The following is a 144,179-nucleotide window of genomic DNA, read 5'->3' on the forward strand; positions in this document are numbered from 1 at the left end:
ACATTGAAAAGTCACAAAAAAAATTTAATTTTGAATACCAACACTTTTGTATATTGTATCTGGAAGAAAAAGAACTTTCTTGTCTTCTTAAGGACCCAACCCCAGAAATATTTATATATGTGTCCATAGTAACACCCACATGCATTTTCCTCCATTGACTTCTATGTCCATACTTAAATTAGACACATAGTTCACAATCTGATCAGTCAGTGTTCTTTAATATTTATAATATTTTGCAGTAGATAGACCTCTACGATATATAATTTATTGATAAATTATCAAAATCAAATAGAAATTTGTTAAAAAAATGAAATCTCTGCCCAGATATGTTAATTCATTAAAATATAATAGAATTTAACATATTCTTAATCCAGGATAACAGAAAGGAAAGAAATCCACGCAGAGACTAACTCCTAAGTGTCCTTAAACTTCAGTCTGGTATTTCTGCATGTTAACCATTTACACGCTTCATCATGGATCAAACCTATCCATAGTCACACAGATTAAATATTGTATATGATAGATGTTTTTTAAATAACTAAACACATGTGGTCCAAGGCAATAATACTAATCTAGCCATTGAACTACTGTATGATTTTGTTCAGGGACTAATTAGAATGTGTTTGAATTTAATGATTTACAGAGCCAGATACAATGTTTGTGTTCTTTAATCTTATTCACACGTGCACTTCACACAGAAAGACATTTGAATATTGTGTTGGTATTGGCAGTAAATATATTTCAACTTATTTAAATATTTAGACCGGAAGGGTTTGATTTTTATTCGGAAGTGTCAATCTTGCCCTCCACAAAAAAGAATATTCCCACTGATGATAATCAGACTTTTCAGAAAGCCAAAGAAAACCACTGCTGGATAATTTGAAGCTTATGGACATTCATACTGTATGTATAAATTTAGTCTGTTTCAACAGTTTTAAAACTTTTACATTTTGAATCTAAATGGGTTGGTTTTGTGAAACAGCTATTGTCCTATGTCCACTTCTATAATTTCATTAAACAGACTAATGAAAAAAGGGTTAATAATAAACAGACATAAAATGTCACATTCTCCTAAATCCATACATATTTGATTAACTATGCCACAGTATTTTTACTGTCCCAAAGTCATACACATAGACATAAAACATCCTCATATGAAAGAGTGCTTACTTTATAGTTAATGGAACTTTTCATTTGCCAATATTTGTGTTAGGCATATTATTAATATAAGAGCTGGAAAATTAAGTTAACTGAATGTATTATCCTCCCCTCACAATTTTGTTCATCCACTTCAAGTCAAAAGAATGTGAAGAAATTGGAGGAGGTCCAGAGAAGAGCAACAAAAATTAAAGGTCCAGAAAACATGACCTATGAGAGGTGATTGAAAGAATTAGGTTTGTTTAGTTTGAAAAAAAAGAAGACTGAGAGGGGATATGATTACAGCTTTCAAGTATCTAAAAGGTTGTTACAAGGAGAAGAGAGAAAATTTGTTCTTCTTAACCTCTGAAGGTAGGACAAGAAGCAATGAGCTTAAATTATAGCAAAGAACATTTAGGTTGGACATTAGGAAAAAGATCAGGGTGGTTAAGTACTGGAATAAATTGCCTCACGAGGTTGTGGAATTTCTACCATTGGAGATATTTAAGAGCAGGCTAGATAAATATCAGTCAGATATGATCTAGATCAGTGTTTCCCAAACTTACATTTGCGTATCCCTTTTGGGACTTCGGACTTTTTGGCATACTCCCCTCTCTCAGTGCCAGCCCAGTGCTTATCTCTTGATTTTTAATATTTTGTTTTCTATCGCACACCTTTTGAAATTCTTTTGCATGCCACTAGTGGTACACATACCACACTTTGGGGAACACTGATCTAGGTGGTGTTTGGTCCTGCCACGAGTGCAAGGAACTGGATTCTATGGCTGTCTATATTAGAAGCATCTCTCTACAAAAGTTACTGCTAGAAGAGATGTTCCTACAAAACTCCTGTCAACACATCATGTCTACACATAAAAGCGGATCTGTCTTTTGATCCTCTGTCAGTCCCAGAGTTTTTACACAGTTTTTTTTTGTTGACAGTTTTTGTTGACAACACGTATTTTGTGTTTAGATGCTCCACGAGTTTGGTCTACAAAACCCATTTTGCCTACAAAACTTTCTAGTGCAGACATAGTCTTTGACCTGTCAAGGTCCCTTCCAGTTCTAATATTCTATGATTCTATCCCATAACAACCTGCATTAACTAAAGAAAGCTGGCTGTAGTAGATAGGAACACAGGAACAGGCCAGATGATTGACGCTCCTGCATTCACCTGTAAGAATAAATGTTACTATGGTAAAACAGTCTCTTTTCTTTCATATCTTCTTGCATTTTCCCATGAATTTGTACTAACATAATTAACTCAGAGGATTACAAGTTGTACCTAGAAGAGAAAGAAATATGCACATACATGAAGCTACTCCCTAACCTGTAAATCAGTTTGGTTCCTATTAGTCATGAAACCATTCCAACTGAGAGAATGCAGTATTCCTAAGCATGAGTAAAAAAACATCAAACGCTGCAGTATGGAGCAGTATTCTAGTCTCTAAAAATGAAAAATTGTAGAACTCTCATTTGAAATTGCATTTTTTTAGATTAAGTATAAGTTCATTATTAGGAACAAATACCAACAGCCATATTGTTATTTCATACAACGAGTTTCACTGAATTTAGTAAGGCTACACAAGGCACTGTTGTGTAAGGTATTATAATAATGTAAGAATATGACAGTCCAGCCATTGGGGGGGAAAAAAAAACAGGACCAGTTTGACTTGAAATTGATCTTTCAGGAGAGGAGGTAACAGCTGAATAATATTGTGATGGAAGCCTAGTGAATAGATACACTGTTTCTACATCTTATTCAAGATGTGCCAAGGGGATTTCTCATAATCTTATGTTAAGTTCACATTCTTCTCTTAGCAAAGAGAACAAACATCTTAGATCCATCTTGGAAATGCATCCAACTCAAAAATGTCCTTACTTGGTCAGATTAGTGGTTTAATACGATATCTTTCAACAGTGGCCAGTACTAGGTTATTCAGAGGTAATGAATGGAACAGGGCAATTGAGTGATCTGCCCTTCTTGTCTTGTCCCAGCTTCTGTCTGCTAGAGATTTAGAGACATTTAAAGCATGGATTGCACCTCTGACTATCTTGACTCAAAGCTATAGGTGGATGTATGCACCATGAAAGTATTTAAGTATTTTCAGAATCCAGTTACACTATTGTCCTTTACAACATCCCATGACAACAAGTTCTAGCTAGTTTAGTCCAGTATTTTAACAGTTCAGTCAGCTGTTACAGATAGGCTGATGAAATTTCCAGAAAACAGACAACCCTCCACATGTATTTGTGTCCTCGACTTTCAATAGCAAGATGTGTTTGCTCATGTAGGCAGCCAGAACTGAATACCTGCTAGTTTCTAGGTTTTTTTTTCTTTGCTAGGCATTGTCAGCATGATGACCAGTATCCTTAGATGTAAGTAACTTTTCAAACAGTCAGTAAAACAAATGTTTATACTCTGTTGCTATTTATTGCAATGAAAATGAGACCAGCACCCAGCATCTATTGCAATAGAAATTCTCTCTTTGTTTGGCTCAGTTGTGACTTTGCTGTCAAAGGAACTGGAAGAAAGCAAACGCAAAATCCCTAACATTTTCTCAGTATATTTTTCAGGAAAGAAAACCCCTGGATTTCATGATACCCCACTGTTTGACAGAAGTACACATAAGTCTATGTGGATATTGGTAGCATAACCTGGTAGGCAACACTTCCATGCTCCCTTCATGGTTAGTGGTGGCTCTGAATTGTGTTGCTATGATTTTCCCCTTTGTTAGAGCTCCTTAAACAAGACTCCATAAAATATTGATGCCCCACTCACAACCTTCTTTGGTATCTGGTTTCTTTATTAGTACTAAGTTCCAAAAAGCAAATGAAAACAAATGTTCCACCCAACCTTAAGCTAAGAGCACCCCTAGCCTGAGATAGTGCTCCTTCCCGGTATCTGAGCAGTTGATGATGATAAGTCCTTGCCTGTGTTCTGCCAAAGGAAAAATAAAAGCAGCAACTAGGTCTTTAGCGCAGGTGCAAACTCATTCCCTTCGATGGCTTAATTAACAGCACCTGCTCCCTGGCAGGGGAAGCTGGACCTAATTTAGTCCCACTCACTGGGGAAGATAAATGGGATTTTCTTTTCCTGTCAAAGTAGCAGTCCATTCTTGGGACCAGACTGATTTCTGACTTGAAGCAATAGTATTCAGACAAAGATTTACTCCACCCCTGTGCCCATTACACCACCAGGGAAAGAAGTTAAGTCCCAGAACAATTACCTAAAAGCATCAGTGTTCCTAAGAGTGCAGATAATCTGAGATTAAGGTGAATGTTTAGCCACCAGAATTGACAATATTGCCACCTCTCCTCAGGGATTGCTTGGGACCTGAAGGATCATGCTGTTGCATAACTGAGGATCCTTGGCTGTGGTAGGTTTGCAGGCCTGATAATCTGTCTCCTGCATAGCATCTAAGGGGACAATTGGAGGGAATGATGAAAGTGTAAACCAACAATAATTTTGTTTATATCTACCCATGTACGCTTCCAGGAGCACAAGCCACACCTTGAAAAATTATTGCACTTACAGTGCCTCAGTTGTCTGATGGCACTATTCTGAAACACAAAAAGCAAAGTGAAAATCTAGGCCTCCTCCATCTCTTCCCCCCTCTATCCAAAAAGAATTGAGAGCAGTTCTAGGTTTCCCACTTGCATCACCTATGCTTGATGAACCCCTTGCCAGCAAATTTACTGACCATTTTAAGAAAAGGTACAGAAGAGAAGCAAGTCTAGCAACGGCTTAGGGCTCAGTAGAAATGAAAGGGGTCATTCTGGATGAATCACTGAGCCTATTACGTATTTGATACATTTTCATTAGCGTCAGTGAGCTACGATCAATCTCATTTGCACCATCTCTCTCCCACAGCTCTGGCTAACAGCCTCTGCTCACAAATACCATTCTCATAAAGCATCAAATTAAAGAGCAGTGTCTGCCAGAACTGCATGTGCTATGCAAGGTCTGTTGCTGATGCACACTCATTCCATGCCCTGTTCCACTTCCGTTACTTGGAGTGGATTAGGAGGGACCCATTAGAGAAAGAGCCCAGCATCATTACTATGAGATAATTATATTAATATAATGTATATAGCAAAGGAGTATGGCTCAGCTGCACAAATTCACCCTGCTTTGGACATCACTTGAGCTTGCTCATCAATGATCGTTAGAAAAGTACAAAGCGATATAGTACCATACCTACTTGCTTTCAAGTGCTGGCATTACTCACTAGAGGATACCTGAAGCAACACAATTACTATCTAACCATCCTCCTACTCCTCTTTTCTGCTCAATTAAAGGCAGATCAAATGCTGATTCATGTCAACAAGATCCTTTCCATTGGTTCCCCAACAATAGATTTAAAAAAAAATCCAATCTTAATTCTGCTATAAGGAAGTTTTATCTGCTTAGCAAAGCTGTAATGACCAAACTTTGCAAGTCTTGATGCCTAAACTTAGGCTCCTAAATCTATATGTAAAACCCAATTATTAACTTTATATATACACACATGCATGCACACACACGGGGGAGGAGGGCTGTCATTTCAGTGGGGGAGACAGAGTAAAATACTTGGCATTAATATACAGTATGATTTGCGTATACACCCAAATAATTGCAATTAAATATATGTGTCTTACTCTAGAAAATATTGAAGTGGTCTCTAAAACACTTTTCCATTGTATAACTAAACCAAAGTGGACATTTACATTACTCTATGAAGACCGGCTTAAGTTTGTTTCTTGCCACTGTAAACCCTCGATTTTATGGACTCTGATTTAGCAGACTTCAGGAACAATGGACATCCCGCCCCCATTGTTCCTGAAGTTCTCTGGGTTCATAAAATCTTCCCTCCCTGCCCCCCAAAAGACTTACCATGGGTGCAGCCTGGAGGAGCCGTCCCTCCTCTGTCGGAGCCAGCATGTGCGCATGGTAGCAGCTCCACCAGGCCATGCGGTGGCACCTCCGGCTGCTAACAGCAAAGTGCCTCTGGCTGTGCAGCCGGCTGCAGCAGGGGACATCCAGCCGAATGCAGCTGTGTGCCTCTAGGTACTCATGATGAGGAGCTTCCAGATGCTTGGTGCCTCCAGCTGTGTGCAGTGAGGCAGCTCCAGATGCATGGCTGGAGGGGTACAGCAGTTCCTCCATTTGCAACAGCTCCAGTGAGTTGCAGGGTTTTGTTTTTTTTGTGAGGGGGGAGACTGGGGCTGAGGGAGCCTGGCAGGGATGGCTGGGCAGTAAACCCTCGCATATAATGGACTTTCAGGAATAGCAGACACCCTTCTGTGCCATTAATCCATTATACTGAGGGTTTAGTGTACTTGCAGAATTTATGCACGCCCATAATTATCTAAAGTACATATAGGTTAAAACTGGAAATGTTATGTCTGAAATGGAGCAAGTTTTGATTAATTTGTACTTGGATTCTCCATAGTGTCTGGCTTCACCGAAGCTTTGACTAGCAGCAAGTGATGAAGCCACACTGGGATCTCTCACTATTCTCATGCTTTGCATATAATCAAGAGGTCATGAGAAGTTGATATACCACATGCATACGCATAGCTCCACTGATTTTTGATGAAGGGCTTAGGTTTAGATTCTTTAGTGCAGTATATTAATACTTTAGCATAGTAAATCATTACTGTTTAACTAAAATCCAGCACTTTTGTCCACAGATTCAGCTTAAACAATGGAATTAATAAATTTACACAGAATAACTATATATAGCTTTAATTCTGCTAATCCCTTTGGTACTGGATGATTTAGAGACATTTACAAAAACTCATTTTGTATTTCTGCAGCACATTTGGAAGTGCATCAAAAGTTTTTAAACAGACCTCATTCTGGGTCCTAACTAACTGAAAGTAGCAGATTTACATGGTGTTGCTCAGGTCCTTAACTCAATTAAGCTTGTTTTATTTTAAAACAAGGAAAAATTACATGCTTTATTTAAATTATAGTATTATTCCAAATAGTGTTATTTTATTGTTATTTTTTATTTCCGATTTCATAAAAAATGGGATTAAGATTTGTCCTTTTAATAGTTTTTTAAAATAGGAAATCCATCATGTGTATTTTGTTCTTCAGCCCTATAAACTCTTATCATTTGCTATGTTTTAACAAAAAGAAGACTATAGTTAATTTAGTTTCTAATACAATTTTCTTCTAGTTTTCAAATCTTAAACTTTGATTTAGCTGTGCCAGGACGGAGTACTACCCCAATTTATCCATTTTATCAATTTTCTATAAGGTTTATTGGAAAAAAAATTTCTAGGCTCATCTTATTTTTTCTGGATCATCTTGGTTCAGTCTCTTTCAACATTCACTCAGTTATGTCAGCTTTGCAGACTGTACTTCATTTGGTGATTCTGTCTCTTTTTTGTTTGGTTTAGGAGTAACAATCCCACTCCAGGAACATCTAATTTCCCTCGCACAACCAAACTTTGATGCTGCTTTAAGTCACGGTATGAGCAAGCAGTATACTGAATTTATACCGTATACTAGGTCTTACTGTTTATGAGGAATTCTTGATCAAACAGATAAACTCTCTAAAATATGTAGTAGCTTACCTGGAAAATCCAGCTGCAGTTACAACTAAACAGAATGGAGAAAAATAAGGCATTGATTCTAATCTGCCACTTATTGTTTGGTTAAGGGGGGGACCGTAATTTAATGTATGCTTCCCTTTTGCTCCTGACAAATCCTCCTTTCTGAACCTCAGAGATCCTGGAATTATTATTGCTCTTCACCCAGAGAAAGTTGCTCAAGAGTGATGCTAGCCATTTTGTTGTCCCCAAGGCCTGTGTGTTGCTTCTGTCTCCTGCTGGTCTATGGGTAGCTTCTGACAGAAACATAACACGGACATTGATCTAGCTAGTAGCTTGTTTAAAGCCCCAACTGGAATATCTTAAATACCCTTCAGAAAGAGAAGTCAGTATGGTCCAATTATATTCCCCATATGATTCAGGAAATCCTCTGCATGAGAACAGAAAATGGTTTCTAGTAAGACCTATCCAGTTCAGGGGCAACAAGTGATAGAAGAGAAAAAAACAAACAAACCAAGAAGTCACAAGTGTTGGGGGTTATTTTCTTCTTTTCTGTGTGTTTGCATGAATATATGTTTTCTTTGACGTCTTTAAGAATTGTCTCCTTAAAGGGAAAGGGTCTGGATGAAACTGAAGAAGTAAAAAGAATTTTTTGAATAAAGAGATTCATTATGACTTCACTGTGAATTTTTGAGCCACTTATTGCAACTGGCCTTGTAATCGCTATGTAATACACATTTCACCTCTCATAATAGCTCAAGATTTATGATGTAACATGTAAATATCTCAAAGCTCTATTGCAAAGTATGAAATATTAACCACATAGACCATAACATTTTCAGATCCACTATGGTCAATTAAGTAAATCAATATTAAATTACAGTAAGGGAGCAAATTTTTCACCTAAGACACACTCATGCTAGCTGCCACTAGTAAGAAGCTGCTTTTTAAATATGAAGTAATGTCACAATATTTTTCCTTCAAAATGTCTATAGTCACACAACTGTGTTAAAGAGTTTTTGTAAGAATGTCCTGGACATGAGTTAAGTTATTCTTCACAACTGTATATTCAAAAATCTGCTTTTATTATGTATGGTACAAGGCACAAAAATTATGGATAAGTTTTTCTAAAGATTCAGCTTTGACTGACTTATGCTTCTGTTGAAATCCATAGGCCCTTATCTACAGAAGAAGAATTAGGCCAATGTGGAGATTTTTTGGAAATCTACCCCTAAATATTTAGCTTGTCATAAATATTGAACTGATTATAAGAAGCTGGGCTATTACCATGAGGCAAGATTAATATTATGGGATAAATGTTATCTTTCTAGTGTAAGAAAGAGTCCCTTAAATCATCTATCCTCCATATGTAAGCAATAAATCTCAAGGGACACAATGGCAGATACATTCAGAGCCATTATCAGCATGGACACACATATATCTGGCACAAACATCTTGTGATGCTAGCTGCAACTATGCCATGGAAATATCCGTTCTTAATTTCAGTTGATTCTGTGAACAAGAAGCGAGCAGTGTTGTCTCTTATAAATGTAGACAAATGTGTTTGAGCAATTGGTAGTACAAAAAGTAGGCTTGAATGGACTTTAGAGGCTCCAAAGTTTTACACAGTTTTATTTTAACGCAATTATGTCTTGTTCATGATTCTACATTTGCAAGTTTTAGTTTTGTGATCATACAATCATACAATATTAGGGTTGGAAGAGATATCAGGAGATTATCTAGCGCAGTTCCCTGATCAAAGCAGGACTTGCACAGACTAAATAATTCCTGCCCAGGGCTTTGTCAAGCCTTTCATTAAAAGCCTCAAAAGAAGGAGATTCCACCACCTCCCCAGACAACCCATTCCAGCATGTCTCCAACCGCCTAGTGAAATATTTTTTTCTACACAGGTTTTTTTTCCTATCCAACCTAGATTTTCCCCCAATGATAAAGAGATTGAAGTGCTGTACTTCATGAATTGAAAAATACCATTTCTTTTATTTTTTACAATGCAAATATTATCAGTAAAATAAAGTGAACACTGTGCACTTCCTGTTATGTCATAATTGTCATTTAAATATTTGATAATTTCAAAAACATCCAAAACATTTAAATCAATTGTTTTCTAATATTGTTTAACAGTACTATCAATCAACTGTTAATCACTTGACAGCCCTAATTTCAGACCATTATTTGTAATCTCACCACACTCAGTATAGCCGTGTCTACACGTGCATGCTACTTCGAAGTAGTGGCACTAACTTCGAAATAGCGCCTGTCACGGCTACACGTGTTGGGCGCTATTTCGATGTTACCATCGACGTTAGGCGGCGAGACGTCGAAGCCGCTAACCCCATGAGGGGATGGGAATAGCGCCCTACTGCGACGTTCAACGTCGAAGTAGGGACCATGTAGTCGTTGTGCATCCCGCAACATCGAAATTGTGGGGTCCTCCATGGCGGCCATCAGCTGGGGGGTTGAGAGACGCTCTCTCCAGCCCCTCAGCTCAATGGTGGAGCGTGGAGCGGCCCCTTAAAGGTCCCCTCCCCCTCCCTTTCTGTGCAGGAAGCTGAGAGAGCGTGCAAGCGGCAGCCCAGACAAGCAGCCGGCCTGCATGCTCTTGAGCAGCCCCAACAATCCCCAACCAACCTCATGGCCGCACGGCAGCCCCCCCAGCGCCCCCAGGGGACCCCCCCCAAGGGGAGCCAGGGCAGCAAGCAGCAGCGGGGCCCCTCCTGGACGGAGGCTGAGCTTCGGGACCTGCTGGGGCTCTGGAGCGAGGAGGTGGTGCTCCAGGTAATGGGGAGCAAGAGGCGGAACGCGGATGCGTTCGCTCGGCTGGCCGAGGGCCTGGCCGCCCGGGGTCACCCTGCCCACACTCTGGACCGTGTCCGGAGTAAAGTGAAAGAGCTGCGGCAGGGTTACGCCCGGGCCTGGGATGCGGCCGGCCGATCTGGGGCCGCCCCCATCACTTGCCCCTTTTACAGGGAGCTCAGGGACATCCTGGGCCCCCGGCACACCTCCTCCCCTCCGGCCACTCTTGACACCTCGGCTGAGGAGCCCCAGCAGGCCCCAGAGCCGGAGTCCACCCCGGAGGTGAGCCCCACACCCCGGGCCCCCCCCCGGAGCCCACCCCCGGGGCATCGCAGCAGCAGGAGGAGGAGGGGGACTCCTCCTCCGCTGAGACGGGGCTGCACATCATCCTCCCCTCCTGGAGACGCAGCCGGGCATCCACCCCCTGGGTGTCCCCGGACCGTGGGAGTGGACCTAGAGATATGTACCCCCCCGGTGTACACCCCCGGGGTTGTGGGGCGGGGGTAATAGATATGTGGCCAGGGCCCTCCACATGCCCAGATGGCCATGGCCCCAAGGACAGCAGTGCAATGTCCCTCACAGGAGGGCATCAGCCCCTTCTGCCCCCCCCAGCACGACAGTGCCATGCCCCATCCCCGGGGCAGGGGGGAGTGGAACCTCTAGGGTCCCCCGGGAGGAGGGGGTGGGACACCCCGAAGCAGCAGCTGCAGCAGCAGCATCATGTGATGGAGTGGGGGGAGTGCAAATGCGAGACTCAGGCTAGATATCAGCAGCAAGCTGAGTAGTTCCCAGGGGCAAAGGATGATCCTGGGGCTACAACTGGCAGGTGACACCCCTGCCCTGAACAAAGAGGGGGGAGGAGCTGAGCTGGCTTTGAATTGGGGGGGGGCGCGCAGGTAGAGGCTAGGGGAAGGGAGAGCTGGAAGGCAGCCAGCCTGAGGAGGGGGAAAGCTACACCCCAGAGGGGCACCCCTTGGGGTCTTCTCCCCAGGACGGGTTGGAAGGACTGTCTCTGACTCTGACTGCTGTACTGTCACTCCTGGGAGAAACTGGGCATCTGTGGCCTAAGAAACCTCTCCTGTCAGACCCTGCTGAGTGAAGTGAGAGTCACTCCCACCAGGGGACGGGGTGCAGTGCAGGGGGACCCGTGAACCCCATCACAGCAGCATCTCCCGGGGACGGGGATGGGGAACCTGCAGCACAGGGGTGGGGGGACAAGGGCCACGGCTCGGGGCCCACACTAACGCCTGTCTCCACTCTTCTTCCCCCCTCCTGTGTTCCGCAGCTGCACCATCGGAAGGACCGGAGAGCGCTGGTGAGGTTTCAGTGGTCCTGGAATCCTCTCCGGGGCCATCGCTCCAGGCCAGCCCCTCGGCAGAGGACCGACCGGCCCCATAGCAGGCAAGATGGCGGACCCCGCAACACCACACGGCTGCAACGGACCCCCAGCTGCTGGCCATCCATCTTCGGCAGCTGGAGGTCACGGAGCAGCGTCTGCGGGTGGAGCAACACCACCTCCACCTGCAGGAACGGGCGCTGGCCTGGTGCCAAGAGGCATGGGGGGCCTACATGGAGACATTCAACCGTCTCGTGGACTACCTGGCCCCCTGTGCCACGCTGGCCGCCACAGTGCCCACCCTGCCCGCTCCACCCACTGCGCCACCCACTGCTCCGCTCGTCGCCGCACCGTCCGCCATCGCACTGCCACCCGCCACCGAGGGCTGGACCGCCGAGGGACACCTGGGGCCAGCTGAGACTCGCCGGACATATCTTCCAGTCCGCCCGGCCCCCAGCCAGCCCCGGACAGGGCTGCGGCCAAGGCGGGGCTCCCGGCCGCCCACCCCCAGTGCCAGACTATAGGGGCGTGGGGCCCAGGACATGGCCCTCCCCCCCTTGTATATAGTTGGACTTATGTTTTTGTGCCCCCCATTTGCCCAGTCCCCCCCCCATGTAAATAGTTCTCCGTGTCCTTGCAATCCCTGGTTTACTGTTTTTTGTTACATGTAAATATATGGAAACTTTTTTATTATTCACTTATGTTATGCTTTAGTTAGTAGGTCTTGTACATAGTTTTGTTGTTATTAGTTCAAAAACCAGTTGAAAAAAGAAAACCAGTTTCATTTTACCAACGAGTGCTTTTATTTGTCCAGGAGAAGTCGGGGGGGTGTGCTGTTGGGTGCTCCGTGGTGTGGGCGTAGGGGCAGGGAGTGTTGTGGAGGAAGGGGGCGGGTGCAATGGGGGGCCTGGCAGAGTTCACCCTGCGGCCTCATCGAAGTGGGCCCGCAGGGCCTCCCAGACCCAGGTCCCTTCGGGGTCCACCTGGCGACTAGGGAAAGCGGGTGGCTGCATGTCGCCCCTGCCAGCTTCCACAGCCCAGCCCTGAAAAAAGGCCTCCCCCTTGCTCTCCACCAAATTGTGTAGGGCGCAGCAGGCACCCACAATCTGGGGGATGTTGTTGGGGCCCGCATCCAGGCTGGTCAGGAGACATCTCCAGTGCCCTTTGAGGCGGCCAAATGAGCGCTCCACCGCCTGGCGCGCGTGGTTCAGGCTCTGGTTGAAGCGCTCCTGGCTGTCAGAGAGATGGCCCGTGTACAGGTGCATGAGCCAGGGCCGGAGGGGGTATGCTGCATCTGCGACAACGCAGAGGGGCATGGTGGTGTCCCCCACAGGGCTCTCCCGCTGGGGTATGTAGGTCCCCACCTCCAGCCAGTGGCACAGGCCCGAGTTCCGGAAAACCCGGGTGTCATGGGTGCTGCCAGGCCAGCCCACATAAACGTCCTGGAAACGGCCCTGGCTGTCCACCAAGGCCTGGAGGACCACTGAGTGGTAGCCCTTGTGGTTGATGTACCGTCCTCCACTGTGTTGCGGGGTGCGGATGGGGATGTGAGTCCCATCCAGAGCCCCACAGCAACTGGGGAAGCCCAGCGTGGCAAAGCCCGCGATGGTGGCATCTGGGTCCCCTAGCCTCACGAGCCTGTGGAGGAGCATGGCGTTGATGGCACGCACGACCTGCAGGGAAAGCACATGGGAGAGCACCAATGAGGGGTGTGCAGGGTGTGCGTGGCCCTGCCTTGCCCTGCCCTGCCAGGGCCCCCATGCCCTGCCCTCCCCTCCCCTGCCCTGCAAGGGCCCCCCTGCCCTGCTATGGGCCCCCCCTCCCCGTGGGTCCTCTTACCTCCATAAGGACAGCCCCGCTGGTGGCCTTGCCAACGCCAAACTGCTGTCCCACAGATCGGTAGCTGTGTGGAGTGGCCAGCTTCCAGACAGCGATGCCGACCCATTTCTCCACTGGGAGGGCACGCCGCATGGCAGTGTCCTGGTGCCTGAGTGCGGGGGTGAGCCACTGGCACAGTTCCATAAATGTCTGCCGGCTCATCCTGAAGTTCCTGAGCCAGCGGTCGTCGTCCCACTCCTCAAGCACCAGCCGCTCCCACCAGTCGGTGCTGGTGGGGTAGCTCCACAGCCGCCGGCGTTTGAGGCGGGGCGGGGGTCGGGGTTCTGCTGGGTTGGGGGTTGAGGTGGGGGGGGCTCAGGGTGCTGCTGGGTTGGGGGTTGAGCCCTGCTGCCCTGGGGGCCGCTCCTCCTCCGGTGTGGCAAGGAGGTGCTCAGCTGCCTCCCGCATGGCATGGATCAGGGCGAGTACCGCTCCTGCAGGGAGGGCTGGGTGGACCTCTGTCTGCTGCTGCTGCTGCTGCTGCTGCTGCTGCTGCTGCTGCTGGGGGTCCATGACTGCGTTGCCCGAGGTCTGTGTGCCTATGGCTCCTCAGACTGAGTGCTGTGCAGGCTCTGTGTGTCTGGGAGGGGCCCTTTAAGGGAGCGGCTAGCTGTTGCCCCGGAAGCGCTAGTCCGCCCTGTGACCCTGTCTGCAGCTGTGCCTGGCATCCCTATTTCGATGTGTGCTACTTTGGCGTGTAGACATTCCCTCGCAGCGCCTATTTCGATGTGGTGCTGCGCAACGTCGATGTTGAACATTGACGTTGCCAGCCCTGGAGGATGTGTAGATGTTATTCATCGAAATAGCCTATTTCGATATCGCCTCATCGAAATAGGCTACTTCGAAGTAGGCTTCACATGTAGACGTAGCTTATAGGTCAGATAGCAGGACTTCAATGTTTACCATACGGCTCCAATGAAGACTTACTGTATGACAGTCTCACAAGAAGGCAGGGAGAATCTCCAAAGGTATTCTAAGTGAATGAAAAATGTTATTGATATCTAACAAGAACTTTTTGACATATAACTAGAATTTTCAAAGCATATTACCTTGCTGGCCTGTGACCCACAGTGCCCAAGCACACTTTTCTGAGGCCATGTCTCTGTAAAAGGCAGCATCTTCGCAAGACTTGAGATACAGCTAAATACTCAATTTATTTCAAATATTTTTATTATAATTACTTAGGAGCCAAGAATTTATAACCCAAGTTTTATCAGGCATCAAAGTGGCACTGCAGAGTTGTGAGCCCTTCAGATAGGATGCACTTAATTTCAGTATTACTTGGCCAGTCTTACTTTAATAATATCATGGAATGAGTTTGCATAGCAACAATTCAGCTTTGTAATATTTACACAATTGTCAAATTATTGACTTAATTGATATGACAAATTCCTGTCAGCCCTGCAGGGGTTCCTGCCCCTCCTGGCAGTTTCCTGGTGTGCCTCAGAGATTCATGATGGTCTTTTAATTGCCCAGGTCTTTCCAGAGGCAAGGGTCTCCACTTAGCAAGTCATTCTCATCACAGGCAAGTACTGAATGGGGGTAAAACAGCCCCCCTCGCAGGCTTTTGCTGTTCCAGCAAGGTGGCCCTCTTGGAAAGGGTGGGGGGAATCCAGGCCCAGCCACTACCCTGGAGTCTGACACAGGATCCCTAAGAGAGACAGAGGCAGCTAGTGGGGGCTCTTGTCCCTATCCCAAAATAGCAACCTTACTCTGGGCTACCTCACCCACAGTTTCCCCACTGTATCTTATTGTACTGTGCTGCTCTATACACCTTCCAACTTCTTCACCTGCTGCCTTGAGGGAAGCTTTTTACAGGAAGTCCAAAGGCCTTAGCTGGCCACAGATGCTGATTAACCCCTGTTGTGTCTGACTCCTAATGAGGCCCCAGCTGCCTGCCCTAACTGGAGTTAATTGGGGAACAGGAAAGCATTAACACACCTTCCAATATACCTGCCTTCTACCAGGTCCTTGCAGCCTACAGGCTGTGTTCTGCCACACTTGGATTTTTTTTAGACAAGAAAAAAAAATTGTTTCCTTCTTAAAATTAGCCAAAACAGAAAGTTAATTGACAGTTAAAGTGTTTTGAGAGTTTTTTAACAAATTAATATATAAAATCTACAGGTTAGATGGATAGTTTGTCTTCTTTTAAAAATAACTAGTAGGTTTTTCTATACTTTATCAGTATAAGTAGTTTTTCAACATGTACTTACTTAAGAATTAGACATCAGCTTTAAAAGTCATCCCTCATCCCATGAATATACAAATCCTTCCCATTCACAGACCATTCTTGCAATCCAGGAAAATTGACTGGGAAAGTATGATGCAATTAAGAAATGAGGCAAAAATTCATATTCCCAATCTTGGTCTTATTCCTGCAAAAACTTATGAACATGTTTAGTTTTACTATTTCTTGGGCCTCTTTTAGTAGGAAAGTTATACCAATCTAAGTGTTTGCAGAATCAGACTCTACTGGCCAGATAACATGTATGAAAAACAGTGAGGCTACCACTCATAAGTCATGATTCAGATTAGGGTCCTATAGTAGTAATGATCATAAAAAACATGAGAAAAAGAGGGCCTGAGAGAACTTACTCATCACCACTATATGCTTAAAGAACTCTAACTGTGGATTTGTTTATTTGTTTTGCTGCACAAAATGATTTCAACCTCAACAATTTCCTTGTGATAGATGCCCAACTATGCAGATTAAGTGATAATACTATAAAAAAACCAACCAACCAAAAACTAATATTTTTGAATTTACCTTAAAGAGTTATATGAAATAGATAAGGCCAAAACTGTTTTGGGTAAAGCAAGTGCCATTTAAATCTCATATACTCTGGGCTAATTTAGGCCCACAGTGCACAGCATAGAAAGGAAGCTCCTTTGTGGATTAACAATTTTGAAGTCCTATATGCACATCTTGGCCCTAAAGAGGTTGACAAAGTCGTTTTGTGATAAAGCAAAATTATGAATTCAATGTCAAGAATTTAACCTGGTACATTTCATTTTAATGAGCATCCTTTTTGTCACAAGTTGTAGATATTAAGAGGTGTGAACCATAAAAAAAGTTCCAGTGCAGTAACTCAATCAAAACTGAAAGGACAACATATCAAACTATATTTCACCTTCTTTCCAGATGTTCTTTACTTCAGGTTTCAAGTTGATTTTCTAACAGTTTCAGTTCTATCATTTAATTCTCTCCCCAGATATTGGTTGCCTTTTCAATTAATAAGCTGTTGGCTGTTCTCACAGCTTTATAACTTTGGATCATATCTAGGGTCCCTCTTGGATATTCTTGTTTTTAATCACAATTTTCATAATGAATGCTTCCTCAAAGATGACAACTTCATACATTATTTTTAAAGGAACTGATTGGCATGGGATTTAGATGGCTTGGTGGCCAGTAAGTAATTGAAATGCTCTTGCATCTGAGTTTCCAATTACACATAAATTTGGTGGTCACTGTTTGGTCCCAAGATCATTACGTACAATTCAGTACAATCTAGGTAAAAACGTTATTTTTTTTTTCCACAGAAGTGCCTGGTTCCTCCAGGAATTCTCACTAAAAAAGAGGATCTCTTTCTGAGGGTCTGTTTATTAGTGTAGTATATGCTCCCCTCTCTCTGTGTGTATTACTTGTAAATGAATGAATGAATCTTTTTCATACACACTTCCACAGTTTTATATTATACACAAAAGAATGAAACCATTGGAGTGGCTAAAGAAGCAGCATGGTCTAGTGAACAAGGCCCTGAATTGTGATTCAGTAGGCCTTGGTTTTAAATCCCAGATCTTCCACTGGTCTGTTGCATGATCTTTGACATTTCACCTCCCCAGACTTCAGTTTCTATGTTTGTAACATGATGGTACAGGTTGAAACTCTTGAATCCAGCACCCTCAAGATCTGACTGTTGCCAGAAGAAAGAATTAGCTGGACCACAGGAGGTCAATATTGGCTTCCAGATTACCAACATTTTCATCACTTACTGGGGTGTTAGAAGACATTTAAAAGTAAATTACAGATAAATAATACCCCATAATGATGAGAGCCAGGACTAATGGCTAGAGACAAATTTATGGGACCACAAGAAACTTGGCTACACCTATGATAAGTGGCCAGCCAGATAGCTAAAATCACACCAGACTACACAGTTTGCCAGATGAAAGAGTTCCAGGTTAGAGGGGTTCAACCTGTAACGATATCATGCATCTTTATGAAAGTCTTTTGAGATCAGAGAATTAAAAAGTGCTATAAGTTCAGCATTATTTCTGTTACTGGTATTACCTTTGTAACTCTTCATTTTACAAACATTTCACCAGAATCAATGCTTACTTGATCTTTAGTTGTGGTATGGAAACAAGCTTGCTCACAATTAAACAAGTAGATTAGATAGGAGAAAGAACTTAACCTACAGAAATAATCAAGACTTAAGGTTAGAGCACAGGCTAAAATATGGGCATAAATCTGTTTGATCTAAATCAGCTCTTTTCATAAGTATTTTCTATCATGTATGCTGCTCATTAAAACATTGTTGCCTGTACTTATGGTATAAAGCCATATCTTAATTATAAATTAATTGATTGAAGTCATTAATTTCAGTAGTGGACAAATTTAATCAGAATGAATCTCCATATAGAAACACGAGCACATCATGTAAACTGTTCTGGGATAATTCCGTTCATTTACCCTAGGTATTCAACATTTTCTGAGGAACTGGTACCCAAAAAAGTACAACAATAAATAATGTTTTAATAAAAATTACCTTCATTTTTATCACTAAATATTGAAACTCTCTCATGCAGGACTCTCTGGTCTGACAACATCCACAATTTCACAGGACCATGGATGCTGCTGGACAAGACAACCTCAGCCACAGAGGTTGCTGGTGGCTGAGGTCTCAACTGGCCTGGCAGACAGCCCCTATGGCTGGGAGCAGAGCCCCAGGGGAAGAAAAAGGGAGTCATGCTCACCACCAGCAATGGGCAGGGAACCCTGCAGACCAGAAGCATGGAGCCACCATCAGCCACCAGCCATGGGCAGGAGCCCCAATGCTGCTGCCAGCCCTGGTGACTCAGAGCAGAGCCACTGCTGGCCTGGGGTGTGGAGCAGCTGGGGCAAGGAGCCCAATTTGCTGGACTTGTGAATCTCAGAGTGGTCTGACCTGTCTTGGTCTGGCTATCTCCCTCCTTTGGGATGGCTCAGGACCCCAGGGTGCAAGACCAGGGAGATTCAATCTGTACTTTCTGGCGGGACTTTCTTCTCACATATACACAGAATTATTCTCTACACTAAAAAAATTTGGGGAATTAAATATCTCAAAAAGATTCAAACTTGCCAAGGAATGAAGATTTCAATGAAGACAAAGTGTTTTCAATTTTGATTTCAATGCAAACTTTAAATACAGCAACAATCTTTTCAAAATTGGAATGCAAGGGGAGCAGTGCAAGGGTCAGGAAATGGGACAGTCATTTCCCTTGAGCTCTGAACCACACTATAGCCGTCTCTACACGTGCACGCTACTTTGAAGTAGCGGCACTAACTTCGAAATAGCGCCCATCACGGCTACACGCGTCGGGCGCTATTTCGAAGTTAACTTCGACGTTAGGCGGTGAGACGTCGAAATCGCTAACCCCAAGAGGGTATAGGAATAGCGCCCTACTTCAACGTTCAACGTCGAAGTAGGGACCATGTAGTCGTTGCGCGTCCCGCAACGTCGAAATTGCCGGGTCCTCCATGGCGGCCATCAGCTGAGGGGTTGAGAGACGCTCTCTCCAGCCCCTCAGCTCAATGGTGGCCACATGGAGCGGCCCCTTAAAGGTCCCCTCCCCCTCCCTTCCTGTGCAGGAAACTGAGGGAACGTGCAGGCGGCAGCCTAGACACGCAGCCAGCCTGCACGTCCCTCAGCGAGCACAGCCACCCGCCCAGCTGCGATGGCTGCCCGGCAGCCCCCCCAGCGCCCCCAGGGGACCCCCCCCAAGGGGAGCCAGGGCAGCCAGCCCAGCCAGGCGGGCAGCCAGGCTGTCAAGCGGCAGCGGGGCCCCTCCTGGACGGTGGCCGAGCTGTGTGACCTGCTGGGGCTCTGGAGCGAGGAGGAGGTGCTCCAGGTAATGGGGAGCAAGAGGCGGAACGCGGATGCGTTCGCTCGGCTGGCCGATGGCCTGGCTGCCTGGGGTCACCCTGCCCGCACTCCTGATCACGTCAGGAGTAAGGTAAAGGAGCTGCGGCAGGGTTACTCCCGGGCCCGGGATGCGGCCAGCCAATCTGGGGCCACCCCCGTCACTTGCCCCTTTTATAGGGAGCTCAGGGACATCCTGGGCCCCCGGCACACCTCCTCCCCTCCGGCCACCCTTGATACTTTGGCCGACGAGCCCCAGCAGGCCCTGCAGCCGGAGTCCGCCCTGGAGGTAAGCCCCACACCCCGGGGGCCCCCCCCGGAGCCCACCCCCGGGACATCGTGGCAGGAGGAGGAGGAGGAGGAGGAGGGGGGCTCCTCCTCCACAGAATACGGGCTGCAGATCCTCCTTCTGCCATCCCGGAGCAGCAGCCGGGCCTCCGCCCCCCGGGGATCTCCGGACCATGGGAGTGGACCGACAGGTATGTACCCCCCTCTGGTGTACACCCCTGGGCTTGAGGGGCGGGGGGTAATAGATATGTGTCCAGGGCCCCCCACATGCTCACATGGCCATGGCCCCAAGGACAGCAGGGCCATGGCCCTCACAGCAGTGCATCAGCCCCTGCCCCACCCCCACCCCGCACGACAGTGCCATGCCCCATCCCCGGGGCAGGGGGGAGCGGAACCTCGAGGGGCCCCCGGGAGGAGGGGGTGGGACACCCCACAGCAGCAGCAGCAGCAGCAGCAGCATGTGATGGAGTGGGGGGAGTGCAAAAGGGAGACTCAGGCTACATATGAGCAACAAGAGCCGAATAGCTCCCAGGGGCAAAGGAGGATCCTGGGGCTACAGCTGGCAGGTGACACCTCTGCCCTGAACAAAGAGGAGGGAGGAGCCGAGCTGGCTTGGAATTGGTGGGGGAGGGCGGGGGCCACAGGTAGAGGCTAGGGGAAGGGAGAGCTGGAAGGCAGCCAGTCTGAGGAGGGGGAAAGCTGCATCCCAGAGGGGCACCCCTTGGGGTCTTCTCCCCAGGATGGGTTGGAAGGACTGTCTCTTCCGACAGCTGGTGTTGTCACTCCTGGGAGAAACTGGGCATCTGTGGCCTAAGAAACCTCTCCTGCTGTCAGACCCTGCGGAGTGAAGTGAGAGTCGCTCCCACCAGGGGACGGGGTGCAGGGCAGGGGGACCCCTGAACCCCATCCATCACAGCAGCATCTCCCGGGGACGGGGATGGGGAACCTGCAACACAGGGCTGGGGGGACAAAGGCCACGGCTCGGGGCCCACACTAACACCTGTCTCCATTCTTCTTCCCCCCCTCCTCTCCTGTGTCCCGCACCTGCACCATCAGAAGGACCGGAAGAGAGAGCCGGCGAGGCATCAGTGGTCCCAGAGAGCCCTCCGGGACCATCGCTCCAGGCCAGCCCCTCGGCCGAGGACCGACCGGCCCCACGGCAGGCTAGACGGAGGACCCCGCGCCACCACCAGCCGACGGCGATGGACCCCCACCTGCTGGCCATCCACCGACGGCAGCTGGAGGTCGCGGAGCAGCACCTGCAGCTGCAGGAGCGGGCGCTGGCCTGGCGCCAAGGGGCATGGGGGGCCTACATGGAGACTTTCAACCGCCGGGTGGATTACCTGGCCCCCCATGCCGCGCCGGCCGCCACAGCTCCTGCCATGCCTGCTCCAGCAGCCGCACCACCAGCTGCTCTGCCCATCGTCGTCCTGTCCGCCGTTGCCCCGCCACCCACCGCCGAGGGCCGGAGCGCCGAATGACCCCTGGAGCCAGCTGAGACTCGCCGGGCATATCTTCTGGTCTGGCCCGCCCCAAGCCAGCCCCGGACAGGGCTACGGCTGCTGCGGGGCTCCCGACCGCCCACGCCCAGTGCCGGACTGTAGGGGCGAGGGGCCCAGGACATGGCCCCCCCCCTTGTATATAGTTTGAACTTATTATTTTGTGCCCCCCGTTTGCCCCCATCCCTCCCCATGTAAATAGTTCTCCCCTTTATCCTCCCTGGTTTTCTTTTTATTAATGAGGACACTTTTTTCTTACTATTGTTTTATTTGTACGTATTACTTTGGTTCCACATGTTGTATATAGTTTGTTCTTGTTTTATATATTTATAGTTAAAAAAAAAGTTCTCAAAGAAAAAGCAGTTTAAGTTCAGCCACAAGTGCGTGCTGTCATTAGTCCAGGAAAAGTGGGAGGGGGGTGCGGTTGGGTGCTCCGTGGTGTGGGCGTTGGGGCAGGAGTGTGGTGGGGGGCCTGGCAGAGTTCACCCCGCGGCCTCATCATCGAAGTGGGCCCTCAGGGCCTCCCGGACCCGGGTCCCTTCGGGGTCCACCTGCTGACTGGGGGCAGCGGGTGGCTGCACGTCGGCCCTGCCGGCCTCCACAGCCCAGCCATGGAAAAAGGCCTCCCCCTTGCTCTCCACCAAATTGTGCAGGGCGCAGCAGGCACCCACAATCAGGGGGATGTTGTTGGGGCCCGCATCCATGCAGGTCAGGAGACATCTCCAGCGCCATTTGAGGCGGCCAAATGAGCGCTCCACCACCTGGTGCGCGTGGTTCAGGCGCTGGTTGAAGCGCTCCTGGCTAGCGGAGAGATGGCCCGTGTACGGGTGCATGAGCCAGGGCCGGAGGGGGTACGCCGCATCTGCGATGACGCAGAGGGGCATGGTGGTGTCCCCCAGAGGGATCTCCCGCTGGGGGATGTAGGTCTCCGCGTCCAGCTGGCGGCACAGGCCCAAGTTCCGGAAAACCCAGGCGTCGTGGGTGCTGCCAGGCCAGCCCACATAAATGTCCTGGAAACGGCCCCAGCTGTCCACCAAGGCCTGGAGGACCACAGAATGGTAGCCCTTGCGATTTAGGTATCGTCCTCCACTGTGATGCGGGGCGCGGATGGGGATGTGAGTCCCATCCAGAGCCCCGAAGCAGTTGGGGAAGCCCAGGGTGGCAAAGGACGCGATGGTGGCATCTGGGTCCCCCAGCCTCATGAGCCTGTGCAGGAGCATGGCGTTGATGGCACACACAACCTGCAGAGAAAGCACATGGGACAGCACCAATGAGGGGTGATCAGGGTGTGCGTGGCCCTGCCCTGCCCTGCCCTGCCCTGCCCTGCCCTGCCCTGGCCTCCCCCGCCCTCCTCTGCCCTCCCCTGCCCTGCCCTGGCCTCCCCCGCCCTCCTCTGCCCTGCCCTGCTCTGCCCTGGCCTCCCCCACCCTGCCCTCCTCTCCTCTCCCCTCCCCTGCCCTCCTCTGTTCTGCCCTCCCCCCCGTGGGTTCTCTTACCTCCATGAGGACAGCCCCGCCGGTGGCCTTGCCGACACCAAACTGCTGCCTCACAGATCGGTAGCTGTCGGGAGTGGCCAGCTTCCAGACAGCGATGCCGACCCGTTTCTTCACTGTGAGGGCACGCCACATGGTGGTGTCCTGGTGCCTGAGTGCGGGGGTGAGCCACTGGCACAGCTCCATAAATGTCTGCCAGCTCATTCTGAAGTTCCTGAGCCAGCGGTCGTCGTCCCACTCCTCAAGCACCAGCCGCTCCCACCACTCGGTGCTGGTGGGGTAGCTCCACAGCCGCCGGCATGTGAGGCGCGGGGGGGTGCTGCAGGGTTGGGGGTTGAGCCCTGCTGCCCTGGGGGCAGCTCCTCCTCCGGTGTAGCAAGGAGGTGCTCAGCTGCCTCCCGCATGGCATGGAGCAGGGCAAGCCCTGCTCCTGCCGGGAGGGCTGGGTGGACCTCTGGCTGCTGCTGCTGCTGCTGCTGCTGCTGCTGCTGCTGCTGCTGCTGCTGCTGCTGGGGGTCCATGACTGCGGCGCCCGAGGTCTGTGTGCCTATGGCTCCTCAGACCGCGTGCTGTGCAGGCTGAGTGTGTCTGGGAGGGGCCCTTTAAGGGAGCGGCTAGCTGTTGCCCCGGAAGCGCTAGTCCGCCCTGTGACCCTGTCTGCAGCTGTGCCTGGCATCCCTATTTCGATGTGTGCTACTTTGGCGTGTAGACGTTCCCTTGCTGTGCCTATTTCGATGTGCTGCGCAACGTTGAAGTTGAACGTCGACGTTGCCAGCCCTGGAGGACGTGTAGACGTTATTCATCGAAATAGCCTATTTCGATATCGCTACATCGAAATAAGCTATTTCAATGTAGGCTTCACGTGTAGACGTAGCCTATATGGCTCTGACGGGAAATCCTTGGTTAGCTTGCTGACTTGAGGATGGCCCATTTTAAGAGAGGGCACTAAATAAGACCTGGCCATTATCCACACTTTTTCAATCTGCTAGGGCATTAATCTGTTGACGGACTCATGTGATACAGCAAAGATCTTGACACTGAGAAATATTGGACCAAATGTCTGTCAGCATAACTTCATGGAAATCAGCAGAGTTACATTAGCAAAGAACTTAGCCCGATGTTTTTTGAAATATCACTGTTAAGTTGCTGCAATGGGTAGAAATTTCAAAACAGCTCTGTGATGATATGCTGTCTTTGATGACAGAAACTCATGCAATACCTAGGCTATGTCTACATTAGAAGCATCTGTCTATAGAGGTTGCTGTCAGAAGAGATGTTCTGACAAAACTTCTGTCAACAGATTGCATCTACACATAAAAGCAGATTGATCTTGTTGACAAAATCCCCCCAGCCCCCAAAGCATCTACATCACTTTTTATTGACAGTTTCTGTCAACCAAATGCATTTTGTGTGTAGATGCTCTGTGAGTTTTGTTGACAAAACCCCATTTTTTGTCTACAAAACTCTCTAATATAGATGTAGACTTAGGGTATAATGTATCTTGGTACCCATATGCTTCCCTCTGAATGGCAGGAAAATGTACTTATTTTTCTCACTCTGGAAATTCAGAAATGTTCAAAAGTTCAATTTTCAGCCTAAAGACAAGACGGAACACAGACAAAAGTAATTGAGATATTCATACCTCAGTGAGAAAGCAAATAGAGACAATGCCTAGTAAACTGTTGTCAAACTTCCTGCAGGAAAGAACCCCACATAACGACACAAGCAATTAAAAATAAAATATGACTTCCTGCAATATTCAGGGATGTTTACTATGAATGGGAATAAATTATTCTCTGGTTTACATTATTTCATGAGCAAAGTCATTAATTTTTTTCTTGTGTAACACTCTATAGTAGTGGACGTGACAGGATATCACTCTGTGGCTACGTCTACACTAGCCAAAAACTTCGAAATGGCCATGCAAATGGCCATTTTGAAGTTTACTAATGAAGCGCTGAAATACATATTCAGCACCTCATTAGCATGCGGGCGGCCGTGGCACTTCAAAATTGATGAGTCTTACCACCACGCGGCTCGTCCAGACAGGGCTCCTTTTTGAAAGGACACTGCCTACTTCGAAGTCCCCTTATTCCCATCTGCTCATAGGAATAGGGGGACTTTGAAGTAGCTGGGTTCCTTTCGAAAAGGAGCCCCATCTGGATGAGCTGCGCGGCAGTGAGACGTGTCAAGTTTGAAGTGCCGCGGCCGCCCGCATGCTAATGAGGCGCTGAATATGTATTTCAGCGCTTCATTAGTAAATTTCAAAATGGCCATTTGCATGGCCATTTCGAAGTTTTTGGCTAGTGTAGACATGGCCTGTGATAAGATATTTTCCCCATACTATGCTAGGAAGGGTTTATGAGAGTGAGAAGGAGCCAGGTAAGTCGATAGGCCACAGCTGATGGGTGTTAGGATGGATGGAGGTCAGTTGAGAAGGAACAGGTGGGGCTGATATAAAACCAGGAAGCTGACAGGAGAATAGAGGAAGTTTGCATAGTCTTGAGGCAAGGAAGGAAACCTAGGGGAGAGCACAAATCTCGAAGGAACCTGAAACTGAAGGAAAGGCTTATGCAGAAGAATGATAACTGAAAGGCCTGAGACACACTGGCCATGGCTACACTAGCCCAAAACTTTGAAATGGCCATGCAAATGAAGTTTACTAATGAAGCACTGAAATGCATATTCAGTACCTCATTAGAATGCTAGGAGCGACAGCACTTTGAAATTGACGTGGCCTGCTGCCGTGCGGCTCGTCCAGACGCGGGTCCTTTTCGAAAGGACCCCAGCAACTTTGAAATCCCTTTATTCCTAACAGCAGATAGGAATTACACGTCAGCGCTTCATTAGTAAACTTCATTAGTAAACTTTGAAAGGGCCATTTGCATGGCCATTTTGAAGTTTTGGGCTACTGTAGACGTAGCCACTGAGTAGAAGACTCAGAGAAATAGCAGGAAGGTAGAATGTTGTAGATCTTGGCTGCTGATTAGTGTTGTCCCTGAGCTACAATTTGGAGTAGAATGAGGGCTTGGATTCCCTTATGAGCCAATAGGGAAGTGGCATAGTTTAGGCAGCGAATGGGAAGACAGTCTGAGGCAGTTCCATCTAGACACTTTGATACCACAAAAGAGGAAAAACAGATTGTAACCTGGCTTGAAAGCCAAGTCATGCAAAGGGAGAAGGAAGCTCTGAAAAAAGAGCACCCCAAAATACAGAGGGAGAGGTGTCAGTTAGTCCCGGAGTAGCCAGAAGGAAGCATCCCAGACATGGGTGAACCCTTTAATAGGATACCTGAATTTTATGGATGGTCCTCAGCCATTTAATTAACAAAAAGGCAGGCAAAATCTGCACAAAGAACAGAGGTTTTTTTTGTTGTGTTTTTTTTTTTTTAGTTTCTGTTTTCTTAGATGATCAGAGAGCAGAAAAGAAAGTTACTTCCAATTAATTCAGAGGATGGTACCGATTGAAGAGATTAATTTGATAACATTTTGCCTTGGGGTGAGAATGCCTCTGTGTAAGTTAGATTATTTTAATATTTAAAAAAAAAAATAATAGGAACTGACCATTAGTAATGAACCTTTAAAATTATATTAAGGGAAATATAGCTTTAAAATGCTAAGAATTTTCCATGCATCTTTCCAATGGTGAAATCAAATTTGGAATCAGGAATAAAGAAGTGGATTAATACAATATTGCACATTTAATAGCATTTTTTTCCTACACTGTCTCTTTAGAGCATGTGAAATAGAAAAAAAAATCACCACTTTCACTGCAGGATCTTTCCATATCCATGGAGATTGGCTCCTCAGGCAGATGGATTGATTTACTAAAGATGAGTTTGGTAAATGAGGCATTATCCAAACCTTGCTCTTTCTTTTTTTCCTGCAAACTTTGGATACTTCCAGTTGATTTGTGAGAAATAATGTGGGAGCAAGAAGTAGGTGCTGAGTGAATTCATATGATGTCATGGTAGTGCAACTAAAGGGAGTCAGGATCCAACTCAGTTATAAGTAGATTGGTATAAAAGCTGTAAATGTCTTAAATAAATCATGTTAACCACATTAAGTGAGAAGAGCCCATAAGCTGAGAAAAATCAAGGCCATTCCATCAGCCAGGAAAAATCTTTTAAACAGAATTAACTGGAAATAACATGACTGAATACCTTCTTCATGCACCCACAGACTGTTTGGATATCTATGTGATTCTGCACACCTGATACATCCCATGAGTAAGGTAATACTACACTTCTACTAAGAGAAAGATGGTAACGTCTGGCAGTTCCTACTAGTGAGTTCTATAAGTAAAACTGAACTTGAATTTTTTTTATGTCCCTTTCCAAAATATCAATGCATGCCACCATCCCTCAGTTGTAATCTATATTTGTATAATAATTTGGTACTCCAATAATGATTACCTACTCTCCTCTCCTCACTAAAAAATACATGTGATAGCCAGTGCATACAGATAAAAGCTTCAAAAATGAAATAATTGGAAGTAGATAATTGTTCCCTAGTCTTGTTTTGTGGAATAGGGTTGAATGGGAAAGGCAGTTAGTAATAAAAATACAAGGTGGGATTTTTAAAAACTGTACATTGTGAGCCTAATATGGAATTTTAGTCAGGGTATCACAGAGCAGTTTTGAACAGTATCCATCATGTTCATCTTCAAATTCCAAAAGTGCTACCTTTTTGCTTTGTTCTGTTTTCATTTGCAAACTGTGTGTACATCATGGCACATGATTTACCTGTCCTTCCCATAGCTTGGGAAACAGTGGAACAGTTACTTGATCAAATTAATAACAGCTCATGTCATGGTAATTTACTACTGAGTTTCATAAATGTCAACACATCATCATCTCTGGTCTGATGCAGATAAAGTAAAAGCCTTTTATAATTAGACCATTTTGAATACCCACTCGTACCAATATGGAAACATTTTTTGAAAGCGCACATCCACACACAAAAAAGCAGATCAAAAATGGATTCACTCTTTTGACAGAGAGCATCCACACAGCCCCAGCTCTTTTGAAAGAATGGTCAAAGGATTGAAAAATCTGGAGACATGAAGATTGTTCTTTTGAAAAAAGGGCCCCGAGGGCATATACACACATTTTTTCTGAAATAATCCTTTGGAAAAAGGCACTTTTCCTCATCTGAGAGAGGAAGAGGACTGCCAGCTAAAGTGCCTCATTCTTTTGATTTCAGCTCAAAAGAGAATTGTGTGCGTAGAAACTTCGTGGGTTCTTTCAGAAGAGGCCTGTTTTGCTACACTTGCTGGTGTAGATGCACCCTGGGATTTTTCACCCAGAAAACAGGAGACTAAAGGGGGAATATGATAGAAGTCTATAAAATTGTGACTGGTCTTGAGACAGTAAATAAGGAAAAAAATATTTACTTGTTCCCATAAGACAAGAACTAGGGGTGACCAAATGAAATTAAGAGGTAGCAAGTTTAAAACAAAGAAAAGGAAATATTTCTTCATGCAACACACACCCAACCTGTGGAACTCCTTTCCAGAGGATACTGTGAAGACCTAGACTTTAACAGGATTTTTTTTTTAAAGAGCCAAATAAATTCATGGAGTATAGGTCCAAGATTGTGTATCTGTCAGGATGAGTAGGAATGGCGCCCTGTCAGAAGCTGGGAACGGGTGACAGGAGAGATCACTTGAAGAATATATGTTCTGTTATTTCCTCTGGGACACCTGGACCTTTGGTCTGACCCAGTATGGCCATTCTTATGTTTTTATGACAGTGAGATCTGCCCTAGTTACAGCTTCTACCAAAATTTAGAAATGAGACTCCCTCACCAGAAGCAAAGCATATTGTCCCAGCATATTTCTAGAGTTATTTACTATATCTAAACTTTATGTAACCCTTCTATAAGGTTCTCAAAGCACATTACAAATAATTTATTTAGCCTTGTATTATCCTTATAAGGTAAGAAATTGTTATATTCCAATTTTATCACTAAGAAGCTGAGACATGGGGAGGTTAAGATTGCAGTCCAGGTTATGCTGATACCACTGGGAGTACTCCCTTTGTCTCTGGAGGCAGGATTGGGCTAATGGACTCAGTGGATCGCAGGCAGCTCACAACACATTTGGCATAAGAAGCAGCAATCCTGTGCTTTTATCAAAAGACCACCTTTCCCTCTTTTTCTTGTCTTCTATCCTGTTACATATAGTTTTAGTTGTTCTTTCTTGCTTGCACTTGGCCATTCTGATTTCAAGTCACTTTTAAAAATCAATTTAAAAAAGAAAGAAAAACTGTACATGGTGAGATTTTCAAAAATGCTCCATACCAGCTGAAGTCTTCTTTTAAATCTCTGGTAAAAGTTCCCATTTGCTTCAATGAGACTAATATGCAGTTTGTCTTAGTTTACTCTCCATTTTAAACAGGCATTAAGTGAGTTGGAATCACAAAGGAAGAATGGAAGCATTAAAATGTACCGTGCGACTTTGTGATACTGTTGCCTTGTTAATTTCACTAGCACGTAAGTTTTCAAAGGAATACCAGAAAAAATATTGCATTTACATACTTGTATCAATGAGCTAGAGCAGGTTGTTCATGTGTTTCTTTGCCAATTACCAATATTTTTGTTTGGATAAAAATGATGTGCTTGTAAACAAAACTAAAAACCCTATTCCATTGACAGGTCTGGAAAATCATAAAAATCCAGAAGACTGGCTAATGCAGTTAGAACAGTCTTATCATGTAAGCTCAGGCATTCAGGTATATTTTCAAAGAATATCCATTCATTGGAAAATGAACTGCCCTTTATAATGAAAAAGTTTATTTTGGTTATGAGAGTAGGTTTCGCCCTCCAACTGCCCACAGCCAATCTTTTGTTTTCATTGGTTTGTAACTTAATCTGTTTTGTTTCATTATTAAAACTAAATAAATCTAGCAGCAGCTGTTTTATTTCCCCTACATTAAACTCCCAATGCCTACCTATCCCCAGTTCCTTCCTTATGGATTCTTTCCCCCAGCTATTTCAGTGATAACCTTAATAGCTATCTACAAGTGTAACTATATAGAAATATGGAGCCAAATGATTATATGCTGCCCTGTACATTGTTCTTTAAAGGACACAGCTTAAATCTGAAAAGTCTAGCATCCCCATTTTTAATTGGATTGCTTGAACTCATTAACATTCATGTAATATCCTGCGACATTTGAGATGTAATGGCCCCCAAGAAAGGCCACTGTGCTGCACTTGGATATTCTTTCTGGGCAGCACTACACATCACACGCAGTGCTTGTTGTGGAAGCAGCCCTGTTGAAACAACTGCATTCTCAGAGACAGATTATGCCTTTCTAATTCAGACAGGCTAGCACCTTATTATGAAATTAACCATATTCTAATTCTGAAAGTATGGGTTAAGGTACTTTTCAGTAGGAGTAATAGTGGCACAACCCATCCAGGGAATGTAAATCTCAGACTTTTTCCAAATAAAGTTTCAGGCTTTACTTACAGGAAAAAAAAGAGTTGTTTTGTCCAGCAAAGGGACTACTTATGCGCTTTTCTCCAGGTTCCAATCCTCCTTTAGTCCATTCACTTGGCTTATACCTTTCAACCTTTCCCCCATGTCTAGTCAACAGATGTTTGCCTGTCCCAATAACTGGCTTCAGATACCTCATTTTCTACATATTTAACTATTGCTCATTAGGATAGCTAGGAAGCACCTCCAAGCTGCTCGTGTTATGACATCAACTCATGTTATGACCAATGACAATAGGTTTTTGTTTGGTAATGTCTGATCTTGCTATAAAAATTCTTACATGGTTCTCTTCAGGCATGTTTCCCTATATAGGTTCTGATCTTGCAGCCACCTCCTTAAATCAATGACCCACAATGAATTCAAATTTCATGAGTAAAATTATGCATGTGTGTGTTTGCAACAAGACAAGAATTTGGAGCTCTGACACCTCAGTTCTTCAAGTACCATTGCAAGACCTATGATGCTACTCTCACCAGATCTTAGGCTGCATCTACACTATGAGCTAAAAATCAATTTTCTTAACATTGATTTATTAATGCTGGGTTCTATCAATTTGATTTTGAGCATCCTCACATTCCTACATGCTCCCCACAAAATTGACTTACTGCTGCCACACACAAGTAGCTTAAATTAACTGCTGCAGCAGTGTATTGTGGGAACCTGACCCTCATAGCATTCTGGCTCTTTTCACTGGTGCAGCATGGGGAAAAACATGCCCCACCTATAGATATGTGTATTTGATGACATCTTACCACATTTCATTCCCCTCTTTTCCCTGATGTGTTAAACAGATGTCCCTTTTTCCAGGAGAAGTCTGTCTTGCCTTTATAAGAGTTGTGTTTTTTATAATTGAGAAGAGGGGAGAGGTAGTAAAGCTCTTAGGAATGGTTAGAAAAAAGATTCTGGGTTTCCCAACTGACAGGTTTTTGAAAACGAGATGCAAAAGCACTGGATCTTTGCAGGCTTGTATCTGGATTTAGACCTCCTAGCAAAAAAGACCCTCAGAACAAGAATTTGTTTAAGTAGACATTGGTGCCACACTGAAACTGCAATGAATCATTGAAACAGTGCAAGCTTGGAGCAACTAAAAGACCCCAGACTATAGCCAGGATTGGATCTGCTGAACACCCTCAGAACAAGAATATTCCTCGCTGCAAGCCTTACTTCGAGAACTGTGGTAATTATATAGTTACTACATTGCCTTCAGTGAAACAGTTATGGCTAGGAGAGGCTAAAAGTCCGCCAGCTACATCCAGCACCTGAAAATCGTGACTGCTGAGGGAATCTTCCCCTAGGTGGCTGAAAGACCCCTGACTATAGCCAGCCCATGGGTCTTTGGATAAAGCCCATATACAAATTTCCTCTCAGAGGACAGCCATACTAGAGACAAAGTATTTTCTTCTGTTGACCAAAAATTGTGACTTCCCCAGCCAGCTACAGGGACCTCACTATGTGCAAGCTGCCTGGCACCTTGTGCAGCATCTCCTTTTATTAGTTCAGGGTCAAGCCACGTGATGTGGCTGGGTATGGGAAAGTTACATACTGCATGCTGCCTCTGGAGGGAGGGAAGGGAGGAGTCTGGGGGTTAGGACAAAATGTAAATGGCTAAAAAGAAGTTTCTCATCCAAATATGACCCCACCCACAGACTAGCTGCCACGTGATGTGTGTGAGGGAAAGTTCCAAAATGCATGGCACCTCTTGGGGACGTAAGGGATGTGGGGGGCAGGACAACATATAAATGACTGAAAAGAAGTTTATCGTTCTATCAGACAAGCATGAACCCCACTCATAGCCTAGCTGCCAGAGTGTGGGGAGGGGGCGGCGGCTGGTGCCAGGCAGTGCAGAAAAAAAGGTAGCTGGGGTATACACAGAACCAGAGACCCCACAGCCATGCTACTAGCAAACAAAAAAGGGCAAACAAAAGAAAGATTTTTCAGCCTCTCATGACCCTACAGCCACAGACTTCCAGGTGCCAAATCAAAATGTCTTCCTGTTGCTTAATTCCTCTGCACCTGAGAGTAGTAGAGCTGGAAGAGGCCAGAGCAGAGAACTGTGGGGCATTGTGGGGCACATACAGGACATGTCTGGAGGCTAATTAATTGGATTTAAAGAGATGGCACTTCCTCACTACCCTTCGTTCAGAAGTAAATTCAAATTGAACGCTACAGCCATCCAGTTAGTTCTATATTACGATATTGATATTATGTCGATTTTAGTGCATCATAAATTGATCTATTGGAATTTACAGCGAAGACAGGCACTAAACTAACTGCCTTAAAATTGACTTTATAATATAGTGTAGATGTAACCACAGTTGGGCACTTCTGAGACTGGAGGATGCATCATATGTCCTCTGGAGAGGACCTGATATAAATTTTCTCTGATTGTCCAGACTCGTCAACTTGTTGACATGGACAGAAACATGTCACACATTTCATAGATACTATCTCAGGCCTTTTATAGGCTCAAGAGGGCATTGATGCATCAAATTTATACTGCATGCATATCTGGAATTTTTAAATGAATACACAACTATGTGCCAAAGAATGAATTTTATGGCAAATTGTATGTCCACAGAATTGCAGCATGTATGAGATATTGTATATACTACAAATATAGACTTCAGTCATAAGAACACAAGAATGGTCACGCCAGGCCAGACTAAAGGTCCAGCTATCCCAATTTGGTACCTATTCCGAGTGCCCCAGAAACAAAGAACAGGACAGGTAATCATCAAATGATCCATCCTGTTGTCCATTCCCAGTTTCTGGCAAGCAGATGCTAGGGACACCAGTCCTGCCCATCCTGACAGTCATTGATGGACTTATTCTCCATGAATTTATTGAGGTGTTTTTTTTTTAAAACCCTATTATAGTCTGGGCCTTCATAACATCCTCTGAAAGGGAGTTTCACAAATTGTCTGTGTTCTGTGAAGAAATACTTCCTTTTGTTTTCAACCTGCTGCCTATGCTGTGTGATCTGCATAGAGGATGTATGAAGACACACAGAGCCTAGCCAAAATTAGTGGCATTCCCAAATGGGTGCAGAGATGTAACTATACACATCACAGTGTAGGAGCAGGGCCATCACCTGCATGAACATTGAGTGTTCATGGAAAGGAGTAAAGCTGTACATATGATTGCATTTAAAAATTGTAAATCTTTGTAACTACACATGTAGAAAAAAATAATGTGAGGTTCTTTTAGATGGATTTTTACCAGGGTTACACAAATTCAAATATTCATAACCTGAGTGGATTCATGTGCAAAGGGAGTCCAATCCTGTATTTCATCACCCCCCTGAAACCAAGCTAATGATACATTTTAATAGTTCTCTGCCCTAACAATCTTTTAATGTTGTGTTATCTGAGAAGGTGTCAGAAAGGTTCTTAAAAAGATACGTGAACGTATTGCACAATATCGTCTAGTATTTGGGTTTGCAAAGCCTTTGAGAATTCTCTCAATTTACCTTTTTTTCTTAGCATATTCAATCTACCAACTGCCAAACTTTGGATGAGATACCCAATGTTAATGTAAAAATTGGATGGAGAACACTTATCTTAAAGGACAGCTTCCCTCTTATGAGATTGGATATTTATTACAAGATTGGATATCCACTGTCAATTGAGATTGTGAGTATATGATGTGAATCTGATATTGCAAAGAGAATGCTGAGTATCTGTGGCATTTTTAAAGTGATTGCCTCAATATTGGATTGCATATGTAGGCAGACTCTGGATACAGCCTGGAATTGCCACACAGCAGAAACCTTAATCTCAGCCTAATCCATTATTCTGTCTTGATAACGACCAGTACAAGATACATCAGGTGAAGGCATCATGCAGATGCAGAACAATCCCCCTCACCCACCCTCCTCCCTAAATTGTATACTCTTCACTAGTTGTAAGAGATTGCTTTAAATCATGAAGCACAACATTTAACATCTCTTCCAAAATGTATCAGCATTTGATGTCACAAGCGGGTCTGCTATTTTTTGACCCTTGTAATGAACTACTGAAAAATCTAATGCATTTTTTTTCTGATTTTAGGCTTTAGATTCCCTCTGTGCACTAATTTCACAACAAACCTGAGAGTGGCTACACACACAAGATTTTTGTGTTAAGAAATAGTTGTGGCACCAACAGATTTGAATGATTGTCTGTCTCCCTGTATTTTAATTATTAATTTGGGTTACACAAATGTAGGTTCACTGACATCATAGAATCAATCATAGAATTCCAGGGCTGAAAGGGACGTTAGAATGTTACTTAGTCCAGCCCCCGGCCAAAACAGGATCAACCCTAACTAAACCATTCCAGCCAGGACTTTGTCAAACCAGGACATTAAAAACCTCTAGGGATGGAGGTTCTACCACTTCTGTAGGCAATGCATTCCAGTGCTTCACTACCCTCCTGGCAAAATCTTTTTTCCTAATATCTAGCCTACAACTCTCCCTCTGTAACTTCAGACCATTGCTCCTTGTTCTGCTATCAGACACCACTGAGAAGTGCCTCTCTCCATCATCTTTAGAGCCCCCTTCAGGAAGTTGAAGGCTGCTATCAAATCACCCTTCACTCTTCTCTTCTGTAAACAAAATAACCCCAAATCAGTCAGTCTCTCCTCATAGGTCATGTGTTCCAGCCCCCTAATCATCTTTGTTGCCCTCCACTGAACCCTCTCCAATACATCCACATCCTTTCAATAATGGAAGGCCAAGAACTGAACTTAATACTCCAAATCTTGCCTCACCAGTGCCAAATAGAGGGGGATAATAACTTCTCAAGATCTGCTGGAAATGTTTATCCTAATGCACCCCAATATGCCATTAGCCTTCTTGGCTACAAGGGCACACTGTTGACTCATATCCAGCCTCTCATTCCCTTTAATCCCCAGTTCCTTTTCTGCTGCACTGCTACATAGCCAGTCAGTCCCCAGCCTGCAACAATCCTTGGGATTCTTCTGCCCCAAATGCAGAATTCTGCACTTGTCCTTGTGGAACCTCATCAGATTTCTTTTGGCCCAAACTTCCACTTTACCCAGGTCACTCTGGAGCCTACCCCTACCCTCCAACATACCTACCTCTCTCCCCAACTTAGTGTCATCTGCAAATTTGCTAAGGGAGCAATCCATCCTCTCATCCAAGTAATTAATAAACATGTTGAACAATAGTGGCTGTAGAATCGACCCTTGGGGCACTCCATTTGAAACTGACTGCCAACCAGACATTAAGCAACTGATTGCTACCCATTGGGCCAGACCATCTAACCAGCTCTCTATCTATTTTACGGTCCATGTATCCATGCCATACCACCTTAACTTATGGCCAAGAATGTTGTGGGAGACTGTATCAAAAGATTTGCTGAAGTCAAGGTATATCACATCAATTGACTTCCCCATGTCCACAAAGCTAGTTACCTCATCATAGAAACTAATCAGATTGGTCAGGCTTGATTTGCTCTTAGTGAATCCATGTCAACAACTCTGAATCACTTTCCCCTCTTCAAAGTGCTTCAAAATGGATTCCTTGAGGACCCTCTCCATGATTTTTCCAGGGGCTGAGGTAAGGCTGACCGGCCTATAGTTCCCTGGATTGTCGTCCTTTCCTTTTTTAAAAAGATGGGCACTACATTTGCCTTTTTCCATTCATCTGGGACCGCTCCCACTATCCACCAGTTTTCAAAGATAATAGCCAAGGGCTCCACGATGACATCTGCCAGTTTCCTCAGTACCCTTGGATGCATTAAATCCAGACCCATGGATTTACGTGCATCTAGGTTTTCTAAGTAGCTCTTAACCTGTTCTTTCCCCACTGAGGGCTGCCCACCTCCTTCCCATAGTGCATTGGCTAGTGCTGTAGTCTGGGAGCTGACCTTGTCTGTGAGGACTGAAGCAAAAAAAGCATTGAATAATTTAGGCTTTCCCACACCATCTGTTACCAGGCTACCTCCCTCATCCAGTAATGGCCCCACACCCTCCCTGATCACCATCTTATTTTTAACATGCCTGTAGAAACCATTCTGGTTACCCTTCACAGGAGCCAGCACATGACCTAAGTACACAACATTGCCATCCCCAAACATTCAAAAATCATGACCTCCGTCCCCCAAAATATCCTGAGTATAGTGAGTGTCATTTAATTTACATTCATTTTTTAAGTCATCAGGGTTTCTATTTTCAAAATTTTGTCTATAACCTTCAGGACTGGAAACATATTATGATTCTTTATTATCATATTAAAGCACAGATTTTCATGTGATTATTTGACTCTAAAATATAGGACTTCAAATAAAGCAGACAATATCATGAGTTTTATTTAATCATAAAAGGTGAAAACTCTGAGCATGTGCTTTAAAGTGGGACTGGGATCAAAATGTCCTTACCAGATTCAGAAAGGAGAGAGAGAGAGAGAATATGTTATAAAACTTTTTCCAACCTTTGAAAAGAAGCTTGGATTGCTTCCAGATCTGGGTTAGTTCATATTTTATTAAAGGCAGTTATTTCCTTCCTAGGCAGAATTAAAGTGTTGTTTTCAGAGCAAACAAAAATAAATCAAAAGGTAAAGATAGCCAACACTGCACAGTAGTATTTTAAGCATATGGAAATTCAGCTGAAGATTTTACTGCCAAATTACGTTTTGCTTTCTCACAATCTATGTAAAACAAATGGTGATGTGAGCATTATTAATCATCTAATGGACTAAAATTGATCCAGTAGTTAAAACACAATTAAAAAAAGATAAGCAAGTCATACATTTTTTATAAAGACTATTTACATTTTTTTGGTAGAGAAAAACAATTTTATATTGGGCTTCTGAGTAATTAAGGAGCAAGTAAATTCTGGAGAGGTCTATTATTTCACTAGCACAGTCTGAAATTTAAAAGCTAACATTTCAAAGTGTTTGCTCCATTTGATTAGATTTGTGTGTTAGCAATAAGAGCAATAACAGTATTTGCATTCACTGAGCCTCTTCAAAGGGAAATGTTCAAGAGATACAAATGCCATGCAGCCACAGAAAGTTGTCTGGCAAATAGGCTGTGCTGGGGGCATGCCTGAATAAATACTGATTAAATTTTAAACAAGATCTCTGATGACTCATACAAACTCACCTTGTTTCAATTTGCACCCACAGCAGCATGTCCACAATGAGTAGGCCACACTAATTTGCACTTCACAGACCAGTTGGGGGACTGTCTCTTCAATCATAGCCAACTTCCTGCAATTAGCCAAAACCCATGCAAGCATGGGAGTCTTTCCGTTGACTTCAAAGAGCAGCACTCATGGCTACATATGCCATTAATTATATATGAGGTATGTTGTGAAAGTGGTAATTCAGAATGGTTATATTTCCAGTTTAATTTTTTTTAATTAGGAGACTATCAAAACCAGTACAAGACCAACAATGAACATCCAGATTTTGGCCTTTTCTTACCTACTTGTCTTTTAAAAATGTAGCAATTTTTGTAGAGTTCTTTTTAAGAGAGAGTTCTTTTTAAGCAACCGTTTTCATACTTCAGTGATATCATAGGACAGTATTCATCCCAGGAAGCTGTTGCTCACAGGGGAGAAGTTAGCAGAACTTTAGAACTTAATATTTTTTGAAAGATCATATGCATCATTAGATGATTCTACTGGAAAAACCTATGGATGCATCAAAAATGCACACAGAAACTAACCTCAGTGGGATTTCAGCCAGATAAGTTTTCATCAGGGCCAAGCCCGTGGAAGTCCTACAAAGATTCTTAAGATGCAGCCTTCACAGAGCTACACTGCTATATTCTGTCCAAAGACAAAGTCTACCAACAACTCCCATGCCCAAGGGTAAAATTACAAAGGCAATATGCACATGTAGTGATTCCTTGGATACGTATGCAGAGCGATAGGTTCCTCCCATTTCACAGCCAGATGTAGTTGAACTTAAAATGTGGGTTTACATACTTAAAAAAAGAAAAAAAAAACACTCCCAAACACACCTTGTCAGCATAGTGAGGTGCCATCAGACCTAAAGAAACAATATGGACAAAGGAGACTAAGTGCCCCCTATTCTGCAAGCCCCCACCACAAGATAAGATTTCTTAATTAAATAAACTCAGTGTACATGTCCCACAGAGGTATTGCAGCCCCATAATCGTTGTGTGAAGAAACAAGAGGTCTCCGATAGGCAGAAGCCTACTTCGCACAAAACACAGTGACTTAACTAGCAAATTATATTGCACTTCTGAGTCCTGACTACTCAGTGTCTGTTTCTTCTTTTTGCATCTAGCCTGATTGCGAAGGGAATCCTGAAAAATCTCTTGCTTCAGCAAACCTCAAGTACAATTCTGTTTGTTTTCTTTTACTTTATTATTTTCCAAAGAGAGGGAGGAGAGGCTGAACAGAGGGGACACATCCTGCCTATCCTGAGCAACTGCATTTACTCTCTTTATTTCATCTAGTCTTTTCTTGTATCTGTCACCCCACAATTTTATTTTAATTATCCACACTAATGACAGCTTACTTGTCCCTGAATTCATAGTAGAGAAGGGTCACCACTAGCAAATAGCAAATTAGATCTGTAGCAAGTATGAGACATATTTTACTGTCAATTTTAAGCAACTCTCCCTGCACTGAACCCTAAGTTTACCTCTGTGCTTTCAATGTTCCCTCGAGATTCTTAGTTGTAAGTATTTCAGTATTTGAAATATAGCTTCTATATACGATAGGGATTTCTGTGGAAGTCAGTTTTGTGAAATATTCCTCTGATTATACTAGAGTATTCAGGACTAAGAAAGACTAGGACAACACTATAAATAAAAATGCATAGATGATGTTGATGAAGATTATTATTGTTGTCAGAGTTGCCACCAGCGTGGTGCTCTGCTCTCCAATGTATCACTCAGCTGCGTGCGTGTGTTCCCTCTGTGTGCTGCCCCGGCTCTGCAGATAGCTGACACAGCAGACTCGAAGAGCACCCCCAATGACCACAGAGTCTAGTAAGGTGCAAAGGCACGTCGGCCAGGTTTATTGCCATATTGGATACAGTAGTAGTTCCCTGTAGATTTCTTAGTCTAAGTCAGGGCATACTACAAATATGCACCCACGGTCAATGGACTCGGCTCAGTCAGTGGCAGGACTTTCCACTGCCCCCTCGGCCGGACCCAGACCACATCCCAAGATTACATTCTTATGCACAGGTACAAACAACTTACTCATCACTCCTGACGTATTGAGGTACACCCTTCTACGTAATCAGGTGCCACCTCTCACCTTGTACATGGTGGTTTGAACAAACTCTATCCATCATATTACCCTTCTGCCCCTGTCATTGGGATGGGTCGGCCTGTTCTTTTATAATAATAAAAAACACATTATATGGTGGACAGCTTGTGGAACAAAACATATATGAAATTGGCATAGAAGCAGAGGAGTTCGATGAAACAGGTGAGTTCTTTTCATTTAGTTAATTTATTCTAAAAGAATTGTGATTCTAAATAAGGGAAAGGATGCATTAATCTATTCTTGGTGGTCACTCAATAATGAGTAGGATGTCTTCATGTCACCCTCCTATTTGTGAGTCTATTTGTGACAGCCGATCAGCCTGATTCTGAAGCCACAGGTCTTATCACAGAAGGGGCAGGTGTTGGTAGCTGTTGGAGGGGCACAGAGCAGTCTTTGACACTCTTCTTCTTCTTCTCCACCTCTCCATCATCTGTGCTGCAGTGTGACCTCTCGAATTGCTCCACCTCCATGGATTACCATTCTGCACAAGGGATGGTCTTGGGCAAGGTTCTTCCAAGTGTCATTACACCATACAAATCACCTCATTCATGCAATCTAATGTTGGCTTGTGTTAGCCGGTGGCCAGGTAATGTGCGGTGAGGTATTCCCCTGGGTCCTAAACAACCCAGTTTTTTTTACTGTGAGAGCAGGGAGCTGCTCGCACTCTCACCTATGGCCAGGCTGTAGTAACCAAACGGTTAAAGTTCTTTTGTTGTGCCGGCTGTGTTGTAGTGACAAAAGGATAACAGGGTCAGGCTCGGATCTTAATTAGTTACAAGTTTATTAAGCTACAGTTATAAGCGTGTGGTTACAAAAGGCTATTGTCTACTTCTTATATGCTAGCAAAGTACAGGTGTTAACAAGTTACGTTACAATCCAATACAAAGATATAGGTTACCATCTAACACAATGATATCTTGATACAACGACGTCTAGTTACAGAGCTCTAATTCTTTAGCTGTGCACAAAAAAAAAAAAACGGAGACCTAGCATGGGTATATCTTACCCTCTCTGCGTCTCTCGATACCAGCGTAGCCAAGCCCGATCGGTCACTCAATTCCGCGGAAAGACGAATACGAGGTCGGGCGTCCCCAGTTGTGGGCCTCGGGAGGCAATCACCTGACCCGACCAGCAGGTAGTTGGTGGAGATGCACTCAGAGTTAGAGTTCTGCTGGGCCCACCTTTTATACGCCTTTTTGGGTTACGTATTCTCTTTCTTATCTAAGGTGCCAGATCATACTGGTCTGTCTTTTTGACGCCAGTTTGTTACAAGGGCATTTCTTACTTAATTTGCACTTGTAAGACAGGAGATAAGCAATTTGAGAGTACAGGACATTCTTTCTGTGTGGGCGGGGATTTCCCCTTCTGGGGTGGTTGTGTGTGTGCATCATATCCATTAATGCCAGCTGGGGTGATTTCTTGAGGGCGCCCCCCCCTTGTTGACAGTTTGGCCTGTTAGCCTTTTATCTGTACTTTCTGCTTCTCAGGGTCACAATGAGCTCGCACATCTGGGCCTCGATGAGGGCATCAAAGACTGTGCTGTCAGCAGCCGTTTCCGTGCCCTGTGTGCTCCTCAGTGGCGGGGGGGGGGCAGCGAGCAAGCTGGCTTGTAAGGGGGAGACTTTGTCTGGCTACAGCTTGCCATATTTGAATTTTCAAAAGAGGACACACTTGAGAGGGTGTGCATCTGTATCAGTATCTTCCAACTCACATTGTATTTGTATGTTACAATATATATAGTACAGCTCCACCATGAAACCTCTAGGTTTATCCAGGCTTGGAGAAGGCATGGAACAAGAGGAGGGTTGGGCAGATGAGTGTCAATGTGCTGATCGTAAAACAACATTACATTGTGTTGGAGTCATGTGGTTAGGTGACTGATACAGTTGTTGAAGGACATCAATGATATCGTGGAGGCAGTGGTGAAAACATGCAGAGTTGGTTAGTTGGTTTAAAATGAAGCTGCTGAACTCTTTTATATTCAAATTCAACACTAACATGTGGTTTGAAACAGGATGGGAATGTTCTGGGACACTATAGGGGCTCGTTTGCATACTTGGCTTAATCTAATTCTTGACTTCTCCCCCCACCCTCTCTACTCTCTGATTTGCTCACCTTGATCATTTTTTTTCTGATTTGTCCACCTTGATTCCTGTTTTTGGTTCTCTTTACCTCAAATATTGATTCTGTTCTGGTCTGGCTATGGTCTGAAGAAGTGGGTCTGTCCCACGAAAGCTCACCTAATAAATTATTTTGTTAGTTTTTAAAATGCTACTTGACTGCTGTTTTGTTTTGATGGTTTAGAATGAGTAGAGGTATGAGACGAGGAGATCCGATACCACCAAGTATCTTCATCATGCCCCTCTAGAGAGTGATGGAGAAGATCAAGAATGAGGTAGAAGGGATATTGGTGCACAGGATGAAAATTAACAACTTGAGGTTTGAAAAGGATATAGTTATCATCGAGGAAGATGAAGAGAAGCTAGCGAAAATGGTGCAGGTGCTAAATGAGGAAGGGAAGTGGTACAGATTGTTTATGAACCTCGATAAAACAAAGAATGGTAGTTGGAGATAAGGAAATAGGAAGGAAGATCAGTGTAGATGTGATCAAACTACAGAACACAGAGAAGTCCACGTATCTGGGGAGCAACATGGCATATGATCTTGACTATAAGAAGGAATAGCAACTAGAATAGTGAAAGCAAGAGAAACTTTGAAGTTGAGCATCTTGAAAATGTGTGTTTCAGCAGCATGTTGTATGGATGTGATACATGGGTGATAACAAAAGATCGAAGAGAAGGATATTGGCATTCGAGAGGAGTTCTTATAGAAAGATCCTGAAAATAAAATGGATTCAGAAGGTCACCAGTGAGGAATTATATAGGAAGATACAGCTGAAAGAGAACCTGCTGCAGAAGGTTATACAATAGAATCTACAGCTATTTGGACATATTTGTAGAATGAAAGATGAATGACAAGTCAAGACCTTGGTATTCAACATAATGGAAAGTTCAAATAGGAGAGTCTGGCCGTACAGAGAATGAATTGATGATATAGGAGATTGGTGCGGTGCTAGTCTTAACAGAAACTAAGCCACTCCACACTGGACAAGGAAAGATGGAAGGAAATAGTGAGGGAGGCATTGTACTCCAATGGGTGCTGAGCCCAGGGTGGTGGTGGTGGTGGTTGTTGTGGTTGATGATGATGATAATGATGATACAGAGTAAATTAATACAACATGAGTTGGTAGATATTGATGCAGATACAATCCCTCACAGGGTGTCCTCTTTTCTGAAAGTTCATATATGGTAATGCTAATCTAATGCATTTCTAAGTCTCAGGATTATCAAGGATCTATCTATGCAACTGTCCTAGCATCTACACAATAGAACTGCTATTTAAAAATAAATTATGAGTAATATTTTGCTATACTTATGTATCCTGAAATAGAAACCCCACAGGCAAACACTGTACTCAAAATAGCAGAGCTATTTTGACCACAATATTTAGTTCCTGCTATCCCACATTGTACAAGGGAAAGCAGGAAGTTTGAATAGGCACTTATTTCAAACTATAGTCCAGTGCAGCCAGCACTGTGTTTGAAATAAGTTCCCTTGAAATAACTTACTCATTTTGCACAACACATTTGGGGAAAAGAGTAATATATGTTGCTCCTTTAGCTAGTGTGGTCTATTTTAGGTCAGAATTTTTGAAGAACAAATTATTTAGAGCTGCAAGTATTTAACTGTCTGATGGAAGAGATAAACAACTAAGAAATCAAGACATCTTGCTTCAGGAGCTCCGTTTGCCTTAGTTGGATGAGCCAATGAAAGTTGAATTTGGAGCTCTGGACCACTATCATCACAGAGTAATGTACAATTGAATTACATGAGTGCACAAGAATACTTTAAAAAATCTAAACATATGTTCTTATTAAATAGTTTAAAGAGATATTCCAAGGTCACTGATATCTCTGTGAAGGATCATTTGCTGTGTAGAGGTTTCATTTATTTTATACAATTTAATATTATAACAATAAACTGAATAATAAAGAAACAATCTGTGACTATATAACGCTAGTTAATTACTTTGTTAATGGATACAAATTAGGGACCAGGTTTCTTGTTTGTTTTTCAATTTGTTATTTATCCACTTCTTTTATATGTGGGAGGCAAACCATATTTTTGCCTAAGTAGCTGAAGTCTAAAAGAATTTGGTTTATTCCTGAGGTGTAGCTAATAAGTTATTTTTGCAATTCTCTTACACCTTTAGAGGAGGTAATTAAATCTTCTATCCCTTTGAGGAAAAAAAAAAACCAATTCTTTAAGATTTTGAAATATTCTCCCCACTGGAAGACCTATACCAGAAAGAGCCTTAAATATAAGCATTGGGATACTTACTGGTTAATCATGTTAACATCCCTATTAAGCTGTGCTAATACTAGAGGACTTAGAAGCAGAATATGAATGAATGATTCAGTGCATATTGTTGGCAACTTCCAATTGATAGAGCTTCAGAGCTGCCTTCATTTTACTGAACACCCACTTCTAGAAACATCACCCCTCTTCTAGGTTGAATTTTCCCTTTAGAACAGCAGGTTGTGCTAATGCAATTGTAGTTAAATTACATCCTTCTTGTACCAGTGGGAAAAAATCAAACTCATGCTTGGTTACATTTTCATTCTTAGCAATTACTAATTCAGTCACTCTATATTTTTTTCCATAAAAATTATAATATAGAATAGAACTGGGTTTTGTTTGGTTAAAATACTCATTTCCAGGTATGGCATAATTAAACAAATAACCCAACTTAACATCAAGAACAAAAAGTCTATCTTCTGGAGATTTCCCTGATCTAGGGGTGAATACAATTCCATTTGATTCACTTTTCACAGCTACATCTACGTGAGAGGCTTTACCCAGCAAAACTGGGTTTTTGTTGAGAAAAAACCATGGAGCATCTACACACACAAACGTGCTTTGTCAATAGTTTATTGACAAAACCCAGCACATCCACGGCAGCATTATACCTCTCCCCATTCAGGTATAATGCCTCTCTTGAGATTGTTCCGTTGACAAAGCAGCCATGTAGATGCTCTGGGGCCGTTTGTCGACAGATAGGGTGTCTGGTTTACCAGGCAGCCCTGTTTGCAGAGCTTCTGGTTAGTCATTCTGTCAAGAGAGAGCTGAGCAGTCTGGCTGCTCTTGGTCAACACAGTGGATGGCTCTTTCAATCTGTTTTTATGTGTAGACGAAATCTGTCAACAGATATTTTGCCAGGAAACCCCTTCTGATAGTGACTTTTGTCAACAGAGGCTTTACATGTAGACATAGCCCACAAGAAAATGTGATAAACAGTGGGCTGTTAATTATTATTAACATGCTTAAGTTTGACTTAATACTCAGTAGAACAAACAAGAGGGAAATTAAAGGGCTGATTCACTGTTGCATTACACTATATCTTTATGTTCATGTACTGATTTCAGTGGAGTTGCACTGGCATAAAATCTTACTAATGCTGCACTTATCCAAGCCCAGTCAGTATCATGACCAGTAACTCTTACAGCATGTTTTCCCAAACTGGGGGGGGGGGGTCATGTCCCCTTGGCGGGCATGAAAATGTTCCCGGGAGACACGAGGTGACCCAGCCCACCACATCATTTCCCCCACCTGAAGAAAGATACACCCATTGCTTCTAGTTCTCAGCCCCTGCCATTTTACGTGGGTGACCCGGCGCAGCCTGTATAAAGAGCAGGCAGCCAGCAAAGACCCATGTGCAGCTGGCTGCCTTCTGCAAAAAAGTGAGTGTGGGCTGGTGGGGGAAGAGGAGAAGGATGGGGTTAGATGGGGTCTGTGGGTGCCTGGCTTTGTAGGTGGGCAGGGGAGGACTTGTGGGAGGCTTGTGGGCTTGGGTGGCCGGCCAGCTTGTGGGACTTGTGGGGCTCAAAAGTCTGGTCCTGGCAGCATGGGGCTTGGGCCGCTCAGGCTGGTGGGTAGGTGCCTGGCCCTGGCAGCGTGGTTCATGGGCAGGCGGCTCAGGCAGCTGCAGTGGGTGATTGGTGGGTGGGTGGCAGGTCCTGGCAGCACGGGGCTCAGGTGGCCGGCGGGCAGGTGAATGGGTGGCTCCAGCAGCTGGTGGGCAAGCAGGTGGCTGGCCCTGGCAGTATGGGTTGGCAGTGCAGGTCTCAGGCAGGTGGCCGGCTGACGTTGGCAGGTCTTACAGCTGGCATGGGGCTCAAGCAGTTGGCCAGTTGGGGCTGAACCAGGCACCCACAAGGGGCCAAGAAAAATTATTTGTGCTTATTTTTAATTTTAAATAACATTTTAATATCAAGCTTTTGTGTTTATTTTAAATTACAAATTGAATTTTTTGTTAAAGGGGGGTTGGATGATGGTAAAGGAGAGGTGAGGGGCATGAGAGTTTCTCAAAAATCAAAGGGGGGCGTGATGCTGAAAAGTTTGGGAACCACTGTCATAGCAATTCACAATAATATTGGGGTAATGAACTGTCATTATTCAAGGCTGATGAAAGCTTTATCACTTCATCACTGCACAATTAACCAGGTGTATTGTGATGGCCAACTCACTTGTGACTGAAATTGGAATTCACAGATCTGAAAGTTTGAACAAGTTGAACTAAAGACCCACCATCTCTCTGGTTGGGACACACACATCCTAAATCAGGCACAGAAGGGGACAACACATTGATATATTTAGAGAAGCAGATTTCTGGGCTAAGGGCAGGAAGAAATTTTTTTCTAAGGCATCCAGGCACTTGATAGATATTGCAGGAAATAATTCCTCCTATTGAAATTGATAATTCAGCTTCAAACAAGACAAAAATTCTACCTGTCAACAACATTTTGATAGTTCACAGAAGTTCTTAGTTTTCCTCAAACTAGTCAACTGGATGGCTGGTAAACTCCAAAAAGATGGACTGCTCCCTTTTGACACAAATTAGGTTCAAGCAGAGGCTTTACCTGTAGATCATATGAACTCTTCAGTACTTTCATGTGTACTTTCTTTGCAAGTTCTCGTACAAATAATTGTTCTGTTTTCAGTACAAATGAAACACTAAGTGTCCCGTTCAACTGTCACCTAAACCAAATGACTGAGTGAGACAGGAGGGGGAAATAAGAGGAGAAAAAGCAAGAAACTAATGAATTATATGGATTAGCTTAAGAACAAATAATAGAGGATAAGAATGTGGGTGTCCATATTTCATCTCTTGACAAGACTGTTACCTAGGAAACAAAAGACCAAATGATTGCATGAATGACCCTATGCCTGTGGATTTAAATTGATGAAATTATATAGGCCTGTAATCTATGCAGAACAAGGAACTAGATTGCCAGGGCCAGTGTTTATTAGGTGAAACAGAAAAGTTTTAAAAGGCCATTTTCATTCTGATGAGTTTTTAAAGCATTTATTATCCAAGCTTTCTGTCTTTATTATCTTAGTGTCTGACCTAGCAAAGCTGAGGAATAAAAACCAACCAGCCAACCCATCCTGCTGATTAATCACCATTTTTAAGACTCCTGTATAGGATGCAAATTATCAGCTGAACTCCAGCTCTCATCAGCAGGACTCAAGTTGATTCCAACAGACATCCAGATGGTATCGGTAGGACATCATTTTGACTAGTAGCAAGAAGTTCATTAATCCTCCTATGTGTCCTGGACTTCCAGCAAAGGTAATCCTGTATAAGAAACCACAGTGTGCCATCACAGACTATGACAAACAGATATCGCTCATTAATTTTACAATGTAAGAACCTGCTGATGCATTGCCTATGATGTCTATAATAACCTTCTGTGAAAATATGAAGGAATCATTAAAATGGATGAAAGTGTTTGCATCCTCTTGACAAAATAACCTTGAGATGTTTAGAGAAATATTTGTAACAATGTAAAAGGCATATCCTTTCATACAATAAGATTAGTTTCCTCAGACTGGCTTACAGCAACCAACTTTCCAGAGCAATATAGAGATTTAAGATTTTTTCATGTTTCTCTAGCATGTTCTTTCTCCCCTTGTTGTGCAAACAGAACACTTTTTAAAATACCCTCAGTATATTTATCCATGAAATAAAAAGCAGAAATATATGGGACATAAATCTTATGAAGAGGTAGTATTTGAAAACACATCCACTTTTCACAGGGAACTTCAATATAGTTGGAATATAATAGGGATGATAATGCTTCAGAATGATAGTGTCTCTGAGACTATCCCCCGAAAATTGTCAGGTGTTCAATTATTCAAATCAGACTACTTAGTGGAAAAAGTTCTCAAAACATTTGGATGGATATCATGGCTCAAAATGATATCAAAGTGTGGTGTGATATTCCACACTTGGACATTTTCCTTTATATAGAATGGGCTAAGCTTTTTGTTAACGCAACTCTATCAGCTTCAATTTCAACTGAATTTGGTCCATTATATTTTGGAGAAATATCATACTTCATCTCTGCTCTGGATTTGTTTGTAGATAATGCTCATCAGAGTGAAGGACAGAAAAGAAATGGATGACACTGAAGTGCCAAAGCCGAGCTGAAGTTTTTGAAACCACAGAAGCCATCTACTGAGAATATATTTACATGCAGTGTGACATTATTCACTACTGATCTTCAAGAAAAAGTAAAGCTATGGCTCTAACTATTACCTTAAAATATTTGTGAATGACCAAAGCTATTTATAGATTATCTTACTTCAGAGTCTGAAAATTTTGTACAATCAATTTCAGACCTTCACATTAAGTTGTATTGCAAAATGCATTATGAATAGCCAGTGTGGCCAGTTTTGACCCGATGCACCTGGACATGTAGAGTTAAAGTCTGCATTTATTTATTTCTATGCAACGTTACTGAAATTGGTTTGGCAACCAACCATTTGAATACTGTTTTTGATGGGAATATATTTTCTTCAGTATGATTGGTTGAAGACCAGGTGGAAAACTTAGCTAGTCTACTTTGTTCTGTTCTGGGTGCCATGTTTTAGCAAAGAAGGACAGAAATTGGAGAGAGTTCAGAGAAGAGTAAATAAAAAGCAAGCAAACAAAAATGATAATAAGCCTAGAAAACCTGAGATGAACGGATTGGTTACAACACTGGTCATATTTAGTCCTGAGGAAAAAAATACTAAAGGAGATCTGATAACGGTTTTCAGATACATTAACAGCTGTTATAAAGTGGACAGTGACCACTGTTTTGTATTTCTCACTGAAGGCAGGACAAGAAGCCTCTCATTTACTCTGCAACCTGATAGAAAGTGTTTACTAATAGTTAACCTAAATCTAACTATAGGCATAGTTAAGCATGTGAATAGACTTCCAAGGGATGCTGTGGAAAGCCCAGCATCAGACTTTTTAAGGATAGGTTGGACAAGCACATTCCCTATGTTTACTCAGTCCTGTCTCATTGCAGGGGTCTGGATCAGATGACATCTCAAGGTCCCTTCCAACCCTACATTTCTATGGGGCATATATAGATATTTACATGCACTGCTTTTGGTTTCCATTTTTCATCTTTGTTGGCAATCAACAGTTTCAAACCACTTTGATTTCAGTTCACATCCTTTTGACTTACATGTGGTGCTAAATCCTCTTCTATGTTCCTTGTTAGTTTTGTTACTTATTTGATCTTTTTTTCCTCCTTGATTTAGGGTTTTGGTTTTCCTTCTCAGAAAGGACTGATGAAGGTAAAAAGGTTGCACTTGACTTCACTAATTGAGTTTCACCTTTCTCTCACACACCCTTCCTCACTGTTTCTTTGGTCTTAGAAAGTTCATTTTGTTCTCGAGTTTTACGCTTCCAACTATTAGTTCTGCTGTTTTAGATTAATTATAAATATGTTCATTTCTCTGTATATTTAGGAAGTTATTTGCAATATAATTGAAAATCACTTGTATTGATTAGTATATATCAGCTTCTTCAATACACATTTCTCATGATGCTTACTAGGTTTATATTGCATTATTTTCTGTTTGAGGGAAGTATTTTAGCTGGCAAAAAGTTGCCTTATTTATTCCATTAATGACTTTTCCTTAAGGAAGCTAATGGAAGTTCACTTTTCTTCCTTGTTTGCCTAATTAGGCCAGAAGACAAGAGAGAATCAGAACTGAAAGCATGGGGATGAATGATTAAGCAGGTATTTAACTGTAAAATTAAATAGTGGTTCAAGCTGAAGGGATACTGGAGCAGAACAAATAAAGAGTGAAGGTGACCTAGTACCCTCACTGGAGTATTAACCGCAACAGGAACTGTGCCATTGAAGAGAGAAGAAAGCTGGCTCTGAGGACATGAGCATCACACCTGCTCTGAGTCTCTCCTTAAAATACAGCAGATGCTTCTATTGATTCATACAAAATAACTGAGTTACAGTGAAATGTGTTTGTAGGGGAGAACAGGAAAGAGTCAAGGAAGTGGGTGGAGGGGAAACTGGCTGGTGGCTTATTCTATTAGCACTAGTGTTTCAGCATGAGGAAACAAGCAGGAGGAGAACTGCCAGTAAACAGAGCCTGGGGCAGCCATATCATTATTGTGCTGTTGGCCCATCCTTCATGTCTGAGCCTGCCGTCCCTGACCAACTGTCCTTGGCTGTTCCAGGTTGGTAGTCATTGAGTACTTCAGCTAGTCTTAGTAAGAGATGAAAATATGTTTAATAATTAACCACTAACACATTTTCAAAATGCCTTTTAAATCAATAGCCTCAGCAACATTCTTGTAGCTGTCCGAAGAGTCTGTCTCTGCACAAATATCAGACAGCAGGAGAAAACAAATTTTCAGGCATCTTTAGCCACTCATCTACTTCTCTTGAGACCACCTTCATCCCTAATGTGGAGGAGACCAGAGAGAATCAAATGAAATGTGACAAATTTTGGAGACAATTTTTTAAACTCAACTGCCTTTGCTCAGCTCTGCTCGACTTTGTCCATTCTGCATGATAGGCTATGCAGTAGCCAGAAAATAACTGGCTTGTTAACAAACACTTTCTGTAAGGCACGTGAAGTAGAAGATGGGATGATAAGAAAAGGAGATAAGATTGCAGACTAAGTCTCTGTTGTAAGCTGACAAAAAGGCAATCAGATATTACTGTCATGGATTTTGTATGAATGCCTAGACAGAGATAGAAGTATGGCACAGTGTGTGTGTAGGAGGGAGATCTATCAGGATAGCTTTTTTTTTTTTTTCTTTTTGTACTGTCCTGGGGAAGTCTGATTATTTTAAAAAGGCTGCAGGATATATTCTTATTGTCTCATTTTAAATATGTTAATGCTGTTCTTCCTATGGAAAAGTTGCTGATAGACATGTAAAAAACCATCCCAGACTGATCTATTGTATTATTTTCATATTCGTCACACTCAGATATTTTTCTTAGTTTCTTTCTCCCACCTGTGGGATAATCTTAATTTCATGCCATACATTTATTTAGGTAGAGAGCCTAAGTTTACTTGCAAAATCACTCCAAGCAATTTCTTCTACTGAAAATATAATTATAGGAAAATTGATTCTCTCATGTAAACATAGGTCAGTCATTTTCAGTAATTGTGGACACACCTGCTCGGTGTCTGGCCTCTTTTCCCAGTCTCTGGCTATCACTACTGAGAGAGTAGTACACTTGTGAAACTTGCTATAAAAAGAACAGCAGCAGAACTGTGACCTATGTTCAAATTGTTCTTACTCTGTGGATTCAGTCAGTGAACTGGAACAGTTTGAGAGCTGAAAGTCTTGATTCTTTTGACAAGCTTGTCAGCTTGATATTCCAAAGACACAGTATTTATCAAGTGTATCATATTATAGATAACTGCCCTGCTGGAAGAATATTCAACTCTTCTAATAAAAGTTTGAAACTTTTACAATTAAGGAAATGGCACAGCTGAGTGAAATTTACCATAGGACAGACAAGTAGGTCAGTCAGTCATGAACACTACTCATTTTGAAGTCAGATTAATAAAGTCCTCATATTCTTTGTTTAAAAGCCCAGGGCAATACAACCACTTTAAAGTTAAAAAAAAAAAAGAATTGTCAAGTGGCATTTAACTTGTATTCATGAGGGATATTTCCAATCCTAAATACAACCATTTCCTCTTCTTTAGGGTACGTATTCAGCTTCACCCGAAGGTTTTTGTATGTGCAAATATATGTACTGCTAGAAACAGTGCAGAAACCATATATGCTAGAAGCTTCATCAAGCAGTTTGCCTGTCCCGCAGCAGGCAGTGGGGATAAGTTATTTCTGAATTATTCCATTTAAGTGATGTCTAAATTGCAGGCTTCTGTTGGGAGAGAGGTCTGCTCTGGGAGCCTTCTGCCAACATCCCAGTCATCCTCATTCTATGAGGAAGAAGAGGTGTGTAGGCAGAGGGTATTTTCCTGATACATGGAGCTGTGTAGATGGGCCAAATGTCAGGAAAGCCTCTCCCTACAGAACTTTCAACAGGAAATATACAAATGTGTTGTACAATTTGCATATCTTTTGCTGACAGATCTCTTCAATCTAGACGTAGCCTTAGAGTGTGAATTTTTACTATAATTCAGGAAGTCTCAGCAAATTCTGTAATACATTAGGGCTTGTCATTGACTCTGTGGTGATTTGTTTCATCTATCAACTTATAACTCTCTTCTTTTTGCCTCTTTTGTGGACAATACCTTCTAGTGTAGACATAACTGGTTAGTTTAGAAAACAATTGGCAACATACAGCAGCAACAGAATTAATTATCATCTGAAACAGCATCACGTGACACTATGAATAAAACAGAACTATCAAAGCAAGGTTATGCTGATGTTGAAGATAATAGACAATATGGAAATAATTAATGACATCTAAAATCCATCCAAAAACTAATTAAATCCAGAATTTTATCATAGATGACAGCATATTCAAAGACTTCACCAAACTAAAACAGATCCAAAAAGTACATCGCTGTTCATTGGTTATTAAGAAGAGGGAACCAAAAGCAAGTTATAAGTGCAGTAAATGCAAGAAAGCAGATCAAAATGATAAATCATTTTAATGGTCGATTAAAATGTACTAGTCTTATGTTCATTTTATCTTATGGCTACATCTGTTGCTGAAAAAAAGAGAGGAAAGTCCTTTTTTGTTTGTTTTTTTTCCTTTTAAACACACATCCCACCAATGAGAGTTTGCTGAAGTAAGAATTTAGGCAGTAAGTAAAGATTTATCCTATTTCCAACAGGATTCCATTAGAATTATTTTTACCTGGAGGGAGATTTTCGAAGATATGAATGGTAGTTTGGCAATCAAAGCCCATTTAGAAATTCCAGAATCGAATTAAATTAGGAACCACGATAGTATTAAACTTGTTCTTCTATATTTCTTCAAACTTCTGTGCATTGACGTCTTTACTGGCCTGCTGTTGGGGACCCCAGCTTTAAACTGCCTCTGGCCAAAGATTTTAAGCTTAGTAGCAAATGTTAAGCTTCTGAATTCACACAAACCGAGCAGATTTTCAGATAATTCATATTTCCCATTGTCACCCAATTTCCTAATTCACAGGTGGAAACTGAGCTCATGTGAGTACTTCATGAAGAGTCCCAAGATTAAACACAACAGCAATGGCAGTAGGTGAGATTTTGAATAGCAGGATCACAGTTATGGCACTTACTCCTATTCCTGATCCAGTAAAACACAAGTCACGTTGGATCTTCAGAGTAGCATGTTAGACTCAGCTCCTTAAAAGACCTTTGTCTGGCAGTTTTTTGAACTGATATTGGTCGATACATTATGTGGACACACCTTTGCTGTGTCCATACATAGTAATAGGTCCCCATTTGCAAAGCTATTAAAAATAAATAATATAATCCATCAGTCTGAAAAGAGATGATTTATGAAGACAGCCCTAATAAATATAAATGATACATGGCTGCTCACAAATGTGTAGTTCATGTACGCACAGGCAAGTGTGATTTCCTTATTTTTATGTAGGCCAAGTACTGGTGCACTTCAGTTTCATCTGCATGGGCTACTAGTTATAGATTACAAACTGCTGCATGTTGGGAGGACTTTTTGGCACCTTCCACTAACCTCCGAGCCAGAGGTTTTAGCGTAGAAGCTGGGAGAGCAGGAGACAAGCAGAAAAGAGACTGCTGGTGTGTAAGCTTGCTCTGGGGTTCCTTACAGAATACATTTTTGTTCCTGGTGGGTTTGTCTGAGTGAATTTCCTCTAAGATGACCACACAGACACACTGCACAGCAGATAGAAGAAGCAAAGTCCCTGTCCCTCAAATTTGCTTTAAAAGCCACCGTCAAAATCACTCTATTTCTAAGATCCTCATATTGGGATGGATGAAGGAATGGCATGTGCGTCTGTATGTGATCACACTTAGAAACATCTTTTTCACCTGTTCCATAAATATACAATTGACTTTATCTACACTGTTGCAATGCACAGCAGCATTTCCATGCCATGTCTATATTGTCAATTATACTGTTGCCACTCGATATATTGGCTTTGGTATATTCCCATTCAAGTGCAATATCCAGTCAGCTGTTGGCGTTTACCTTACTTCAACCAGTCTCATATCATGAAAGTAGCATATCACACTACTGTCCGCGACACAAGATTTCAGAGGCAACCCTTAGATCCTTTGGACCGGGCTGTGTGGAACCAGGACATACTGTTGTTGCCTGATAAGGAAAATTATGCATAGCATTTGTGTGATACATATTTAATCAGAGACCAGTTTTGTTTCTAGTAGTGTTGAGAGCTATCCACTGAGTTCAATCACTCCTCTTCAATGTAATTGCTCAGACCACACTTTTCAGGCAACTAGGGTCATGAGTATTCACACTCCAAAGAAGCAGTTACATTGTTTTTCAGTCAAGAGGGTGGTGGTGGAGAAAGAAGACTTTACAATTGGGAAAGATGAATCACAGAATTTAGATTCACTTTACAAAATATGAATCTTCCTCAGATGATTAGAATTATTTGCTATCTTAATGGAGACAGGTGGCAAGGGAGAGGTTACAGATGTCTCACTAGAGAACTCAAACAAAATCAGCTGCAGAATTCCCTACAATTATCTTTATTTTATTACGTGTGTGTCTTCCTGATTGGTGCAAGAAGGACATGAGGTAAAACTGGAAGAGTGGGAAAGGGAATTATATTTTTTAAAATGAATAGTAGCAAAAAGAAGGGGGGAAAACCCTCCAAGGTTCCAAAGGTATCATTCTCCCCAAGTTCCCAACAAAGGAGAAACAACTTTGAATGTAGTAGATTCCCTCCTCTCAAATACAATGTATGCATTCATCTCTTAACATGGGTTTAACACCTTTAGGTTGTGTCTACACTACAATACATTTTTGAATTTGTAAGTTCGATTTTGACGATCCTCACTTCACACTCTGCTCCCCACAAAGTCGAGTCATTGCTGCCACACACATATTGACTAATAATCAACTGTTGCAGTAGTGCATGGTGGTAAACTATCCTACTCATCCCCATAGCATTCTGGGTATGCTCGCTGGTCTTGACGTCATCCTCTCCCATTGCATTTTCATCATCCCCCTCCTGATCCCTGAAAATATGTCAATCCATTGGAAATAATGAAAAAGACACTCCAAATTACAAGAAAGAGTTGTTGGTTTCCCCACACATTACATTGCCAACATGGGTGCAGCAAATGTATTCTCAACTGGCCATCCATCCCACCTCCCATTAGTGCAGAAAAAAGAATTGCTGGTTTTCTCCCAGCAGCAGCAAGACCAGGTATGGGCCAAGGGGAGGGGGCTGTCGCCAGATGATCAGCTGAAGTATTCACCTGTCAGCAGCAAGCCCATCAGCCGCCAGGGTGGAAACTTTTCCCCATTGGCAGCACGAGCCCTTTAGCTACCAGGAGGAATTTCCTCATCAGCAGCAGCAAGCCCAGGTATGGGCCAAGGGGTGGGGTGTCACTGGATGACCACTCCCTTCCCCAGAGCGGCAGCAAAGCCCCCAGTATCTTGACAGCCGGGGGAGACCGCCCCATGGCAGCAACAAAGCCCTCTCTTTCCCATGTGGCTGGCAGCACTGCCAGCACCGAAAGGCAGGCACATCCTTTTATTGGGTTGGGTTGGGTTGGAGGCTATTCATGATGTGCTTGAGTGCAGGAAAGACCCAGATTTTGTAGCACCTGTGGAGGAGGGAAGAGGGTTCACACACAAATGTAAACCACTGAGAATTTTCTCAGAGTGTTATACAAGTATGACCCCCCAGCAAAGCCTTGTTGACCCATGGTATGGTGGGGCAGGGACTGGCTCCAGGCATCACAGAAAAAAATAGCAAGTGTACAGACAGTTGTGAACTCCCTGCAGGGTCTATTTGAATGGGTAGATGCATGCACGCTGCTAACAGCATAGAAAGAAAGAAGCCATTTCTCAGGCTGTCATAAACTAACAAAAGCCCAAAGCTAAAGGCTTGATGCTCCCACTTGGAAAATTAAGCTCTTGTTATGGGAGAGCAGCAGCCAGAGCATAGCAGTGAGAGGGGCATTGTGGGTTACACATGGGACACCTCTGAAGGCTAATAAATTTGATTTTAAGACATGGCAATTCCACACTGGCCTGTAATCCAACTTCTGAATTTGAGCTTGATGCTATACCTGTCAGGTAACTGCGATTTTGTAATCTCAAGATTAGTGCACCCACAATCCAGCTAATGGTCCTTACAATGAAGACAATCACATGTTAAAATTGGGCTAACTAAATTAAATTAAAATTTATCTCACAGAGTACACACAGCATTACTTTCATTGAGGATCACCCCTTACCCATCAATCTGTGTACAAAACTCCAATTGAAGAGAATGTTAACTAGATTCAGAGTTCCAGGCCTAGGAATTGTACTTTAAATCATCAAAGAAGCAAACAAAGGAAAAAGAGAAAGAACAACTTAACAGTGCAGCCTTTCCCACTCCAAGTCCTCCCGTTGTGAGATCCTGAGGTTGCTTAACATGCAAGTATGATCAGCCTTCAGAATTCCCCCCCCCCTTTTAGTATAACATGATTTTTATTGTTATTTCTTCTGCAAAAAATCTAGTTCTATGGCTGTTACAGTATGGAAAAATCTACTGTGCATATATCTGTCTGTTTCATCAAGAACTCCTCCTAATCAGTAAGAGCTAGGACCACCAGATTAGTTATACAGCTTCCTCTTATAATGGCTTAAAGCCACATCAGCATTTGGTTGTACCAGGAAAATGAGTTGTTCTTGGAATGGGACTGCCTCTCATCAAACCAAACAGAAAATAGAATCACCAAATCAAGTACAGTCCTCGGAAACTGACATAACAGAGTGAATTTTGAAAGGCTGAAACAACATGAGCCAGAAAAGTAGGATGAACCTGGAACAGGATTGCTTCTCCATAAATCAAACAGAAAAGAGATAAAATGGAGAAATTTGGAGCAGTGCTCTGTTTTGGCAAAGCTAAATCAATGTTTAAGTTTTGAAAACTAAAAGAAAATGTTATTGGAAACCAAATTGACTACAGCCATTTTTTGTAAAAACATAGTGAAAGACAAGACTTTATAGGGTTGCTTCACATGACGGAATTCCTGTTTAAAACAATACTAAAAATTAAACAAATTTAAAAATACAATATGAAATAAAAACTAACTTTATAAAAATAACACTTTTTGAAAAATACAATCATATAAATAAAGAATGTTCATTATCCATTTATTTAAAAAAAAAAATGCATGAAGGAACCAAGCAACACCAGGTAAATCTGCTAGTACAGACATAAAGCAATGCTGCTATTTCAGGTTTTTCATGGAAACTTTTCACTAAACCTCTTGCGCTATAGGTCAAGCTCTTTTGTGACTGTTACAGTGTTCATGTGTGGATCTCTTTTATTTATTTGAGAAGTTGGGAAAACAGACACATGGAAGGCAATTAGTTGTGAAACTTTGGTGGAATGAAGGGCAAAAGCCTCTCTGTGCTTCAAGGAAGCTCGGACAACTTCTCTACTGCTAAACACAGGGGTGAGCAACCTTTCCCTGGCAGAGTGCCAAAATGTGACCTTTTGGCTTCTATGTACAGTCCAATGCCAGAGATACTTTGTAAAGTTGTTGATAGTTCTACTTTCAACAGGTTCATTAATAAATAAATAAATAAATATAGTTTTATTGTGTCAGTCTTTAATTCTCCCTATGGCTGCATGTTTTAAAATATCAAAAATATCTGGGATTTTAATACGGGTTGAATCTCTCATCTCCCAGATTCTCTGGACTGGCAACATCTGTGGTCTATCTACAAGTTTTAATAATTAAAATAGGATTCAGAAAACCTATGAACACCTTTCCATTTTCTACGGCATTCTGTGGAACCTTTCAGTAACAGTAGCCTTGGAGTAGTCTTTGGGTTTGTCTACACTACCACCTTCCTTCGAAGGAAGGATGGTAATTAGGGTGTTGGGAGTTTACTAATGAAGTGCTGTAGGGCATACTCAGCACTTCATTAAGCAAGCCACCCCCCCGCAGCAACTTTGAAATTTTAAACTTTGAAGTACCGGCTTGCATCTAGCAGCAGCTCCCCTGCCGGTACTTTGAAGTGCTGGGGCAACTTCCAAGTCCCTTTACTCCTCAAAATTTTGAGAACTTTGACTTTGAGGAGTAAAGGGACTTCGAAGGTGCCCTGGCAGTTCTAAGTACTGGCGGGTGAGCCGTGGCTAGACATGAACCCATACTTTGAAGTTGCCACGGGGGAGGGGGGGAATTTGCTTAATGAAGTGCTGCATGTGCACCTCAGCACTTCATTAGTAAACTCCCAACACCCTAATTACCATCCTTCCTTTGAAGGAGGTGGTAGTGCAGACAAGCCCTTGCTGTAACTGTTTTCTTAAAACAAACAAGAAAACACCCAATCGATTTGGAGATATAATTGGAGTTCTCTCCAGAAATGTGCCAAACACCTCAGGTATAACCCTGAGTCCACTCAGAGACAGGGCAAGTTTGAAATCTAGTCAAATTCACAAACATCAGGCCATGTTCATGATGTTTCAGAAGACCCTGGGTTTGTTCTTATCAAATTACTCACCTAATTACACCCATCTCTATTATGTGCAAAACTCTGTGTATCTCAAGTTTATCACGACTGCCTTCTGGAACAGCCTACGGGTTTACCTTTCCAGCTATCTGCCAGGTTCCAATTTCTATTTTATATTTACAGATGCTTAAACGTTATCTTTAATAAAACAAGATACTTTTAATATAAAGCTAACAAGTGGTAGAAACTCTTTCTTTCATGAGACCCCAGAGAGTGAACTGTGAAGGATTAATAATGAGAATTTCTACCAGTAGATATTTACTCAATTATGTTAGTTCCCTTATGTGGATACAAGGAAAGTTCTTTAGACACCTGAATTAAGTTAATTAAGTAGCATTTGACTTGCAAAGAGACCCAGAACTTGACAGTAACAGCAGAGAGTGTATATTCTTTTTAAGTAATTTAATGACATCTCCAACCTAACATTTACCTTCATCAGAATTTTATATGAAAGACTGAGAAATAAGTATTCTCAGCAGGTAATTCTTCACGTATGAACTTACAGCAGAGTACACTCTATTTTCCTGGAATCAAAATGGGGTAATTATTGCAAGCTAGTTTGCTTGCAAGTAACAAAAAAGAAAGATCAGCTCTTTCCATGTGGTTCCTGGGTTTGGAAACAGTTGGCTGAGTCTTTTCTGTATTACTTATGCTTTGTGAATTACTTTAAGACAATACTTAGCCTTTAAATGTTCGCTGGCATTTCCAAAGCACCGGACAATTGTTAATTAACTCTTGCATCCTCTCTGTGGGGTTCGTGATGTATTATCTCAATTTTACAAATGGAAAACAGACAGAGGTTTAAGTGATTTACTACACATCACCCAAATAGGCCATTTTCAGAATTAGCCACCAAATTTTGGTGCCCTTACTTAATATACCTAAGAGTTTATTTTCAGAAATATCAGATATATGAAACCGGAGTTCATAGAAGTTCTGAGCACAGCTGACTGGGAGCTGGTCATGGGGGGATATTATTCTCCAGCATACAATGGTGACTTTTCAGGTGAAATATCAATATGGCCAGGTCCCATGTGGCTGAGTAGGCTAGTGGTGGAGTCAGGAGGTGGGGAAAGGTAGGCATGGGCTCCCTGCCCACTGCCCTCCTGGCACAAGGACTACAAACCACCAAAATTAAGTCCTTAATTTTGGAACATGGCCCCCAGAGTCCAGATTCCCCCATTGTTGGGATTTCCTACTAGGGTCCCCACTTTTCCCAGAGGGGTAGGGTGCGGGCTTTCTTGCTCTACTGCCTGCTGAGCAGACTGGCTCTGGTTTGTGTCCATAGACTGATGAACCAGACACCAACATCCTTGTTAGTCAGCCCCAAACTGAGCCAGGCTTCTTCCTTGTCCCCTCTCTACAGGCCGGCATTTGGTTTCAGGTAAAGTGGGACAGAGCTATCTGAGCCCAGAGGCTTTATTTAACCCCTTGAACACCAGATCCTCCTTTCTCCACTCCCCACCCCCCCCCACAAAAGTACAACAAAGTCCAAAATATTAACATTCAAAATTGCTGTTTCTTACTAGACGTTCAGGTGCCTGAGCTAAACTTTCTGTCTGAGGCCACACTGGCCCCTCCTTTTGGAGGGGCTATGGTAATGTGGCACTTTGAGATATGCTAATGAGGCACTGCCATGAAATGCAATTTGACCAGCCCTAGTTACAAATGCTCAGAACCTTAGAAAGTCAGACAACTTTCACACTCCTGCATGACACTGGGACTGTCTTAAACCAGACAAGCTTGTGCCTCTAAATTAGTTTATGGTAACTTTCAGATGCCCTTTGTCAGCTGTCAATGACTCTAAGGAGTTCTTATGGCAGTGGGTGATTCCTGGGACACAGAAGTGCCTTGATCATGTTCCGTTTTCCTTACTCCCTATTCCAGCTGCTGTTATGGATGTTCCATATCACTTAAGGATACTGCTACACTGTAAACTTGTGGCTGGTTATGGTGGGTTCAGGGCCTCACAGCATTGACAAAGTAATGCTCGAATATAGGGGGATATACTGGTCATTAAGAAAGGTAGTAGATAGCAAAGTTTTCTAAATGCATGTTTGTTTCTGATTGTCAGGCAGTTTAAATTAATAATTTCTCCTTTCTTTGTGTGTATTTAATACAGTGTTTAAAAAAAGTTTCTCTGTGGTCCAATTGCTCATTGCTTACATAAACTAATATTGTTAAAAATTAAAAAATGCCCCCAAACACCTTTGAAATCCTACATTATTTTATATAACAATTTAGTTCTCACCAGTTGCTCACATCTACTTTCAAAAGGCAATTTATAACATGTATTTTGTTTAAAAAAAAATATGAGAGTAATGTTATGACAGGAACTGTGCTAGACAGGAACTTTCATTTAATTGTGTAAAAATGCCAGAACTACCCAACATAAACTCAGAAGATGAATCTCTACTTGAACTAATTTTTGCAATTCTGTTTCCAGTGGACTTTTTGGTAGAACTGGAAAGCATTCAAACCAAACACTACTCATCCTGAAACTATAAATCCACCCTTGAAATAGTAGATACCACTGACTGCACAGTTAATTATTGGTGCAATAGCATTACTAGTAACAAGGTCATTTGCTCAACATTACAAACCATTTGAGATTCCAGTTAGTTTCTATCTCCTAGCCAACTGATCATTTCATTACTGACCTTTCCTTTCATATTCAGCAGCCAAGGTGCATTAATCTGGGCTGAGGCCAAAGGAATTGGAGCTAAAACCACCAACAACTTTAATGAGAATGTTGTGGTTTGCCAATAACTTTAGTTTAAATCCTGTGTGCAATGTCATGTCTTCATATCAATAGACTTTTAGGATCAAAATATATATACTTCATACTTATGTATATCTATGCTTGCACGTCTTTGCCCATGAAAGCTTATGCTCCAAAATATCTGTTAGTCTATAAGGTGCCAGAGGATTTCTTGTTGTTCTCAAAGACAGACTAACACCGCTACCTCTCTGATACTTATGCTTGCTTAAACACTTTAGTTTCAACACCCATAACATTTAAATAAAGAAATAAAAATTATACTACCTAACTGAAATACCAAGTTTTTACTAGCCATCTTTTTATTCATGTATATTATTTTTAGCACAGATCTTAGTATTACATGTGATAGTATTCATTAAAGTAACAAGAAAGATGTATGCAGCAACAAGTGCAGTCTCTTTTTGGACCTTTATAAGACAATGAGTAAAGTGATCCTGAGAGTGGTTGTGTTTAGGTTTCATTCTAAGTAGCTTATTTCTAAATGGAACACGTTTAATTTCCCCTTCACATTTTCTGTAATAACCATTTTACCTTTCTCACTCTCTCCCTTTGAAATTATTTCAGATGGGAAATACACAATGGATTCCCAGCAGGCCCAGGTAACTTGTAGCGAATAAAGATTATTGTACAGATAAGAAGAAGAGTATGTTTCATGTCATACATGGTACCTCACAGAAAAGACAATTTATAGGATGCTTACTTCAGTGAAATCATTCAGAACAATGATGCAAACAACACTTTTTGCCATTCTTATTCCTAGCAATTATCTGTTGACCAGGAGTGTCCACAGGACATGCTGAAACTTGCTTCACCATAATAATCCCAGTATAACTCCTGTATGAGCTTCCTGGGACCCATGGGATGAGCTACTTCAAGCAAGGTGAATCATGGGTGAATTTTCCATTTTCTGGGGTCAGAATGATCACAAAACAGTATTTATATAAAAAGTCTCAGTCTTCTCAGTCCGGAATCACATTGCAACATTTTATCTCCATCCTTGCTTGCTTTGCACAGTTCTCAAAATATCTTCTTTTGTGGGCCCAGTTGAAAGTAACCTACATTTCTTATTGGGAGAGTTGCATTGTAACCTTCCCCTGAGCGTGGAGGGAGGTTGCAATATGACAGTTTGTATAAGAAATTTAAGGGTGGAGACCTCAGAGCAGAGATGAGTGAAGGAGTAGGGGCGTGATCTCAGGGCAGGGCGTGGGTTTATAGAGAGAGGCAGGAATCAGGGTGGGGACTGGCGGTATGAGGACTCAGTAGAGGGCTGGGAGTGTGTGTTAGGGGATGAAGGAGGCATCCTCCAACCCTGACAAGAGGGGCGCAGGAAGCAGAATGGGCAGCAGAATATGTGTGGAAGAGCCTTAGGGCAGGGGGCTGTGAGGGGGGGATAAAGGGGACAGTTGGGGTGCCCCTGCACCATGCCCAAGCTTTGATCCCACCCTTAACTTAGTGATGGGGGGACAGGGTAAGAGCTAGGGAAGCACGCACCAGTAGCCCAGCTGAGCGCACACACACACACACACACACACACACACACACACCACTCAGCCCACCTCTTTAACTTGCCTTGGCACCCTGCTGCTTAGCAGGGCATGTGGAGCCACTGCCAGCAACAGCCTTCAGGACAGTCCTGGCAGCCCACGGGAGCCCATGTAGGAGTACCTCCTTCTGCAGCAGAACGCCCCTGCACCTTCTAGCTCCTTCTCACCTGAGCAGTACACCAGGATGCACAACCTTACTTACACCTCCGGGCTGACCCCTCAGGAAAGTGTCATGGACAAACACTAAGAACTACCGAGCCAGCACAGTGGACTGTGAGAGTCAGTGCAGTGTAGCAGAGCAGGCATTGAATCCAGTAAGTCCTCATTTCTCATACAATCTCAAACTTACTTCAATGGCCTCTGGTAAATCTGAAATTTTCAGATTTAAATTACCCACATGTAAAAGGGCACTACTGCATATTTCACAGAAAATTTAAGCAACTTGATGACTGTTGAGTGGTTAAAAACATACATCCAGCAAACCACAAAATCTTTCACAGCTTTCAGTTTCTTGTTTTAGCAGAGGATGGAAGAGAAAATATCAAAATGAGAAGATTATTTTCACAATAGTTCTCATTTGGTCAATCTAGCAAGTATTTATTATTTAGTTAATAACCCTGTTATAGTGCTGATCATGATCATATTTGAGCATATAAAATGGAAACTCAGCATAATGAAATTAAAATTACCCCAATTGATTTCCACATTTACAAAAGCTTTTGGTATCGTCTGAACACATGGATGACTATCCAAACCGAATCCCTTGAAGTCTTGAGTTGCTCATTATGTATGTCTATTAAGCCATTTTAATAGGAGGATGGTGAAGTTTTTTAGCTGTGATTTTTTTGGGGTCAAAAAGAAAATGCAGAGTCAGGTTGGTCTAGACATTTGAGAGAATGTGTGTTCAATTTCCCAATTTATTTTGGTATTAAAAAATTGGAAAAAAATGAAAGCATTTCATATAAAAGATGCCAGTAAGAAGTCTTGACTTTTTTCCTTCTTGTTCTAAAGAACCTCTCTTTTAGAATTTTGCTTCTTTTGATTTTTAAAAAGTAGTTTAACTTTTAGACAAAACATTGCATTTCAGGTTAATTTAAGTATTTTGCTTGACACAAAAGGAAATATTTTTCACTTTCTCAGTTCACCAAAAAAACCAAAAGTGGACCTGAGACACTCATTGTTTGAGTCAGCCAGTGAACAATAAAATTAAAAAAGAAAAAGAATCAGTTCCATCCTACTCTTTCAGAACAATCTTTGTAGAAGTCACTGAATATGTTACAGTGAAAGACTGCTTATTTGCACCCAAACCTTCCTCCCTTCTTTTAATCATCCTCCCCAGTGCTGGTAGACAGCGCAAAAGTACAGTCTGCTCATATGTCTGTTCTTTTTCTTCAAGACTCCTGTAAATTAAGTCACACAGTTTCATGATGAACCAGAAAGAGAAGTACATCATTAAAATTAATAGTCCAGTTGTCATGTTTCTTTGTATCTCCAGGGTAGTTTCATTCACAAGTTTACAACTCTTCATACCAACTTGCACATGTCCATGTGACACACACACAGACACATCACTACTTATTCAATCCCAGGAAGAAAATTAATTAATCCCTTCATATCTAATGGGCAGAAGGCCACACAGGACTATTTGCCCTGCATCCTCTCCAGTAAAATGGCTATTAATTCCTGAAACCTTCCAATGCATATCTTCACAATAGAGACCCATGCATTCCTTCTTCCTTCAGAACTCATATGGTTGTGGTATTGTACATCTAACCCTGAGTTACACACTGCTGAAGGCCCTCTGTGTTTTATGTGCTTGTCAATATATTCAAGATAATTACATTTAAAGTTCTCATAAACTGTCTTTATATGTAATCATACAAAACAATTCTGGAAAATAAATTAAAAATGGGTGACTAATACTTGTAGAAAATAAAGTGCAAGAAGAGATGAAAAGCACACAGTGAAATTGATAGAACAATTAGTTTATTAACATAAATGGAAAAGGCTTTTAAAGTGACAAAACTGATTTCAAATGAAAAATAAGTGAAATGAATTAAACAAGAGTAAAAGTCAAAATAAAATTAAGGGAGAAGTAAACAAATGATTGTCTTAAAACCAAATAAAATAAAGCCAGAATAAAGTGAAAATAAAAACAATTAGTTACATTTTTTAAAGTTGTGCTTATGAGGACAGATCAGCAGACCCTGTCAACCTGCATGTGCTGAATGTCCTAAAATGTAAAGTACATCTATGCCAATCTGTGTTATTAACAAGCATAAATTCTGCACCTGAAAAAGAAGTGTAAAATTTTGCATAGATCCTTAAATGTACAAATTTTACAGGAACAATTCAAACCTGGAAAGCTTCCCTTCCTTTATACTGTGCAGTGCATTGCTTCAATTCCATACATCTCCATGTACCATATATTGATGTTATTTGTTCATTTAGGATATTTGTTGTTTTTCAGGTGACACATAATATAGCTGCAATGAGCATGACTTTCAGTTGTCCTACACCTGCGGTAGTTGTTTACTCCAGTGCAAATTGAGGATAATTAGGCTACACCTCCACTATCAAGTTTTGTTGAGAGAAAAAAAAAACAACATATATAAACACCCAAATAGCAACAACGCAAAAATAGCCAGACAACGTTCATGCTTGTTCCGTCTGTCGACAGCTCATGTCTACATGGGGGAGAGCACAAAAGACAATGTACAAAGACAACTGATCCTTGCACACCTTGGGATTCACTCCAAGATTACTTACAGCCTCCTCAGCTACTAGGAGCAGTGACATGAGTAGCTCTTTTAATCTCTCCTGGCTGGGGAATGTCAAAGCAACACAGCAATCTGCCTCCCTTCCCCTGCAGCAGCAATCTATTTACCCCAGTGTTCCTAGTAGAGAGCAGAGCGGGAGCATTCCAAGGATTTGCTCTTTGTTTGTTCCCCACAGGGAGCAGCATGCTGAGCTGTCAGATACTTCCCACAACTTTGAAAAGAGAGGGGCACATGCCTGCAGGACAGCAGTGATCAAAACACAGAGCAGGCATTGTGGGATACGGAAGGAAGCCAGTTTCAACACAAAACAAAAACAGCAGCATCTGGACACCATCTATTCAACAAAGAAGGAGGGAAGATGAGGCGCTGTTTCCAGGGGCTTCTGGGCAAAGTGTTGGGGAGACCTGCAGCTCCACACCATTGGAGGGTGCAGGACTTCAGGTAGAAGGCAGAGGGCTGGGACAGCTAACCCTCAGTATTGCTTGGACTGCAGTGTGTTGTCCCTTGCCAGCCCCCTGGGTCACCCAGAGCATGTAGCACAGTGGTCTGGCAGGGATTTGGAGCAGGTGGGGCTCCAGCTGCTGCTGTAGAAGTGGTGGCCTCCAGAAGCCCCAAGCTCCTTTGAATTACTGGGTCACACAGCAATTACCCACTTTATCCCACACACCTATTGGCACACCTGAGGAACACAAAAATAATTTCATAGGGGTAGAAGCTTTTTTTTTTTTTTTTTTTCCAAACCAAAACTGGGCATTTTTCCTGACAAAAGTCACATGGCAGATGTATTCTGCTGAAAAGCAGATTTTGGTGACAAAAGCTTAGTAGTGTAGAAGTAGCCAAAGAATGGCAATTTTTTACATTTACTTTCCACTGAGATAACTACACCAGAAAATGAGGAATCAGGTCTAACATTATAATGTCCTATGAGACTTTATTAATCTGCAGCTAGCTAACAACGCATAGAAATACTCACTAAAGCAGGACATCTTTGCAAGTTAAAGCACTTATAAATAAGTTAAAAAAAAAAGACACACACACAAACAAGGAATGAAAGACTCTTACGGATTTCATTAGAGCAAGGTTTTCACACAAGAAATGTAAAGCCTCATGCTCTGCCATAGAAGCCTGTCCCAGAATTCTCCTTTTACGTCAATGATTCACAAACTCAGGTTTTCATGAGACAAATTTTCATTTATGTAAGGATACTGAAGGCCTCTATGAGATGAGTAAACGGTAGGAAGAGTAAATTAGTGGTAAGAAAAGTAACTATTTACCATCCTAAGACATTGCTCTCGCCTCAGAATGGAAGTAAATTCTTCCTTGGGAAAAAGGACAGTGATCTGTGAAGAATCAAAGCTAATCAAGGCCCAGACAGCAGCATTTTGGGCCCACTCACCAATCCTTTTGGTTATGCTGTTTGACAAATTTAAAGCTCTAAACTTTTACATGTAGGGACAACTAAGTTTCATCTTCCCTTGACAGATGATTCCCTTGTAGCTCACACAACCATTATTTTGATAGCAAAGTTTTCAAGTTAGATGCTATAATACAAAGGCATCAAATTTGCAGCATGTTAATAATGAATACCAGCTTCTTTCATTCTTTTTTAAATGGTGAAGAAGCATAGACCAAGGGCACAAGAAATACAAACTGAATATTACTCAAGTTAGGTCTCCTCAGTGAAATTCAGGAAACAGTTTGGTTAGCCTAAAGTAGACATGGAAATTGGAACTTTGATTGCACTTAGGTGCACTGGGCCCTGAGCAAGGAGCAGAAAGAAAGCTAGGATTCTCAAGGCTGAATAGAGACTTTCATAACATTATAACTAGTATGTTTTTTCTACAACCATATTGAGAAGCCTAAAAACCTTCCTCAGCAGCCAGAGTAAAGAGCAGCAGCCACAATTAACTATAAACCCCCCCGCCACTCCAGCCAGGCAACCTCCTCCCACCCCACTGCAAACTGCTGATGACTCACCAGAGCCACTGCCAGAGCTATGCCTCCCCAAGACATGATGCCCTGAGCTGCTCTGAGCCACATGAGCCACCCAGCCCAGAGGCACCCAATGGGAGGTGTCCTGCAACCGAAGGGAGCTGCAGGAAGAGCCACCTCCACCGCTGCCGCCACACTTGTCCCATCAAGTGGTGAGGCATGTGCGCAGAGGGTGCTCCACTAGTGCTGCTGTAATGAACCGCTTCACCTCACCGCACTGTTCAGTTTGCCACGTGGCGAACGGAGAGTGTATTGCACAGTGTGGCTATAGACTTAGCAGTCATGTATTCACAGTCCACCTACATTTCATTACAATAGCATCACACCTGGCTTTTAAGAGGGAGACCACATCCTAATGCCACCCACTGTCACCAAATAAAAGAAAGCAGATCTCGGGCTGAGCAAAGAAAACTTAGTGAACAGCATTTCATTTGGCAAGAAACTAGTTATCAAATAACTGAGGTCGTGAACTCCCTGTTCTGTGATGGTTGCAGTCAGGGCTCTGTCCCCACTCTGGCACTCTGAATGCAGAAGTGGGGGCCTGCAAAAACTTAAAAACACCTTGGCTACAAAAGGCTTTAAAAACACCCCAAGGTCGCAGATTCCCCGGACAGTAGGGCTGCCACCACACAGGTAGAACAAAGAACCCCTTAACCCTAGAAGGCACACCTGGGAATGTCCTCCTGTGGGATGAACCCCAGCCCCTATCCCTCCCTTAAGTGAGAGCTTAGGAACACCCAGCTGTAATTTGATAGGTAACCTTCTAGCCTAAGGCATACATATACACAGACCCTTCTCAGGACACAGGTATCAGATAATTGCTTATCAGTAATTTATTTACAAAACAAGCAAAAATAAATCATACCAGATCAAATCATACTTCCCTGGTATTCAGCTTAAAAGTTACAAGGATGAGGGTAGGGCTGGGGGCAAGGAGAAAATTAAGTCATTAATCAAAGCAACAGAAAAACAGAGATAGCCAGTCCAACCAAATTCAAAATAACCATAACCTGATTGCACCTGACTTTATATTTCCCTTTTACTTACATCTTGATGGCTGATTTTGAGACTGTCAGGATATTTAATGGGATTCATTTCAATTGCCTGGAAGACACCCTTCTCCCTCCATCTGCTGTCTGTTTCCCCAGCAGACAAAAACCCCTCCCATTAGCTCACCTGGGCTCAAGTCACATCAGAGAGAGATTAACCCCTTCCCAGCTTTCATTCATGACAATTGTCTTCACTTTTCTACTGTTTTCTGTATGATCTCCATCAGGTTTGTAATTGTTTCTGTCTGCTGTATAATGAATTTTGCTAGGTGTAAGTAAAATTAAGGTGGTGGGGTGTGATTGGTTAGGTAGTTCTGTTACAGTAGATTATGACTGGTTAGTACAATTATGCTAAAGTAATTGCTCAAGGTATAGCTAAGCGGGATTCAAGTTTCTCTACTTAAACTGGGGTCCAGAAGGAAAACAGCAGGAGGAAAGAAGGAGTAAATAAGGACAAATAGTAGCAAGAAGTAGGGAAAAATCTGGGAAGATTCACCCCTTAAGTCCAGAGCTGCCAGACCTTCAAGTACAGCAACCAGCACTGACTGTCTCTCTGTCTGATGGGAAGTCTGCCTGCCTTTATCAGGATTGGTGAGTATGATACTGTGTGCTTAGAATGTATTTTGCTTTCTTGGTAATTGCAAATAAAGATACAATAAGAATATTACTGTGTAAGGCTTTTTCAGAGGCAAAGACCCTACATACCTGCAGGGAATTATGTCCTGATCCCTAAGAACTGGGTGAGGATGGGAGTTTAAATTAATATGGTCATGCCTTGAGCCCTATGTAGGGATAAAAGTGTTTTGTGTCCTTGAAGTATGGAAAATTTCACTGGGAAATGGGTGGTCAGATCCAATAGACCTATTTCAAAGATTCTACCTAATCTCCTCCTGAGGGCACCACTGCAGTCAAGCTCTTCCTTTTCTCTCAAAGAGGGCTCACTTTATGGTCCTTGATGGTTTTCTTCTTGCCTGTCTCTATTCCTCATCCTTGCTTCTGCCCCTGCTGAGGACTTGATTTCCATCATTTGCTCTCTCCATGTTTCATGAACACATTTCTTCTCTGATCCTTTATAGAAGTGGAGGTGTTACCTTATAAATTCATTAAAGAGCAGCCTCACCAGCTCTGACTGAAGCACTGCCCCCAGGAGAAAAACATGGGCCTGAGCTATTTACTGAAAGTAGAGACTTTACATATGTTTATAGCAATATAGTACAGACCTTGAGCCACAGATACCTAACTATGCTGTCTCCCAGCTGGCCCTGTCTCTGACCAGTGATAAATGCAAGGTTGTTCCCCGCGCCCCCCCGCCCCCGTGGAATCACGTAACCTTGTCAAAATGAAGCATCTGCTGCTGAATGAGATTCTGAATATACATTATCTTGAACATGATTTTAAGGGAGTGGATAGATAAGATAAAGGATATGGGCAGTGCTTCTATTCTCCTTTCTATTCTTTCAAAGAAGATTGTTGTTAGAAGTAAACTGATACTTTTAAATGCTCCCCCTCTGAAAAATATCCCTCTGATGCCACATATGACACTCCCAGTGAAATCCATGAAAGGTCTATATATAAGTCAGTTTGGCTGGAACACATGAGAAAAAATAAAGCGTATGTGGATTTGATTTAAGAAACCAAAAAAGCACCATTCCCCCTCTCTCTCTCTCTCCTCACCCCCTCCAGCCAAAGGAGGTGGCAGGTGCCAAGGAAAAATAAGAGAGCAAGAAAACAACAAAGCAGTTCTTTTCTTTGCATTAAAGGATCAATACAGAGATTGATCAGGATCTTATTGGATATGGGAGTAACCGTTCATTAGATGCACATTTGGATTTTAAAATGAATTCTCATTTTCCTTTTTTCATTTTTCATCAGTGTTTGGGAATATATTTGTGAACCAGATTAATAAGGAAGAGATTCAAATAATGAATTTTAAGTTTTAATGTCATCAAGGAATATTATTAATGTTGTTATTTATAAGTTTTCTGGGGGCAGAAAGCACCTTTATTTTTTTTTGAGTGCCTGGCAAAATGACCCCTTGGTCCACGACTGGTGCATCTAAAAACTGCCTGTACGCATGTGTTTATGAATTCAAAATCCAGCAGTTTCCACTTTAGAATCCCAACTCTGAAAATCACATTTACCCCCATGGATAAAAATGAAACAAATGACTTGTGCTTCCAGTTGAAACATTGCAAATTTTGAATGTACAGTAGGAACTTAATAAAAACGAGATGGAAAACATTTGCACCCTCTGTTAAAGCAGCTGGCTTTCACCACTGGCAGATACAAAACTAGATAAACTACTGCTCAATGCTTATATGCCAATTATATTTATAAATTACTGCTTTGTCCACTGGAAAATCCCACTTCACTAGGCTTATAGACAGGTTTAAATTTATAGTTCTTTCTGACAAATGTCACTTGAGAATTAAATTGATCACTCTAATGAGCACTTCTAACATTTTCCTCACTTCCATATTATTTTGCCACTGATCTGAATTGTTTCCTTTAGATGTAATACTACCATTCATTGACATTCCTATGAACATAGTAAGTACTAACTATTCCAAGAAGTTGCAAGATGGAGGTTAACATGAGTTCCATGGACGGCAAACTCCTTAAAGATATTCCATTTGTTGCAATAGCTTGGCCAAAACATTAACTTTCTGGTGCTGTCACTCCCTAGAGCTCAGAACAGGAACAAATAGAGCAAATGTGAAAAAAGAGTATTAGGGTTATGCTGAGATGAGTCTCAGTTAAGCCACTGTGACTCTTTAATCCACATGAAGGATTAGATTGCTGTAACTGTTAGAATACAAAGCAATGTATAATATGTCTTTTCATGGGATCCAAAGGGAAAGAATATTATAGCTCCACAGGTAGCAAAGAGATGAGACATATGGACTCCAGGAGCTTTGAAATAAATCTTTTCAGAGATTCAGTTATTGCTTTTGGAAGGACTAATTCAGACGTATTATCCATGCCATAATGGAAGACATACATGATAAAGTTTTGCGAAGTTGATGAGCTGAAAGACTGACTTATTTTTGAATTGTATAACTTATCTTGCATGGAATACAGATCCCATAGTCAGTAATTAACCTCATGGCACTGGCAGGCTTAGAGTAGAGAGTGAAATCTGTCCTGTGCTACCTTTAAGCCTTCAGATATAATTGTCAAATGCCAGAAGAGTTACCTGTTAAGAGTAACACAGCTTCAAATGTCTGGATTCTAAGTCAGGTACACTTATTCAGATAGGAGAATCTGTATGTGTATCTCACCCTGGGAAGAGTCCACTTTACATCTTGAGAAAGTTTTAGACTGGAGGAAAATATGAGGATTGAGAAGAACAATCTTGAAAGCTGTGGAAAATTCCCATAGGTTCTTGTATGGAGGCATAAATTGGCCTTAGCAGAAGTCATTTTCCATATTGCTTTCATTTGCTATATTTTATTAATTAAAACTCCTCTTTAGATTTTCAATGTGCAAGCTGGTGTTGCCAAATTGTATCAGATACTTGGGACTATACCTTCAACTCATGTCTATCATAATATCTCCACTGAAGTCAATGGAGTATGTTGATTTATAAACAGCTGCTGAGATTTTCCTTCAAATCAGTGTCTTCTTAGCATTTTAGCAACATAATTTATAAGTGACTGTACTAATCTATATTTTCATTGAAATAGCCATTTAGGTTCAATACAAAAGCTCTATTAAAATATGTATTGAATGCATTTTTAATCCTAATACAGACTCTGGATTTCTAACTACAGTAGGGAAAACTTTCAGAGATGACTCTGGAGAAGGAGGGAAATCTTTAAACCAGAGGTGCAGCTTTTGATGTTGTTGGGTGTTTTTTTTTTTAAAATTAAGGGCCACTGACCCACAAAAAATCAGTTGGGGGGCTGTGAGAAAAGGGGGGAAAAAGCCCTAAAAAATTAACTAATATGCAGCTCCCAACAACCTTGAGGCTTCCCCTGTCAAAGGGATGAGTAGGTACTTATGCTCCAATCCCAAGGGGTGGGGGAAGCAGGACCAGGGACTGGAGGCTTGCTGCAGGGCTGAAGTGTTAGCATTGACTTGCCCTGCTGCGGGGGCAGGGGTGCACAAACTCCAACATAAGCTGGACACAAGTATGCCAGAGGCAGATACAGACTGATGGCCATTGTTGCTTTACTTTACACTAGAGATATCACCCAGGGTTATATTAGTATGGATTTATTGACTGAGCCTGTCTGCACAAAAAGGATAGAATTTCCACTAAAGGGTTAAACTAACAAGGGAAACAGCTCTCTCTGTCCTCACCCTCATCCTACCTCCATTTACTCATTCACACACACATTCATTCCCTACCCTCAGGCACACCTGCACTTACACAGGCATATGGGTTGCAGAAGCAGCCAAGGCATGTTGCTCCTGGAGCATATGTTCACTGGTTATGGCTGGAGAGCTGGTTAGGAAAGAAGCTGGCTGCAGAAAGGCAAGAGGAGAAAGAGCCACTGCCACAAACTATCTCCTTTCATTACCCCTGTGCCACCGTGCATCTGACAAAACCAGTCTTTGCCGAAAGACTCCAAAGTATCTGTTAGTCTATAAGGTGCCACAGGACTTCTTGTTGTTTTTGAAGATACAGACTATCTGGGCTATCCCTCTGATACTTACACCGCCCCTCTGACTTATCCATATTTGTCATCAAGGAACACGCCCAGACTTCTCTAGAGCCAGAGAGGGCAGCCCTGTTCTACCTTGACTGGGTTGATGACTCATCTTCATGTGCTTAGCTTTGCAGGTTCTAACCCCAAACACTCAAGTCTCCGCTCACACACACACACACACACACACACACACACATTCATATCTGAGGGGAGAAAGGCAGCTTAAATCGAGCCACAAGCAGAGTGGATGAAAGTTACAACAGAGTGCAAGGTTGTAAGGCTCAATCAACAAATTTACATTGGGTTTCTGAACGTATAAAGCAAAGTTGTTTAGAGTTACAAAGTTGCAAGGCTCTACAAGGATTAGAAAGCTGCAAGGTCTAAGATCACGAAGAGTTGCAGAGTTTAAAAGGCAATGCAGTAAAAACAATTACAAACCTTCAGAGAGGTAGCCATGCTAGTCTGTATCTGTGAGAACAAGAAGTCCTGTGGCACATTATAGACAGATTTTGGAGCATAAGCTTTCGTGCACAAAGACCAGCTTCATCAGATGCATGACTCATGCATCTGACGAAGCGGGTCTTTGCCCATGAAAGCTTATGCTCCAAAATAGCTGTTAGTCTATAAGGTGCCACAGGACTTCTTGTTGTTCTTGAAACCTTCAGAGAATCATTTACAACTCATCTGCACTGAAGTGGCTTAGAAGAACCCCCTACTTTCTGCCCCCATCCCCCTCCAAGCAATTCAATAAACCAGTGGTTGTTTTTGGTCATTCTTTAAGTCACATGTGGCAGAACCTTACAGTTTAGTGTATTTCCAGAAAATCCATGTATGAAACAAAGTAATAGCTCAAGTAGAGGTTTTATGCAACAGCCATAGGTTCCTCATCTCTGCTCTAAATAGAGAAGAATTGCTTTTCTCAGCCGTCTGAGCACTGATTTTCATTAGGATATTTAGCAATTTTTTAAAACAACTGAGTTTCTAAATGCCGGGGTACAGTTCTGACCACCACAATCAGAGTAGATGAGGAACATACATTGAGCATGGGGTAAGTTCACCAGGTTTACATATAAGTAGCTACCATACCACCATAGTACATACAGGTCCTTATTTATACAGCCAATGACCTCTGTGTTAGACAAACTGGCCATTAAAGGAAGTTTAAACCATAATAAAATTTCCTACTGAAGGTGAGGTCAGTAAGTGAAATTTAAACACTAGTGACACTTGAAGAAGACAGGTAAATTTCTTTAAATTAAAATGTTCTAACGCAAGAGGTGTATGGAATTGTTAGCAGTGTAGTTTAAGTATAAATATTTAATTACCTATTGATAGATATTTAGTTTTGTCCTGGAGTGAGGGATGAATAGAGCGTGCCTAAAAAATTAGAGCCGTTTACTCTAGGTGTAACAGTATCATAGAATCATAGAAGAGTAGGACTGGAAGGGACCTCGAGAGGCCATTGAGTCCAACCCCCTGCCCTCATGGCAGGACCAAGCACTTTCTAGACCATCCCTGAAAGCCATCTATCTAACCTCTTCTTAAATATCTCCAGTGAAGGAGATTCTACCACCTCCCTTGGCAATTTGTTCCAGTGTTTGATCACCCTGACAGTTAGGAACTTTTTTCCTAATGTCCAACCTGAACCTCCCCTGCCGCAATTTTAGTCCGTGGCCTCTTGCTCTATTCTCAGAGGCAAGGAAGAACAAGTTCCCTCCATCTGCCTTATGACACCCTTTTAGATACCTGAAAACTGCTATCATGTCCCCCCCACTCAATCTTCTCTTTTCCAAACTAAACAAGCCTAATTCTTTCAGCCTTTCTTCATAAGTCATGTTCTCTAGACCTTTGATCATTCTCGTAGCTCTCCTCTGGACCCTCTCCAATTTCTCCACATCCTTCTTGAACTGCGGTGCCCAGAACTGGACACAATACTCCAGCTGAGGCCTAACCAGAGCAGAGTAGAGCGGGAGAATGACTTCTCGTGTCTTGTTCACAACACACCTGTTAATGCATCCTAGAATCATGTTTGCTTTTTTTGCAACAGCATCACACTGTTGACTCATTTAACTTGTGGTCCACTATAACCCCTAGATCCCTTGCTTACTGTTTTTTGGTTCTCTGTGCCTTAAATATTGAGTCTGGTCTGGCTATGGTCTGAGGAAGTGGGCCTGTCCCACGAAAGCTCATCTAATAAACTATTTTGCTAGTCTTTAAAGTGCTACTTGACTGCTTTTTGTTTTGATAGTGTATAGACTAGCACGACTTCCTCTCTGTTACTATTCTCCTTGTTGAAGCACATCAGATTTCTTTTGGCCCAGTCTTCCAATTTATCCAGGTCACTCTGGATTCTCTCTCTACCCTCAAACGTATCTACCTCTCCCCATAGTTTTGTGTCATCCACAAACTTGCTGAGGGTGCAATCCAGTCCCTCATCCAGGTCATTAATAAAGATGTTGAACACTGACCCCAGAACTGAGCCTTTCGACTCTCCGCTTGAAACCAACCACCATCCAGATATTGAGCCATTGACCACTACCCACTGGGCCCAAATGTCAAGCCAGCTTTCTATCCATTTTATAGTCCAAGGATCCAGTCCATATTTCCTTAACTTACGGACTAGAATGTTGTGGGAGACCATATCAAAAGCTTTGCTGAAGTCAAGGTATATCACCTCCATTGACTTCCCCAAGTCCACAGAGCCTGTTACTTCATTATAGAAGCTAATCAGATTGCTCAGGGAGGACTTGCTTTCTTGGTAATTGTAAATAGAGAATAAGAATATTACTTTGTAAGGCTTTTTCAGTGGCATAGCTCCTGTATATCCACAAAGAATTATGCCCTGAGCTATAGGAATTGAGTAAGGGTGGGAGCTTAAATTAACAGGGTCACACATTGAGCCCTATGGGTTGGGTGAAGGTATGTGTTTGTTTCCCTGAGTGTGGAAGAAATTTGTGCGGGTAACATAGGAGTTTCACTGTTTGATGCTGTTCCCATTTTTTTCTATCAAGAATGCATTAAATGTTTTGTACACAGCACACCCAATCAGGAAATGCTGTCAGCATGATAATTACAGTCTAATAAAAAGAAGAGTACAACATTAAACCTATACTGTTACACTGCTTCTGTTGATACCTCAACTAAATTTTGTAGAACATTTTAATATGAAGGAAATTTACCTTTGATAATTTGCAGGCATATTGTTTGAACCTGACACATCCTTCTCAGAGGGAAAAAAAATCTTGAAATATCTTGTGCTTTCGTCTTCCCAGTATTTATTTTAAGAAGCAATTTTTCCATTCCTTACAATATGAACACTTGCTCACTACAGTACAGGCACACCTAAGTACATTCACAAGTAAAAAGGCCACTCATGCTCACTAATGAGGCCTGAATTTGCAAAAATGGCCTTAGATGTTGGCTGTTTACCTTGAATCCCATTGGGGTGATCAACAGAAAAGAATTAGGGGACTGGAGCACATGACCTATGAGCAGAGGCTGAGAGATTTGAGTTTATTTAGTTTGCAGCATCGAAGACTGAGGGTCGATTTGATAGCAGTCTTCAACTCTAAAGAGGATGGAGAGAGATGGCAGAACAAGGAGCAATGGTCTGAAGTTACAGAGGGAGAGGTGTAGGTTGGATACTAGGAAAAACTATTTCACCCAGAGGGTGGTGAAGGACTGGAATGTGTTACCAAGAGAGGTGGTAGAATCTCCATCCCTCGAGGCTTTTTAAGTCCCAGTTTGACATAGTGCTGATGGGGATGATTTAGCTGGGGCTGATCCTGCTTTAGATAAAGGGCTGGATTAGATGATCTCCTGAGGTCCCTTCCACACCTAGAATTCTATGAACTGATTTTAATGGTAATCAGCAAGTTTTAAAATCAAGACCAAGTATAGGATATCATTTTGGGGATCCAAAATGCATATCACTTTTGCAAACTTTGGTCAAAAATTGTTGATCCATCTACCACTAATTCAACTACTATTACCATTTTTTAGCATTTCAATGAGTCTTTTCGGCAGACTATGAAAACCAGTTTAACAAAATTCCCAAAATGGAAAAAAAAAAAATCTCTATTTCAGGACTGTTCTTCCTACAGTTACATATTGTTCCTGCAAATACTTGATGAATTTTAATATTCTTACATGCTCAAATTGCAGACTTCTTTATACAAAAGTTTGCTTTTTATGCAGGGGGAGGGGGAGATAGGAAGGGAAAATGCGTAAAAAAGTAAGTAACCTTAAAGTTAAGCTTGGGGGGTTATAACATTTTCCTTTGAAGTTTCAGTCTTGTTCTGTGGTTACTGTGTGACTGAAAATAAACTCCATTTTGGAAAGAAAAGAAAAGAAATAAACTGAGCATTTAATCTTTCTATTCTGACAACTGCAAGCTGTGATAATTCTTCGCACTTTGTGCTTTTAGTGCTTTCCCATGACAGTGTTTAGGCAGCCCTAAGTATTTAGTCTCAATAAGTTCTGTTATATTTAGAGCTTGCTTTTTGACTCGCACTGCTTTTTGAATTGTACTTTCCAGAAAATTTTCACTCTTTTTTTTTAAATCATAGGCCTGGTCTTTAACTATGCCAGAATAGCTAGAATAGACCATCGGGACCAACTTTCTGCCCTTGTGTAGATCAGGGATCTTCAGGCTTGTACTGACATCCCTTATTCCATGTGATAGCATGGAGTACCAGAGTGAATGGCCAAGCCCAGAGAGATTGATTTTTGCCACATCTTCACAGATGCAACAAAATCAAACTCCAGAGGACCAATCATAGCATGTCAAACCCCCTATAAGTATAGAGATACCCATAGGTCCTTATGCAGGTATTTTTCTTAAGTAGAAACTTTTTAGATTAAACTTATTACTGATGTTTTATCAGTCACAATAAATTTTTATTCTCAATTTAACAATAAAATCTGTTGAATCTGAATACTATTTATCCAAACACTAATCTTGATCTGAAGACAAGAAGAGACTCTCTTTAATGGGTTTTGGATCAGGCCTGTAATGAGGTGATGGAAAAAGTGATGTTATCAATTTGTAAGTAACCAAAAGATTTTACTTTAAATGAAGTAGCTAAGGAATATAGAAAGGACTTAGTTTCTGATTAAACACAAAATTATGTCTGCAGAGATCCTCCTGTGTTCTAAAAATAGTTTGGAGTGCAGGCTGCAGGAGTTGTAGGCATAATACAGGCAATTCACTAAGATGTATTGCTATTTCAAAATAATTCTGCATCTTAAGCTGGTTCTGTCACTGAGATCTGCTCGCAGGAAGTCCCAATGCTTATGGACTTCCCCTTCCTGAATTAACATCTGGGAACAAGGCTAACAAAAGGTATGGGTGAACTACATGTGGTACAAACCATACCATCAAGGATCTGCAAACAGGGCTGCTAACAGGGGAGTTTGAGCGGGAGAGAAGGTGATTCCCTCCCCCACTTAACAAACCAGGTGGGATCTTTTGGGTGAGTTAGTCTGCTGGACCAGACTGTTTGTTTGAATTTCATTTTCAACTACTGTTTGGTTTCAGTTACTTTGGAAGTTAGTGTGGGGGGAGAATTTGAGCCTGTTATGAATGGGAGTTGCAAAGGAAAACCTAAAGTTAGCTGGAGAACTAGGAAAGGGTTAAACTAACCTGCCTCTGAGAGGGGGCTTAGGGGGAGGTGACAAAGAGCCAATGTACAGTCTCGTCAATCTTTTATTTAGCTATGGCATGTCCCAATCCTGAATACAATATAAAGTTTCTCTTTCACCAGTAGACACTGTTCCAAAAAAATATATTGATTCACTCACCTTGTAGAGCAAAAATCCTGGGACTCACATGAATACAGCAACACTGCAAAACACATTACATTCAAGCTAAGAAATAATATCAAGTTGATCATAAAGCCTCATAATACACACTGTACAGGGCATGAGGTCTCTGTGCATCACCCTCACCAAGCAGTATATGTGGAGGAAAAAAAAAGTATGGGATGAAGTGAATGGTCAGAATATCCAGTCTCAGCTGTAGAACAGTTGCTGTGGATCTTGTCTGTGTTGAATATAGTGCCTGCCTGCCTCCCAGTGTTATTGGACCTCTGATCCAAATATGACTATGAATGCGAGGCACACACCATTTCTATAACCACTGCTATGTAAATACAACTAATATTATACAGAGGTGGTCAAGTGCGGTATCTTTGGAAAGCCAATAATTTACCCAATATGATGATATTTGTATGCGTATATCATTTTTGTATCTTAAGCAATAGACATTACATATGTCCTTTTATCGTCAATGTGTTTCATTCTGAGCAGCACCAGTGAGGCATTTGGTCAGCATATAGCAAAGGGACTAGTCAAGCAGAACAGCCCATCAAGGAGTGCGAGACTCATAATGAACTTCTGGAGTTGCCAATCGACTTTAAATGAGCTTTTCTGGGACCAGTTGAACTAGCACATGTGTAATGACTTCTACCTGTAAAAAAACTGAGCCATGCATGGACAGGTGATTTGCCCATATGATCGACCTGCTCATATGACTGAACACCATCTTGTGGACTGATCTTCCACAGGGAGAATAAAGGAACTCTCTGCTCTGGACAAAAGCTAAAAAAGGCAAGATGGAGCTTTCTCCAGAGCCTCTTTCGGACTCAACCCCCTGGATTAATACTAATGAGCATTCTAACAAAGGGCCTAACATCCCTCCAAAGATTTGGGAGTTACCAGAGACTTGAGTTCAGCCAGATGTTTGTTTGCATCACTTTCTTTCACTATGTGAAGGCTGCTGTTTTGTCAACAAAGCCTGGACAGCATCCAGACTACAAAGTGCATTCTATCGACAGTAGGCCAACAGAATGCACCTATTTTGTCGACAGCCACACCCAGCTCTGCATGAGGAAGAATGCCTCTGTCAGGAGAGATCTGTTCACAAAAGTTCAGTACACGTATGTTGGCGTGGGGCCATCACAGTCCCCAGGGGCAGCTCCAGCAGCATGGCACCCAGGGACCAGCTTTGTTGCCTGCAAATGCAGGACAAGCACAGTGGGCACTGCGAGAGCTCTCCTGTACCTCACAAGGGTAGGTGAGCCCACAGCAGGGGCAGGGAATGGATGTCTGGAGGGGGCCTTTAAGCCTGCACTTGCAGGGCTCCTGCACCAGCTCTCAAAAGGAACTGGTTATCAGGAACCCTGGTTGATGTAGTTACAGGTGGCCATTTGTTGAGGGAGCAGCTGAGCTATATGTTCGCTCTCTAGCGGGATTATGGATTGCTCTTTTGACATGCTCTTTTGACATGCCTTGGTATCTCGACATGATCTGTCAACAGGAGTTTTGTCGCAAGATGCCTTCAGACACAAACTTTTGTCAACAAAAGCCTGAAGTCTAGACGTAGCCTTTCTTCCATACATCCAAATAAATCTTTTGGGTGTGTGTGTGTGTGTGTGTGTGTGTGTGTGTGTGTGTGTGTTTGTTTTGGACACTAGGGTTATGTCTAGACTGCAGGCTTCCATCAACAAAACTGCTGATGCAAGTTTTGTTGATAAACCACGTGTTGAGATGGCAGATCTCCCAGAAGAGATTTGCTGGTTGGGAGCATTCTGTCGACATCCCTATACACCCTGTTTCAGGAGGAAGAAGGGCTGTATTGACAGAGGGTGTTTTTTCTGACATTTGGCCCCATGTGGATGGACCAAATGTCAGGAAAGCCTCTCCCAAAAAATCTATAACAAAAGATATGAAAACGTGATGCGCCATTTGCATGTCTTTTGCTGATAGTTCTCAGCAATCTAGACACAGCCTAAAGGACTGGCAAGAATCTATGGGAATCATCTAACTTTCTATTTTCCCATGTTTGTGGCTGGTCCTTTAGGATAAGAAAAACCTTTTATTTGATTAGACAGGCTTTAATAACCACACATCCATATAGGCAGTGTTTCTAGTTGTGATACAAAGAATCTGGAATATCTGAAGAATTACTTTTGTGACTTCTCATTAGCCAGAGTGATGAAAAGAAATTTCTCCTTTTGGCTGGTTTGATGCACCCTAGAAGTGAAAGACCACCAGTCTTGGGCTGTGACCACCCTTTTTCTCAGGAATTCATCCTGAATTGTATGTTCCCAGTAGTACTCCACAAAAGCACACCTTTACACCCCCCATAGCCTGCAATATAAAGCCTGTATGCACAGTAGGTGCAATGGATCTGCCAACACATTCGCCTATTAGGCCTTCCTTTTCAAAAACAAGTCTCTCTTAGAACCTAATGAAGAGGCAGTCACAGAGCTATCCCCTTCAATACACAAGGGTTAAGTCAATCAGCAGACTGGCCTATTGGCATTCTATTCCTCCCTCTGAGAGCCACAGAATGTTAATGTAGTTTTCAGTTTATCTTACATCATTGTTTTGAGATTTTTATGAAGTTATATTTTTTGCCTCTGCTGAAGTTTTTAAGCAAACTTATTTGTGAATGGCAACCAGGATAGGCAGCTTGACATGCCAATAATTGAATGAATAGCACAGAGAAGGGGACTCTATTGATTATGTTTGGATAATTGCTTCCAGCAGATATTTGTTTACTACCTGTGGATATCTATGATAATATTCTGCTATCTTATATTAAAGTATTATTCAAGGTGCTTAGTTGGTATGTTTTAAGAAAATAGATGAAACAGTAAAAAAAAGTTGTTGAGCTATTTTCTGTTCAGATGCTGTTAAAAGATAAACATTAATAGAAATTACACTGAATGCCGTTTCTAGGCAGACATCAATTTCAGTTTCTTTCAAGTTTTTGTGATTGCTCATGAGGGCATCCTGCAAAATAAGGTTTACAACATGAAAGGTAATGGTTCAGGAACAAATGACATTTCACCATGTTTGTTGTTTGAGTGTCCGTGTGCATGGATGTTCTATTTATAAGGATGCTGTAGAGTGTGCATTTTTTCTCTCAGACATCAACCTCAAGAGTTGAGTATTCTGCACCTTTTAAGCGCACTTATTTCCAAATCAAATAACAATTGCCTTGGAATTGTCTGGCTTAAACAACTTGGAAATTAGTTTTATTTTTGGCACTTTGTGACTATACTCAGTAATTTGCCAGTTTGCTTGAAAGTACAGCGTAGACAAAAGGACATTTGAGGTGCACAAATCTTTCTGGGTGAAAAACTGAGATGGGGAAAATCAAGTCAGTTTTCAGAAAGTGTTTTGCATTTTACAGAAATGTGCATTATATTTTCTAGCGGTTTAGGAAGATAATATTTTTAGCATTTTAAAAAGAGAAGTGTTCCTGAGAACAGGAAAAAAGGAAACCTAAAACAGGAAAGGTCATGTTCAACACTATTTATGAAATAATTCAGCACCACCATGCTTTAAGGTGTTAGATCAGAGACAGTTGCGAGATACAAAATTGAAATATGAAACAACCTTATTTAATGCATATTAGAGGTGGGCATGAACTATTTATTACCTTGTCAGGATAAAGACGAGGTCCAGATGTGATTTTTTTTTTTTTTTTTTTTTTTTTTTTTTTTTTTTTGCAGGTGAGAATCCCCTCTATTTCTATCTGTAAAAAATGTATGCTAGTATTTACGTTTATATGCATATGGCATAGATAAATATAAATATATACACACACTAATAAACAAAGGGCTTGTTTACACTAGCCCCCTCCTTCGATGGGGTCATGGTAATCAGCCCAGTCAGAGGTGGCTAATGAGGTTCTGCGATGCATATGCAGCACCTCATTAGCATAACGGCCACCACAGGAACTTCGAAGTTCCCTTCTGCCCAAAATGTTTTGGAAGTAAGGGAACTTCAAAGTTCAGCATGTACGTCGAAGCACCCACAGCTACACTACCTGTCAGTGCTTTGAAGTTCAGCACGTAACTTTAAAGCACCCACAACTACACTGCCTGTCAGTGCTTTGAAGTTAGCAACCTCAAAGTTCCCATAGTGGCCGTTATGCTAATGAGATGCTGCATATGCATTTCAGTGCCTAATTAGCCTCCTCCAATCGGGCTGATTACCATACCCCCATTGAAGGAAGAGGCTAGTGTAGACAAGCCCAAAATGTGTCACATAAGCTACGTCTACACGTGTATGCTATATCGAAATAGCTTATTTCGATGTAGAGAAATCGAAATAAGCTATTTCGATGAATAGTGTCTACACGTCCTCCAGGGCTGGTGCCATCGACGTTCAACATCGAAGTTGGGCAGCATCACATTGAAGTAGGCGCTGCAGGGGAGCGTCTACACGCCAAAGCTGCCCACGTTGAAATAAGGGTGCCAGGAACAGCTGCAGACAGGGTCACAGGGCGGACTAGCACTTCCCAGGCAACAGCTAGCCGCTTCCTTAAAGGGCCCCTCCCAGACACACTTGCACTAAAGAGCACAAGATCCACAGAGCTGACAACTGGTTGCAGACCCTGTGCATGCAGCATAGATCCCCAGCTGCAGCAGCAGCAGCCAGAAGCCCTGGGCTAAGTGTTGCTGCACACGGTGACCATAGAGCCCCACAGGGCATGGACAGCGCATCTCTCAACCACTCAGCTGATGGCCACCATGAAGGACCCCGCTATTTCGAAGTAGCGGGACACAGATCGTCTACACACGCCCTACTTCGACGTTCAATGTCGAAGTAGGGCGCTATTCCCGTCTCGCCACCTTACATCGATTTCAACTTCGAAATAGCGCTCGCCACGTGTAGACGTGGCGTGCGCTATTTCGAAGTTGGTGCGGCTACTTCAAAGTAGCTGGCACGTGTAGATGCGGCTATACTGATGAAGTATGTTTTTTGTTTTGATACTGACCAAGTATGTCTTTGTTCCTCATTTAATAGTTGGAACGGGTATAGAGGTTTGAGGGTCGGCCATTGCTTTCGATACCTAAACCTGAAACAGAAAAGGCTTTTATGTGATTTTTAAATCCAGGCTTAGGATTCATCTGGACTACTTAGACACAATTATCAATACACATTTACATACTCTATAGTCATAAGGCCATTTTGCCATCTGCAGTGGGGATTGTCACACAGGGGAAGAAACCAAAGTGAGTGGGAATTCATACAGCCTCATGCTCATTGTTCAGGAGGCACATCAGTGTGTGTCCTGTTCACAGAATAGTTGGGATACATCTCCCACACGTAGTGTTTCAAATATCGTTCAGTTTATGCAGTACTTGGAATACCCTTGGAAATCTTGTGCCTCCATCAGAAGTGATCAGAAATGTTTCAGGGAAAAACAGGAGTTCATCACTCCCTGCCTCTCCCACCTCCCCCCCCCAAAAAAAAAGTGTTCCAATTTTCCAACCAGTTCTAGAATCTTTACAAAGAACCCTGCTGGTATCACTTGCCTGTTACAGCAAGTTGTTTGCACAAAGAAACGGCTGGTTCCCCCCTCTAGCTATGCAGTAGCACTTTCTGGAAAGTAATACTGTCTGCAGCAGCATAATTTCTGAGTCGATTTCCACTTACAACTCTTCGAGGTCTGCAGCAGTTCATGCCACAGAGTGTGGCCACTCCCCTATCCAACCCTAAAAAGCTCCAGCAAAGGGGCTTCTGTAAGCATTTTTAAGATGGTAGAACACACAGGGAACTCTTTGGCTGTGTCTACACTACAAACTAACTTCGAAGTTGCTTACTTCAAAGTACAACTTGGAAGTAGAGCGTCCACACACAAAATGCACCTTCCCTTACTTTGAAGTAAGCTTTCCCCTACTTCAAAGTTAAATGTCTATATACAATTTGTCCCCACTTCGAAGTAAGGGGACAGGAAATGCTGCAGGCATGGGGTTGCATGGCTGACAAGCCCTTCTGGGCTCACAGCCAGCTGACCTCTTAAAGGGCCCCTCCCAGCACCCACAGCCCGCATGTGCTCAAGGCTGAAGACAGAAGCAGCACGTACACAAGGGAACAGCCCGAGACCATACCAGCTCTATCCTTCGCTGAAGCCGATGCCCGCACAATCCTGATCAGCCTGCTGGCTGTGCTGCTTGCCATACAGCACCAGCAGGGTGGGTGGCTCACTTGCCTGGGACCCAGCCCTGAGGCCCTTGCCTCCCTCATGCTGCCCCCACCCGCCATTCCTCCCCATCACCCCCCTCCCGAGCCAGAGCCGGTGGGCCTACGCCACCAGCACTGAATGGTGGGACCGGCTGGTGCTGGAAGACTGGGACAATGGGCGGTAGCTAAGGAATTTCAGGAGGACCCAGCAGACATTCAAGAACCTTTGCCATTGGCTCGCCCCAGTCCTTCAGCACCGGGACACACACATGTGGCCAGCGCTCCCAGTGAGGAAGAGGGTGGCCATTGCACTATGGCAGCTGGCCAACCCTGACAGCCACAGATCCATCAGCCACCAATTAGTCATTGGCAAGGCCACTGTCAGAGTGGTGCTGAAGGAGGTATGGCCAGCCCCCAGCATGGACCCACCCCAGGGGGATTCTGGTGGGAGGTGGGGGGACCTCCCAGTCCGGTGGTCATGGACATCACCTCCTTCCCCCTGCAGGTCATCCAAGTCATCAACAGAGTGCTCCTGTGACGTGTCGTAACCCTGGGGGACCTGGACACCGCCCTTGCTGGGTTCGAGGACCTGGGCTTCCCCAACTGTTTTGGAACCCTGGACGGGACGCATGTTGAGATCCGGGCTCCAGATCACAGTGGGTAGCTTACATGAATGGGTATCACTCAGTGGTACTCCAGGCCCTGGTGGACATGAGGGGCCATTTCCTGGGTGTGTGTGTAGGGTAGCCAGGCAGGGCCCATGATGGTTGGGTGTTCTGGAATTTGTGGCTGAGACGCTGGATGCAGGAGGGCACGTATGCAGGAGGGCACATTGATGTCTCTGTTAATGTGTCCAATTTGAATATGAATTCCAACTCACAATTTTTTCAATGTAATCTGTTTTAAAAGTCTCGTAGTTGTAGGACATATATTCTCAGATCTTTGAAAGACTGGCCCATGCTAGTGAAATGCTCACTGACAGGCTTATGTGTATTGAGATTCTTAATGTCTGCTCTGTGTCCATTCGTTCTTTGGTGAAGTGTTTGCCCAGTTTGTCTGATGCTCATTGTAGAGGGGTATTGCTGGCATGTAATGGCATATATAGTATTGGTTGAGGTACGTAAGAACAAAACCTGATCTTGTAATTAATGTGGTTAGGTCCAGTGATGGTATCCCCAGAATAAATATGTGGACAAAGTTGGCAAACAATGAGCATTCTCTGCAGAAAACTTTTATTTAGAGTAAGATGGATTTATCTGTCCGGGGGTGGGGTAGGGGGTTGCCACTTCAGAGGGCTGTGTTCCTGCCTGCTGGCAAGTACCTGTAGCTGAGCACTCCCACAGCTGTTACTGACACTTATGTTACAAGGATCAGGGGTCTATTACCCCAACTCTGTTTCTTTGCTGGGGAGAGCAGAGCTTCTGGCATGGAAGGACAGGGTGGTAGGGTCCATAAAGGGCAGGTAGTCAAGCTCAGTGGTATGACCTCCACGGGATCTCTGTGATCCAACTTGCCGCAGAGTGACTTGAAGCAATTATAAATATTTATGTGGGAAAAGATATTTAATAATAACTTTGAGACTCTTTAGCTGACAATACAACAAGAACCAGCTGAACGCTGAAGCTGAAGAAATAGTCTAAAAAGAAGGAAGATATATTTTTTTTGAAACATACACCAGTGAGGATGACCAATCACTGGAGCCTCTCATGACTCATCCTCACTCCCTGCCATTGGCCCTGTACCCAGCAGGGCCACACACACCGGGCCTTGAGCTTCCTGTTCCCCACTCTGCCTGCTGGCAGGCTCCACTCCAGGTCGCTGGTCCCCTGGCCAGGCTGTGCCATGGGTTGCCAGCTTCTCAGCTCCCAGAGTCCTGGCATCACCATCCTTACTCCTGGCTGGAGCCTCTGAGCTTCTGGGTCCCAGCTTCCAGCCCCCAGGCTCCCAGCCATTCCCCCTCATGGCTTCTGGGCTCTGCTTTGGCATCATCTGTAGTCCTACTGCACTGTTTTTACCACCTGTGTTCTCCACCCCCAAAACACCCACAGGGTTCCCGAGGATGCCAGACTATGCATGTTGCCAGACCAGAGAGTCCTGGACTAGGGCGTTTCAACCAGTAAAGGGAAATCCAGTGGCCTGTGTTGGTCAGTAGTTTAGACAAGAAGATTACAAAGTTGTGTTGTGACTTTAAGTGTTTTTTAATTCTACATTACTACAATGAAAAGGTATTTAAAATAAAAAACTGTAAAGTATCAGTAAAGAACTAGAAATGAAAGTGGATAATCTAATTACAGAACAAAGGGTTATAGAAAAGAACAAACAAATTACCCAATTATTCTAAAAGAATTGAAAGAATGTATATTTTGTGTTGGAACTGAGGGACAATTATATGTCATAACTGGGGAAAAAAACAGACTATATCTTTCTCAGTCAGAAAAGACATGACTGTCTCTCTATAATTCTTCATTAAAATATTCCCACAAAGCTATTATCATTTCGGTATGCACTGGATTACACACATACTTCTACAAAGCTTTTAAATTAGTTATTTGAGAATTCACACAACTTATGCAGCTCTCATGCAATTACTGTAAATCTGATGTTTTATGTATTTATCTGTAACACCCTCTCTGCCTGCACTCTAACCTGACAGTTAAGATCAGATGAGACACTTGGAAGAAGCCCTCCTGAGATTTACACATCTTGGCACCACTGAAACAGCCTTTTCAGGGAAAAGTCTGTACGTGTGGAACTCCCTTCTCATGCTGGTACAGTATCACCACAGTTAGATGTCTTTCAAGGCATGCTACCCAATTTAATTATACAGAGATTTTTCCTGTGTAGTGGTTATCTTGCTTGCCTAACATTCAAAAGGTCCTTAGTTCAAACCGAGGCAGAAACAATACTGCTTTGATTGGTGAGGTTTTAAAGTCCTGGCTGGGATGATTTATTTAGGGTTGGTCCTTCTTTGGGCAGGAGGCTAAACTTGATGACCTCCTGAGGTCTCTTCCTGCTCTATGATTCGATGAAGTATTTTGTAGAGAGAGAGATGGTGACTGACTCTCTCTCTCTCTCTCGTTCTCTGTATAGCTGTCTCTCAAAGAAGAGTATGGGGATTCTATTTAGACCTAAATTTTCAAAAGGTGACTGTGTGTGCATCAATCTATTGATTGCTCAAACATGTGACACATTAATGATGAGCACCTGCCCATTGAAAACTGAACACCCTTAATGCAAAATTAAGTATGCAAAACCATGGTCTGGATCACTTTAAGGGTTCATTTGTTATTTAGCATGCTTAATTTTTGCACGTTTAAGAAAAATTTAATGCACAGATTCAGTACATCAAAAAAACCATGGTATTTAATTTGCAATATATTCCTCATTGATTTACAATTCATTTAAAATTAATTCCTTCCAAACTCAGCTCTAAGAATTTTGAAAGAACATGGTGCTCCTTTCAAAATAAAATGTGTAGATGCTCCACTGGCCCTTTTTTTGAAGGAGCAGTCTTCATGGCATCTGATGGTTTTTTCATCCCTGGCCTGTTGTTTCAAAAGACTGGGGACTGTGAGGAGGCTTTCTTAAAACAAGCAGATCATTCTTTCAATCCACTTTTCCTGTGTGGACACACACTTTCAAAAGTTCTTTCAGAAGAGATTTTCCGGAAGGACTTCTTTGGAAAGATCGTTGTAGTGTAGACGTAGCCCTACATATGTGGTTTTTTTTTTTGTTTTTTTTTTTTGTTTTTGTGTTTTTTTTTCTCCCCCCCCCCCCAAAGAACCTTTCAGAAAAAGTTACCCTTCCTCATCAGGGAGAGGAAGAGGGCCACCGGAAAATGTGCTGCATTTTTCCCTTTCAATATTGAAAGAATGCATTTTGTGTGTAGACGGTCTGAGAGGTTTTTCAAAAGAGCCCTGTCTTTTTCAAAAACCTCACTACTATAAACATAGCCATATGAGAGAGAGATACAGAATCTGACCCACACAGATAATGGCAAAATCTCCAGGGTCTTCAATAGGAGAAGGAATGGTTCCATATTCGTTGTGTAGCACTACTGACTTTGGTTAGCAGGATCAGGCCTATTTTTAGTGTAATAAACTGGACTTACATAAAGCCATTAACTTAGATTTTGGTTTTAAAACATATTTCCTCTCCAAAGTTACTATCTTTGGTAACAGATGTCTCAAAATACATTTTACATGTTCAATAATAGTATATCTTACATGCTGGCATAGGCACTCGGGCACATGAGCCACATAAGATGTGTACATTTGCAAACAGTATTTTAGTAACAGTTACTGGGTCTGCCATGGGCTGCATACAGCAGACATTGCTGGGGAGCCTGATATGCAGTCTTTGCATTAACTTCAGATCAGTTTCTTGTGGTCTGACTCTTGCCCTCAGTTTTCCTTACAAGATTTAAACTCGGGTCTCCCTTGGGGAGGAGAAAAAAGTTGCTCCCTGTGGAACAGGTCACAATGATGCCACACATTCCTCATCTATGATGCTGTGTAGGATAAAGCAAGCCCCCACAGCCCCAGGAAGCAAATTCAGGGGATGCACAGTAGGCACTGTCAGAGCTCTACTGTCCCTCGCAGGAATAGGCAAGGCTGAAGCAGTGGCAGAATATAGATGTCTGGAGGGATCCCTTTAAGTGTGTCTCTCCACAGGGCTCCGGTACCAGCTCTCAGAAGGAACTGATGACCTGCAAACCTGGCTGACATAGTTCTGGGCAGCTGTTTTGCTGATAGAGTGACCAGGCTGTCTAGCCATTCTGTCAACAGAGTGCATTGCTCTTTTGATGCTCCTTGATGTATGGACACAATCTGTCAACCACAGTCTTATCACAAGATCTCTTCTGACACAAACTTCTTCCAACAAAACCCTGCAGTCTAGACATAGCCTGAAAGAAAGATTTTCTTCACATCCAAACTAAACCTCCCTTGCTGCAATGTAAGACCATTGCTTCTTGCCTTATCGTCACAGGTTAAGGACAACATTTTTTTTACTCTGCTTGTAACAACATTTTAGATGCATGAAAACTGTTAACTTGGGCATATCTTCACCTAAATCAACAGAACCACGATCTTGCGTAACAGCAGAGTATTCGGCTCAATATTTTCTAGTTGTTAGTATTAAATATTTACGTTTCATACAGATTGCAAAATAGATTATCCTGAAGGTTTGCTGTCAATAATACAGTGAGAAGAGGTTTAGTTATATATCCAAGGTTATCAATTAGGCAATAATATTTGCCTTATTTTTCTTAGACGCTCAGTAACATTTAACCAGTGTACAAGAAATATAGCAGCTGGGGAGAACAGCAGCAATTTTGACAGAAATATTGTTTACAGACTTGATTATTTAATTTGACTGGAGAATCAGTTTGAGGCCGTCTACAGTTTGTTGTTATTGCTGATAAATCACCATGAATGGACTACTGTTTTAAGCAAAATAATGATAATAGACTTTTGGTATGTTGCTGATTCCTTATCCAATTCAACCATTTGCTGCTTCATCATTAATTCATTTAACTTAGTACTCAGAAAAAAACTGAAGAACTGTATCCTCTGGAAGCTGTTATCATTCAATTTTTCAGGAAAATGAAGTACTAAGTGGGGTTCTTAACAGAAGAAGAATAAAGTCTGTTTACAGCACTAAAAGTGTATTCATACTAAAACACTCAAGTACCAAAGATAGAAAAGGAGGCATTTTGATCATTTCAACTATAACTGACTCTTTATTAGTATTAAAAAGGATTTAACTGTTTTACACTGGAAGTTGTCTTCCACCATTAAAGTACAGTAGAATCAGCAGCTTGCAGAAGAAAATATCCCATCTTTGGGAAAAAAAAAAGCTATCTTCAAATGGGATGCTGTAGTTTTTGAGGAAATGGAAAAAATATTGGATTGTCAAAGTGCTGGGCTCTGCCTGGAAAAAATGTAAAATATTGATCCAAATACTGGAGGTGAAGATGATTATTTTCTTCAAGACTCTCATTCAAAGTTTCACAAAGTGGTGAAATAAACTATTTGAGAAATGAAAGCAGAATAAAGGAACTGTGGACTTTCTCTGGCACCATCTTCCTTACTAGCGCTGGAAAATCATAATGCACTGTAGCAGTACTGAACACTTAAAAATGTACAATACTGTGCACTTACATAATGCCTTTTACATAAAGGTCTTAAAGCATTCTAGAATCAGCTTTCACCTTACAGCTGAGGTGTGAATTTTCCATTTGAAGTGATTGTGTGATGGATGACACCTTGACTGACACAACTCAGGGACCTCCACAGCTAAAAACATAAGGTGCTACATATTGAGCTAAGGAGTCAAGGCTTCTTAGTGGGGGCTGTAATATCTCATTTCCTCCATTGGTGGGACCTGTATCACTCATGCACAAGTGGGTTACGGTTGCATAACATATGCAGTGATTGCTCCACTGCTACTTTCTTGCTAAGTACTGGGGATCAATGCTGAAGGAGCCACATCACACAATCAATGCCTTCATCATGCCACTGGGTACTCCAGCCAGGGCCATGTGAATAAAAAGTTCTTCTGCCTGTCACCTCCAAAACAATTGAGCTTGAATGAGGCCACCGGATGATGGGGGAGATACAAGAGCACTGACACAACTACCACAACCATCCTACTTTAACATTACTGCCCTAGTTTAGACACCAGACCTAGAATCAGAATTCACTTGGGACAGATCAGCTAAATAAACAGAATCATTAGGGCAGGAAACTTTTTCCATGAGCAAACCTGTGACTCCTCTCTTTTGAGAAAGTATGAAATCTTTTTATGCTCATACATTCCTCTCCCCACTACCCAAAACAGGTGCATCTCCTCACTCACTTGTGGATTAGTTTCATCAGCAAAGCTACCATGTCTTGCAACATATGGAGCTACTGAATTTTTTCGCTCTCATTGATTACATCCAGCATTTACCCTGACATAAAAGTTACAAAGGAAATCGATAGCAGAACCCAAAATAAAATCCTCTTTCCTACTCTTCTTTTCTATTCCTTAGAACAGAGTCCCTCTAAAACATCTTTTAAGTCAAAAAACTTACTAAGCAGATATCATCCATTGTCAAATGTACCCACATGGATTGTCAGTGGGGACTGAATCTGGAAATGAAAACACAGCACACTGCCATGGAGGTAAAAAGTAGAATTCCTTTAGCTGGGACTAAACCATAGGGTTGAATGGAGTAATTCTGCCCATTACTTTCTGTGTAACATGTGTAACATCCTGTCAAGAGGTTTCTGAAGGTATGTTGGCCTTCACAAGCCTAGGGAGTGGATTGGACATCAGATTATAAACTGCAACTTCAAAGTTCTGTCTATAAATGTTTTTAGATCACTCTTAGGAGCACCACTAACCCAAATTGGTCAATCCACTTTGAAGGCTTATCTCAAAATGCTGCATAGGCACACTCTATGGGTTTGTCTATGCTCCACTGAAAATTCAGGTTTGTGGAACCTGTGCTTGTGGACATGGTGTTACCTGGCCAGTGCCTGAGTATTGGGTTTACAGTTGCTAGACCACACTAATAACTCCGTAACACAATACACTGATCTTGTGACTTGAGTTTTTACATTGAATTGCTTCCAAAATACAGAATTACAGGGTTTGGACCCAAGTATCAGAAGGACTAATACTCGACCTATATCTCTGTTAGGTCTGAGGAACTAGGGCTTGAGTTCTTGCTGACCCAAGGTCACAGCAATGGATATGGATACTAGATAGGTTTGAGCTCCAACCTGAGTCCAAGCTTGGATGCACAGTGTGAGTAGACATGCCCTGAGAGGTTCCCTAGGCATAGTCTGGTTTTAATAATCCAGGTTCTGTTACAAAATTGGTTTCTCTTCACTCACGTGACTTTGTTTAGATTTAGCTAGTAAAGGATTGGATGATATGAACAATTTTAGTCTTAATCTAACCTTATTCAAAATTATACTGCACCTTGAATTACTTCTAGGAAGTCTACACACTTGTTCAATCCATATTTATCAAAATAATTTCAGACAACAGATATTAGCATGCCTTTTCACAGATGATGATTAATGCACTTTAGGCATTAGTAATAATAATAATAGGAAAACATTAAATACATGGCATCAATGACACCTGATGTGCTACAAGACTTGGGCTGCTCATATTGTCAGCCAAATAAATACAGCTGCAGGAAGTCTATAGATATTTACTGTAGATTAGGCTTACTGCCTGATAAGTCTGTATGTTAACAGTAGAATGGTATAGAAAAGAGAACAGATCATAAACAAAATTTAGAGAAGTTAAAAGACATTGATAATTCTGCTAATTTCTTTTATTCTTTGTTCATCTATTCTGAAATTTGCATACCCTCATTCATCCTTGCATTGTTTTAGTGGGGCAGCTGTCACTCTCCAGCAGGAAAAGGGTTAATAGCAGGCTGGAGGGAGCTTGTGCAAACTTGGCTAATCAGAAGAAGGGAGAAGTTGGCCATTCAGGTCCAAGCTAGACTCTGTAAAAGGCTGCAGGGCTGAGAGGAGCTTACTCTTTCTCTGGCCAGGAAGGACAGGCTCTCAGAGAAGAGGGGCCCACACCTGTGAGACAGCAGCGCTGGACTGGTAGTGAGACAATGAGAATTCTGGCTAACCACAGCCAAACCACAGGCCTTGATACAGGGGCTGAGAAGTACAAGGGTCATGAAAAAGTGGTCCAGGGAACAGTGAGAGGCAAAGGGAGTGAAGAAGGGTAGCGAGACAATGTGACTTGAGGGTCTCTAGACTGGGATCCAGAATAGTGCATGGGTGTGGGGACCCTTGCACTGCACCTTGTCATAAGGGAGCATGGTCGATACAGATTGCAGCTTGCCACAGAAATGAGAGGCTAGAATTGGTGTTGTAGTTGACCAGTGAGGCTGATGCAAGCCAGAGGACTGCCGTTACCCCCAGAAGAGGGGAGAATGGAGAAGTGTGCACTGCTACAGGGCAGTATCCTGAAGAGGACACCACAGTCCAGACAGCAGTGTTGGTCCAAATGGTGGAGACATCAGTCTGCAGAGCAGACACTGGTACATTCTGTGGAAAACTGAGCCAATTCATGTGACCAGAAGGATGTACTGTGATGGTGAGTCCCATGTTGTTACTGTTGTTTATTTGGATTGTACTTGTTTGAGAGCAACAGACTTGAATTTTTACTTGTCTATGAAGTGCAGACAGAAGTGCTAGTGCTGTATAAACACATAATTAATATCAACATTTGTAATATTAAAATAGGAAAAAATATGAATGACACGAATTAAAGTTATTCAGGTCAGGTAAACAGGAATTTGGAGATTGAAGTACATTAATGTGCTGAAGGCATTTGGTGCTACTTTCTCTCTCCCCTATGATTTTTTTGTTAACATCAGCTTCTAAAAATTTTCTCCCTTCTTGATTTCTTTCATCTGCTTAAAACATGTTGTTATACATTTTCCATTGAAAGTATAAAACAGAAAATGAATTGTCTGAAATGGTAGTCATGTAGCAGAGCTTGTGAAAGCCCAGTTAAAAAAAAAAGACAGATGCCTTCATGTTACACCTGAAGCCACCTATAGATGAATGCAGGTTTTCTTGGCTACTCTTGCAACTCTTTCAACTGGGAGAGGTTTATATAGTGCATAGTTGCTAGGTTATACAGTTATCCCAAGCACATTCTACTTCTCTTCCGTCACATTCTCCCTTCTACATACTCTTCTGAAATTTATTGAAACCTGACTTTGGTTGTTTCTTTCTATTTCATTTCTTTTCACCTTCCATTTTGCTTGACTTGTGCCTACATAGGAGTGCATTGCCAGCACAGCATTGTTATACCCCCATGTTGTAGCTCATCCTCCTATCTAGGGTTTGCCTATCATACTCTAGCATGCCTGTATTGTATCATATAGCTGCAAAAGTGCTTCCAACATAAGCATTTGTGTTGTGATTGTGTAACCCACTCACCTTCTGGATATGGTGTAGTGTCCCATCTAGTGGCACTGAAACAACTTAAAGAGAAAATAATGAGTCAGCTCATGCACTAATCTCTGAAAGTCCCAAATTCAGATTTTCCTGTTGATGTTACAGTTGCAGCTTCTCTCAGCAAATCTAGTAAATTTGCCTCTTTGTTACTCTTCATCACTGAAGTGCCAGTAAAAGTGGTATGTACTGACATATCAGCTAGATCTGGCCCTCCCAGCACTTTTCTCACACTGCACTAGTGGCCTCTTCAGTGACTTCTGGCTGGAGTTCTATACTGTAATACCTTGGGGTCAAATCATGTAGTGAAATGTCTTATTCTGGAGCACTCTTGTGTATGGTGGAAGTCTGAGTAGTAGCCCCAGTGGCTGTAAAGTACACTAGGAAACAATGTATATTGTTTGACTCTGACAGTCTCTCTCTCTCTCTCGTGTGGCTGGACAAAGTGACTTTTTTTTTTTTCATGGCCATTCTATTATACAAATGGGAGAAGGGGATACTAATTATAGTAACTTACTTTGTTTTATTTATCCATTCTGGATCCTATGTGGAAGGGGCTCAGAAGTGGTATTCCATCACAGGTCAGAAAAAGAGGTGCATCTGACAACTCGCGTTAGACTGCCTGACCAGTCTTGGGGCCAAAAGGCAGAGGAACAAAAATATGCTTGTTGCGGAAACCAAATGGAGGGGAAGAACAAGTGTAAACAGGCAGATGAGAAGACATAAAAGAGGAAAGTTGGAAGAGGCAGAAAAACTAACACTTTTATGGACTATCATAACAGATATAGGGATGAAGAGTTCTGTTGTGACAGTGCTCAGAAATTCACATACTTTGCCTAGAGTCACTGTAATTGTAGCTATACGATGTAATTCACAAGCATAACTAATTGCTACCAGCAAATACTCGAGTAGAAAAATGAACAGTGAATCACATTTGATTCAGTCTTTTCAGACAAAGGAGCATGTCATGCTGAGCAAGGAAGAGACAGTGTACTTACAGCATCTCTTGTATGGGTAAAAATGCTTCATAGTAGCAATGCTTACAACATAGTGTTCAAATGGAGCTCTGTTGCTACATCAGCACATGCAGTGGGGAGGGGTAGCATTTTCAAATGTGCCTTGGTAACTCAGAAGCACAAGGGTCATAGAAACCCACTATTTAGAGTGTAGTAAAACTGAAGTAAGGAAACAAAGAATCAGGACAAATATGCCAGCCACTTTTCCTATATGACATCACTCAGCTCAGACACATGATCTTCACTTTACCAGCTGAATGCAAATGAGTTTCCAACTATGCATTTGTGGACAACTGGTAAATAATATACTAGCCACATATTATTTGTATTCTACAAATATATTCTACCATTTCTTTAAGGTTTCCGATTTGTCTGTTACCCTTGACTTTCTTTTTCTGTTTTTTGGAAGTAGTAGTAGGAATGTTTTTCGCTACTGGGGATATTTTCCATTGGGAAATTTGAATGGACTATAATTCTTAAGGAAGATATTACTAGCTCACACCAGACATTCTTAGTGCAATAAAAGGAATTCTGCTCCAAATGCATGTACATGCACTAATACAAACAACCAGAATCATGTTCATCAGCATTTTGTTTACTGCAAGTTCGAAAGGTCTATTGGTTAATTCTCTCTCTCTCTCACACACACACACACACACACACACACACACACACACACACACACACACACAAAAGCTTAGAAATAAACATTAATATTATTCATCAAATTAAGAAAATAAAAATCAAAATTCTGCCAAGCCTACCCCTAGTCTTGATTTTATTTAGCAGGTATTCTAAGTACACTTGTTCTTCAAAACCTTAAATAATTTTATTTAAGGCTGAGAACTAATATCTTTATTGGTAAAGTTACCAATTCAATTGGGGTACAATTTCAGAAGCCTCGTGAATATTCTGAAACATTTCGCCACCATGTGGAGCATTTCTGTAACTAACTAGATGATAAAGCACTTAAAAGGAGTAGAGTTGCTGGGCATCCAGATTTCAACTGCAACACCCTGTTGAAAAGGGACCATAGCAGCTTTGATCACCACTGCTGACTGGGCTGTTAAGTCTGGTCCTAACTTCAGTAGGGCTATAGCAGGCTTCCTGCCTGCCCTGGATTTGCATAGCTCCCAGAAGCAGCCAGCATGTCCCTGTTACTTCTCATCATAGAAGCAGCCAGGGAGACTCTGTGTACTGCACACAACTTGCATGTCACCTTCACAGCTCACATTTGGTCAAGAACCAAGACCAAAGGGAGCTTCAGGGTTGTGCCTGCAGGTGTGGAAGTGAACACTGGATGGTCCCCTGCAGAGAGGTCACAGAGACATGCTGGTTGCTTCCAGGAACCAGCCAGAGCCTGCCTTAGTGCCCATTCCAATTCCTATGCCACCAACCAAAAGCCACCTAGCTGGAGCCTGCACCCCAGCCAGGAGCACACACCTCCTGGATTCCAACCTCCTGGCCCAGCCAGAGCCCCACCTGGACCCCAAGCCTCTGTATATTTCTTGAGACCCCTCATTCCTTTCTGCATGTTTAGAAAGTTGGCATCCCAAACAAGGACACATGATAGATTTGACTTAGCATGCCATGTTTACCTGCAAGTACTATAACGTAATCGCATTGAAACCATAGAAGTAAAAATGATAGTATGCCCAAGGATTTGACCCTAAATCCCTTTTGTGCCACTTCATATCATAAAGAGAAATTAAAGCTGCTCTATAAATAAGCTTCTGAACAGTCTTCTTCATGGAGGAAACCCTTGAGTGGGACAGAGTCCTCCCTCCATAAGGGTTCTGATTATGGATATGTCCTTACCATGATGTGCTCAAGCAATGCCAATGAGTGTAACAGCACCAAAAGGAGTTTTACAAGGCAGTGTATTTTAAAATAACCTTGAGCCTACCCTAAATTACAACCTCAGGAGCAGGGGGAAGAAATTTTGGAAAGATCCCCTTTTTCCTCTTCTCTCTGTCCTCAGATAAACCAAGTGTTGTTCAACACACTTCAAAATTCAAGGAATAGCATGAGTTTCAAGAAAAATATAGTTTTTTTTTTTCATTCTGAAATAAATATACATTGAGCAAGCCAAATTGTCAACAAATAATTCTGAAATTGCTTTTTTCAAAGCTAATTATAATGAATGAGGGCAGTCTTTGTAGTGCAATTAAGTAAAATCAGAGTTTCTGCCTTTATCCTTAGAATAATGTACTATGTAGCCTATTGGAAATGAAAGTCAGGCTTGCTATATATATATAATATATATATAAAAATACAAGCCCTACAGCTCCAGTTTTGATTGTTTCTGTGCCTGAAATAAATCCTTGTTTATAGGAGCAGACCAGCTCTTTCTTGTTGTTACTTGAATAAACTTCTTAGAGGTTTCTGTAATGTTCACAATTTGGTCAGGCATTTCCAATGAGTAAAAAATTAATTAAGCTTTCTCACCTTTGGTAACTCCTTCAACTGCTGTCAAATTCTCCTTAGCAGTAATTTTCTGAAGCAGAACTATACGCAAAGATGAAACTGTAAGGTTTTTACACATCACTCTGATTCTACAAATAATCACAATTACACATCTGTACAGGCTGTAATAATCACATTCATATCTGTGTTAATTTGTAGTATGTACCAAGGGACAAAGTGTGTGATGTTTTGGTGTAATAAAAGGTATTACTTTGCCCACTTTCTCATTCTAATATCCTGGGACCCATTTGGTTAAAACAAGCACTGCATAATATATATTGGGAGACTTCAGAAGATGAATAAATACCTTCAATGAGGTTTTCCTGAATTTCACTTACTTTACACTAATATTTGTTTGTGGAATACATTTTAAGTCTATTTTGGCCTATGCTACACACTACGATTGGTATTTCAGATCCATCTAAAACTTTTGCTGCTGTTTATAGTGATGAAACCATTGCTAGTCCACTCATTGGTTCAAGTTCAATCACAGAATGAGAAAGCAAGGGAAACCTTCTATGTTTGACATTGCACTACTGTTTAAAATAGATTCTTCTGGCATATGCAGCTAAATAACTTATGGTCTCATTTTCTGTGCAGTGAATTTATTTACCCAATTTCCATTAAAATGGGATTTGGAGATTTATTACCCCATCCCATAAAGAAAATATGGCTGACATTTGATGCCATTGTAAAGGAGGCATATTGGGTGCTTAATTCAGAGAGTTTGTTTTGGTGTTGTATTAAATATAGACACAGTGTACAGTGAACTCTAAAGTTAAGACTAGACAGGAATTTTCATTTTGAATAGCTATTGACAAATGCATATAACTGCATCAAACTTTTACAATTTGTGACGAAATCTAGCAAATCAATTCATTGTCCAGAACTGATTTTAAGTTGTGCATCAGTGGTTTAACTATCAGAAGAAAGAAAACGGCAGAAGTAGCTTTGCAGTTTAAAAATGTAAACTTTCTGAACAATTTCAGTATCACTATTGACCTGTTCAGCAGTTCTGCAAAAAGAATAAGTGTGAGATGTAGCCTATAAGGTTAAATTGCTAGCCTGCTATACCGTAACATAATTTTCTTGATTTATACTCATTTGCTATAGCACACTGTCACTGAATCACTTTTAGGAGCTGTGTTTTATTCATCATACTCATCCACAGTTATCCATAGTATTTTCCTGTTACATGGGAAACTTACAAGGTAGAATCCTGTATGATTAGCTAAAGCAAGTTAGTAGTATCAGAGCAAAGGCTGAACAAAGTAAATGAGAAATAGCTGTTTGAATTCATGTTTTATTCTTATAACAAGAAGTGTGTCGACACCCTGGTAAGGCACTGGGATCACATTGTGCTAACCACACTACACACATGTTACGTATGAAGGATCATCCCGAAAATACTTACCATTGAATTAGACTTTTGGATTATTCTTCAAAGGAATTTTGTGATGATTAAGATATTTTTTTCTATCTTACTATAGCTATGTTGCAGATATCACCCAACAATTTAGTTCTATTAAAATTACCCAAAATATTTGTAAAAGGTGGAAACAAAATCCAAGCACTTGCATAACATATATACCATGGTTGGAAGTGCCTATGTTCTGAAAAAGAGATTCAAAGTACACAGATGTCAATATGTATGTACTTTTGTAAACAGATTTGATTTCCCCCTCATGATACAGTTTTTCATTCCCAATTTCATCAAAAATATAAATGTATTAAATGAAAACAACAACTCAAGGTTCCACATTCCGCATATGGCAAAATGCTACAAACCACAACAATAAGGGAAGGCATCCTCAGCGGACTAGTCTCACATTTGTAATATTTATAGTAGTGACACATCTGATTATAGCATACTTAGTCTAGCATTTTCTTTTTACTTTAATATACAATTTGTTATTTATATTGCTTCGTAATTTTACAATAAGAGGATAAGAAGTGTACATTTAACACCCTAGAGTACTAGACACTAGAGTAACACACCAGAGTGGAGGTCAGCAATCTTTCCACAGCAGAGTGCCAAAATTTCACCTTTTGACCTCTATGTATAGTTCAAGTGCCAGTGATACTTTTTAAAGTCATTAATAGTCCTACTTACAACTTAATTAGTAAACAAATAAAGATGCAGAGATTTACCATTTAGGTGGTGGTTGGTAGCATTAGCTGGTCTTTTATTAATCCACAGGTGGCATGGCTTTGAGCAAGCTCCTGGCTGCATGGGGGAAGAGGGGCAGGGCTGAGCTCCTGCTTGATGTGCTGATGAAAATAGGCTCCTGTTCAACTCTTGGCACCCACATCGCAGATTGCTGACCCCTGGCCTAATGAAATCAATGGAAATTTTGAGTACAAAAGTAACTGATAAAATAATTGAAAAAAAAAAAAACCCTTTCCTTCCCATTTTATCTGATAAATAAATTGATCAGCACATATACACTGGGAAATAAAATGAAAAAAAATCTATTTTTCAAAGCATCAAGTTATTCATTACAGCATACATTAAGCAACGTTTGTGTCAAAAATGTAAGGTCAACTTGTCCTAGAGTATTACCTAAGATGTGTCTTGATGGACAAGGATTTCTCATTAGAAAGCAGTACATTGGCAGAACATAATTTAAAGGTAGCACAAGAGAAGAGTATCATAAATCCTCAGCAATGATTTCTGACGAGAACTGTTTGACATTGTACTCTCAATAGTACCAAACAAGGTATATATATATTTGTAGGCTAGACATCCTCAATAGCAAGGAACAAAAAGATGCAAGGCACACAGTCACAGGAATCACAGGAGGGGACTAAGGTTTTCAGGCGAGGGTTTTCAAAAGTGCCGCGTACTCAAAAACTCTAGTTGAAGTTAATGGAAGCTCTGATGGCTCTGCACTTTTGAAAAATCAGACTTTTTCAGACAAAAACAATGTGCCAGGGTTTGTCATGGGTACTCAGAGGTCAACCTCTTTAATTCTGAGTACCTAAATGGAAAATGTAACACACTATCACATATTACAAGCAATCAGGACAAGTCTGAAGTCCTTTCCCTTTTGAGAAGTTGGTTTACAGAAATTAGAAGTTTTATCTGGCAAAGCTGGTGTCGGGGATTTTTATCTCTAGGACATAATAGCCCCCGTGTGTCAGGGGAAACAAGCCTCTGGCTGAGCTAAAATCTATACAGGGACATGGACAAACTAAAAGCTTATAGGCCGCCATTTTGTGGCCCCACCTACGGCCATTTTGGGGCAGTTAGCTTCCCCGGTAACTTGAATCCATAAAGCTAGGATCCAAACAACGCCCTCTGATTGGTCGAAGGGAGCGGGCTTCTGCCAGCTTCTAGAAACTTCGACCAAGAGAGAGGCCCTAGTTGAAAACCGTGCACAGAATCATGAATATTAAAATTAACTAATGAATCATGTATGAGGACACCAACTAAAAGGCGGTGCAGCACAGCACTCGGTGTCAGTCTGGGGGGGTCTGTCTGCCTGAGAAGATCAGAGAAGCCTTTGCGAAGAGCTCCTGCCTTTGCAAAGAGCTCCAGCTTTTTCAAAGAGCTCCTGAATCACTACCAGTACTGCCCATCAGGGTCCGCCTGCTGCGGTGATAGTGTACTGGTTTTTACCTCAGCGGCCCTGAGGTGGATTGGGCAAGTGGCGAACTGGCCTCATCCCTAGGATGAGGTACTGCGTACTTGCCTGGTGAAACCCAGGGCCTGCCACCTAAAAGCGGCAAGCGGGCTCTGAGGTGGATCAGCTGGGTGGCAAACTGGCCTCACCCGTAGGGTGAGGTAATGCGTACCCAGCTGTTGAAGCCCAGAGCCTGCCATCAGCAGCGGCACCCTCGATTCCTGCCACACCACCGCACGCAAGCCGCACACCATTCGTTCTACTGGACTGGACAGCCAATCGGATTCGACCTACAACCTGGACTGGACATTTTATTCATCAGACACGTAAAACCAATAAGGCCCACAGCTCAGCCAGGCCTCATATAAGAACTTCTACATTTATCTAGAGACACTGGTAGGCACCAGGACCCCTTACAGGGGAGTGAGGGAACGTAGCCTTCACTGTGCCTTCCTTCTACCGGGGGAGGGCAGTGCCTGGGGGCCTGACCCCATACGGCCAGGCCTATCTAGCCTATGCTATATTACAAGCCACACTTGGTTAAAAGCATTTTATAATAGTAGTTGCATAGACTGTTTAGTAATAGATTGTTACTTGTATAAACTGTTTTAATGATAAGGTTGTTTAAGATAAGTAAATAATAAGTACTTCCCTTTTACTGTTCCCTTGTATATTTCTCCCGAGTGGGCAAAAGCCCCAGGAAAAGGCTGGGGTTAGGAGGCCGACTGTGGATAAAGAGACCCGGCAGCCTCCACCACTGGCCACTTGGGCCGGGGGTAGCGTCCCGGCCCAGACTCCCTTCCCTTCCTCCCATTTCCTCTCTAATGATCATACTTTCCTTTGAGGACACTGCAGGATTCCAAAATGGATTACGTGTTTATAGTAGTAAGTTAAATATAGTTAAGATTACAGTTAATGAACTGGTTTATGTGTTTATGTTATTGTTGCTGTTGGGTTTTTGCGTGTTGTTATTTGTGTTAATAAATTTCTTGTTAAATATACTCTAAACCGGTGTTGTCGTCTTTTCTCTCTGATTGGGTGCCTGCCTGCTGGGGGGTGGGTGGACCTTAGGTGGAGTTCCATTGCCCTTTAAGTGACTGCGTTGCTCCTCCTACTGGTGGGTGGTGGGACTCCCCTTTCTTCGAGGACCCTGGGTTCTGGCCCTGGCTCGCCTGCACTTTAATTGGCCACTAAGTCGTGGGGGGAAACCACCGGGCGCTCTCAGCTGGTACATTGAGCTTTGCAGTATAAGTTCAAAGTAAAATGAGATGAGCAGGACAGTGAACACAAGAGAACCTGATCCTGCATTACATACTTATGTAGTTTTCAGTTTACTCCTATCTAGCAGTGGGGGTAAGATGAAAGTGGAAACTATTGACTTGTTGGCATACTGAGGATCCCATATAACCCCATCTTCCTGGACTCTACCCTGACACTTCATTTTTAAGAGTAAGGCAGCAGGCATGCCGGGGGTTGCTCCCATGTATAGGTTCCAGGCATGCTGACAGTGGAGTCACCAGGGCTGCATCTACACTAGCAGATCTTTCATAAGATTTTTCTAATGAAGGGGGATCTTTCGAAAGAGCCCATGGAGTGTTTACACACACAACTATTCTTTCAAAGTAAATGGAAAGAACGTGGTGCTCCTTTCGAAATCACTCTTCCTTTCCCATTTCAGGAAGAGCACCCCCTTTCAAAAGAAAACATGTGTAGATGCTCTGCAGGCCATTTTTTTCCCCCAAACACCAGTCCTCCTGGGGCCTGATCTTTTGAAATAGCAGGAGCTGTGTGGATTCTGTCTTTTGAAAGAGCAGATCACTCTTTTGATCGGCTTTTTTGTGTGCAGATGCACTCTTTTGAAAGAAGTTCTTTCCAAAGAGATCTTCCAGAAGGTCTTGTTTCGAAAGCTCTCTGTAGTGTAGACATAGCCCAGGACTTGCAGCAATAAGCCAGAGAAAAATATTGTGGAGGATCAAATGATTGGTAATCCTGAAGATGAGTTTAGCTCTGACAACAAAATTAAATTAGACATGGACAGATAGGCTCAATTAAAATGTTGGCATTCTATAGGATATTATCAGCATAGCTAAAATGAACATTTTGGCATATATGACTTTTTAGCTATAAGCATTGTATACTCCAGTTTGTTTTGTTTTAAATAAAATGTTTGCTGAAAAGCAGTTACAGGACTCCAGCCACCACTGTATGGTTGGTGAGACCCCCTGGATGTAGTGACCCCTCCCCCCCAGTTACATGAACATTGCATAAACAAAGTAAGACCAGCATGGCTCTGATAAGGGAGAATTTTAATGGTTAATGTGCCTCTGGTCTGAAATGGTGTATACTTGGACGACCTGAAATTAGTAACTGAAAATAACGTTTACGCTTTGGAGCATATAGCACTGAAGTATTTTCACGTCACTTTAAGCTGTTTTAAAATCACCATTAAATGCCAAGGGTTCAGATATAAGGTGCTAATACAGGTTAAACCTATATAATCCATCAATCTCTCCTCTGGCAATATCAGCAGTTAGTTAGCTGGATATCCACTTATCATGGAAGTGTCCAAGCTTCCTGCAGTCCCATAAAATTTGTTTGCAGCGACCAGTCCTGGTTCTCAGTGTTCTGTGCTGCTATTTAACTCTAATTTACACCTAAGACTCTTCTAAGAGTCCCGTAAGCAGTGGAAGTGTTGGTAATACTTCAACATTCACCTCCTATGGTTTGGCAAATTCTCTCATTCAGCACCACGGAGGTGTTAGATTAGAAAGGTACAACCCGTACTGAAATGTAGTTCTACCCTTATTACATGAAGAAAAACAGTGTCCCTTTTGCCACCTCCATTTTAGTATAGGATAAATTGAAAGATCAGAGTGTCCAATATTAGAAAATACTGTTATGGAAAGAACAGGTTGATAATATTTAAATTATTCTTTTCTCTAAACTGAAGCACAAATATGATTCATGCAAAGCATGTCCAAAGCACCACCAGAATTGATTCATACTATTTGCATGGTACTCCTAAAATATCTCCTCTCCCCCTCACCTCCTCTCTGTCTTTGCTCAACAGATGATGTAAATGGCACAACTATTTAAGTTTCTAGGGGGGAAGTTTGATACATGATTTTCTCAAAGTGAAAGAGGCACACGTACATATAAAATCTTTTCTTGGCAGGTGCTGAATCTTAAACATTACAAATCTTGTAAATATGAATCATGCTTATCCCTGACTTTTATTTTAATAATAGCTTTGTTACTTGTTACTTTTTTAAATTAGTTCATTATGTCACTTTTTGTGAGTCATTTCACCTTGCATGTGTTTCTAGGGAAAGCATCACCATCCTTGACATGCCTTACCCTTTGCGTTATTTCCAGTGAGGATGCTTTAAAAGTACATATTTATACTATGCCTATTCCTTCCTGCCCAAGACAATATGTCATTTCTACTGGAGTCATCCACAGAATATGACATACTTCAGACAATGAAATATAAGCTACAAGCATTAATGGTGGAAATTTGTAGGAAGAGTTGGGAGGGGAAACTAATCTAATAAAAGAAGAGTAACTGCAAACATCCATTAAATGTCCAAGTCTTATATAGAGTGTTACTTCAGTAGATTTCAAGGCACTTTAGAAAGAAGGTCACTATAATTATTTCTAATTCACATAACAGAAAACAGAGGAACAGAGCAGTGAAGCAAGTTGCTCATTGTTATCTAGAAAGTCAGTAGCAAAGGTAGAAATAAGAGCCCAGGTGAACAGAGTCCCAGTCTAGTGCTCTGTCAAGCTGTCCACACTGTTTCTAATGAACAAATAAAGCATTTTAAAATTTGGAATAAACTAAAACATCAAACTCAGAACTTGCAGCTGAATTACAGCACTGTGTTAGGAAAGAGTACGGTGACTAATACAAGTAGAGGTTGAACCTCTCTAATCTGAAAATCTCTTGTCCTGCAAACTCTATAATCTGGCAAGATTTTAGTTAGCTGGATGACCACTTGTATGGGTGTGGCCAAGTTTCCCATAGTCCCATAAAGTTTGTTTACAGCCACCAGTCCTGGCTTTCAGTGTTCTGTGCAGTTATTTGGCTGTAATTTACCCTACATGTCTTCTAAGATCCCAGTAAGCAGGGGAAGTGTTCATAATGCGCTTGAAAATATTGATCTCCGATCATCTGGCAAATTCCCTCATCCAGCACCAGCCAGGTCCTCATCCAGCACCAGCCAGGAGGGTGCTGGACAAGAAAGGTTCAATCTTTATCATATCACTGTTGTTAAAAAACAAATTCTTTTGCTTTGCTAAAGTGCACTATTCTATTTGAGAAAAAAAGAGCAGATAATTGGGGGTCTTCACCAACTTTTTCCTTTCTACTCAGTGCACGTAGTTGTAATTTCCAAGGTTGTGTGAGAGCTATTTCTGAATGCATAATGGCTGTTCCATTTGCTGACACCATCATTGCACACTTTATACCTGACCATTTACGTTGCAATATACTTTGAGACTGAGATGCCTTGACTTTGAAAATCAATAAGCCCTATTCTATTCTAATTACTTCTGTGGACATTACAGCATTTACTTAATCTGCGAGTTGGCAAATATTCCAGTGTTTGAAAGAAACAAGACCTCTCTTAAAATAATGAGAAATATAGGTTGCACCTCCCTCATTCAGTACCCATGGGACTGGACCGCTCCCAAATGAGGAATTTGCTGGATGAAGGGCGGCACTCTGTTGCACCCAATCTGCTCTCTCTCCCTGCCAACGGATCCACATTCCACTTGTTCCCTGCCTCAGAGCCACCCACCTCCAGCCCCAACAGCCCACTTACCTGCAGCCAGCCCCACGCCTGGATGCAGCTAGGCTGCTGGCACAGGCCTCGTCTGGGAGCCAGCTCCAAGGACACAAGCCCCTGGCATTCCCTGCACAGGGTCACCAAATCCCCTGTCTCCCTTGTCACTGGGCTCCCCCCGGCAGGGCTCCCAGTCACCAGACCACCTCCTAATAGCCTCCCAGTTGTTAGATTGTGGCTGTTGTCGGACCAGAGAATTACAGTTTTGGGAGGTACAACCTGTACTTTATGTCATAGTTTAACAAAGTTTGGTCCAAACAGTTTACCAAAAAAATTCACACAAAAAAACCAAAAACATCTGAAGGAGCTAGATGGTGGAGGATTGGGTCTTCAAGTCTTGACTAACAATCAGATGATTGAAACAGACTTCTAGTGATGGAATAAAGTTATTCTCTTGTCTGCAAAACTTCAGTGTGATCTTAGGCCATTGTGGTTTATCTAGAGAAAAGAGTCCAGCATCTATACATTAACTGCTAATTAAGTTGCCTACAATATTAAACAGGTTATGGAGTATTTTTTAATTTTACAAAGAACTGCTACAGGCCTATTTTCCATAGGAAAACCCTAACTGTATTGGAAAGGATATTAAAGTGCTTGTTATCACAGGACAGAGTTTGTTACTCATATGGATGAATACCAAAGGAAATTCTGAGAGCCATCTTGGCCAAGAAATATGGACACACTTGCAGCTCAGTAGGAAGATGATAAAGGCAAATCGCGCTCTCTGTTGTGTTAAAGGGAAGGACAAAATAGATGAGGTCCTGACCTGAATGGAAGATATTTCTAGCATTGAATCAAAAGGTTCACCCTTTCCCCTGAACTGTTTAGCCTACATCTTTCTATTTACTTTATTTCCCTTTTTGACTTCATTCTTCTGTCAAACCAGATCTCTGACCCTGTTCAATATCCCAAAAACAAGTGATGAGATGGAAGAATAGTTAGAGCAAAGGGAGTCGAGAGAAATACACGGTTGCAGATGATAATATCTGGATTAGGTTTTTTGAGGCAAACTATATCAAGAGTTTGTAAAATAGTGAAATGTGTACCTCTGTTTTGGGGCCCTTATGAGACTCTTATCTCCCTGTAGATATCATATGAAAAGGAATCATTCTTGCCTTGTATCAAATGGCAATAGTCTGGGGTTTAAAACTGAATGCGTGACAGAGGTGGACCTCTGCTTCCCAGACATGGAGATTTCTTGTCCATTCACATTTTAAAATCTCCAAAGAGATGTTCATAATTGGAATAATTTCTTACAGAGAAATATTATGCCTGAGGTTCATAAAATCTAACAAGGAACAAAATTTGCTCTTGGAATGCATTTCACTACACTGAGCTATATATTTTCAAAAATATTTAACCATCAGGGTACATCTTCAATTCTAAAGATCAATCATGTTTTCATTATTGCTTTATTTCTAAGTGGGTCTTTGTATTAATTTGTTGGCAAAGTGATGTTGCCTCTCCTATGAATTTTAATGGGAAACAAATTAATAGACTCTCCAGTCCCTTACCTTTCTCTTCCAATGCATACACCTAGAGCACACATGTTTGATTGAAGGCTAAGGGGTAACTTACTCTGGGAGCATCTTGTTAAAATATAACTGCAAAAATCATCAATATACTAAAATGATGAATCAGAGCCATAACCTATCTGACTCACTTGGAGACAGTCAATCTATTAAATTGATCATGACACCAAATTCACATCTTGAGAGATGCCTGGTCCAACACATGCATATCATCAGTAACACTCTGGTAACAAATGACTCTCAATTAACTTATTACAAGTCAATCCCTTATTTACCCAGAGTCCCCACAGTGAATTATTACCCCGTTGGTAACACTGACACCTTCTGTGGGACTATGCAGAGAGTGGAAAAGTATTAATTAAAAACTGCCTCAGGCAGTATTAACCAGTTCCCTTAATTTTGTAGGGAAGCAGCCATGGATTTGACTTGGACAACATTTACTTAAGGAAAAGCAGATTTTTTTTTCTGAAGATAGCACAAAAACAAGCAAGCCATTAATGCCCCATCATGTCTCACCCACATCTGCTCCTGCTGGGAACAGAAGAAGGTAGCTTTTGTTTATTTAGTGTGTAATGAATGAAGGCTAAGAGAGACTTGAATTCTATTTCTCAAAACCACACTTTGTACCTGAAGGGACCCCTAATATATACAAACACTGAAGGAGGGATATGTGGAATATTTTGAAAGGCTCTTCTCTACCAGAGAGGGAAAATTATACTGAAAACTCATATCTCACAACTCAGTTTGCTGTTGACCTCAAATCATTTATGTTCAAACACCAATGTTCAGAAGACTTGAAATTTACACTAGCCTTCCCAGAAGGGGAATCTTTCAGCACAAAAGGAATAGGAGAGATGAAAAGGGAAAGTGATAGTTACTCCATAAAAACAAGAAACAAAGCATTAAAAGCTCATGAACGGTGACTGTATGAATTATAGACATTTAATCTCCAGAAGGCAGCTCTTCCAACTGGCATAGCTGGAGATGATCAGCTGCAACCATCTCTATTTGCCTAAGGCTGTGTCTACACTACAAAGAAATTTCAAAAGGGGGAAGATTGAAAAAGAAAACTGAAATAAGGGATTTTGAAATAGCGCGGCTACACACACAAAACGGATCACTGTACCGATCCTTTATTTCGAAAGAACACCCTCCATTTTTTGAAAGAGAGCATCCACATAGGAAAATGGGCTATTTTGAAATAAGCAGCTGGGAAACATCATGCATAGGGTCACGTGGCTGACAAGCCCTTCTGGGTCACACAGCCAGCAACGCCCTTAAAGGGCCCCTCCCAAACACATCCACCCTGCACACACAGAGCCCAGCAGAGCAGTACACAGCATTTCATGGACTGTGCACCCAGAACCAAAAGGAGAATGGAGCGGCAGCAGCTGCCAGAGTCCGATGCTGGCACCATCACCGAGATGCAGGCTGTCATCACCATCCTGGGCGTGGTGGATGCCCTGGAGTCCACCTTCCCACCCATACGTGTCCTGCAGGCCCTACCAAGGGGGCAACCACCGTTCCCCATTCCCCGTCCTCCACAGCACCTCTGGAGCCACCCCAGCAGTGGGGACTGGTGGGACAGGCTGGTCCTGGGCCAGTGGGACGACAAAAGGTGGCTCGCCAACTTTAGAATGATGAGGCACACATTCATGGATCTGTGTCAGTGGCTCTCACACACCCTGAAGCACATGGACACCCGCATGCGGCCCACGCTCCCAGTCAAGAAGTGTGTGGGGATTGCCCTGTGGAAGCTGGCCACCCCAGACAGCCATCGGTTAATGGGGCACCAATTCGGGATGGGCAAGGCCACCATGGGAGCCATCCTCCTGGAGGTAAGTCAGACAAGGGCCCCACACCCTCCCCAGGAAGGGGCAGGGGAGGCCCCCCCCAGTGCACAGGCCCACATGTTGGTGCCTCCCTACAGATGGTCCAGGCCATCAACTGCCTCCTCCTGTGGACGTTCATCCAACTCGGCAACTTGGACAACGCCATGGCAGGATTCGCAGCCCTCGGATTCCTGAACTGCTTCAGCGCGCTCGATGGCATGCACATTACTATCCACACCCCAAACTATAGTACAGGACACTATATAAACTGCAAGGGGTATCACTCGATGGTGCTCCAAGCGCTCGTAGATGCCTGGGGCCAGTTTACTAACATCTGCATTGGCTGGTCCGGTCAAGCCCATGATGTGCAGGTATTCTGCAACTCCTGGCTGGGGTGGCGCATGGAGGAGGGCACCTACATCCCTGCCCTGGAGATCCCCGTGGGGGACACAACAATGCCACCCTGTATAGTGGCCGATGGGGCATACCCATCAAAGCCGTGGCTGATGTGCCCCTACACTAGGCACACCACCACCAGCCAGAACGTTTTTAATGCCCGCTTGAACCAGGCCTGCAACGCTGTTGAGCGGGCCTTCGGACGCCTCAAGGGGCATTTCTGATGCCTCAATGAGCGGCTGGATGTGAGCCTGCACAACGTCCCTGGGGTGGTCGCAGCCTGTTGCATGCTGCACAATGTGGTGGAGGGCAAGCAGGAGCGCTACATGCCCGGGTGGGCTGTGGACAGTGGTCCTGGCTATGAGCAGCCGCCCCTGGCCCCATGCTGCCAGGCACAGTGTGAAGGGGTTAGGGTCTGGGAAGCCCTCCGGGAGGCCTTTGAGCAGGAGCCACGCTGACCTCCACCTGGCACATGGCTCACACCCACCCTGCAGCATGGCCCCCCACCCCACACACAGGGACACTGGGGTGCGCAAAAAGGTTTATTAACTGGGGACTAACTATGTAAATAAACGGCTGTTAAACAATGGCGTGGGGTCTTCCTCTTGGTGCTAAATATGGAGGGATTGGGGGAGAACTATATACGATGGGGCAGGGGCATGCCCCCCATGGCTGGGGCCACAGGCATGGGCAGGCCTAGTCCCCCACAGGGGTGGATAGGTGAGATCCCCGGCGGGTAGGGGTGCCCCTGCCACCCCTGGTGTAGGGGCCCTGTCGGGGCTGGAAGGACAGGGAGGTAGGGTTGTTCAAGGGCTGAAGAACAGGGTGGGCTGGGTGAGGCGGGGCAGTGGCTAGGGGGGCCGGGGAGGGGATCCCCCTCCTGGCTGGCACTGGCAACCAGCCAAATGGCCAGGGCAAGATGGGTGGATGGGCTGAGGATGGGTGGGATGAAGGCAATGTGTTTGGGGGCAGAGGGGGCAGGTTCAGGGGCGGGGGGGGGAGGCTGGGGGACCAGCCGTTGGAGGGCTGCGACCGCCTTGGACCAGACCTCCCTTCGCCAGGCCCTGTCCTCCCTCTGCCAGGCCCTGTCCTCCCGCTCCATGAGCAGCCACTCCCAGAGCACAGCAGTCTTCTCCCGGATGGCTGCGGTGTAGGTCTCCAACACTTCCTGGGTGTCGTAGCGCCACCGGTGTCGGGCCATCCAGGTCTGGGCAGGCAGCACCCAGAGCAATGGGGAGGAGGGCTCTCCGGTTCTATCCGAGGGTGGCACGGGTGTGGTCCAGCCCTCAGAGGACTATGATGTGGAGACACAAGGGGAGAGTGGCCACTCATCAGTGCTGTCGCCCGGGACCGGGGTCTCCACCCGCATCATCCCCAGGCCATCCTCCCCTGCTGACCCCGCTTGGGCCTCCTGTGTGCCCACTGGGACCTCGCCTGTGGGGCAATTGCTGGCTGCAGCCTGGCCCCCACATCCCTCCCCGGTCGGGCAGGCTAGGGTGCTGTCCATGGATGCAGGTGCTGGATGGCACCATGCTTGGGTCTGGGACGGGGCAGGGTACCGTGGGATAGGCCCCCCCCCAGGCCACCCGATCCACCTGTCACCTACCTGGGCCTCCGGAGAACAGGTCCGGGGACACCGGCCTCAAGGGCACCTGGCTGGAGGTCCCAGAGCTGACTGTGATGTATAATGGGCCCCTCTCCTCCGAGTTGCTCACAGCCCCCGCAGGTGTGCTCTGGCTGGAGGGTCCCAGCTGCTCCAGCGGGTTTATCTCCTGGTCGGGGTCTGGGCCGCCTGTGTCCTCCAGCATCCTTCAGGCCAAGGAACTGTTGCAGTACCCAGTAGTGTGGGCACCTTGGGCCAGCCCCGGCCCCTGTTCGGCTGCGGGCATCCTTGATCCGGCTGTAGGCCTGCCTGAGTTCCTTAGCTTTGGAGCGGACCTGAACAGGCATGCACTCGGGGTGTCCCCACTTCCGCAGCCCCAGGGACAGCCGCTCAAAGGCAGCTGCGTTGAGGGGCCTCCCTGTGCTGTGGAGCAGCACCTCCTCCTCTGCCCAGTGGCTGAGGAGGTCTTTTACCTCAGCCTCTGTCCAGGACGGGCCCCCCATTCTCTGGCCCTGGCTCTCCTCCAGCGACCCCTCAGGTGGGGATGAGGGCGCCTCCTGGGGTGCCCCAGAGTGTGGGGGCCTCACCAGTCCGCTGATGGGCTGGGTGGCACGGCCATCTGGCTGCTGGAAAGTGTATAGGGCTGATCTCGTTCTTCTCGAGCCTTAGGCACGTTCTCAGCTTCCTGCATGGGGTTTCTGGAGCCTTGTGGTTTTAAGGGCCTGGCCCAGGGACCATAGAGCCCCGCCTGGGCTTGCTAGTGCATCTCTCGCACTCCCTGCAGCCGCCGCCACGGCAGACCTGCAATTTTGAAATTGCAGGCCGCGGAGCATCTACACATGCACTATTTTGAAATTTTATTTCAGATGGGAAGAGCGATTTCGAAATTTGGACCCGTTTTTGCCAAAAACAATTTCGAAAGAGGCTGTTGAGTGTGTAGATACTCCGCAGCTTCTTTTGAAATTGGGGCCACTTTCAAAATTAATTTCAAAATAGAGTGCTAGTGTAGACGCACCGTAACTGTTCAATTAATAATAAGCTAATTACCACTAGCATCTCACATTCAAGAAGACCTTCACAAACTATCTGAAATGAGAGGGCCCTAAAACAGGAAGGGAGCAGTGTTCAAAAACATTTTTCTCTTGAGCCACCATGCCAGTTTTAGAATGCTGTCTTAGTTTCCCCATGCAGTTAGGGCAACCATATCTCCCTGGCTCACATACAGGACAAGGAGATATGGAGGGGAGGAGCGGTTCCTCCCAGCTGCACCAAGCCCTGGGGAACCAGAGCTCCCTGCCCTATCAGTTCTGGGGAAGCCTGGAGCAGTGGCGGCCATGGGCATTCCTGACCTGGAGCCCCGGGGGAGCAGAGTCTGTGGGTGCTAATGGCCCCACCCGCAGCCCCTAAGGGCCTAAATATGGGACAATTCGTCCCTTTTCAAAAGTAAGTCAGGACACAGGACTGTCCCACCCAATACTGGATGGTTGGTCACCCAATATGGAATGTGAGTTCTCCAACTCAAGACAAATTCTAATCTATAGCTCCACAGTTCCAAGACATACAGAAGCCAAAAAGGGCCCAAATCAGAATATTAGTGTCTAGAGAGGAACATAGAGCATCAAGGAAAACGACACACTAAGTGCTCTCTAACAAGAGCTCACATTATTTAACACTGTTGTCCCTGACCTGGTGTACACCCAATAGAAAACATTAAAAATGGGTTTCTTTAATGTAGACCAGGGCAAAGTAACATGTCCTGAAAGTAATTTTGAAGTGAAAAAGAAGAAAGCAATAAGCACAGTGGTTGGTAGATTAGAGATTGTGGGACTAAGGGTGTTCAGAACACAGTCTTCTTATCCAAATGAAGAGAAATGAGACAAAAAGACATCCAAGACAGAAATGGCATAGCAAAGCCAGATCTATTTTGACTCAGCTTATTTTCCCCATCACTGAAAAGGGGCAGCTATGCCATCAATCACAGTCAGATCATCTTCTGTCTGTTAAATAGACAACTTGTCAGGCAGGTAACTAAATGCACATTATGCTTCAACAGTGCCACATAGGCAGAGAATCGACACACTAAGTGTGACTTTCACAATACAACAATTCATTATGAGGATAGAGCTCTGAGGGCAATTTGCCGACAGTCATTCACCGAAGTCAACATCAGTTGAACCTTATCAGAGTGGAAAAACAGTTAGCTTACAAAACATGTCACTGGATTGAAATACAGCCTCTCCAGGAAGCTGAATATGCCTGTTCTTAAAATAAAAAAGCTTGGCTTACAGAAATGTAGTAACAGAAATTTCAGGAAATAACTTCATGATATTGATTTGGAGTAAATATAAGACAAAACTTCAGAAGAAATCAAAGCTTAGTGGAATTTCTCTACTAAGGACCCAGACTGTAAAATGAAAATATCTTTATTTTTAAAGCACCAGCCTTCAAAGGTGGGACAGATGATAAACCATTTGGTGTAGGCAAAAAAAATTATTTTTCTTCAGTTAATTTAACTCTGGATTCATTGATTAAGCTCAGAAACTCACTGAGGGGTTTGTCATATTCTTTCACTGATGACCCATATGCTAAAATATCATCCATTAAAAAAAAATACTGGCCTATTTATGTTCTTTAGCAGCACTGTTAAACACTTCATGAGTTTTAGTCATCCTGAAAGGCAGTCTTTGGAAACAATCTCCCAAATGGTGTTAAAACTAGAATAAGTTTAGCCAATATCAGAGGGGTAGTCGAGTTAGTCTGTATCTTCAAAAAACAACAAGAAGTCCGGTGGTACCTTATAGACTGACAGATATTTTGGAGCTAAAGCTTTTGTGGGGAAAGACCTACTTTATCAGACACATGAGACTCATGAATCTGGCGAAGCAGATCTTTGCCCACAAAAGCTTATGCTCCAAAATATCTGTTAGTCTATAAGATGTCACAGGATTTCTTGTGGTTTTTTAAATTTATCCAGTGCTTTTCCTGTTAAAAAGAAAAAGGTGCCAGTATTCATCCCCCAGCTTGACAGGTAGACGTGGGATCCTCAGCTGGAAGTGGTGTGTACCCTGCAACTCCATGACTTGGAGCTGGCATCTGTGTGAATTCCATTGGATCACGTTGTGTTCTTCTCACTAAAAGACACTTCAGTCCAAAAAGGGAAGAGAAATGAAATCCTGGCCCTGTTTAAATCCAGTGCTTTTTCTGTAAAACATGCACACGCACGTGCACACCCAACCACCCACCCACACAAAGCCCCCAAAACATGCCAGTACTCTGTACTGGCAAGTACTGGCACAAAAACAGCACTGAGTTTAATACATAATTTGGCAGAAACCATTAACCTGGAGTATACATTTGTCTGTATTATGGAAGATGCCTCCATACTTTTTTTTTCAAAAATTGCACTCATATGCTTATACTACCTACCTCTACCCACTTTCCTTCCACTTTTGAAAGCTGGAAAACTTCCAACAGTAAGTCTATTATGATATTGTAATGAAAACTGGTCCTGCTAGTAGTCTGGGGGCTCTGTATGGAAGCATAAGTTCAGTGTTAATTCAGGCAGCCGAAACTATAGTGAGGTGAGTTGTGGGGGTTCAAAAAAAGAACTAGATAAGTCCATGGAAGATAGCCACTGATGGATCTACTAGCCAGGGTGGGAAGGACCTCTGTTTGCCTGAAGCTAGGAATGGGTAACAGTGGATGGATTACCTGATGATTACCTGTTCTTTCATTCCCTGGCATTGGCCACTGTCAGAAGACAGGATACTGGGCAGGAAGAAACTTTGGTCTGATCAAGCATGGCCATTCTTACACTCAGGGCTAGATTATGGAATGCAGTCCAGGGTCTTCTTAGTCTGGGGCCCTGGAATGCAACAACTAAAGCCCCTGTGTGCTGCCTTCCTGGCTGGCTCTGCCACACATGAGGTGAAGATTGGTGGCACTACCAATACATCACTGCACGGAAAAAGCGAATCAGCATCTTCTAAAAAACCAGAAATTAAACCAGATGTGAATTAACCAAATATGAACCCACTTGGACAAAACTGTTTAAGAGCCATTTGCTGACTTGGACTTTGCTAAAAAACTTCAGTCATATCTTGGAATAAAAAAAGGTGTCATTTGTTAAAGGCAGTTGGCATTAGTCATTGCAAATGTCCTTTTTAAGTGGTTTACTTGGGGAAGCTAAGAGAAGGACTTGTGCATTGATTCCAACTGAAGTGGTGAGCTCAGAGGAATGTAATTATTCTGTAATATATCTCTGCAGAAAACATGAGGGAACAATGAATAACAATGCAAGTTTCCTTTTGATTCTTACAAATACCTTGCTGTAGGGATTTTATTTTTAAGGGTCTCTCTTACATCTGCTGCTTTACTGTGTAAATTGTATATTGTGCTGGGAAATTTTTCTATGCTAGAGCACAGGCTGATTATATAAATAAAGTATTTTATACACACACACACACACTCTTATATAGTGTGTGTGTGTGTGTGTAATATATGATTTACCTCTAAAATCTGCCTCTGCTCTAGCACAGAAAAATTCTATAATATATATATGCTAGAGCATAGTTTGATTTTAGAGGTAAATCATGTATTTTATATTACACACACAAACACACACTATATATATCTATATATCTATATATATCTATACACACACACACACATTCTATATTATAGTATTTGTTTAGTGCTAGTGTCAAATATATATATTTTTCTATGCTAGAGCACAGGCTGAGTTTATAAGTAAATCATATATAATATATATATACACATGATATATATATACACTGTGTGTGTGTATGTATAATATGAAATACATGATTTAACTATAAAAATAGACTGTGCTCTAGCATATATATAATATAAATTTTTTCTATGCTAGAGTACAGACTGAGTTTATAGGTGAATCATGTATTTTATATTATACACACACATGCGTGATATATTATATGTCTCATGCGTGTGTGTGTGTGTACATTATATATGATTTACCTATCAAATCAGCCTGGGCTCTAGCTTAGAAAAATTCTGTGTTATATATATATTTCACATTAGCACTAAACAAATACTATGCAGTTGTAGTTCCAAAAAATACTACCAGAAATGCTTTGCTGGTGGTCAGTGGGAACTGGTGAAGTGTTAGTAATGAGTCTGTGAAGATTTTAAAACTGAAAAATATAAAAGTCATTGTCATATGACATACTGCTAAAAATGTGGCTCGTCAAATGTTCATGCAAAATTTTAGGGTTTAAAAAATAATCTCTAGTAAATGCATGCCAATTACCCAGATGATTAAGAACATTATTTATGTTCAGACTTGTTCACACCCTCAATTCCACCAGAGGGCAAGATTCAGTTACAAAAATATGTCTGTCTTCTGTAGCACAGGTAATACAAAGGCCAAGGAAGCCCTAAAACAAAACAAAGTAAAATTAAACAAAACCAAAACCAAATAAACAAACAACAAACAAAAAAAAATAACAAAAGAACCAAAAAAAAAAAAAAAAACCTTCTCAGCTTCTCATGGGCTTTCAGCACTTTCAGCCCACAAAAACAACACAGAACTCTGGTCAAGGGTGGACGGGGAAAAAAAAAAAACCTATAAACTGGGTGAAATAAAATATTTGGTCTAAAAAAATCAAACAATCCTTACTATGAATAATGTAGTCTTTTACCTACTTAGCTTACTTGTAGATTTCACAGCTACAATTGCTAAATTTGCATTACGTGAACGAAATCACAAAAAGTTTCCTATGCATGCTTTAATCACAAAAAGATTACTGAGCTCTTTAAAGACAGTGAATTACACAGCTATCTTTGCAAAGTATACAGTATTTTTCCCCCAACAAGTTACTCTTAAAAGCATATGAGTCAAATTTTCAAAAGTATTGACCAGCCAACAGCTTCGACTTAGGCAAGGAAATGAAATGGCCAGGTTGACAAAGGATCTCATCTCTCAGAAATGTTCATCGTTTGCATGATAAAGAGGAAAATAAAAACCTCTTGTACATCAACATTCACATTTTTAGAAAATTGTTGAAATAATCTGCTAGTTGAAGAACTACACCAAAATAACATTTTGCATATTTTCTGACATTATGTCCCCCCTCAGTCTTCTTTTTGCTAGATTAAATGACCTAATATTTTCAGTCTTTAATCTTCCCTCATAAATCACATTTTCAAGCTCCTCCATCCTTTCTGTGATGATCCATGTTCCTTAATCTGAGAACAACTGTGCCTGAGTCAACATTTTACATACGTATCAGAGAGGTAGCCATGTTAGTCTGTATCTTCGAGAACAAGAAGAAATCCTGTGGCACTTTATAGACTAACAGATATTTTGGATCATAAGCTTTCGTGGGCAAAGACCCGCTTTGTCAGTGTAGAGATTGTGAACAGGGTGTGTACTGCTCAGGTGCGACCACACTCATAATCTTATGTGCTTACCTCATCTATAAGATTAAATGAAAGGGTTACTAATTTTGTGTGAAGTATCGGAGGGGAAGCCGTGTTAGTCTGGATCTGTAACAGCAACGAAGGGTCCTGTGGCACCATATAGACTAACAGAAAAGTTTTGAGCATGAGCTTTCGTGAGCACAGCCTCACTTCACCATGGGGGTCAGAAATCAGTGAAATTTTACCTCAGAAATTATCTTAAAATCATGTGTAATCACTTCCCTATAAGACTCTATTACCAACTGCCATAACTGACATTCTAAGTTCAAAAATTCAAACCTCATGCAGTCCTCAATCAGATCCAGCATACCTGAGGGGACCAGCCCTTACCAAATATGGGCATCCTTCCAGAACTCTCTGAATACTAATGAGGATGGCCTATATAAGGACACACCTCAGCAGCATTGGGAATCTTAGGATCTCTCGAAGGAAGCGTGTGTGTGTGTGACTGACCGGACCTGAGCTGAACACAGGGCTGTAATCACTTGCACTATTGGCCTTTTGAGCCACAGCTGCTACTAGACAGCACTTCTCTATAGGGGGAGCCTTTTCTGCTGCTGCACCATTCACCACCTGAGAGCCAGCATTCGAGGAGGAACTGCGGCGTCAGTAACCACCGTTTTGGAGTGCTCAACACCTCAGTGCACACACTCCCCCGCCCCCCAGTGCTGACCATCTTCTCCTGGCTGGCATCACCTCAACCTGCTGCCATCAACTGCTGCTTCCAGAGAGGGCCTTGTTTGACGCAGCACCCTGCGCCAGTGCGGCAGGCCTCTCAGCCACTTGCTGTACAATAAAGGCCTCGTGCCCTGCTTTTCAGGCTCTCTAGAAGTCGAAGACCATATCCTTTAAACTGTTATTTAAAATTGTTATTGCTTGTTATAATTGTTTATTATGATTGTTTACATAATATTAATGTACGTAAGTTAGTTAATCTTAATATACGTATAGATAGATATAGAAACTAGTGTTTATTTTATCTAATTATTATCTATGTCAGGACAACTACCTAGTGACAGGGAAACCCTGCACTACATTACCCAGCAGTGACCTAGCAACCCACTGACTGGACAAATAGGCCCTGGCCAAACCAGCCATGAAACCCTAAATACAGCTCAAACCGAGCTTTAGGGCACCTCAGCCCAACATCTTAAAGGCTTTTAGCCTACATATTTCTAGTGGGTACAAGGTGCTCCAGCCAATCTTAACCAGACACATACTAACCCACCTTTCAGTTATTCCTGACAGCAGAGTACTGTGACCTGTGACAACCAAATTATCTACTGTGTTACTGACAGTAAGTTAAAACAATGAGTTTCATATCTTGTATTTGTTACTGTTGTTGCTGTGTGTTTGTATTTTGCTGTTGAATGTGAAATAATAAACCATTTTTGATTTGTTCCAATTAAACATTGTCCCCACACTCCTCCTTATATCTCAATCCCCTGGGCACAGTTAAAAACTGAATCAGTGTTTGTCTGGACTTACCTGCACGTTATATCTGGGCTGTTCGGGATGGGCCAAGGTTAGCCGAGCCCGCTCCCTAGAATAGTACTCGAGGCATTCAATTCGGCTACCAATTTACCATTTTTATATAATTGCCTCGACAATCAGATGCATGAGTGTGGAGTGGGGTCACAGGAGTATTTAAAGAGTGAGTTCCCACTAAAAGGGAGGGCCAGAGCTGACAAGGTCTACTCAGTCAGGGTGAAAATGGCCCATTATCTGTAGTATGCATCAAGAGAAGAGAAAAAACAAGTCAGATCAGTCAAGGGAGATGTGGCCCATTGTCAGAGTCTAATGTGAAGGTGTAAACTTCCAGCACAAAAAAACTACTTTTGTAAGGGGCCAGCCACTCCCAGTCTCTGTTTAATGCTTGGTTGATGGAGTCAAATTTGCAAATGAACTGCAGCTCAGAGATTTCTCTCTCCATTTTATTTTTGAAATTTTTTTGTTGTAGGATTGCTATTTTTAAATCTGTTACTGAGCGTCCAGGGAGACTCAAATGTTCTCCTACGGATTTGTGTATGTTGCTGTTCCTGATGTCTGATATATGTCCCTTTGTTCTTTTACATAGAGCCTGTCCAGTTTGGCCAATGTAAATTGCAGTGGGGCATTGCTGGCACATGACGGCATATATTATATTAGCAGATGTGCAGGTAAAGGAGCCCCTGGTAGTATGGTTGATGTTAGGTCCTGTGATGATATCGGTGGTGTAGAGCAGAGTTGGCAACGAGGTTTGTTGTAGGGATTAGTTCCAGGTTTAGAGTTACTGTGTTGTGGTCTATAGTTTCTGGTGAGACTTTGTTTAAGGTTGTTTAAGGTTGGCAGGCTGTCTGTAGGCAAGGACAGGTCTGCCTCTCAAGGTCTGTGAACATACGAACATTCTCCAGCTGCCTGGTCTAACTCACTTTTAAGTTAATGGCAAGTAGTGTGGGCACCTGGCAATGCCCTCTGCTCACAGTAGTTTGGACTGAGCTTATTTTGTGCACATAGTGCTTGAATGATCTTTTCCTAACAAGAGTCACAGTATGTACCTCTGGAAAATATTTTTTGCCACACTTTGTTTTTCAACTGAGTGAGTTTCTTCCTAGGTGCATGTGACTTTGGAGGGTGGTCCTTTCAAGGACACAGATATTGAGGAATGTATCAATCACCAGCACAGAAGCACTTTTTCTGAAGGCAGGATTTTTTTTTTTCCTCTCTCTTCTCTGCGGTAGCCTCAAAGCTCAGTTTTGGAAGGTCTTGAGGTTTCTACAACTAGATTTTAATTTGGCTGGTTCTCCAACATGTCAAAAAATGCTGGCTTTGCTGAGGGAAATTCTGAATTCTAACATCATGGATATACCTGATCTTACATCAGCAACTGACTTGCTTAAATACTTATAAAAAAATACCCAAATCAACTTCCACAGCCTACCTGAAATACCTTTGTATTATCGCACTGCTCTCTAAAAAACGTAAAGTGTTGTCACTATAATCTACTTCAGATATTTTTTAGACTCTTTGTACAACTGCTTCCTTTGGAGAGATATCAAAGTGTGTGTTCCATGATTGTCAGTCATGTTATATTTTCTAGTTGGTGTTTCAGGATACCCATAAATCCTCCTTATGAGCATAGCAAATTTCATTTCCTCCCATAACCGTAAACTCATGAATTCAATAAATTTCATTACAGTGAAACTGACTCTCCAGCAGCTTGCTCCCTGCTAAGTGACTGGCAACAAGTGTTTAATGACTTCATTATTTTACTGTCAGAGGAGTAGAGTATGTCATCCTAACAATAAAAGATAAAATATACATTATTAACAGCTCTGTCCTTATTTTGAGCAGAAGCATGAACTCTAAGGCTATGTCTACATGAGAGGGTTTTGTCAACAAAACTGGGTTTTTGTTGACAAAACCTGCAGATTTGTTGACAAAACCCGCAGAACATCTACACACAATACACATTTTGTCAACAGTCTGTTGACAAAACTCAGCATTTCCGCCAACTGCATTCTGTCTTTTCAGGATGAGGAAGAATGCCTGAGACTCCCTGACTCCTTGAGGGACAAGTCTGAGGGGTCCCAGGACCTACGCCAAGGGTCAAAGAAGTATGCCCCTCCTGGTCGGAGCCAGAGCTACAGGACCTGCTGGCCCTCTGGGGCAGAAGGCCATCCTCCTTGAGCCCATGGGCAAGCACCAGAATACCCTGAGGTATGCCCACCTCGCCACAGCCATGGCAGCGCCTGACCACCCTGCATGTACCCTGGAACAGGTGTGGGCTAAAGTGAAGGAGCTCTACCAGGGATACGTGCAGACCTGGGATGTGAGGTGGAGCTCAGGGGCGGGGATGGCCACCTGCTCCTACTACAATGAGCTACACCAGCTCCTGGGGGGCCAGGACAGTACACTCAGCAAAGAGTCCCTGGATACGTGGAGGATCCCCTCCCAATGCAGCTAGAGCTGGAGGAGCCAGAAACCCCACTGCAGCCCCAGCCAGAGCCATCTTAGGACCCCAAGTCCAGTCAGGGGACCCTAACCATTGCCCTGGACTTGTGGCCCTCCAGTGTGGAAATTCCAGGACATCTCCAGACCTTTTGGGGGGATTATGTGGTGAGTAGCCCATGGATTGCACACCTCGGGATGGGAAGGGTGCACACAAGTTTGCTGCAAACCTCACCAGGCTGACTCAGGTGGGAACCTATGCTGCGGGCCCAGCATGTGCACCCATGTGCATGGCAGATCATCCCACATGGACACAGCAGGAAGTCCCTGGGCATGGGAACCAGCTTGCTGCCAGTGGCATGAGGGAGGCTTTCATGAAACCCAGGGACAGGGACAGGGGTGTCGACTGCCCTGCCACAGCTGGGAGTTGGCCAGCCGCATAGTTGATGATTTGACCTCAGACACATCACCAAGGGTTGCAGCTCTCAGCTTGCAGTCATGCCTGCTGGTGACAGGCAGCACCCACCCCCATGGACAGTTCTGTGATCTGCACATATGTGTGGGGGTCACAGGGTGGGGCAAACTGTGTCCAGATCACCTGCCACCCATTCAGGGACCCCTTTGTTGCCAGACACCTCATGGGGCCACTACCCCATTGGGTGGTGGTGCAGAGAAGGTGCAGCAGTCAGCCTGGTGCCCAAGACACCATGGGGTCCCCATGTGGCAGGGTCTGCCATGTAGGAGATACAGGCATGTGATCCTGGGGCATCTCCATCTCATGGCCCCAGGGGTAGGGGCAGCAAGGCCTTGGGGGCTGTGCTGTGGGCAGAACTCACCATTTCCCCCTCTTCTTACAGCTGCACGGTCCGAGGACTGGGCCAGCCCCATCATGCTGCCTGGGCCAGCCTCCACCATCAGGACACCCCCATGCAGTCTGCCCTCTCCCTCAAGAAGTGGGTTACCATGTAGCCTGACAACTACCATGCCATCGGCAACCAATTTGGTGCCAGGAGGTCTCCTATTGGGACTGTATTCATGCAGGTAATGTGCTCCTGGGCTGCAGGCCCTGCCCATGGATGGAGGGAGGGACAGGGGAGAGAGGAGGAGGAAAGTGAGGTCCTGACCATGGGGGAGCCTTGGGAGGTAGGGTTGGCAGGGCAAGCCCCATCCCTGGGAGACTGTGCCACCCCACCATCACACAGTCCTGCTGCTGGAGGTGCGGGGGCTCATAGGGCAGGCATCTGGGCAGCAGATGGTAAGGGGCAGGGGAGCCTGTCAGTACCCAAGTATAGTCTCTCCTCCAGTCTCTCACGCGTGCATCTCGTCTCCTCCCTTTGCATGTAGTGCGGGCCATTAACATGTTCCTACTTTGGAGGCTCAAGCATATCACTGACCTGGACGCAATCACGGACAGCTTCAATGCCCTTGGCTTCCCCAGTTGTTTTGGAGCAATTGATAGGATCCACATCCCCATCTGGGCCCTGGACCACAGTGCAGCACAGTACATCATTCGGAAAGGCTATTACTCCATTGTGCTGCAGGCCCTAGAGGACCACCAGGGGGCTTGGGTGGTGGAGGGGGGCTGTGGAACAGGGTCTCTGGCTCTGGCTATTGCCCACTGCAGTATCATGCTAATTTCAGGCAGCCTCAACACTTTGGCAAGATTGTCATTGGATATTGATGAGATCATGTAACTAATTAGCAAAATCTTGACTAATCATCCTTTAAAATAATTTGTCATTTACTGTTGTAGCAGATACTTTTCTGTTTTTCAAATACATCATCTTAGAATGAGTTCTCATTTGTTTGGCTATGTCTACACAACAGCAATCTTTCAGAAGAAGTACTTCCAGAAGGTCTCTTCCACAAAAGTTTCTTCTGAAAGATCACTATCCACTTCCCGCCCCCCCAAAAAAAACAGATAAAAAGTGATCCAATCTTTCAATAGAGAACCTCCACATATCCCCCACTCTTGAAAAAAATGGGCCAGGGATTGAAAAATCCAGTGCCATGAGGACTGCTCTTTGAGGAGGGAAAAAGGAGAAAAAGAGGGCCATCAGAAAAATTGCAGCATTCCTTTCAATTTCAGATTGAAAGAGCACATTTTGTGTGTAGACGCTCCAAGAGTTCTTTCAGAAAAGGCCCATTTTTTTAAATAACTTGCTAGTGTAGTCACAGCCTGTGTATGAGATCCCAGAGGATCCTTTACTCAAGAGAGAACACCGACTGTGCCTACAGAAGTAGTATGAGTTTCTTCCAACTGCCCTATCTTCATCTATATTGTTTTCACCATAAAATTCCATCTCACATTCCCCTCTTAAATATGCTGCATACAAAATATTGAAATAAACATTCAGTTAGTAATAGAAAAAAAATCCAGTATTAATGCTCTGATTGTCAGACAAATAGTGTCAAAGGAAAACATAACCATAATGTGACCTAGGATAAAAGCATGTACTGGATATCAATCTTTGTATCTCAGGACATAAGCCAACAACCAATTGCAGAGGGAAAGGATAAAGCTTCCTCAGAGATGTGTTACCGCATAATTATCTGTCTCTTTTGAAGACATGACTGCTGGAGACAGAACGACAGCTTAGAGACTAGTGGGCCATCTAATGTGATAATTTTTAAATTTCCATGACTGAACTGAGATTTGAACTTAATCACCTACTACTTAAAAATATCATTGTCATAAGTTTGATGCTTTCATTTGTGCCAGGGCATACTTTCTGTTCATTATAGATTCATCATAAACTTTCAACAAAACCTGCTAGGATAGGTTATTTAAAATTTTACAAAACATTTAAGAAGTTATGTAACTTTCCTCACGTGGGTTGACTTCTATATCAATCATATGGTTACATTTAATTATCTGCACAAACATTTGCAAAATCAGAGTCTGTTTATTTTTGTTTAAAAATTTGTAATGGAAGCAAAATAGATTTTATGCAAAGTAATATTAAATGTTAACAATGGAAGGCTACTTAAGAGTTACAATGTTTTAAACAAAATTCAGCTGGTCCTTTTCAGCTGAAATGAATATTTTAAGTGTGAAAGTTCTATGGTGCTTTTTCCGATTATGTAAGAACTCAACTCCACCAGCTATTACACTACATGTGTAAGTACAAAACAGCCACACTAGCACATATGACTATACAGTGAGAAGAAAGTAAAGGATTAGAATATGAAAAATAATTCTGATTATATGTTAACACTTATTTAAATATTTTAAATTGATTGAAAAATTAAGATATTTGTCTAAATTATAACTTAGATCAGCAGGTGCTGGAATGTTTGGCTAACACTCAGAATCAATATTGGAGTTTGTCCTTATCGGAGACAACCTTCTGAACCTACCAAGATATGCTCTTCCTCATTTATACATTGTTGATATCATGAGATTGAAACACAAGCAGATATGATTTGCAAAGAAAAGATTATCTGAAGGTAAGTCAGTGCAGCAAATGAAAAAGGTGTAATGACTGTTAGCTGACAAATCAGGAAAAACATTAATTAAAAAAGAGGGGTGAAACCATCCCCAACAATGTCAGCCACAAAACTCCCATTCATTTCTAAGGGATCAGGATTTCAGTTGAGGTCAGTCGAGGCATGTTTCTGATTACATTAGGATTGTTGAGGTTTGACAAATGTAAATGATAATATTAAATTGTAAGGTAAGTTTAAAACTGCTTTTCCTCATCTGTATGGCTGTTTCTACACATGCCACTTTCTCCAAAAGTGGCATGCTAATAAACAGACCAAAATATGCTAATGAGGTGCATATGTAAATTCTGGGTGCCTCATAAGCATAAGGTCACATGATTTGGAGTCTGGAAGACGCTCTTCCAGACTCCAAAATGGGGTGTACAAGCACGGCCCCCAGAGGGGGTGGGATCTTCTGGAAGGAAGTCCTCCTTCTGGAGGCCCCTTCTGCCCAAAAATTTTCAGAGAAAGTGGCATGTGTAGAAACAGCCTATGTCTTTGTCCATCTCTCTAGCTAATAATTGATCCCATTTTAAAGGACTTACAGAAATAGAACTCGAGCTATCAAAACAAAAAAGCAGTCTAGTAGCACTTTAAAGACTAACAAAATAATTTACTAGGTGGTGAGCTTTCGTGGGACAGACCCACTTCTTCAGACCATAGCCATACAAGAACAGACTCAATATTTAAAGCACAGAGAAAAAACAGTTATCAAGGTTGACAAATCAGAAATCCTGGAACTTTTCTTTGCAACAAGCCCCATTGCCAGCTTTGTCCACATAGCTATTCTGGAGATACCATCAATGGACCTAACCAGGTTATTCACAGAATCACAGGCACATTCTCATGTTCCTTTACAAAAATCATATATGCCATCATGTGCCAACAATGCCCACATACTTTATATATGACGAACGGTAAACACGCTTCAACACAGAAAGAATGGACACAAAAGAGACATCAAAAAGCTCTTAATTCACAAACCTGTCAGCCAGCACTTTAATGGGGTGGGCCATTCTGTTACTGACCTGAAAGTCTGTGTTTTACTGAAAAGGAACTTTAAGAATTACCTGCAAAGAGAATGTGCTGCCCTGTCTTTTATATTCAAATTCGACACCTTAACACGTGGTTTGAACCGGGACGCCAATTACCTGGGTCATTATATGGACTCCTTTACATACTTTCTTTTATCTGACTCTTGACTTCCCCACCACCCACCACCCCTCTGCTCTTCTGATTTGACCACCCTGATTACAATTTCTGATTTATCAACCTGGATAATTGTTTTTGGTTCTCTGTGCCTTAAATATTGAGTCTGTTCTGGTATGGCTATGGTCTGAAGAAGTGGGTCTATCCCATGAAAGCTCACCACCTGATAAATTATTTTGTTAGTCTTTGAAGTGCTACTGGGCTGCTGTTTTGTTTTGATAGTGTATAAACTAACACGGCTATCGCTCTGTTAGAACTTGAGCTACTATCTTTTGATGCAAGAAAAATCTGTGTTAAACTACCATCTTCAAGGTCCCTTCCTTTAGGCAGTGCTAAACAATTTCAGTCCCAGATCATTAACTGGTTCCCTTAAGTTATAAAATGCTCCCTCAGGCAGAGGGAAATTTGGTGCTGCCCAGAAGCTTTCACAATTTTTGAACTACTTTTACCCATCTTGACTGTTGCTTTCCTGTCCATTGTCTCTGCCACTGCATTGGTTGGGATGAGGAACACAGAGTTGTCTCAGCCTCAAAGGCTTGAGCTCATTCTCTGACCTATGTTGGTTTTTTGATGTATCTGTGGAAGTCAGATCCTCCTCAATGTACAGCTGCAGATGCCAAAGGTCATCTTCAGTGGCACATAGGAATGTGTTGCATGTTAAAGCTCACAATGGAAAAGCTAAACTGGAAATCAAGGGTGTACTTTTCAAAACTTCCTAAGAGAAATTGATGTGAAGGGTTTCACAAGCAGCTTTGAAATTCTCAGAGTAAAACTGTCAACGCTGACAAATTTCCCAAAATGTCTTGAGATCCCCTACATGAATCCCAGTTTCATTACCCACTCAGAGACCTGAGGTAATTTGTTCTTCTGTTTTCTTAGACAACATAAGTGGGGCCAATATATCTGACTCTTCTGATATTAACTATATTATGAATTTACAATGCAAAAACAAAAACAAATTTCCTCCCTTAGCCTGCTAATACTAGCCTCTCATGTCAGTTATTCTCACAATTCCACACCTCTGCTCTGAATCCTTATTGTAAAAAGTACTCTAGTTTTACATACTCACATGCACAAGATGGAATCTGAAACAGCTAGCCATTTCCTTCTGCTTACTCCATATAGATCCAGAATCATAACAACATCATTAATAGTCACTTAGAAACTTTCTAAACATTTAAAAAGATTTGCTTTCTATTAAAATATACCGTAGTTTTCTGGTTCTGGTATTTCTTTTATTTGTTGAATCTGTTTCATCATAAAAGAAAACTCCAAATGTCTGAAGAACATATGAAGTTTTACAAAGATGAAAAAGTATAATTTAACTAAAGAATTTTTTTGGCCTCAAATGCCGAACTTAAAAACCTTTAGGGAGCACCAACCTAAGGTAAACAGAAGATTTTCGGTAACGTGGCATATTTTTCCCATTTTTCTCTTAGTTTACTAAGGAAAGCACAAAACTGTAGCAACCATTTCTACGAGTTAACTCAGAAAAGCCTCTTCTCTCATAGACGTTGAAGGGCATGCTTGACAGTGCTCAAGATAAGGATGAAGAGAACAATGGGTAAATCAGTGTTTTTCCTTTATTTAAAGTAACTCAATTTTAACTCTGTTGATATCCTATGGGGCTTTGCAACAGGATTGCAAGTATTTTCATACAATACATGGGAGTCATTGGATAGCAGCTAGAACAATGCTGGAATTTTCATTCCACTTTACTATAGTTATACAGCTACTATACTAAAAGTAAAGCTACAACATCACAAGTAACCACTCTTTATAATGTGTGTGTTTGTGTATACAATTATATATATAAAAATAATTGGAAGCTGCTTAGAAGGAACAGTTTTCAAATTTTACAGCTGATGTGTCTGAGATTGTGATGGTTCAGAATGGGGTAATACACAGCTATATCATGACCTTTCAAGAGAGGGTGAACAAAAAGAACTGGAAGCCATGTAATAGAGACCACAGCAAAAAAGTTCAGTTTATCCTAGTTATTATTTACATAAGCACCAAATACCTATGGGGGGTGGAATCTCCATCCCTAGAGATTTTTAAGTCCCAGCTCAACAAAGCCCTGGATGAGATGATTTAGTTAGGGTAGGTCATGCTTTGGGCAGGGGGCTGGACTTGATGACTTCCTGAGGTCCCTTCTAGCCCTAGGATTCTATGCTTCATTGTATTGTATAAAGATATAAAATAGATTCTAACGAAAAATCAATCTGTAAAGATATTTGAAATAGATTTTAGCTTAAATGTAATTTACAGTAATCATATTAATGAACATTTGTATATACAATAATGTGCTGTGTTAATGGTTAGGTATATTTCATCATATACATCTTAATTCATGAGTAGCATTACCTTAAATATGTCTGTATTTTGATTCTCATTTAATTTATTGCTTTCAAAATGGCCAATCCTCAGTTTGTGTAAACAACAGTAATTCTAATGGTTATAATGGAACCATTTAATTTGCTCCAGCTAAAATCTAACAGGTTTAGCTGTGGTTTAGCTCTGTGTTAAACTCTTCCCTTCTGGCTCTCTTGATCAGACACATTCAATGCACAATGGGACAAGAGGCAGGATACCCTTATTTTTCAGTAAATGGAGCTGTCTAGCCACACAGCATAATCTGTATTCCACTAACTGTACTCTGCCTTTGGCAGCATGATTCTACTGTATTCTCAAGGCATGACTATGCCAAATGATGTCATCTGGCCCTTAGGCCGGGAAAGCACTCCTGTGGCTCAGCCAGCTGGCTAATGAGCTGCAAGGATGGACCAAGCCCCAAGCCTTCCACTAGTCCTTATAAGCTGCGTCTACACGTGCACGCTACTTCGAAGTAGCGGCGCCAACTTCGAAATAGCGCCCGTCACGGCTACACATGTTGGGCGCTATTTCGAAGTTAACTTCGACGTTAGGCGGCGAGACGTCGAAGTCGCTAACCCCATGAGGGGATGGGAATAGTGCCCTACTTCGACGTTCGACGTCGAAGTAGGGAACGTGTAGACGATCCGCGTCCCGCAACATCGAAATAGCGGGGTCCTCCAAGGTGGCCATCAGCTGAGGGGTTGAGAGATGCTCTCTCTCCAGCCCCTGCGGGGCTCTATGGTCACCGTATGCAGCAGCCCTTAGCCCAGGGCTTCTGGCTGCTGCTGCTGCAGCTGGGGATCCATGCGGCATGCACAGGGTCTGCAACTAGTTGTCGGCTCTGTGTATCTTGTGCTGTTTAGTGCAAGTGTGTCTGGGAGGGGCCTTTTAAGGGAGCAGCTTGCTGTTGAGTCCGCCCTGTGACCCTGTCTGCAGCTGTTCCTGGCACCCTTATTTCGATGTGTGCTACTTTGGCATGTAGACGTTCCCTCGCAGAGCCTATTTCGATGTGGTGCTGCCCAACATCGATGTTGAACATTGACGTTGCCAGCCCTGGAGGACGTGTAGACACTATTCATTGAAATAGCTTATTTTGATGTCGCTACATCGAAAAGTCACATGAAATAAGCTATTTCGATGTAGCGTGCACGTGTAGACGTAGCCATAGGGTGTTAATGGCAATTGTTGTGTGTAACTGTGGCATTAACTCTCCAAAGCAACTATAAGTGGGCAGCTCTGCGTGGGATATCCCTGCTTGTACACTGAAGCAAATCCCAACAAAGCCTGACCTTCAATGCTGCAGTAACAAGAGTAGCCTAGGAACAGGTCTTATTACTTCAAGAATAATGTTTCTAGCTTTTAGTTTTGCATATAGTGAGTATTTCCCTCTACCTTTAAGCATGTTAAAAAGTGTCATGATATTGGGCCATGTTGTCAGAAATCAATTCCCGCCTTACTGGGCTGCAAAGTGACAAATCCTCTCATTTAAATTCTAATGGGAAGAATGGATTAAGATCTTTATGTTCACAAAGCCAAACAAATATTTAATTCCAAATTTCATATCTCTTCCATGAGTGACTTATTGGCAATAGAAAGTAATATAAAAATAACAAAAGGATCGACATAACATGTGGCTGAAAGAAAACATTCTGGCTACTTCATATAAATAGATTGCAATGGAGAGCCAGAGACAGAAAGTCCTACTGGACTCATAATATCTTCTTAATAATTTAATGCAGTAGTAAAATACCGCTTCAAGATCAGTGATAAGAAGACAATAACATACATTAGCAGCAGCGGCAGGAGAAATTAATATCACTCCATTCACTGTAATCAAACAAATCATTTTGCTCCGTGAATCAGATTAATAAAGGATACAAGAGGATTTGATTTTCCAGGAGTGTCAGGTATGTAGCTCCCACAGATGATGATATAGATGCTGTTAGACAACTGTCCTTATGTACCCTGCATCATATACCCAATCTTCCACCTATCCTCATTAAACCAATTGGATGGCACTTTCTGTAAATTAGTATAAAACTCATTTACAGATGAAGGTTATGGCTAAGAATAGCATTGTCTCTTCACTTGCATCTCCTCATCCTATAATAATTAAAAGATACACAGGGAATATATGGCACATTCAGATTGCCTAACAACATACCCCAACACCAAAATTACCACAAAGAAACTAAACAGTATTTAAAAAGTCACATGTAGTATATCCTGCCATCAGGAGGCAAGATTTTTGACAGTCTTTTTTAATCTTCTGACCACTTGTACAGGGAGCTTCACTAGTTTCTAGGGTACTCTGCCAAAAGTGCCTGGGCCAGACCTTATTGACCCTTAGTGGTTCTGCCCTCATGTTTGAGAGTACTGAAAAAGAAAACACCTTTGCCCTGTTTGGCAAGGGTGCTTTGGTGAAGGAAGATGTTCAGAGGCCAGCATGATTTTAACTTGAACCAGGTATGAAGACTGGATTTTTCAGCTAAGACACAGTGCCACAAATGTGCCATCATCTGAATCAGAACACACACAACTCATGCAATCAACCGACTAGTTACTGCCATGCCTCCATAACAAACACCATGGCTGTTTCTACACAAGCCACCCGAAAGAAGGGTCCTCCAGAAGTAGGACTTCCTTCCAGAAGACCCCCTGGGGGGCCACCTTTCTAAATGGCATTTTGGAGTCCAGAAGAACATCTTCTGGACTCCAAATCACATGACCTTATGCTAATGAGGTGCAGGGAATTTGCATCCATGCCTCATTAACATATTTTGGGCCACTTATTGTGGCATGTGTAGAAACAGCCAGAGTTACACAGATGCAAAAAACATCTGCTGCTGTTCCAGGGTGAGGCACCAGAGATGGGGGCTCTGCAGCCTCCAATGGAAAGCACCATGAATGAAGGGGAATGAAGGATGGGGGCTCCAGAACTCCCTGATGGGGGCAGGTGTTTCAAAGCATTCTGCAGCAGGGACAAGAGAATGAGAAACTAAGGAACAAGGCAGCCAGCCCACAAAATGGCTCCCTGGTAATGGGATTTGCATCCCCTCACTGTAGTGCACCAGGAAACAAGGCAGCCACCCTGTTGTAGAATTTTCAGGCAGCAGAAGCTGCCACCATAGAAATGGGGCAGCTGCCTCACAAAGGTGCTCCCCTGCAGCAGGAGTTGCTCCTGCAAGGTGCAGAGCTACAGGGAACAGGGCAGCCACCCAGTGGAGGAGCTCCCTGGCAGGAGAAGCTGCCATCCCATGACACAAGGTGCCAGGGAACAGGAGCCCTGCAAAATACAGGGCAATTTGCCCATATTCTTACAAATCTGTGAGACAACTCAAATAAGGCACTGTCCTGTGAAAAAGGGGATGGATTGTCACCCTACACGACATATCATGAATCTTTTTAATAGTTTTAAGAAGTCATTCATTGCTACCTTTCTCAACATCTGGTGTTGCATTGTGTGCTTCAATTACAAGATTAGTTTTGTGGATCATATTTTAGCACTTTCATCCACATGGAGAACATTAGTATGCATTCAAATTTGGATGTATACTTCTGACTTGACTTAAGCTCAGATGGAAGCCTGTGCTGAGAGTAAAGCCTTTCTCTACTGACCATCTTTGTCAACATGCTGTGGAAAACAGGCAGATGCTGCTTCAGAGTTTCCCACTTTCGAGGACTGCTACTAAAGAGGTTGTACAATTGATGGATTGTTACAAAGTATGTGATTGCTTGCTTGTATGATTTAATGCAATCAACATGAGCAAGATTTAGTGTGTGGTTGTCAGAACTGGAGAAAATATATTTTGGATTTTATTCAAGAAGAACTGCTTGTACTTCATTTTACTCCCCACCCGTACTGGATCCATTATCATCGGCTTGGCAAATGATAATTTTAAAATTTAATTTGAAGATTCTAATAGAATTTCTAATTGCTAGCAGTGACTTGTTTTTCCATTTTTTATGAAATTATCAAACAAAATGAATCATTAAATTGAAACCTGTGAATGTCCTGCAACTTTACCATATCGAACAACCAAGGTCATCACTTCTTTATAAGAACAGTCTGGAGTTGCGTCAATAATAATTGAAACGCACTTTGCACGTTGGATCTCCGAGAACTGTTGTTTGTACAAATGTCCCACACAGCTCCATAAACTCATTTTGCATTCTGGTAGACAGATAATGGACTTTCATGCATTTTCTGCTCTCTTGTGATTCATGAACGTGCTTAACATGGCCTGATAAAAGTGGGTCTTACTTGTTCAGAAGCTCAAGTATACCAAGAAAGTTTCCATTTGTAGGATTGCTGATAAGTTGACCTGAACCAAACAAAGCCTGGCTTCAATGAATCACAAAGGGAGCAATTTTGACCTTGATATAACTGTGACAATTGCTACTCAGGAAAATACAATCAAAACTAATGAAAAAATAGAAGCATAACTACAAACCATTGAAGTGTTTCATAGCTCTTTGCAACAATTCACAACATATTGTGACCTAGAATAATGTTCCAATGAAACCACATGACTGGTTTTGTCCATATTGGAACTCATCAGATGTGTGTAAAGTGCTCTTCATAGCCTGATTCAAACCCAGGATGCTGTCATCATAGTCAAGGACAATACCATATCTCCACTTTCCCAGATAATTGGACCAGCAACCGTTGGCCACGTGTGCTATGTTCACAAATGAGTGAACTGTAAGCACTCCCCAATCAGGGTGGTCCAATTCTCTGGGAAAGTGATCAATTCAACTGATCTACATATTCTCCTTTCCCACAACCAATGCTGTGAACCCATGGAGATATGGTATTGTCCTTGATTATGATGAAGGTGTTCCAGGTTCAAATCACACTATAGACAGCCATTTACACATGTCTGATGAGCTCCCATAAGAACAAAACTGGTCTCATGCTAATGTGATTTCATTAGAACCTTATTCTAATAAATACAGTCAACCCCAATTGGAGTGTGCTTAAAGTTCACTTGCTTGTGAATGTAGAACAGGTGGCCAACAGTTGTTGGCCCAATTATCTGGGAAAGTGATCAATTCAACTGATCTACATATTGTGACCTTCTGCTAAATTTGTATTCTTAAAAATGCCATGTTTATAACACAAAAGTGTTTTTGAAAGGCCATATTTTTTGCTTGAAGTGTGTAATTTATTTATTGCTTTAACCATTTCTTCAGTCTCCAAATAGCTAATACTTGAGTTAAAACAAAAACAAATAAAAAGTAATCCAGCAGAGTAAGAATCTCATTAGTAGCCAAAGAAGAGATTTAGGAAACAACAGAGTATCTTCTCATATGTGTATGTAATCCAAACACAGGTATCCTATGTAACACCAACAGTCTAAAGCGGTGTGTGAGTCAGAACACTTTATTAGTACATTTGTACACAATAAGCAAACATGCTCATGAATTGTTATAAGCAACTCAGCCAACTAAAGGAGAGCCTTTCCTGCTCACCAGAGCTGAGCTGCTGATCCTCAGATTAAAGGGACAGAAAGCTAGCAATATAAAGTTTGATATTATATTCAGTTTTGGAACAATCATTTCATGTATTTTCCAGTAATTTATAGCTGACCAAATTACAATTTTTAGTACGTTTATCCTCAACTACCATGTAGTAGAGAAATAATAGTATTTCCATTTTACAGATGTGATCTAGGATACAACATGATTAAGGGATTTGTTCTCAAAGGAAATATGTACAGGGACAGGGAGTTCTAGGCTAGAACCCTAGCCACTGTACATCTCCACATAAGTTAGAATGTGTAGAAGAACAAAAGAGTCTGAAGCCTGGGTTTGGTATAAGACCTGCCAAAGTCAGCCAAAATTATTCTATGAGCAACAACGAGGCCCTATTAGAAGCAAATGCTTGCCTGCAAGTCAGTTTTCAGAAGACAGACACAGACTGGGCACCCCTCCTGCCAGCAACAAACTGAATATGTAAACAAATTCCAGCAGGCCAGAACAAGAACATTCTAACTGAGCACGTGAAGAACTGGTCTGATGAAAGTGATAAAGATTAACACTTTGTCTGAAACATCCAGAGTAAAGGTATAATGACACATGGTGAAAAGAAATGTTTCGTGCAGAAAGTGATAGGTAAGATGTTTGAGCTAGATTGTTTGACTCAGTCTATAAATGTTGGGATTCCTTGCTTTAACCCTTCAGCCAGTCTAGGGGGCAATGGAAAATCCTGGTTCAGACAGATCTGTGTCCACTGTCATGGGTACATATCGTGGGTTAGGTGTACACAGAAAATTTATTTTGAAATAACAGTCATTATTTTGGAAAAACTATCCTATCCTCTATACAGTGTAACCACTATTTTGAAATAATTTCAAAATGGAGATTGATTTTTTCTGAAACTGGTAAACCTCATTCAATAATTACAATTTCAAAAAAAATGTGTTAGCTACAAATTAGCAGGCAAATAAAAATTTAATATCAAAATGTCCTAAGCAATGGAGATTTGAGTTTGAATCATCTCTGCCTTCTACATGAGAACATGCTTGTCTTGACCCCCTCCCCCAGCTAAGAGCAAAGCTACATTTACACTGCACCCTTAACTCAAAATAAGATATGAAATTGGTGCTATGAAAATTGCATATCCTATTTTCAGTTAAGAAATAGGTTATTTTTGCATTTGTTGCTGTCTACGCAACACCAAATGTCAAAATACAGTGATATTTTGAGGCATCCCTTTGTCCTGTCATGATATGTAGATGGATGCTGAAATAGCACACCTGGTATTTCTGAAAATATTTCAAAATTCTGGGCACATTTCATAAATGCAGAGTAGCTATTTTGGGATACCTCGGCATCTCGAAATAGCTCTGTGGTGTAAACATAATCTGAGAGAAAGAGGATTTATCATCATGGATAATGAAGATCTGAAGAGAATGAGACTTACCTCTTATGAAGAAAATAAGGGTTCAGTCTTCAGGATAATGGAACAGATACTTGGCTGCTTTCTCAGATTTTCACACTGCATACAGTCTCCATTTCAATAGCATATGACAGTCTTACAATCTCTAACATATTATCTTCACAACACATCTGTGAGATAGTACTTCCCTGTTGTTCCCATTTTAGGGATGGGGAACTGAAGCCCAAAGAAACTGGTGCAAGTCACAGAGGAAATTTCTAACAGACCAAGGAACTGAACTCAGTTTTTCCATCTGATGACATAGGCATTAACCATGGGACATTCTTGATATGACATAAAGTGATATTGGATTACTGTGGCTAAGAATCTGAACTTGCGTCTTAATCACTGATGGTGCCAGTCTTCACCAGCCTATGCAATTTTTATTGTGCAGCCTTTAAAAAAATCAGCCCATATTTGAATGGCATGCAGGCTGTCAAACTTATCCATGCCAAATAGTCTCAGGGGGTAGCCATGTTAGTCTGTACCTTCCCAAAAAATCAAGCAGTCCTGTATCACCTTAAAGACTAACAGTTGTATTGATTAGGTAATGAGCTTTCATGGGTCAGATCCACTTCATCAGATTTGCAGCACATATTAAAAATACAGTGTTTATGTAATAGGAGGAGGGATGAGAAGGGGAAAAAAGGATGTGAGAGTCGCCTGTTATTTATTAATAGGTCCTGTGGAAAAAGTAAATAGAATGGGATGGGTGCCATTCCTGTGAATATCAAAAGGAGGAAAGTTGCCCCTGTAATGTGTAAGATAATTGAGATCTCTGTTAATCCCCAGGTTAAATGTGCCAAATTTATGAATGAATTCCAAATCAGAGGTCTCCCTCTCTAATCTTGTGGTAAAATTCAGTTGTAGAAGAATGGCTACATTCAGATCCTTTATTGAATGCCCAAAGTGGTTAAAATGTTCCCCTATAGGTTTATGTGCATTCTAATTCCTCATGTCTAATTTACGTCCATTCATTCTTTGGTGCAGAGACTGTCCACTTTGTCCAATGTACATGGCAGACAGACACTGCTAGCATGATGCCATATATGAGATCAGTGCATGTGCATGAACCTCTGATGGTGTGGCTGATGCAGTTAGGTCCAGTGGTGTCTCTAGTATAGACAATGCCTTTTTTGTAAAAAGGTTGGGGCTGCTAAGGTGCCTGTATGCAATTCTGGCAAGTACCAGCACAGAAAAAGCACCAAGTAGAGATACATAGGCAGAGCTGGCAACAGGGTTTCTTGAAAGGATAAGTTCCTGGGTTAGTGTTTCTGTGCTATTGTGTGGTGCTGCTAGTGAGTATTTCCTCGAGGTTGGGCAGCTGTCTGTCGGAAAGAATGGACCTGTCACCTGAGGCCTGTGAGAATGAGGGAACAGTTTCCAGTATATGTTGTAGATTGTCAGTGATACACTGGAAGGGTTTAATGTGAGAGCTATAGGTGATTAATGTTCTGTTATTTTCTTTCTTGGGCCTATCATAAAATAGTTGGCTTCTGCCAGATGCACACCCTCAGCTCCACCTCAGAGCCCTCACACCCTGCACCACTTCCTTGACAGTTTATGCAAACACAAGCATACTGAATTGTGCTGTGAACAAAGGAAGACACTGGTGTCCTGTGCCAGAGAGTTCAGCAATCAGGTGCCCTTTTCTGAGACTGCCTTAGCTCTGCTATTAGAAGTTTCATCCCAAATACCATGATTTGTGTCATTCTTGTTGATGACAGAATTCTTACAGTAGTTCAGACTGAATTCCTGACCAAAAAAACATCCCATTTGTTTATTTAAGTCAACAAGAAGGTTAAATTAGCTTGTTTCCCTTTTGGTGCCATCTATCCCTTTCAAGACAATGGGTATCTAAAGATCAATAAACCAGTTTGGCTGATGTGTAGGACTGAGTATTTTCAAAAGAGATAATAGTGATGTAAGTGCATAAATAAAAGACTCAAATTCACTTTTTTTAAAAAATGTGCATGAATTTGCTGATGAAAGCAAGACTAAAACTGGCTAAAGCCAAGAATACTACTTGTTAGGACCTGAGCCAGCAACACTATCAATTTAGGGCAAACTAATTTTCAGTAGAGTTCTGCCTTGTGTTGTATTGAGTTTCATTCTTGGCACATTAGAGGGGTTTTCAAGAGGTTTTTTTTTTCTCTTATTCCCCTGATTAGCCATTTGCTATAGTATCTGCTACAGTTTATAGGAAATCTCTTGTGGTCAAACAGATACTTAATTAACTGTTTTGAAGGATAATAAGAAAACTCTCTCTTGACTTTGATTTTATTCTTTATATATGTGTCATTTTGTAATTTATGCAGAATAGTCTTCAGAAATAAATAAGAAGCTGCCAAAACCATGGTGAATGCAGGATAAACAGTTTAGCAAGAAAGGAAATTATGATGCAATAAACCCATCCCAAGGCATAAGCAGAGTATGCAGCTGTGTAGGGTACCACAAACTTTGGGGCACCACCTTGCCCCAATTAATTAGTGCCCTATGCTACACCTGTGTATGGCCAGTGCAGCTGAAGGCCAATGCTGCCTCAGACAGCCACAATCCCCTGGCCTCTGCTCTGCATCCTGGCACCATTACCCAATCCACCGGCCCCCCTGCCACCATGCTCTACTTCCCAGTCCTGCAGGCCAATACCTTAGTGCCTCCACCCCATGGTCTGCCTCCCATGCCCACAGTACAGTACCCTGAACACCTCTGCCACCCCCGCCCCCACCTCCCACAATGTGGCCCAATTCCCTGGCTCCTCAGCAAACACCACATTCCACTTCCCATCCCATGACCCAATTCCCCAGCCCCTTAAAGTCGTGCTCTGCTTCCTGGCCCCAGTGGCTGGATCCCTCAGCTTCCCACATCCTTCTCTGATGGCTCTTCCAGCTCTGGTGGCCCAAGTCCCCAGCCCCTCGCTCTGCCTTTCAACCACAATGGGCTGCACCAGTCCCCATTCTGTCTGTTCCCCCACCTGCCTCCCTATCATGCTCCTGCCCCACAGCCCTGAGCACAGGTCCCCAGTGGGGAGGGAGTGTGTCGGTTCTTGGGCTGCATAGGACATCCAAAGTCTTAAGGATGGCCTGGATTAGATGACTAAATTACTAGTCAGCATGTTTACTGGTTTTGGTTACCCATGATAAGTATATGTAAATTAGAATCACAACAGTTTCTTGTTTAGATATTAACAGTTAACCATTGTGTACAATAAGGTAACTGTGGAAAAGGATAATCATTAATATTTCTTATTCAACAAAATGAACATTAAAATATTGGTATTTTGTTTCAATTTAAAACAAGGATAGAATGGCTTGATGGAAAAATATGTTTCATAAGCAGAAAAATAATAGTTCTTTCAAAAATCAAACCAGGGTATTTTCAAACAAGATTTCATAACTTTAATACCTAAAATGTGCTTGATCGTTAGGGTCAAAGGGAATATATTGGATTATTAATAACCTGATATGAAAAGGGCGTAGAGCCAAAAGCCACAAGGGAATCAAACAATATGGAAGTTTTGAGTCAACTCATAGGCCAAGAGTTAGTATGTTACTGAAAGAACTCTAGTATAACTCTATAGCTTGAAAAACTAAGACAACTTAAGCCTCAACTTTTCTCAACATTGGACAAGATCTCAGGTTCCATAAAAAAATTGAGCCAACTGAAAAGCTGTTAGTTACTGTACACATGCCAGATGTTAAGAATTAGCAGCAGAAGACTGAGGAGCTTCCAAATATGTGGGCTCTTCATAAGGAGGGTAGAAAAATACCCTCTGGAGGATGTAGATCCCCATCTCCACCTGGAGGAACAGTCCCGAGTTCCTGAAAACACAGGCTTTGTGGGTGCCGCTAGGCCAGCCAACACGTATGTTCTAGAAGCAGCCACAACTGTCCAACATGGCCTGGAGGTCCACCAAATGGTAGCCCCTTTTGTTTACAAAGCTTCCACCCCTGTGGTCTGGGGCACAGATGGGGGATGTGGGTCCTGTCCAGGTCCTTGAAACAGTTGCAGAACCCCATGCCGGCAAACCCTGCAATGACCGCATCCAGGTCTCTGATCCACACCAGCCTGTGGAGCAGCAGGGCATTCAGCCCATGGACCACCTGCGGGAAGAGGATATGAGCACCTGTGAGGTGCCTTGCCCCGACCAAACTGATGTACTGTGTATTGGTAGCTGTGTGGAGCGGCCAGCTTCCAGACAGCAATGCCAACCCTTTTCTCAGCAGTGAGGGCATGCTACATGTGGGAGTCGTGGTGCCTCAGGTTGGGGGTGAGCCACTGGCAGAGCTCGAGGAACATCTGCCGGTCCATCTGGAAATTCTGGAGCCAGGGCTCATCGTCCCATTCCGCCATGACCAAGCACTCCCGCCACTCTGCGGTGGTGGGGTAGCTTCATCGTTGGTGGAGCACCCAGCAGGGAGGGGATGGGGGAGAACCAGGAGGGCCCCATGGTCTGGGACAGCCCCTTCATCACCCGAGGAGGGCTCCCCTTCCAGGAGGTGCTGAATGGCCTCCTACGCAGCTGTGAGCAGGGAGGCTCCTACCTTGGCAATGGCCTGGAGGGCTTCTGGCTGTGGCTGCTGCTGGGGGTCCATAGCTCTGTGTACAATGTCTGAGACTCTGGTGTCAGCTCCGCAGGCCTTGTGCTGTTCAGGCCAAGTGTGTCTGGGAGAGGATCTTTAAAGGAGCAGCTTGCTGTTGCCTGTTAGCCGGTGGCTGGGTAATGTGCGGTGAGGTACTCCCCTGGGTCCTAAACAACCCAGTTTTTTACTGTTAGAGCAGGGACCTGCTAGCACTCCTACGACCAGGCTGTAGTAACCAAACGGTTAAAGTTCTTCTGTTGTGCCGGCTGTGTTGTAGTGATAAAAGGGTTAACAGCAGTCAGGCTCAGAGCTTAACTAGTTACAAGTTTATTAAGCTACAGTTATAAGCATGCGGTTGCAAAGGCTATTGTCTACTTCTTATATGCTAGCAAAGTACAGGTGTTAACAAGTTACGTTACAATCCAATACAAAGATATCTGTTACCATCTAACACTATGATATCTTGACACAACGACGTCTAGTTACAGAGCTCTAATTCTTTAGCTGTGCACAAAAAGATCGGAGACCTAGCATGGGTATATCTTACCCTCTCTGTGTCTCTCGATACCAGCGTAGCCAAGCCGGATCGGTCACTCAATTCCGCAGAAAGACGAATACGAGGTTGGGCATCCCCAGTTGTGGACCTCGGGAGGCAATCACCTGACCCAACCAGCAGGTAGTTGGTGGAGATGTTAGAGTTAGAGTTCTGCTGGACCCATCTTTTATACCCCTTTTGGGTTACGTATTCTCTTTTTTATCTAAGGTGCCAGATCACACTGGTCTGTCTTTGTGACGCCAGTTTGTTACAAGGGCATTTCTTGCTTAATTTGCACTTGTGAGACATTAGATAAGCAATTTGAGAGTACAGGACATTCTTTTTGCGGGGGCGGAGATTTCCCCTTCTGGGATGGTTGTGTGGTCATCAAAGTCATCAATGCCAGCTGGGGTGATTTCTTGAGGGCCCCCCCCCCTCTCTTGTTGACAGTTTGGCCTGTTAGCCTTCTATCTGTACTTTCTGTTTCTCAGGGTCACGATGAGCTAGCACATCTGGGCCTCAATGAGGGCATCAAAGACTGTGCTGTCAGCAGCTGTTTCTGTGCCCTGTGTGCTTCTCAGTGGGGGGGGGGGCAGCGAGCAAGCTGGCTTGTAAGGGGGAGACTTTGTCTGGCTACATTGCCCCGGAAGAGTTAGTCTGCCCTGTGACCCCGTCGGCAGGCTTTCCTGACCCCTTATTTCGAAAGGGGCCTCTTTTGTGTGTAGAAGTTCTCCTGGGGGGCTCCTTTCAATGTCGCATGTTGGTCGGTCGACATTGAATGTGCCAGCTCCGGAGGATGTGTAGATGCTATACATTGACGTTGCTTATTTCAATGTCTCTACATAGAAATACGCTATGTTGATGTAGTGTTCTAGTATAGACGTAGCTTTTGTGACTGATATTTCCAGATCAATTGCTTTACTGTTACTATCTGACATAACTAATTTCAGAACATCAGCAACATTGTGGCAAGCTGATGCAATTTAAAAAAAATTAAAATTTGATTTGATAGTGCTATTTTGTGTTTAAGACTGGTTTAAAACCTCAGCATGAAGCAAATGCTGTATTTTATTTCCTGCTTCTTACACTTTTTTATTCTTTCAGGATTACATCCCAATTCTGATATGGACACAGCACCCTCTGGCCAATATTAACTTCCTATTAAAGTTCTGAATATCAGCAAATTGTCCTTACTTTTGAGAATAATCAAAGAATCTGCAAGAAGTGTTCAGGCAACCTACTTCTGCAATAATATTTTATTGTCTTTGTTGAAATGCCAAGCTCATACACTTTTTATTATATCACAAAACTATCTCTTCTAGTTCAGCCAGAGGTTTTAAATATTACGTATACCAGACTGTGTTTCACTCTCTGTTGCAAATACCACTATGTTTTGGTGCAGCTGTCAAGAAAAGGAATATAAAGTAGTGCACGGGATGATTTAAAAAAAAAAAACAAAAACAAAAACCTAAAATACGGCAAAAAGAAAGAAAAATCTGGTAAACTGAAATTAACATTATGATTAGGTGATCATGTTATCCAGTCTAACTAAAATGGTGCACAAATGGTCTTTCTTTAGTAAAATTCAGAAGCATATGTTGTAAATAAGATGCAACATTTAAAAAAATTACTTTTGTATACCACCTTTC

Source organism: Carettochelys insculpta, chromosome 9, assembly GCF_033958435.1.
Source record: "Carettochelys insculpta isolate YL-2023 chromosome 9, ASM3395843v1, whole genome shotgun sequence".
NCBI classification, from domain to species: Eukaryota; Metazoa; Chordata; order Testudines; family Carettochelyidae; genus Carettochelys; species Carettochelys insculpta.